The 144,179-nt window shown below is 44.2% G+C and overlaps 2 protein-coding genes across 2 annotated transcripts; one reads left to right on the top strand and one right to left on the bottom strand.

Moving 5' to 3' along the window:
- Positions 1–31,522: 31,522 nt before the first annotated feature.
- On the bottom strand, positions 31,523–32,960 carry LOC116779969 (sentrin-specific protease 5-like). The gene is given in 3 exon segments (XM_032674477.1): positions 31,523–31,868; positions 31,870–32,402; positions 32,834–32,960. Coding segments are annotated over 3 exon segments (870 nt in total). The 3' UTR covers positions 31,523–31,658.
- A 4,942-nt stretch (positions 32,961–37,902) lies between these two features.
- LOC116779999 (geranylgeranyl transferase type-1 subunit beta-like) lies at positions 37,903–126,076 on the top strand. Its single transcript, XM_032674518.1, has 8 exons — positions 37,903–38,021; positions 59,590–59,657; positions 98,798–98,949; positions 101,338–101,470; positions 102,153–102,198; positions 118,156–118,340; positions 118,610–118,718; positions 125,895–126,076. The coding sequence occupies exons 1-8, from the start codon at positions 37,940–37,942 to the stop codon at positions 126,074–126,076; spliced, it is 957 nt and encodes a 318-aa protein (XP_032530409.1). The 5' UTR covers positions 37,903–37,939.
- Positions 126,077–144,179: the final 18,103 nt, after the last annotated feature.

Genomic DNA, 144,179 nt, shown 5'->3' with positions numbered 1-144,179 from the left:
GCCTGCAGTTAACCAACTGGGTGAAGGTGGAGATGAGCTTTGTTTAGGCCACCTTTTCTAGGCCCCTCTCCAGGTGGAGCAAGCAGTGCTGTCCTTGAAAAGGCTGCTTGGTCATTCAGGGTGCTGCCCCAAGAGACTGTCATCTCCGGTCAGTCTCAAATGACCAATATCCTGAACTGCCTGCATGCAGGGTTGGGTCTGCGGCTTTCAGTGCGCCTTTCACCTGCCGTTTTGACCCTCACCTGTCACTACAGGACTTTTTGCATGTGGGTAAAGCCTTCAAGCCTGCGCAATGGAATTTTTTGGTGAGATGCAGTATGCACGGAACTGAACCGACCCTTTAATCCTAAGGTTCATCTGTCAGGGCCGAGCAAGCTTGGACAGTGGCAGCGAGGTCCTCAGGATGTAGGTTTAATTAGAGTGACCTTCTCTTAGATGGATGGCCTTACAGGGCTAAGTGAACTCCATCTACCCGGGTTTGGGATTAGAGTTGTCCTTCTCCTAGGATAACTGCCAGAAGGCTAACGAGCTCATCCTGCCCAAGAATGTAGTGTATCTGGTCCTACGGTTTTGACCTGTCTGGCATGGGCGACCCTACCGAAGGCATGTACCATCGCCAGCATAGCTTGCAACCACATAGGGGTACACAGGTTTCATTCCTATTAGAACAATTTGGGCATATCTTACATTTACTATTTTGCTATCACCTATCTATATACAATCTCCAGGAAATACCCAGGAACACCCCTTTGTCCTGACCACCCTTTCAGGGTGTAACAGAGCAAAGTAAGTATATCCAGAACATGCCGAACCTGGGCAATAGCTGCAGGTGAGCCAAAAACAAATAGACAAACCGTTCTGGCCCCAAGGCTGGGGGGCCTTACAAGGCCCCAGTCCAGCCGGGACCCCCAACATTCTAAAAGAACCCATTATCCACCCTGACCTTATCCTTACTCCACTGTGTTGCCGCATATCTACAGGCACACTGCTCACCTGCAATGTTTCATACAGGATTGCCCCGCTCGCATTCCCACCAGTCTGCGGACCCCCACAGCCTACTCGACACCCTTCCCCTCCCCCAAACCTGGAACTGCAAACCTCTGTGTGCCCCGAAGCTCCCCATTCCTCCTCCACGGGGGTGCAGCACCCGTCGGCGAGGCTCCACCTCTTTCTATCCTCTCTCTCGCTGGGGTCAGAGCGGGGGCTGCCGGTGGGCCGCGCCCGGGGGCCGGGGTCCTGGAGCCCAGCGGGCTGCGGTGCGGGGTGGGCCGGGGCCTCCCCACAGCCCAGCGGGCCGCAGGCACGAGAAGCAGAGCAATAGTCCAACAAGTATTCCACCATGTCAACATGCCTGTAACGGGCTGCCATCAAAAGTGGTGTGGCACCATTGGTTTTTCTGACATTAGTAAGGCCACCTCTTCTCTGTTTTTGCTTGCCAGTAACTAGGAAAGGAGATTCAGCTTGCCATCATGAGCTGCGTTGAACACTGCTGTCTTTAGATCCATTTAGTCTGTACCTCTACTTCTTGAAGGATACACACCTGCCTTTTTCAGGGTCACAAACAAAAGTTTATTGGAAACACACAGCCCCCACATTTTCTCAGATCAGACAGATGGGACAACATGGAGACTGAACAAGATCCTGACAAAGCACAGACTGCACTTGATAACTCTGCAAAAGAAAAGAATTCTGAATGTTTTTACCTTCTACTTCTCAAATAAGTATATACAATTACATTTTTCTATAGTTGTACTCAAGCAAACCACTGGCTGTGGTGCATCAACATCCAGCTGCCTTCCATGAGACTTCCCTGGACTGTACAGTGCCCCTTACGGAAAGATGTTGAGCAGGAAGCTGGATTCTAGCAGTGCGATATCCATATCATTTGCAGGAAAAGTTTCCCCGCGCAACATAACAAACCGTGCACTTGTGGCAACTTCTGCTTTTAAGCACAGCCTAAGCAAAGAACCATGAGCCCTACTCCCTCGGGTCCCCTGCAGAGCCCCGTGCTCACAGACACATAGACAAAATACGTCCTTGCAACAGTCGTTTGATTTAGTATCAGACACCGCCGAAACCCGAACTTGGCCTTCCAATACAACCACCCCTCAGCCTGTCCAAAGCCTCCCCGGCCCCGACATACAAACTTACTTCAAGATGACATTATATTTGCCTCCCACCCCAAAGCTGCCTATCCCCCCACCAGGATTACCCCCCGTGCCTGCCTTCAGATCGCCCCTCTCTTTTCCACCCCTAGTCCAACAACCATCCACCCCATAAAACACCCTAGGGTCCCCCAAACCCCTTCCTATCTCCTTTAGAGCCGCTGCCCCCACGACTGCTACGACAGGGTGGCCTTCAACGCCTGCCCGGAGAGGCAGCAACAGGAGCACCACCGCCGCCACCCACAGAGAACATATGGGTGGGGAAGGACCCAAGGGTGTGGGCTACCTTCTGAGGACACCACCGGCTCTCTCCCACCGAAGCCACCCTCACACAGAAGTGCCCACCGCTTCCTGCACTCCGTCCAACTCCTCCATGACAGACCAATCCCCACAGTGGCGAGCCTCTACCACCAACCGTACACTCTGGTACAGAGGAACTTAGCAAGTACATCCTGGCAGCCGCCAGGCCCAATGAGAAACATGTCTCAGCGCGGCCAGCCACTCGGAGCAGTGGCGATGAGGTAGCTGCCCACTGGGGGGGGTCGGTCAGACGAAGTCCCTCGCACCGCCTTACAGTATAGCACGGGTGGGCTGGCAGAACTCAGCAGGAAGGAGGTAGGTTTTGATTAGCTGTGGTGTGTGGGGATTAGATAGGGGGGTATGGTGAAAAAAGATCTGTTAGGCTTTTGAAAACTCCCCAAACCCTAGAGTAAGTTTACACGTGAAACTTCATCTCAGCCTTTGTGAGTATGCCTTGTGATAATTTGTTTATATGATCTCATACTTGATTCTGAATCTTCCGTGTTTAATTTAATTTTATTGAAATATTTTGGAGCTTGTTAGCAGGGTAGACCATGAAGTTGTATACATCTCTGGGGTTGCTGAAATCCTGTATGATACCCACACATGTTGAAATGTTTGCATGGAAAAGAAAGAGGAGACAAAATTTGTACAGTCTAGATACTGTAGTGATTGATACTGTTTGTTGGGAGAGCTGTTATTTTGTATCATGATCATACAGTATATGGGCTTATAGCACTTCTGTAATTGTTTTTATTGCAGCGAATGATAGTGTAAAAGAAATACCTTCATTCACACAAAAAATAAAGACCTGATTATTTTAATACGTTTGTAGGCTACCAAAGCTTTGCAGACAATATGGATGTGTGTGTATATAGAAAAGCAGAATTTAGAGAAAGCAGGAATTTTCAGTTACTTTGTGTTGACACGGTGTGAAAAAGTGCCACTTAAAGGGCAATCTTCTTTTGAGATTTACAGATGCCTTAGAAAATGTATTGAATATCCAAGCACCTTTATAGTAGTTAAGACATTTGGATAAAATTTCTGTAACCATGGTTTTAAAAACTCAAGCCTGAATTTCCTTAGTGTAATTCTCATTTGCTTAGTAAATATACTCTTCCTCTGGAAATAGAATTTTCAAAATTAAAATTAAACTGTTTCGTGAGACACAAACCTGGAGTACTGCATCCAGCTCTGGGCATCCCCAGAACATCAAGAAAAAGAAGAAATCTTGAAGGAGAAAGAGAATTCAGAAAAAATGCTCAAGAAAATGTCTTTTTGTTGTGATGAAGCTCAGAAGCAAAAAGCAGAAGAAAGGATAAGACCACAAGCAGGAACTGAAGTGTGGAGAAAACAGAAAGCAATAGCATTCGCAATGTGACAAGAATCATGATTAAAAGTAGGAGAAGGAGAAAAAGCAACAGAAATGCCACCACCAATGCCGTGTGTAGTGTTGAAAGGGTATACCTTGCAGAAGAAAGAAAAGGAGGAACTTGAAAAGTTTGAAAAGAGAGAGGATGCTGAAAAGGAGAAAAGTATTCCATTTCAAGAGCAAGTACAAAATTACCTCTCAATTCATGCATGTATTTGTGTTAAATTTGTCTGCTTCCTTCTGTAATATAATCTTACAAATATTTTTTAAATCCTTAATAGTCTAGTTTTACTCAAATCTATTTTGGATTCACTATGAATAACAACATCTGTCTATGCCTGAGAAAGTGTATGCAACTTTTTTTCTAGACAAAGATGTTGCTTTTCCTCTCTATCTAAATTCTATGGGTTTATTCAAGCCCATATTTCCTTCTAAATATAGAGGTGATTTTATTTACTTCAGTGTGAAAACAGTTTGGGAAAAACACCTTACAATCTATTATTCTTCATGCTAAAGAGAAAGTTAAGAGACCCGATTGCTGTATGTAGATATGTAAGTAATGAAAGCAAGCAGTTGCTGCCCCTCTTAATTCCATGGAATAAAAGATTCTGCTGTGTTTCCTCTTGGTAGCATGGGCCAAAGTCTCCTTTGCACTACGTAGGTTAGTTTTCTTTATTTTGCACTTATGTAAATGATAAAGGTCCAACGAGCATATGCAATTCTTTCTATGATGGATCAAAAAGAACAGATTTCTTTTTTCTGTTTTGCTGTAAGGTTGAAATTCATGTAGCCGGAGACCTGTCCAGGTTTTGCAGGCCTATCATGAGCTGTGAGGAATGCAGAAAAGAGATTGGACCAACATGTTCAGAACCACAATGGACACATACCATTATAAAAATATTTATAAACAGTTTTTTAAATAGGCATCTGCCTATCATTTTTACAGGATGATGATTTCCTTGCATATGAAGTGGCCGACTCTTAAGGAATTTTCACAAAATTTGCTCGATCTAATGACATACATTACCTTTGTATTTTGTGAGTGTTGTATTTGAACTGGTTTTTGTTATGCTATTGGTGTTTTCATCATGACATATATTTCAGTTTGTATTACAAGTTCTTCACCATGATAATTTTTTTTATATTTCTCCTTGAATTTCAGATTGGTATATGAGAAATAGTAACCCTGATTTTATTTGCTCCTATTACCCCTTATGAATGTTGATAAAACTCTTGTATGCGGTTTGCTACACAGTGACTTATTTCCCGAGATACGAATAATTAGTTAAAGTTACAGGATTTACCTGCAGGATATCACCAGCTGTAATAAAACAATACGTAGTCGTTTTGCCTAATAGTATCTCGGGTACGTATTGAGCTGACTGGCAGCTGTCAAAGTAAGCAGTTACTCTCTCCCCTCCCTGTCCTTCCGGAGTGAGGTGGACCCAGAGAGCCCCCACGGGGGAGCTGAGCCACTGAGGGAGGTGCGTCTGTCTAGCCTAGGTCTGTGGGGAGAACTGGCAGACAATACTGGAGCAGTCCGCAAGAGAGCTTCACACCCAGTGGGTGGGACTGGTGCCTGTTTGTGTCCCGCAGCAGCTGCATATGACGTAGGATTGTACGTGCCAGCTACAGGCGGGGGTAAGATGGCGGTAGCGCGGCTGGCGCTGAACTTGGGGGAGGTGGAGCGGCTGGACTTCCTGAAAGAACGGCATGTGTATTTTTTCCAGCGTTGTCTCCAGATCTTGCCCGAGCGGTACTCATTCCTGGAAACCAGCAGGTATGCTCGGCAGGCAGGGCTGATGGGGCTTCGGCGCGTTCCCGTCGCCCTCGGGTCCCATGGTGGAAAGGCAGGAGAGACCCCGTTTCCTTTTTTCCCTGCGTCCTCTGCCAGCCGCAGAGAGTTGGGGCGAGTCCCAGGGGCAGTTGTACTTGACAGGAAGTCATTCCTGGAGAATCATTGGCCCGCCCGCCCGCTCCGGCTTCCCTCGAGGTGGTAGCACAGGCGAAGCAGTTGTGGGCATGATACAGGGTCTCACTGTGTCCATAGTCTTAACAGCCAGCACAGTGGTGGTCAAAATGAATGCTTTCTCTGGAAAACTCTCCACCAGCAGATAATTCACAAAAGTGTAAGCGTATGTAAAGGCTTAGTCAGAGCATGAAAAAACAACCCATGCTTTTTAATCCTTCTAATCTATTTTTAGTCCAGTGCTTCATTCTTTTATACACTCTGAAAAGCAATTTTAAAATAAATTACTTAAATCGTCTGTAGTTCAAAGTCAGCATGCAGAATGCTGTTATGTAACAGAAAACGTTTATGTCTTCATTATCTAGTACAGTCGTTAGAACATGTTACTGGTAACAGTGAAATATGCCCCTTTAAAGTAGAGGGACACTTGTCCATGTAATAGATTCAGAATGCATTAATTTCAGATTCTTAATGCCCCCATGTAAGCTAATAAGTTATTTCTGATGCAACTTGACAGTTAAATTGTTGACTATCTTGTGCATTTAATAAAAACTTGGAGGTGCATAAAGGATTCAATATTTTGTTCAACCAATAAAGTCATCACATTTTTTTCACTTTGTGATTTCTCGGAAGTCATACATACTGTGAAGATGACTTTGATCAAGTCCTCCTATTAAATGAAGCTTTCTTTCAGTTGAACATACAGACACCTGGCAAAAAACATATGTTTCTTCGGTTATGAAGATTAGTGCGGCTATAGTGTTAAAGCAGTGTGTGAAGTAACATATTGCTTTATATTTAAAAAGTTATGCACTTTGATCTTAAGTAATGCATTCATTTATTAAGCCTTAGCCTGTTTCAGTATACTTTGTTATTTTAAATGGCATAAAGAAGTCGTCTTAGCATGCTATACACTGGCTTTGTTTAGGCATTAAAGTTCTAATAAATTTGATACACAAATCTATTAACATCATATCATAGCCAGGAGGGCTAAACATGGCCACATAATATGAAGTGGAGAAAACATTCATAATTCTGGTGCAGATAATCCAAATTAAAACAAGATAAGATGATAAGAAGGCTAAATCCTTCTTGGAATCTTACAGCAGACTATTTTCTCCTCAATTTTAAATAAATATATATACAGGTGCCTGACAAATATTTATAAAGACTGACCATAACCATTTTTTTTCCATGTACTTTCATCATTTTTCAATACCTTGTTAAAGTTTTAGGAGGGTCCTTCCAATCCTGTTATTTCACTACAGTTATGTTTGTTTAGGTGGTGAATAATGGAGATCCTTTCTAATCTCTAAACTGCAATACCAGACCAGATTACAAGTAAAATATAATTTGATCATCCAAGCTTAACATTTACGGTACTTGAAGTAGTAAAGGCAAAACATGACCTCGGTTGTATAGTCACAAGATCAAGATTATCACAAGATTATCCCACTCTATTTGGTACTTATGTCACACCTGGAATACTGCAGGCAGTTTTGGTCCCCCAGTTCAACAGAGGTACTGAAAACTTGGAGGGTCTAGCAGAGGAGGGCTGCCAAGATAAGAGGGTTGACATATGAATTGACATATGAAGAAAGGCTAAAGAAATCGGATTTCCTCAGCCTAGAGAAGAGAGGACGTGGGGAAGATCTAAATCGCAGTTTTCCACTACCTAAAAAGCAGTTGAAGAGAAAGATGGAGGTGCTCCCTTCACAAAGGAATGCAGTGACAGGACAAGAGGCAACAGGGATGAGTTTCTTTCAGAGACATTCTGTCTGGATATAAGAAAAATGATCTTTACCATGAGAGCAGTTAATTGCTGGAATATGTTGCTCAGAGAAATGTTGGAGTCTCCCTTAAAGCCTCAGCTGAATGGGGCCTGGGGTAACCTAATTTAAGGCCTTGCTTTCAACAGAAGACGGAACCAGGTGATCTCCAGAGGTCTCTGCCAGCCTGGACATTTCTATTCCATGCTTTACATTACCAAGCTGTCACAATTTGCCACTGAGCTAAAGCAGAGGCTCTAGTTTACATGACATCTTCCTTAATCTCATGCTGATAATAATACTAATTGTTTTCATATCTCTTTTGAAATTAATGACCTATCTGAGTTTAAATTTAATGTGTGGTCATAGTAGCCATGATAAATTAAATAATCAGTGTCTATTGAATTGTATATAATGGTTGTGCAATACTGAAAAAAACCTAAGTTTTTTTAAAATTGGAACTCTCAGTTTGAGGCTACTTCAGGACTCCATTTTTGGCCAGTTGGCATAGTCAAATTTGAATGTTCAATTAGAATAAAAATCATGGTCATCTAAATTTATGCATTTGTTTAAGTCATAACATTTTTACTTGCCCAGAGATTCTTGAATTCTAATATGCTGATTTTTAGATCAGTGTTCTGCAGATATACATATGTCTCTGTTAACAAATTCTTAACAAGTGATTGCACCACAAAAGTGTCACCTCTAGTTTGACCTCGAGGACACAAAGTTGGCCTTTTTGACAAGTTCAAGGTCACTGAGTTCAGTAATCTCCTGACCTGATATTGCTGCAGAAAGAAATGCCGTCATCCTTTTATTCTTGTCTCCCTTGTTCCTCTAAGGGTTTTTTTGGCACAGTGCTGGGCCATTCTAAGTAGTTTGTCAAACACTGAGGTCTGGATCTCTTTCCCCCCGTGATGTGGGGCGGCCCAGTTCTAGTTCCATTTCCATCTGAGGAACCATTTCCGACGGCTTGAGCTGGATAGGGAAAGGGAACTCCAGCACCAGGGGTTTCTTCAGGTCCTGAACCTGGAGGGGAGAGGTGCTCTCCCCTCTTTCCACCCACGTGGTCTCATGGCAGGCACAGAGACAGCACACCGGAGTGGAGAGGAGGCAAGAGAGTGTTTATTGTTGGGGGGGTTACATTTATAGGGTTAGGAAGATTCACAGAGTAACCAATTAGAAGTCTCAAGGGGCTTACAGGAACACCCAATCACAGGAAGGGGTTAACAACCAATAGGAAGGGGTTAAAAGGGGCCAATGAGAACACCTTAGGACATCTTCCCAGGACATTCTTGCATGGGATAACACTTGTCGTGGGGGGTCTTGGGAAGAAGAAAGCATGAGTTAGCAAAGAGACTACAAAAAGCCATTTTGAAACATGTTTAAACCACAGTTTTCTCATATACTGCAGATTTCCTGCCACACTGAGGGAGTTGTTACAACTATAACAACAGCTGCCCTGGCTGTGTTCCCTCACAACTTCTTACACTACTTGCTGGGGAGGGAAAAAGAGTGGGGAAAAATAGAAAACCTTAATGTTCAGCAATAGCTAAAACGTTGGTGTTTTGTCAACCCTGTTTTAGCCACAAACCCAAAACGCAGCACCATACTTGCTATGAAGAAAGTTAAGTGCAATCTTCTTTAATGAAATTAGTGGTCCAAAGCCCTCATGATTATTTTTATCTATAGTTGCTGCATGCAACAGCCGCAACAGTAGATTTTTTCGGCAATCTGGTCTGTAAAGTCTCATACACTGTCAGTCATACTATGAGGTTTGGTAGGAGAATTAAAGTCTCCTGGTCTCTAAAATCTTTCAGATTGTGGTATTTCGTGATGCTCTTTGTAGCATGATTATTCAGCTTCTCAAATCAGTCACTTGAAAAGGTTTTTGAATTCTGAGAAACTATAGTGTTTTACTTGGCTGAAGGTCAAGAGTTCTGAATTTGTCATCAGAAGTGTCTTATCTTGGAGGGGACTTTAAGACCCAGGATATCTGTTAGGTAAGCTTTCATTAGGTCAATTAAAATATAAATTTCAGCTGTCAAACTTTGATGCTTGGCTTTTGAAATTAATGCATGTCATTTTGGGTTAACCTTGGTAGGCAACTAAGCCCTACACAGCTGCTCATTCTTTCTCAGTGGGATGGGGAAGAGAATCAGAAAGGCAAAAATGCAAAAAGCTGTGTGTACAAGCAAATCAAAACAAGGAATTAATTCAGTGCTTCCCATGGGCAGGCAGGTGTTCAGCCATCCCTAGGAAAGCAGAGCTCCATCATGCGTAACAGTGACTTGGGAAGACAGGAGCCATAACTCCAAACGTCATCCCTTCCTTTTTCTTCCCCCAGCTTCTATTGCTGAGCGTGATGTCATATGGTCTGGAATATCCCTTTGGTCTGTTGGGGTCAGCTGTCCCAGCTGTGTCCCCTCCCAGCTTCCCATGCACCCCAAGCCCACTCGGCGGTGTGACGAGCAGAAAAGGCCTTGATTCTATCTAAACCCTGCTCAGCAATAACTGAAATATCCATGTGTTATCAACACTGTTTTGGTCCCAAATTCAAAGCGCAGCACCATACAGGCTGCTATGAAGAAAATTAACTTCCTCCTCCCAGCCAGACCCGGTACACACATGCAGTAGCTACAGTTGTTGTAGAAGGCATGAAGAAAAGGTACGGCAAGAGTGATGCCAGACTTGGGGGTTGTGTTAAAAAGGGCTGTTCTCTCTCTGTGTTGAAATTTTTTAGTTTCATGCCAGATAAAGTGCTGAGAACTGTCTTTGTTAGGTTTAGAATACGTCTGTTAATTTTTTGTGAGGCAAGATAGCATATGAAGTAAAATGTAGTATGTGGATGGCTGTATGAGGAGTGCACTCTGCTCAGTGCTGTCTGAATGTTTTTGCCCATTGTATATGTGAATTCCAGTACTCTGTGTACAATCAGTTTCTTAATGCTGCTGATACAGTTAGCACAGAGAATCAGCTTTGATTAAAGTGAAACCTAATTATACATAAAACCATTTTCTACATTAATTTATCTGATGTATGTATTTTTCAGTATAGGTCAGTTATATTGTTTTGTATGTACAGTCTTGTGTCTTTGGGCCTAGTTTACAGCAGTTCCTAGTACTGAAATTGGCATGGTGTTTGAGCCTCTTTGGAAGTAGTTTGACTGGGTAACAGTGTGAAAATGCCTTTAAATATTTGCAGTCAAAGATTGTCAAACAGGATTTATGAAAATTGAAGCATATTATATGCAAGGTTTCAAAAATTAATTTACTGTAGCTGAACTATATATTTTTTTCTTGTATTTCTTAAAAAGTAGTGATTTTGCTCGAAGTAGTGGTTTATTGTCCAAAGTCTGATTTTGGGTTACACATATCTGATCTATAACAGATATAAGCCTTGAAGTGTTAAGCTTACACTTTAAAAGGACAATTTTGCAGCCATCAGATCATGCTTAAATAATATTTTTGTCTTAAATGATATTTCTGTCCCATGTAGAAATGTTTTCTGCGCAGCATACATTTTTGGCTTTCTGTACTCAAAACCTTTATTTCTAATAATAATAATAAAGACAAGTGTTAGAATTAAGTGATGACAAAGTAACTTATGGTAAGCTCTGGGGCAAAACACCCAAAAGACTTAGGCAGGAGGTTCCCGGAATCAGAGAAACCCAGAGAGAGCAAAGAGACCTGGTGGCAGAGCTTAAAGAGGAAGTGGAGAGGTTGAGGACTATCAGGGAGTGCGAAAGAGAAATAGACCAATAGACCGGTGGAGTCACACCCTTCCATCCCTGAGAGAAATGCAGCAAGAGTCAGAGAAGCCCTGATCCTCTCGCCATCAGGCAGAAGGAGGGGACCTAAAAGATGGGGGGCGAATGGAGACAGGTCCCTGCTTAGGGTGGCATGAGAATCCCCTCCTGGCTTCCCTCGCCTTCCCAGGTGCCCTTAAGGAATAGTTATGACGGTCAGGCAAATGATAGTGGAGACAAAGGTCTAGGGGATTGCCCAGAGCAAGTCAGTCAACCCCATGCATGACAACTACAGGTGTTAAGAGAGAAAGAAGGGTAACTGTTGCAGGGCACTCCCTTCTGAGGGGAACTGAGGGCCCCATATGCTGACTGGACTCATCCCACAGGAAAGTCTGCTGCCTCCCTGGGGCTTGGGTAAGAGATATTACCAGAAGATTCCTTGGACTGATTCGACCCTCTGATTATTACCCGCTGCTGGTTGTCCAGGTTGGCAGTGACGAGGTTGAGGAGAGAAGTCCTAGGGCAATCAAAAAGGACTTCAGGGCACTGGGACAACTGGTGAAAGGGACAGGAGCACAAGTGGTGTTTTCCTCAATCCCTTTGTTAGCAAGGAAGAATCATAGAATCATAGAATGTTAAGGGGTTGGAATGGGCCTTAAAGATCATCTTGTCCCAACCCTGCCTGCCATGGGCAGGGACATCTCCCACTAGGCCAGGTTGCTCAAGGCCTTATCCAACCTGACCTTGAACACTGCCAGGGTTGGGGCATCCACAACCTCCCTGGGCAACCCGTGCCAGTGTCTCACCACCCTCACAGTAAAGAATTTCTAGTATCTAACCTAAATTTCCCCTATTTCAATTTTCCCCCATTACTCCTCGTCCTATCACTACAGTTCCCTACAGTTCCTGAAAAAGAGTACCTCTCCAGCTTCCCTGTGGGCCCCTTCAGATACTGGAAGGTTGCTATGAGGTCTCCAGGCAACCTTCTCTTCTCCAGGCAGAACAGCCCCAACTTTCTCAGCCTGTGTTTGTAGGGGAGGTACTCCAGTCCTCTTATCAGCTTTGTGGCCTCCTCTGGACTTGCTCCAACAGTTCCATGTCCTTCTTCTGTTGGGGGCACCAGAACTGTACGCAGTACTCCAAGTGAGGTCTCACAAGAGCAGAACAGAGGGGGAGAATCACCTCCCTCAACCTGCTGGTCATGCTCCTTTGGATGCAGGCCAGGATTCCATTGGCTTTCTGGGCTGCGAGTGCACACGCCAGCTCATGTTGAGTTTTTCACCAACCATCACCCCCAAGTCCTTCTCCACAGGGCTGCTCTCAATCACTTCTGCACCCAACCTGTAGGTGTGTCTGGGATTGCCCCAACCCAGGTGTAGGACCTTGCACTTTGCTTTGTTGAACTTCATGAGGTTTGCACAGGACCACCTGTGTCACTGGGTATCTGTCGAAAGGCCTTGGTCCTGTGGGGGAAGAAAGACATGCGACACACACACTAGGATGAAGAGACACACTAGGATGAAGAGCCAGAGAGATGTCTGCCTGCTACGCTGAGCAGGCAGCTTTTTTATTAGTGCCAACTTCCACTTTTCCCACACATACACTACAAACATGTTCTTACAAAACATCCAGGAATGCAACACCTGCAGTTTGTCAAGCAGCTCCGACCTTGCATTGTCCAGCACTCAGGGCTGTTTCCATGGGAACGTGCAGTTATCTCTACTTTTCTCAAGGGAACGGTCTTACTCCCTTTAACGCCTCAAGCTCCTCTACTTCCAGGGGGCCCGGAGGTTCCATGGGCCTGCCATCTCCCCCCCACAATTCCCCCTGTCTGTAATTGTGCTACAAAGACTGCCCGCATCGTATCCTGCAGGGCCCTTTGCAGGAGCGATACTAAACAAGGCAGCATCAGTAACACAACCACAACCATCAACACTACCAAGCATCCCGTTTTGAAAAGTGAGGCTAACCAGCTAGGTATTCCCCATCTGTCAAACCAGTTTTCCAAGCCAAAAAACCCAGTGCTTTCTTTGATCTTCTGAGTTGCCGCCTGCAACTCAGCAATGCTTCTATAAATGGACTTAGAGTGATCTGACAGATTCATACAACACATCCCTTCAAAGTCTTGACACCCGTATCCATGGACTAGAAGTAAGAAATCCACGGCTGCTCTATTTTGTAAGGTTGCATGTCGGACAGAATTCACGTCAGTGGCCAGTTGGTACAATATCTGTGAAGTTTTATTGACTTGCTTTGCTACCCAGCAGGCCATATTATTCAAAGTGCCTAGGGCCTTAGCTGCAGCTGCCCAAGGGAGAACTAAGGAAACAGCCACTCTCTGTCCATAATTCCAGAGCAGTATGTTATCATTACATCGTTCATTAAGGTGTACTGCCCTGCGATCTCGTTGATGGAGCAACGAGTGATTAAGCAGCAGTCTGTGAGCGGGTGTCAACAACCCCAACCTTCCAAATGTACAAGGCCCCCCTAATGGCTGTGCAGGGATTCCTGGCTAGATTCTATCTTCACACAGAAGAAACACTCCCGTAGGGAGTCGACAAGGTGCACTCACTGCTGGAGTACTCCAAGTCCGATTCTTACCGACACCAGAAGGAACTATTTCTATAGAAAGACGATTCAGGGAACACATCCCGTACCATAGACTCACCACGTGCTCATTCTATGTCATAACCTACACGGTGATTAAAATACACACAGTCTTTTACAAACAGTGACTCTAAAATACCTAACTTTTGAAGTGGAGTGTTAACAGACAACACATCATCCCAGCTATCAACATGATCAAGACACCCACGCACAGTATGACAGTCCCGTTTCAATAAGTCACACCGTCAGACGACATCCTGCACCAGGAGAGATGTTTCCATGTCACTCAGAGGAACACCAACAAGACAGGTGTGAAATGGCTGCTCTGGATACGCCAGTGATGCACAAAAGGTCGTGTGGTTCAGTTCCTTCATTAGAGTCACCCAGACGTTCCGACTATGCCATGGAGTGAACTTTGACAGGTCAGGAACTGCACTGACGACTTTCAGGACTAACAGCAGGACGTACATACCGCGCAGGTATTCAGTGAGGACTATTATCTGTAGTGACAAACATATCCCTTTCCCCAAGTTATCAAGTCATGTGGATCAGACCATTGACCAGAGACAAGGTCTGCATCTGCATGCTGTGCTCTGTCCTCAGATCTCACAGGGATCACAAGATTATCAGTTTGGAGGAGACTTTTTGCCAAGCACAGCATATTTTTCCTGAAACTCTAAAAGAAGGTAAATAAAGACAATCGCCAGAGAAGGTCAAAAGGTTTGAGACATACAGAGCTTTGTCTAGCCTAGAGACTGAGGGGCTTATCCCCTCATTCCCCCTTTCTATTCTTTAAGCAAGTGCTTCAGGGCACCATACACTCTCTCCACCATAACGTGTCCTGTAGAAGAATGTGAAATAGCCGTAACATGAGTGACCCTTTACAAAGCAAAGAAAATTTGGACAGATTTACAGACAGAAGACAGCTTATTGTTCATCCACACTTGAGCGGGTGCTCCAGATGTAGCAAAAGCACAGGGGAAGTGTTTAATGACATCATGGCTTTTTTGTCTAGTATGTGCATTAGCAACCACCACATGGGAAAACATGTCAGTGGACACATGGACATGCTTTAAATTACCAAATTCATTGACATGAGTGTCATCCGATTGCCACATCTGTAAGGCCTTAAGGCCTCGAGGGTTAGTACCAAAATAGACAGGAGTATAGGCATTACGACAATCTGGACAAGAGTATAGGCATTATGACAGTCTGGACAGGAGGCAACAATTAAGTGAGCAATAGAATGAGTCAAGCCAAATTGACATCTGAAAGCTTCTGCACCTTGATAATAAAAAAAACTAATGAGACAAGACAGCTTGCTGGTGAATGTTAGGAACAAGTCTCAAAGCAACAGCAAAAACAAGAGCATCTGCTCGGGCATTACCCTCTGTGAAGAAACCTGGCAAAGAGGTATGACTACAAACATGTAGCACAAAATAAGGAACAGGCCTCTGCAAAAGAGTTCTCTAGAACTCAAACAAAACTTGAAAAATAAGACCTGGAGATGGACAATACAACACCGCCTGATAGAGTTGCTGTAATAAATTAACAACATATGCAGAATCAGTAATAACATTTAAAGACCAATTAGGAAATAACTGAAAAGCAAGAGTTACAGCTTGACGTCCCACAATTTGAGGAGAACCCTCTTGATGAACAATTTGATGTTGCCATCCACATTCTGCTTTCCATGCTACCGCAGCTTCACTTGTCTTCCTCGAGCTGTCTGCAAAGACTGTAAGGCCATCAAGGGGCTCTGCGCTGCGTAGTGTTTTTGTCCAATTGGAATTTCCCCAAAAAAAAACTTAAGAAGGGAATGTGAAGGTGAATGATAGGAAATTTGGCCATGGAACCCAGCTAAAGCAGCTTGCAATTCACATATGTTTCCAAGACACCACTCAAAGTAATGAGATTGTACAGGTACAACAATGCGCATTGGATTTCTGCCAGTACACTCTCCACACCTTTTTCCAACCTCAATGATGATTTGAGCTATGAGTTCAAACAATCCAGGAGCAGTTTTTTGAGCCCGATAAGGCAAAAATAGCCACTCTATGATGTGCAGTAGATCAGACCAATGGTCAAACCACTGTACCAATGCCCCAAAAGGAACACTGTGATCTGTAAAAATAAAAAATTAGACAATTTAACAATGATCAATTTGTGAAACAAATTTAGAATATAAAGCCTGCTCTACTTGCTGGATGGTTTGAACTGCTCTTTTAGTCAGTTCCCTTGGTTCCTGAGGATTGTCAGAATGTTTGAGTAGGTCAAATAGAGGTGCCAGCTGGGTGTTTGCCAATTCCAAATAGGACCTAATCCAATTCAAAGACCCTAATAGCTTTTGTACGTCAGTAAGAGTTTTGACATCAATATCCAATTGAACTGGCTGAGGAATAACTACTTTCCGTGTAATTTTGAACCCTAAATACTTCCAGGGTTCCTCTCACTGCACCTTCTCAGGAGCAACTACTGGGCCAAAGGATTGTAGACTCTTTCTGGTTTCAGCTTCCAACACACCCAACTGATCCTCAGTGGCCACAGCCAGCAAAAATATTACCTATATAACGACAACAAAAGACAGTCAGAAAATTAAAGGAGACAATGTTGGAATCATAAACCACTGACAAATTATAGGAATATCTTCATTTCCTGGGAGAGGGTTTTCTATGTATAACACTTGTAAGGTTCTGCATGATTAATAGATGGAACTGAAAATGCGATATTTTTTTTTTTCTGTATCTGGGGTCTAACTGGGTTGTGAAAAAGAACCTGTCAAATTAATAATATCAATGGGTTATTCAGCAGGAAGCATAGAAGGGGTCAATAAACCAATGCTGACATGGTAACCATGACCGCACCACCCGTCTGAGACCATGCAACAGTCTTCATTTCACAGATTTTTTCTTTATCACAAAGACAGGGGTGATTAAAGGATTCTGAGATGGTTCAATGTGATCAACATCGAGCTGGTCTTTAACAAGCTGTGGCAGTGCCAACAGCTGTTCTTGTAGGTATGAGCCACTGCTGAAGTCACACAGGATCTGTACATTGTGAAAGAAAATTCTGAGCAGTACCTCCTAGTCTCACAACCCAAACCCCTGGCATGACCACAGGCCAGGAGGCCAGCCAGGATGTCCGTGCAATGATAGTTACATCAGGTCCCGAATGCAGAAGTTCGTCCGCCTGGACAACTGACAGCAAGCTTCAAGTATCGTAGAGTGCAGGTCAGTTGTGAACATTGTGCAGAGATCGGCACTGACCAAAAAACTTGTGGTGCATCAGTAGAACCAAATCCTCCATCCCGATGCTCACGAGGCTCTGCTTGGGGAACACAACTCAGAAAAGATACAAATTGAGCTATTCGTGTCCCTTTAGGAATTGTCACTGAAGGATAAGGTGTGGAGACCATAGCACAAATCTGCCTCGTATAGTTAGCATCAATGACTGCAACATGAACAAAAAATCCCAAAATCCCGCAATTGTGCCACTAGAATGGCTGATTAACAAGACACTTAACCCACACTGCCTTCGTACAATGCTAAACATCCACCAGTCAGATTATGTGATCAATACGTCTGGTATAGAACAAGCAGCAGTCACAAGCATTGAGGACATTTTTCTGGAAACACAGCTGCCATAGGCAGGGCACGTCCCAAGGATGAAGGACTAGCTGTTTTACAATGAATATTGCCACAAGCTGCCGCATGAGAGGAGCCCTGAAGAGAAGACACAAGGAGTCCCTGAAACGACATCGCAGCCCTGGCCACCCTGATCAACATAACTGGTGTACTCTGGTCTCCAGTCAGGAGGCCTGGGGACACACTATCTATAATGCTGTTGATGCTTCTGAGAAAGGATGCAGGATGGCCCTGACAGTCTGCAGGGCCCCCCCGCCACAAGCTGATCAAGCAGGGCAGCAACATCGACAACCCTTGATTTAAACCCTGGAAAACACCGAAAAGTTCAAACGACTGCCTCCTGCACAGCCCACACAGCCACAGCCCATGGGCAGCACGACACATGAAAAAGGAACAGCATCAGGGGAAAGGCTCCACCTGAGATTTAACCTCTATAAACCTCTGAAACAAGGCTGAAATAGAACACCAAATTTGTGTAAGAACCTCTTATTTAACTTCAGTCCTGATCATATGGCTAGCCAGACAGGGCTAGTACTGAAATAACTAAAACCTCACCAGTTCTCATAAGATTGGAATTAGTCATGGTGGGAATTTGAAGAATTCATATACCATTCAGAATAAGGAGTCACTATGGTTCAACAGAATCATGTTACACATCTCTAAAATCTTGACACCAGCAGAAAGTATTTTTAAGTTTACACAGTTACACATTCATGTAGCTTTTCTCTTTCACACAATCTTTTTCCACTCATGCATTCAGGTGGCCACCTCAAACACTCTCCTCAGTCACACACAGATTTCAAGCAGTTATTGGCTGTGTAGTTCTCATCAGTCTCATAACTTAAAGGGAATTTTAGGCATATTTGCTAATATTAACTTGTAAATCTTGTACAACTCTCCATGCAAAAGACAAATACGACGGGAACAGACAGAATATTACCTTGAAAATTTTCAACCTTTTTCATAGAGCAAGGACACTCTACTTGTCATAACGGCAACGGAACCACTTCTGCATTTTGTCTTCCCTTCTTCACCTCTTCCCACCCTCTGCCCCCCCTGCGTCCTCTGTTTCTCTTGAGCACTCGACCCCCCTGGAAGCAAGTGTTGCTTCGTTAAGGGAGTTTTTACTAGCATTTGTCGGAAGACGGGGGAGAGGGAGGGAGGGAGGGGGAGGAGGGGGAATAGAGGTTGGGTTCATTCGGAGAAAAATCAGGAAGAGAAGTCAAATTGCCTTTGCTCTCCTTATGTCGCAAGCTAGCTACATGGTCCTCTGAGAAAGAACGATACATAGGAGGGAAGGAACAGCTGCAGGTGGACACGTTCCGGGGAGGAGGGGGGGTTTGGGAGTGTGTGTAAAACAGGGGAGAACACAGACAGGCCCCCACTGCACCGTCTGGGACCGCGGCCGCCACTGCCAGCCCGCTACCCCTCCGCAACACCGCTCGGGACCATGGCTGTCGGCAGCGCGGGGGAAAACAGAGCCCCCCGGCCGTCCGCTGCACCGAGGCCCGCGGCCGCCGTTACCGGGGCCGCCAACGGCGCATGCGTGGGCGTACCGCTCCGAGCCGGGGCAGCGCAATCAAGCACGGAACCGCTGCCGATGCCGCCAGCCCGCCGCGCCGGGGCCAGGGCCGCTCCGCCCGGAGCCGGCGCCTGGGACCGCAGCCGGTACCAGTCTACTGGCACCCAGGGCCGCGGCCGCTGCTGCCGGGGCTGCAGCACGGCTGCCGCTGCCCGCGCGGGCACAGATGGACTCGGCGGTGCCGAAGCCGGACACGGCGCCACCCCGCAGGCACCCGCAGCGGGTGGACCCAACACGGCTGCGCAGGCACCCGGCGCCAGGTACACAGGCACGGCACCGTCCGGAGGAGACGTAGAAAGCTCCTTCAGGTGAAATTCAGCCACTATGGTCACAAGATCGTCTCCCGGGCCATCAGCAGCACATTCATGCCGTAGCTGTCCTTGATCATCTTGGACAAGTGCTGCCGAGTCGCTAGCAGTGCGTCCATTTCGGCGGGGCCGCTTGGCTGCCCCCGGCCCCGCTCCGCAACCTCCGGTCCCGCTTTGGCTCCCTTCGGCTCCGCCCGGCCCCTCTTCTCTAGCACTCTAATGTCCTCCCAGGCAAAGCAACCTCTCTCCCAGTCCGAAGACACAAAAGTAACAAGCGACATAACTTAGCTTCGTCGGTCTAACACCAAAACGCCGTAACAAAACTTTCCAGGCGATAAACACACGCCTGTCGTTTGCACACATGGTCTGCCCCATGGTGACTTAGAAAAAGTTCTCAGGAGCTCACCTGCGCCTTACCAAGTGCCAGATGCACCCAGGTTTCCCAGGCAACTCGTACCTTCCAAGTGCAGCAGAAACACTTGCTTTCAGGTGTAGAAAAACGATCGGACCCGGGTCCTGCAGCACGCCCGCTGCTTTAACAGCTCCTGAACACCAAGACCTCGCTGCGTCTCGCCCTGCAACTCACCTGCCTCCGGTCGCGATACCCCTACGACCCAGGCAATACTCAACAGTCTTTTTTCTTTTCGTCTGGTCCACGCGGGGCACCATTGTCGCTGGGTATCTGTCGAAAGGCCTTGGTCCTGTGGGGGAAGAAAGACACGCGACACACACACTAGGATGAAGAGCCACACTAGGATGAAGAGCCAGAGAGATGTCTGCCTGCTACGCTGAGCAGGCAGCTTTTTTATTAGTGCCAACTTCCACTTTTCCCACACATACACTACAAACATGTTCTTACAAAACATCCAGGAATGCAACACCTGCAGTTTGTCAAGCAGCTCCGACCTTGCATTGTCCAGCACTCAGGGCTGTTTCCATGGGAACGTGCAGTTATCTCTACTTTTCTCAAGGGAACGGTCTTACTCCCTTTAACGCCTCAAGCTCCTCTACTTCCAGGGGACCTGGAGGTTCCATGGGCCTACCATCTCCCCCCACACACCTGTCAAGGGTGTCAAGGTCCCTCTGGATGCCACCCCTTCCCTCCAGCATGTCGACCACACGACACAGCTTAGTATCATCAGCAAATTTACTGAGGGTGCGCTCGATCCCAGTGTCCATATCGTCGACAAAGGTGTTGAATAGTATCGGCCTCAGTACCAACCCTTGAGGGACACCACTCGTCAGTGAAGAATGCCGTAAGGAACAGGAGAACCCACCTGATCAACAAGCAGCTTAAAGACTGGTGCCATCGGTGGAATTTTGGCTTTTTTGATCATGGGGCGGTTTATACAGCACCAGGCCTGCTGGAGAGAAATGGGATTCGCCTGTCTAAAAGGGAGGAAAGAATTCTAGCCTGTGAGTTGACGGGGCTGACTCAGAGGGATTTAAACTAGGTTCGAAGGGGGAAGGGGATAAGACCAGGCTCGCTAGAGATGAACCTGGGGGCGGCAGGCCAGTGGTGTGGGTGAAATCAATATCCCACCTGAAGTGCATCTACACCAATGCACGCAAGTATGGGCAACAAACAGGAGGAACTGGAAGCCATTGTGCAGCAGGAAAGCTACGACATAGTCGCCATCACGGAAGCATGGTAGGATGACTCACATGACTGGAGTGCTATAATGGATGGATGATGATAAGCTTGAGTGCCTATGGGTGAGAATCAGTGGGGAAGGCCAACAAGGCAGATATCCAGGTGGGAGTCTGTTATAGAGCACACAATCAGGATAAAGAGGTGGATGAATTATTCTATAAGCATCTGGCAGATGTTTCAAGGTTGCCAACCCTTGTTCTTGTGGGAGACTTTATCCTGCCAGATGTCTGCTGGGAACTCAACACAGCAGAGAAGAGGCAGTCTAGGAGGTTCTTGGAGTGTGTGGAGGATAGCTGCCTGTTGCAGCTGGTGAGCGAGCCTACCAGGGATGGGGCCCTGCTAGACTTGCTGTTTATGAACAGAGAAGGCCTGGTGGCAGATGTCATGGTCGGAGACCGTCTGTGGTACAGTGACTATAAAATTATAGAGTTTTCAATACTCGGTGAAACAAGGAGAGGCATCAACAAAAACTCTACCCTGGACTTCTGGAGGGCAGACTTTGGCCTATTCAGGATGCTGATTCAGAGGGTAGCTTGGGAAACAACCCTTAAAAACAAAGGGGTCCAGGAAGGATGGACATACTTCAAGAAAGAAATCTTGAAGGCGCAGGAGCAGACTGTCACCATGTGCCAAAAGATGAACCGGCAGGGAAGATGACCGGCCTGGTTGGGCAGAGAGCTTTTGCAGGAACTCAGGGAAAATAAGAGGGCAGGCAACTTTGGAAAAAGGGGCAGGCAACTCAGGAAGTATTTAAGGATGTCGTTAGGTCCTGCAGAAAGAAAATTAGAAAGACAAAAGCTCAATTAGAACTTAATCTGGCCACTTCTGTAAAGGATAATAAAGTGTTTTTATAAATACATTAATAGCAAAAGGAGGGGCAAGGAAAACCTTCATTCTTTATTGGATGTGGCTGGGAATATAGTTACCAAAGATGAGGAAAAGGCTGAGGTACTTAACACCTTCTTTGCCGCAGTTTTCAACAATAAGACAGGTTGTCCTCAGGATAACTAGCCTCCTGAGCTAGTAGACAGGGACAGGGAGCAGAATAATCCCCCCTGTAATGCAGGAGGAAGCAGTTAGTGACCTGCTGAGCCACTTAGACACTCACAAGTCTATGGGACCAGATGGGATCCATCCTAGGGTGATGAGGGGGCTGGCAGAAGAGCTTGCCAAGCCGCTCTCCATCATTTATCATCAGTCCTGGCTCACTGGGGAGGTCCCAGATGACTGGAAGTTGGCCAATGTGGCGCCCATCCATAAGAAGGGCTGTAAAGAGGATCCAGGAAACTACAGGCCTGTCAACCTGACCTCGGTGCCCAACAAGGTTATGGAACAGATCATCTTGAGCGTGATCACAAGGCCCCTACAGGATGGTCGGTGGATCAGACCCAACCAGCATGGATTTAAAAGGGTCAGGTCCTGCTTGACCAACCTGATCTCCTTTTATGACCAGATGACCCACCTAGTGGCTGAGGGGAAGGCTACGGATGTGTCTACCTGGACTTCAGCAAAACCTTTGACACCATCTCCCATAGCATACTCCTGGAAAAACTGGCAACCCATGGCTTGGTGTAGTGGGCTTCTGTGGTTGGGTTTTGGTAGTGGGGGAGGGCTACAGGAGTGACTTCTTTTAGAAGCTGCTAGAAGCTTCCTCTGTCCGGTGGAGCCAATGCCAGCCGGCTCCAGGACAGACTTCCTGCTGCTGGCCAAGGCCAAGCCCATCAGCAGTGATAGTAACGCCTCCATGATAACATATTTAAGAACGGAAAGGTATTGCACAGAAAGAATTCCATCCGGGGAAGAACAGAGTGAGAACATGGAAACGCCAAAGTAGACACCAAGGTCAGTGCAGAAGGAGAGGGAGGAGGTGCTCCAGGAGCTGGAGCTGAGGCCCCTGCAGCCCATGGTGAAGACCATGGTGGAGCAGGCTGTCCCCCTGCAACCCATGGAGGACCATCGGGGTGCAGAGACCCACCTGCAGCCCATGGAGGAGCCTGTGCTGGAACAGGTGGATGCATGAAGGAGGCTGTGACCCGGTGGCAGGTGCAAGATGGTGCAGGGTCCTGCCGGGGACCTGCAGCCCGCGGCGAGGGAAGCCCACGCTGGAGCAGGTTTTTCCAGGGTAGGACTTGTGGTCCCTGTGGGGGACCCACGGTGGAGCAGCTCATTTGTGAAGGACTGCACCCCGTCGCTGTTATGTTGAGATGACCAATGTGACATAGAATTTTCTTCCAAAGCAGGGACAGGATAGCAAGAAGGCTGGAAGATCTTTATTGCAACAGGTTGCAGACATTTATACTTTTCACACAACACACATGTCAACTTACTATTGGTGTCTTCATGTAAACATACATCAGGCCATACACATATCAGTTTTCTTTTGGTACTTTCATGTACGCATATATCAGGCCATACACATGTCAATCTACTATTGGTGTCTTCATGTATAAATACATTAGGATTGGCTGCAAAATAGTAAACCCATGCTGACACAACTTTTGTCAAGTCATCATGACCCAGCTAGAGCAGAGTACAGGAAGTCCGTTTCTGTCCTCCATCTTCTTCCTTTCTGAAAGTTGCCCACATTCGTCTGCATGCTGTGTGTTCTTCTCCTTTCAGGGGCATACTGTAATCTGGTTTATGTCTATTGCTTCGTCGATAAGGGCCAGGCTGCTGACAGACCTACTGTCAACCCCAACAATTCCCCCTTTTTGTATTTGTGCTACAAAGATGACTTTGACAGTCTGTTGCAGGGCTCTTTGCAACAGACTGATCAAGCAAGGCATCAGCATTGACAACTCCTGATTCAAAGTTAAGAAGACATACAGCATCCTGTAATAAAGATAAATAACAACATTTCACCTAGAAAAAAGTTAAAGAGTTTATCTATCTAGAATAAGGACTCGCTATAGTCCGAAAGATTTCTGTAACGCATTTCCTTAAAATCTTAACACTCTAATATAAAGTATTATTAAGTTTGCACACATATATATCTATACAGTCTTTCTCTCTCATACAATCTTTTTCCAGTCATTCATTGGTGGCCACCTCAGTCATTCTTCACTCACACACAACTGGAATTTCCATTACACTTCCACACTTCAATTACACATTTTACATTTCATGTAGTTATTGGCTATGTACTTTCCAGTTTGTCATTTTTTGGCAGTCACATTTATCAACTGTACCTGGTTTGAAGAGGAATGAATATAAGAAATATAAGGCCTAACAAACTTAAATGAGATCTATTCTGAAGGAATATAAGGTTTAACAAACTTAAATGAGATCTATTCTGAGTTAACCTTTGTTTATGCGCATATATAGTCTCTTTCCCCCTTTTTTTTGTATTTAAGAATGTTCCTTTGATGTGCAAAATGCTTTTCTGATAATAACTTGTTCTATGAGTGAGGTAGAAACTTGAACATATTTGAGTTAAAAGAACATAAGAAAGTAATGCCCGTTACACTTTTAATTTCTAACTGAAATGCACTTGTTTCATAACTTAAATTCTATTGCTGTGACTATTATCAGTTATCATTCAAAGTATCATTGCTTCAGAAAACACAGCATGCATCTTTGTGTTTCCAGATAAATTCACCTGTATTTGTCATTTCTAGTTATATCTCTAAGGTTGTGCTGGTTTAAAGGTAAACCAGTAGGGGAAAATGAACTCAACCCAAAAGAGAGATTATAAATCAGAATAACAATTTAATAAAATAATACAATAAGTACGATTGTACAGGCAAACAATTGGTTTTAACCCACAAAACCCAAATGTATAACCCAGCACCCTGGGACATGAACAGAGTGGTGTTCTTTGGGCCCCCTGAGTCCAAAGTAAAGGGAGAGGGGGAAAACCTGTTCGTGAGAATGCTGTTGAAGTCTGGTTGAGAGTGGTGGTCTGTGGTGTGGTTGAGAGCAGTGGTCTGCAGTTTGGTTGAGAACAGTGATCTGCAGTCTTCCTCTGGATCCCACTAGTGGTTACAAAAGTCCCAAGACTCCAAGATTATATATTCTCCAGTTCAGGCAGGAATGCTCAGTACTTCCCTCAGGGTGGGGGTTCCTCAATGGACGTGAGGACAAAAACACCCTTCTATCTCGCAGGTTTCTTAACACCCAGTTTGTAGTCTGATGAGTCAGGCTGCTGTGGGCAGAGGGTGTTAACAGTCTATTGACAACAATTTCTGGGAAATGGCATGGAAGGCTATAGAATACACAGGTTTGGGTTACACCCATCCAGTGATGAACTGGGCCCAGCTGTTCTAACTAGGACGTTATCCACCCCTTATTCTATGCTATCCATGTCATGCCCAAATTAACCCGCTTTAAAAACTGTATCCCTTTAAAACTATATACATCTAGATATATATACAATGAAACATTACAGACCATTCTCACTCAAAATTAAGTCCCCTTGTGGTACACTACGTGTCTCCCCATCTTTTTGCATTACCCACCAGGTGAAACCCGACCCTTGGGCAAAAACAATCCCTCAGATGGGTTTACTTTTGCTTGAGGTGGGACTAATCCAAACAGTCTTCCCTAACATACCTCTCATATGCACCACGGGGACTTTATCTCCATCTACAGTATGCAAAGGTTCTGATTGGGCAGGGCCAGCTCGATTGATGGAGACTCGGGTGTTGACCAACCAGGTGGCCTTGGCTAAATGCAGCTCCCAGTGTTTGAGAGTCTCCCCACACAGTGCCTTTAGGGTGGTTTTCAGCAGTCCGTTACACCGCTCAACTTTTCCAGTAGCTGGTGCATGGTAGGGGATATGATAGACCCACTCAATGCCGTGCTCTTTGGCCCAGGTGTCTACGAGGTCATTCTTGAAATGGGTCCCGTTATCAGACTCAATTCTCTCCGGGGTGCCATGTCGTCACAGGACTTGTTTTTCAAGGCCCAGGATGGTATTCCGGGCAGTGGCATGAGGTACGGGGTATGTCTCCAGCCATCCAGTACTTCCTTCTACCATGGTCAGTACGTAGCGCTTGCCTTGGCGGGTTTTGGGGAACGTGATGTAGTCAACTTGCCAGGCTTCCCCATACCTGTACTTCGACCACCGTCCACCATACCATAGAGGCTTCACCCGCTTGGCCTGCTTGATGGCAGCACATGTCTCACAGTCATGGATGACCTGTGAGACAATGTCCTTGGTTAAGTCCACCCCTCAGTCACGAGCCCATCTGTATGTTGCATCTCTCCCCTGGTGACCGGAGGCGTCATGGGCCCATCGAGCCAGAAACAATTCTCCTTTGTGCTGCTAATCCAGATCTACCTGAGAGACTTTAATCCTGGCAACTCGGTCCGCCTGCTCATTGCTACGATGCTTCTCATTAGCCTGTTTCTTGCGTACATGAGCATCTACGTGACCGACTTTCATACTCAGTTTCTCTACCCGGCCAGCAATGTCCTGCCACATCTCTGCTGCCCAGATGGGTTTCCCTTGGCGCTGCCAGTTGGCCTTTTTCCATCGCTCCAACCATCCCCACAGAGCATTGGCCACCATCCATGAGTCAATGTAGAGATAGAGTCTTGACCACTTCTCTCGTTCAGCTATATCCAAAGCCAACTGAGCAGCTTTAAGCTCTGCAAACTGACTTGACCCACCTTGTCCTTCGGTCATTTCTGCAACTTGCCATGTGGGACTCCATATGGCTACCTTCCATTTGCGGTTTGTCCCTACAATGCAACAGGAGCCATCCGTGAAGAGCGCATATCACCTTTCATCTACTGGTAGCTTGTCATATAGTGGGGTCTCCTCAGCCCTTGTCACCTGCTCCTCTTCTTCTTCAGAGGATAGCCCGAAACTCTCACCTTCGGGCCAATTGGTGATAATTTCCAGAATCCCAGGGCGATTAGGATTCCCTATCCAGGTTCGCTGTGTGATCAGAGCGATCCACTTACTCCATGTGGCATCAGTGGCGTGATGTGTAGAAAGAACTCTTGCCTTGAACATCCAGCCCAGCACTGGTAGTCGGGGTGCCAGGAGGAGCTGCGCTTCGGTGCCGATCACTTCTGAGGCAGCTCGAACTCCTTCATAAGCAGCCAGGATCTCTTTCTCAGTTGGTGTATAGCTGGCTTCAGATCCCTTGTATCCCCAACTGCAGAATCCCAGCGGTCATCCTCGGGTCTCCCCAGGCACTTTCCGCCAGAGGCTCCAGGAAGGGCCATTCTTCCCAGCTACAGTGTAGAGTACGTTCTTCACGTCCTGTCCTGTCCTTACTGGCCCAAGGGCTACCGCATGGGCAATCTCCTGTTTAATTTTTTCAAAGGCTTGTTGTTGTTCAGGGCCCCACTGGAAATCATTTTTCTTCCATATCACAAGGTGGAGAGGGCTTACAATCTGACTGTACTTGAGGATATGCATCCTCCAAAAGCCCACAGCGCCTAGGAAAGCCTGTGTTTCCTTCTTACGGGTTGGTGGGGACATGGCTGCTATTTTGTTAATCACCTCCGTTGGAATTAGGCGATGTCCATCTTGCCACTTCACTCCTAGGAACCGAATTTCCTGAGCAGGTCCCTTGACCTTACTCCATTTAATGGCAAAACCAGCTCTTAGGAGAATCTGGATTATCTTCTTTCTATTCTCGAAGACTTCCCCCTCTGTGTTCCCCCATACAATGATGTCATCAATGTACTGTAGATGTTCTGGAACCTCGCCCTTTTCCAGTGCAGTCTGGATCAGTACATGGCAAATGCTGGGACTGTGTTTCCACCCCTGAGGCAGTCAATTGCAGGTATACTGCATACCCCTCCAAGTGAAAGCAAATTGTGACCTGCACTCCGCTGCCAAAGGAATGGAGAAAAAGGCATTGGCAATGTCAATGGTGGCATACCACTTGGTTGCCTTGGACTCCAGCTCGTTCTGGAGCTCCAGCATGTCCGACACAGCAGCACTCAGGGATGGTGTGACTTCATTGAGTCCACGGTAATCCACCGTCAACCTCCACTCTCCGCTGGACTTATGCGCTGGCCTTATAGGGCTATTAAAGGGTGAACAAGTCTTGATGGCCATCCCCTGGGTCTCCACTTCATGGATCATCAGGGGTCACAGTCTTGGTCGGTGCGATATTGCCGACAGTGCACTGTTACTGTGGTTATCGGTACCAATTGTTCTTCAACCTTCAGCAGTCCCACAGCAGAGGGGCCTTCTGAGAGACCAGGCAAGGTGTTCAACTGTCTAATTTCCTCTGTCTCCACAGTAGCTATGCCAAAAGCCCAACGAAGTCCTTTTGGGTCTTTGAAATACCCACTCCTCAGGTAATCTATGCCAAGGATGCACGGGGCCTCTGGGTCAGTCACAGTGGGGTATCTGTACCATTCCTTCCCAGTCAGACTCACTTCAGTTTCCAGTACAGTCGGCTGTTGGGATCCCCCTCTCACCCCAGAGATAGAGATGGATTCTGCCCCTACGTATCTTGATGGTATTAAGGTACATTGTGCGCCGGTGTCCACTAAGGCTCTGATGTGCCAGGCCACCAAATCCACACTGTCCAATAGACCCGATTGTCCCTCTCCTCTACCTGACTAGAGGCAGGGCACCCTTAGTCCTGGTCATGGTACTCATTGTGCTCTTCTTGTGAGTATGACCTGGAGGTCCCTTCAAGAGGATCAGACGTATCATCATTCCTGTACTTTCTTGAGTCTTGCCCACAAGAGACTGGAGCAGCATTTATCCTTGAAGAGTTCCTTGTGGTACTTGTTCCTGTTTTCAGTTCATGTACCCAGGCTGCTAATGAAGAGGTGGGTTTTCCATCCCACTTCCTCATATCTTCTCCGTGCTCATGGAGGTAAAACCAAAGATTGTCACGTGGAGTGTACCTTCTCTCCTTAGCTGGGGGACGCTGGCTCCTAATAGCAGAGACTCTTGTTTGTCCTGGTAAGATATGGAAGATCCCTTCCTTAATTTCTTCTCTTAGCTTCTGGTGTCCCTCTTCAATCTTCTCTTCCAGGCTTCGGACATGTTCAGCCAGTTTGGTTTCCACAGATGAGACGTGGGCTCGTAATGGGGCGGTGACAGTGTCTTCATAAATCCTGAGTTTACTAACCAACACACCCACCTTGTCCTCTCCCTCCCTCCATTGCAGCGTTGCTAAGTAGCGGGAATACATTTCTGGCCCAAGTCGTGCAAACTTTAACCACATCTGGGATGTGCACTGTATACCATCTGGGCTTTTAGGGAATCTTTCATCCTCTGAAAAGATTATGTCCAGTACAGCTAATTCTCTTAAGCACCGGATACCTTGTTCCATCCTGTTCCACTGTCCTTGCTGTACGTGGAGGTCCTCGTTACAAAGGTATCTCTCCCTCACACTGGACAACGGTCTCCGCCAGAGGCTGAGAGTTTCCTGCCTCCTTCCAATTCCCTGATCAATGACTACATCTCGAGACAGGGATCCCAGTTGTCTGACTTCACTCCCATCTAGAATTGTATCGTTAACTGCGGCATCCCAGATTTGGAGCAACCAGGTCAGAATGGACTCATTCACCTGTCGTGTGAACTCTCTCCAGAGCTCACGTAGTTCACCCAGGGATAGGGACCGAGTAATTATTTCTGGCTCTATCTCCTCTGGTGGATGTGAAGGTCCTGCCTCTTCATCATCATTTGCTTTACGGACTGATTTAGTCTTTGATTTCCTTTTCTGGATAGGGGTGACTGCTATTGGTTTCGGTTGTTCTTTTGGCTCCTCGATGCTTTGTGTGGACACGGTGCCAGTTGATTTATTTCTTTCTCCCTCTGACTCAGTTGTGGTTTGGGTGGACGTGGTGCCTGTGGATTTGCTCCTTCTCTCCTCCCCCTGACAGTGCTGTACCATGTCAAGTAGCGTCTGGTAGGCAGTGGTCAGGGCCCAGCAGGTTGCTGTGAGTTGGCCATCTCTGGAACTGCCAGAGCATTTTTCCTTCACCAGTCTTATCATACTAACAGGATCCTGCAGTTGTTCAGGGGTGAATTTCCAGATCACTGGAGGAGAAAACTTCTCCAAATACTGGCCGATGTCCTCCCACTTCCTATGCCACTCAGCATTATGCACTCCCAGGGCAGGCGTCCAAACAACCTCCCCAGAAGGCCCTGTTCTAACCCTAAACATGGTGTAGACAGTACAGAGCAGACAAAGCAACACTAACAATAACATTATGCTGTCCTTAACATCAAAAGGGAACTCAATATTTTCAAAAACTGTCGTAGCAGGTCTGAAGGGGAAGAAGGAGGTGAGAGGCTGGAAACAACCATTCCCCCCTGTTCCCCCAAAGGGTTGGGTGCGATTTTTAATGAGGCCCCAGAGGTAGCAACCCAAACCAGGACAGGCAAACAAGAGTGAATACACATATACAATGAAACTCATTGCTTCTGATGTTATGATGACATAAATATAGTATACTAAAAAAGCAATTTGGATCCCTCTCCCTGGTTTTAAAGAGAGCATCAAAACAGGCAAATAGTTCCCCATCTGTGGAAATATGAACAGGTTCAGATACAATATCCACATGAATACATCAAACAACACGGTGATCAGGGAGTTTCTGTATCCAAATAGACAAATGCTTAAAATGAAATTGCGATTCTGACTTCTCTCTCTGCCCCACGCTGGGCACCAAAAATGTGCTGGTTTAAAGGTAAACCAGTAGGGGAAAATGAACTCAGCCCAAAAGAGAGATTATAAATCAGAATAACAATTTAATAAAATAATACAATAAGTACAATTATACAGAGAAACAATTGGTTTTAACCCACAAAACCCAAATGTATAACCCAGCACCCTGGGACATGAACAGAGTGGTGTTCTTTGGGCCCCCTGAGTCCAAAGTAAAGGGAGAGGGGGAAAACCTGTTCGTGAGAATGCTGTTGAAGTCTGGTTGAGAGTGGTGGTCTGTGGTGTGGTTGAGAGCAGTGGTCTGCAGTTTGGTTGAGAACAGTGATCTGCAGTCTTCCTCTGGATCCCACTAGTGGTTACAAAAGTCCCAAGACTCCAAGATTATATATTCTCCAGTTCAGGCAGGAATGCTCAGTACTTCCCTCAGGGTGGGGGTTCCTCAATGGACGTGAGGACAAAAACACCCTTCTATCTCGCAGGCCTCTTAACACCTAGTTTGTAGTCTGATGAGTCAGGCTGCTGTGGGCAGAGGGTGTTAACAGTCTATTGACAACAATTTCTGGGAAATGGTATGGAAGGCTATAGAATACACAGGTTTGGGTTACACCCATCCAGTGATGAACTGGGCCCAGTTGTTCTAACTAGGACAAAGGTGCACTAAATTTACAGTTTTATGGTTTTAGTTGTACACTTTTTCTACAGGTATGCCGAGAACAGAAGAGAATTAAAGTGACAGTAGGAATATTCTATGGCAGCTCTGCAGTGTTCTGCCAGTTAAAGAACTTATAAAAAAATTGAGGTAACAACAGTTGTCAGACCACTCAGCTGAGAATTGCTCAAAATTCTTGGACGTTTTCAGAAATTCAAGTACACAAACACTAACTGCAACTTGTCAGAAATACTAGATAAATTAGGTTGTCTGCATTTTATTAGTCTATTAGCTAGTGTTCGCACAGCTCCCTGTAAATTCTTTTTCTCACTTGGGGCATATCTTCTTGGGATAACTGAAAAGGTTGGTCTAAGGTGAGGCACTTGCAGTACTGGAGTACAAAAACTCCACAATCACTGTCATTTTTCTGTTGTGGAATGCACTTTGTCACAGCAGTCTGCCAACCTTGAAGGAACTCGGGGTGATTCTTCTCCTGACTGAAGAGTCAGCAAATACCATTGAATGTTCTCCACACAAAACTGAAAATGAATGCCTTGGGAATCATAAAATGAAATAATTTGACTGGTGACATTCACAACAATGAGGGACCAGTGGACTTCCAGGTGAATAGGAATTAAGAAGAGAGTCTTTTTGAATAAGTCTACCTTTTTAGTCCATCGTTTTACCCCATTATATCCTTTGGTTACGAACTGTCTATGAAAAAAACTGTTAAAGAAATGAACCTTTTCAGGGACTGCATCCATTATGAGTTCACCATACATGTTAATTATTTGGTCATTCAGCCAGTTTTGGCCTTCCAGTGTAGTTAAATCATCCATATCCAGTATGTGTTTATTATAGGAGACTTGGAAATTGTAAGTGGAGGGTTTTGGATGTTTTTCTTGATATTTCATGATTTCTCTGGTGATAAAAGGTTTTCTCTGGGATAAATCTTCATTAAAGACTTCTTTTAATCTCTTCAGGACATCTTTTTCACAGAGTGGTATTAAACTGCCATATTTCTTTATAAATTCATCTAGAAATTCACAAAGCCACGTTGTCAATTGTTCATCAGTTACCCGAGAAGTTTTTTGACTGTCTTTTTTGTCTCCCTTGTGAGTTCCTAATTTCAGTCCTGTGCTTTCTGGTGAAGACTTTTCGAGAGGATTTTTACAGTAAGGGTGATCTAGTGATATTGAACTAAAAATGTTTAAGGAGTCTTCTATTTCCCCTTGGTTAGGGCTATTTTCATTTTGTGTTGGCTCCATGGATAAGAGTCCATTTGTATGATTGGATAAAATATATTTTTATCTCTTTTATTTTTCTATTATCAAGTCACACACAGCTTGGGATTTGAACAGTATTTCTAATATTGATCGTTCATTAGGATATCTTCTAGTCTGGATCTCATTTTCACAGGAACACTGTAAGTGCCAGTTGGTTCAGTTACATTCCCGAGGTTGTCACTGAAGGTGATGGTGCTGTCAGTGAGGTCGAGGGTGGTGGTGGTGCAGGACAGGTTTGCGTGGTGTGGCATCATGTTTTGGGTGTAGTTGTCCAGCACAGGCTCTTGTTTGATGACTGTGTTGATCATATCAGGGGAGTAAAGGTTTGTAGATGGAACAAGGGATAGTCCATACACTCGATAATTTTAGATACCTTTAAAAATATGCATATCTGTATTTTATAGAATCTGAGTAAGGTAGAATTTGTTTTTTGAATTCCTAAGTATAATAAACTTAAACAAATCAATGCAAGGCTGTAATTAATCAGTTGTGTTCTATTTTTGAGTTTGCTATTGGTGCTGTTATCTTTTTTAGTAAAATACTTTTGGGTGAAAGAGTATTTGTACTTTTTTGTTTCTCTTGTAAAACTTCACAGTTTTGAAATCATTCGAGTTTTTTAGAATGTTTTTTGGTGTTCAGTAATAATTTGCATTAAAAAAATTGACTAAGGAACAATTTCTACCTCTCAGTCTTTCTGGCATATGCTTTACGGAGAAGAGAAAAATTAAGATTATCAAACAAGATTACATAGTTTCATTTCTTGCTCATTGCTATAAAAGGTAAAAAAGGTTTTGATTTTCTCTATTCACTTACTAGGCAACAGTTTAGATTTAAAAGGCTGTCTGTTAGGCAATTCTTTGTGTTATTTCTTTAGATCTTATTTCTCTCCCCACAAAGGTGGAAACTTCAGGTTAAAACAGCTTATTTTTTTTCTTTTTTCTCTGGCAAAAAATCTTGGAACTAGACATTTTACTAAATTAGTCTACCTTAAAGCTTCCCTAGTAATCTCTAAAAACTTGTCTGTAAAATACAGAAGCAATGAAAGAGTGTTTGCAAAATTCTTTCTGTGCGGGGGGGGGGGGGGGGGGGGGGGGGGGGAGGAGAGAGGAGATAGACACAGCTGTGCTTGGCACTACCTTCACTTTACTCCGTTGGAGAATCACTCCCCCCCACACTTTGGAATTTTCTTATCACAGGCAGCTGTCAGTAGTCACTTTAAAAATTCTATTTCTCTATTACATTTATGCATGTATCTTAAAACAATTTTGGTTATTTAGACAAACATCTTCAAAAAACAGTTAGTAACACCATTTTATGACTTTGTAAGATAATTTCTTTCTCTAATCAGAAGATTGCAAAGTGACAGTTTCTATAAAGCAGGAGAGTTTTACTCCTTCTCTAGCTCCCTGAGAAATTGGTATTTTAAACTTTTTCGTGGATTCGGCTGGGGGGAGGTTTGGGCTCCTGTTTAGTTGCTAAGTAACAGACTGTCTCTACTGTGTAAAATACATTTTATTTTTCTCCCTGGTAAAACTGAATTTTGCAAGGGAGGGTTTTTTACTTTTTCTTTTTTCTCCTAGCAAAAACTTTGTTCGTTTTTCCACACAGACACACACAGTGACATTGGTAACATTGTGAGCTCACAAAAACACATTTGACAAACACTAGAGTAAACACAAGAATTAACAGAAATGTGAGAAGGCAGTTGTTTTTTTTAGTCTGCCCCCCTTCTCTTGCCCCGACGCTGGTATGCGGCGGGGATTGTTTTCTTCAGGCTTTCATTGCGTTTTGCCCTACACGCATTGTGAGACTGAAACAGTTAATTAGTACATGAACAAAGAACAGGTAATTCAGGCTGCAAAGAAGCAAGAAAAGAAGGTGGGTGCCCGATTGCTCATGCAAGGACGGGTTTTGCTCTTTTGTTCTTCGCCTGGCCCTCGCTCTCTAGTTTTCTGTCCCTCTCCATTCGCCTATACATCTTGATTTGAATTTCTTTCCTTAGTTATTTTCTCGGCGGAGTTATCTGGTGGAAAAACTTTTTCTTGCTTTCAGGAGTGAATTATTAGGTTTTTTCTACGTTTTTCTGGCTTGGAGGTTTACGTTTTCAGTACACCAGTAGCCTGTTTATCTTTCTGGGTAGTTGCGTTTCAGAGTTCAGTTCTTATATGAATTATTGCATAGATTGTTGCCTCCCGCATGCTTCTAAATTTTTCAAAGTCTCACAGAGCAAGTGTCAGGCAGACACACAAAATGCAACTTAACGTAATAGTTTCAAAGTCTTGTTTTTAGCACTATAACGGCACACATCATAACTCAAAATCATTAACCTTGACATTCCTACAATTAAGGAGGGTTTTCCATGTAGATAAAACTACATTTTTGTCTTTAGTTCTATGTTGTCCCATTGTTAAAAGTTTTTGTTCCCGGTGGCACCCCCCGGTAGCTTACCTAACAAGGGGTTGATAAAGTTTTCAGATCCGGATCTTTTAGCAGAATCCCACCACTCTCAAAGCTTCACCGGGCTGCGGTCTCCCTTGTGCATCGACCCACGAGTCCACCCTCTCTCTAGGAGAGGAATCACTGCTCTTTCTCTCTCTAGGAGAGAAGTCACTGCAAAAATTCTTTCTCTCTCAGAGAAAAATCTTCTTTGAACTCTCTCTCGGAGATAAATCTTCTTTGAACTCTCTCTCGGAGAAAAATCTTCTTTGAACTCTCTCTCGGAGATAAATCTTCTTTGAACTCTCTCTCGGAGAAAAATCTTCTTTGAACTCTCTCTCGGAGATAAATCTTCTTCGGCCAGAGCAATCACGTCGGCGGCACCAAATGTTGCTGTTATGTTGAGACAACCAAAACCGGGACAGGATAGCAAGAAGGCTGGAAGATTTTTATTGCAACAGGTTGCAGACATTTATATTTTTCACACAACACACATGTCAACTTACTATTGGTGTCTTCATGTATAAATACATCAGGATTGGCTGCAAAATAGTAAACCCATGCTGACAGCTTTTGTCGAGTCATCATGACCCAGCTAGAGCAGAGTACAGGAAGTCCGTTTCTGTCTTCCATCTTCTTCCTTTCTGAAAGTTGCCCACATTCCTCTCACAGAGTGTCCAAGGCCGTCTGATGGATTCCATTGTTATCACTGAGGCCTCTTGCTGGGCAGATGCTTCTGGCTTTCTGACTTGAACATCTGTTTGGTTTCCCACAGTGTAACAAGTTACTATTTCTCAAATGAGTTGTGATCATTGGTAGTGGTATGTAATCCTAGGTAATATCAGCTGTGAAATAGAAGTTGGTTTAAAAATCTGCTTGTGACTGGTCACATAATTATTGTACCAGCAGATCAACCCACTGATAGGGATATCATGCTTTGTGGAATGTGCTGTTGTGTTTGTGATGTGTCTACTGCATCGTTTGGCTGTTGTGTTTTAATAAGGAGAATAATTTTAAGTTTTATTTTGGGCTGAATCATATCACCATTTTTTCTTGGTCTTAGCTTTTGTGCCTCTGGTGCAGAACCACAGGCAGAAATTAGATTGCTTTAGAGGCTTCTGTCCCCATTTGTCCTGAACTTCTTCAGAGGTTCCTACTCCTCATAGTCAGGGTGGGTCAGGAGACCTGCAAATTATAACTTAGTCTCCTAAGGAAAGCAGGCATTGACTTCAGTTTTTCCACAGTAGTTTTAGCTTAACTGTAGTCTCTATCTTTTCTACAGCTGTTTCACAATCACTTTATCTGTTGGTCAAACAGAGTAAGAATTTAGAGAAGTATAGGCAGATACAACCGTGAGTGTACATTTAGCTAATTTTAATCTGAGTCAGAACTTCCAAGGTATCTTGCATGAACATTTTCCTACCCCAGGGCTGCTGTTTTGGTGCTTTTTCAGTGCAACTGATAGAGCTATTTGAGGGGTTATGCTATAGGCCTGTTATAAAAACAACCCCCCAAACTAAGGGGTTGGTTTACTGTGTAGCCTTATAAACAGTTATAATAGCACAAATTTAAAGAAGGATATGATCCCTGAGCAAGAAAGAACTTCAGCATGTGTGGTAGGTTGACCCTGACCACACCCTTCCTTTCCATTTCTTCCCTCTCCTTGGGGATAGGGAGAAAAACTGAATGTGAAAATACTTGTGGATCCAGATAATGACAGTTTGATAAGAAAAGCAAAAGCTATGTGTGCAAGCAAAGCAAAAAGAGGAATTAATTCTCTATTTCTCATTGTTAGGCAGATGTCCAGCTACTTTCTGGGAAGCAGGGCCTCAGCACATGTAAGGGCTGCTTGGGAAGACAAATGCCATAACCACAAATGTCCCTGCATCCTCTTCCTTTCCCATAGCTTTTATTGCTGAACGCAACATCATATGGTATGGAATATCTCTTTGGTCAGTTTGGGTCAGCTGTCCTGGCAGTGTCCCCTCCCAACGTCTCGTCCACCCCCAGCCTACTGGCCTTTGGGGGTTGCAGGGAGACAAGGCTTTGACTGTGCACTAACTGTTCAGCAGTAACCAAAACACTGCTGTGTCAACACTGGTTTAGCCACAAATGCAAAGCACAGAACTGTATGGGCTGCTATGAAGAAAGTTAATTTCATAACTTCATGCCAGCCAGACCCATTACAGCATGCTAGCTACTACAGACTTCTCTTTCCATGTTGGATACTTAGATTTGACTTGCCTAATTTTAGGTATTTAAGTTATTCATCTAGGATCCTTTGTATCCAATGACAAGAAATAAGTACCTCTAGATGGTAATTCAACCTGTGTGCCTATTGATGCATTGATTGGTTATGAAGGAAGTCTTGCTATTAGACACCTAACTTCTAAGCATCTGAAATTAGATTTAGGACACAGTAAGAGGCAGTTTACTTCAGTTCAGGGTTACCTTGCACTTACTGCATATTGGTAAGATTGTTTGTATAAGAATTCATTACAGAACTAGTGTTCCATATGTTAATAACTCAGTTTGCCTAGTACTGACTTTTTCAAGTAAGCAGGCTCTTAGGTAATGTCTGAATTGGCATCTCATTACTATATAAGGGCTTATATTAAGAACCCTGTTGAGATGGAGAAATGTGTAAAGAACATAATTTTACCCAGTAGATAAATTTCGTGCTTTCTGAACTAGGCTCAGTACGATGTACCACTCTCAAAGGCTGAGAATTCATAGATATTTCTATTTCTTCAACCATTTGTTAATGTCTCGTTGTTTATGGTGGGAAGTGTAAGTCTTACCTTTTTCTTTTAGGTTGACAATTGCGTTTTTCGCACTCTCTGGTCTGGATATGTTGGATTCCTTAGATGTGGTGAACAAAGATGATATAATAGAATGGATTTATTCCCTGCAGGTCCTTCCCACAGAAGACAGTGAGTGAGTTTTTAGTTTGGTTTTTTGTGTGTTTGTTTTGGGGATTTTGTTTGTTTGGCTTTAAATTAATATTAACATCTTTACTTTTGCATTCTGCTTGTGGGAATAGTGTAATGCTCTTAGTTTTTATAAACCTTTCTGAAGTGGTTGTCCTGATAATTTCTGATAGCAGTATGTCTATCAATTCCTAGAAATGTAACCCTCTAAAGAAATAAGGCTAAAAGTGATTAGTTTAGCTTTTTTAATGTGTTCAAGGTGAAGGTATGAAATGAAATTGAAGACAATATAAAATACTAAAGAAGTACCACCTTTGAGCATCTTCTCAGAGAATTTTTTCAGCTGTTTCTAAAAGAAATACATATACCATATAGATATTACAAGTCTATTAATGATTATATTGACTTCTAATTGTAGCTGTGCCAGGAGGTATAAGTACAAACGTGACTTTTGGAAAAAGGGAGGTATAAGGTTAAGAAACAAAAGGGATAAACACAGTTCTCACTTTATAATGAAAAAATTATTCTTTAGATCTGCGAAGGCTAAATTTACCTAACATTTTTAGAAGGAGTAATACTGTTGCTCTGTCCTAGCTGTCCTCACATGGGAAGGTTCATATTCAGGTTAGGGAGGGAGCACACACGAAGTGGTCCTCTCCAGGTGTCATGGTTTAGGAATGGTATTCTCCAATTTAGTGTTCCCACTGAAACACTCCAAACCATGCACTGTGGCTCACTCCCCCCTCCCCCTCCCCTGCAGTGGCTGGAGAGGAGAATTAGAGGCACAAAAGGTGACAATTGTGGGTTGAGATAAGAACAATTTATTGGAAACAGCAATGAGATAAGGAACTAACAGTAACAGCAACAATATTAATAACAGAGTGTAAAAGACAGGGGAACAATTCACAGGCGATTCACATGCGAGTGCTCACCATGCGGAACCTGGCACTACCCCAACTGCTCCGACATGCTACCTGACTGGAAGGGACCCCTTCCCCTCCGCCCCCAGCACATGACATGAGATGATATAGAATAACCTCAGGGTCCTGACCATGCCCGTCCTGGCTACTGCAAAAATTAACCCTGTCCAGGTCGGAACCAGGACACCAGGTAACTTGACAGAAGTGGAGGGAGGTGCTATTTCTCTGGGCTAGTTGGTGAATAGAATGAGTGGAAGTGATGGAGATGTGGATGAGACACTGCCATTTTAAGAAGTGAGGTGCTGGCATGTTAAGTGCTGGTGTGGGAATAGCTCCAGGCTTGTCTTTAGAGGACAGTTAATTCCAGGTGCCTGTATATAAAATCGTGAACATGTGAAGTACCTTGTATGTTGGATGGTTGCAGAAGTAAAATTGTGTCTTTCCTTATAATATCTAGTCTAATCATATACCACAAATTAGGTTTCTTCCCTAAAGTAGTTTGATGAAATAAAAAGAGTTTTATGAAGTGGAAGTCAAGATTGATGCTGCTTAATTTTTACAGTAATAAAAAGACCTGTTTCTTTTTCTGGCAACTTACAAATCATCAGATCTGTTCCAGATATTAACTCTAATAGATTTTGATTTCTTGTGTTGTATTTCAAGACTGTTTACAGAAAATTAAGGGATTCGGATCACATAATTGTTCCTACAGGTCTTTTATTTATGAGAAAGTTCCTGTCATTTAACACTGAGAAAATTTTCCAGGGTGTACTTGTTTTTTTTTCGAGGAGTTGCATACTTTCTGATCTCTATCCCTGTCTTCAGGAGTGTATTCTGAAAGAACTGTCAACTTTGTAAGAAGGGAGATTAGAATAGGCATTTGTTTGTTTGTTTGTCTTTGATAGTATGCTGTAATTCTCACTAAGTGTCCTGTCACCCCACCTCCTAGCCAGTATTTGGGATTGTCACATCATTATCAAGGACCTTCTAAGTACAATAGTATTAATCTCAGCATGAAGCAGAGGCTAAAGATCCAGGGCACATTATTCTTGGCTCTCATCCTATAATAAAATTACAGGACAGTAGTTTTAGGAATGCGTATGGCAGTGCATTCTGTGCTTATAAATAATAAATCTTCAATTTTTCCAGCACACCAACCTTCACTCCAATCCTGTATCTTGATCTCACATCATAAGAACTCTGTTTTTTTAAGCTATCTTTCTTTTGGTATTAACACTGCTCTTTATCTGGTTACTTGACCCCTAAGATTTCAGCATTATTTTATTCCATTTTTACTTCATATGATGGACAATAGACGAATTAAAATGTAAATTATACCAATGGCAACAAATTGGATGCTGGATGATTAAATGTTCAAAATGGAGTGCACAACCTCCTTTAATGTCTACTTTCAATAAAATGCACTGATTTTCTGGTTTTTAATTCTGTATGTGGGCAATATTTGCTACATGGCACCCTCCCACCAGTAGAGTTCTGACTCTCTGTTGGCCTGTTTGAAGAAGTACCTAAACTGTGGTAGGGTGTAGCACTTGAGGCTTTTGGTTTCTCGTTAAAGGGAATACTTGCTAGCCTGATGCATCAGGATCTTTCCTGGAAAAAATCTGACTCTACTTTTAAGGAAATATATTATGAAACTTCTTTGATATGCATACTGGTATATCTACCCCTCTTTCTGGGGAAAATTGATTTTTAAGCATCTAAATTCAAACACTGATGTATTGTGTAGTTTCTAGAATAAGGAATTTTAAATAATCTTGCCTTAAGTAACTGCACTGCACTTAATGTAAGTCTTCATTACTTTTGGTTCTGTCACTGAAAACCAATGGACTTATATTTTAAATTTGAATGTTTTTAGCTCATCTTGGTATTGTCCTTCAAAGGGGAATTAGGTCCATGCCCAGTGCACAGGAGCCAATGAGTACACAGAGTTGAGATCTACCTTCTAATCTTTAATGCCGTTTGGTAGAGAAAGAGGTGCTAGACAATAGTTCACAAAGTTAGCACACCTCTTTGGAGAGTTTTCAGGCATATATACAAGTTACAACAAAGTTGTGCGAAACTTGTTCATTGGTCAATTTAACTGTGTTTCTGTGCACGCTCTGATTAGTGACCAGTTCATTACAGGAGGGTGATCTGACATTAGCATGCAAATTTGATCCTTGTACTGGTCAGTCACTTAAGAGTAGGACTTGATGATCCTTGTGGGTCCCTTCCAACTCAGAACATTCTGTGAAATTGCCCTTGGTATCATTAGTGCCCATGTGAAAGACCAATAGGAGGTAATAGATGTGATGATGAACCTTGGCAGTCTTTCTGTGACATCTCTGATTCGAACCCCTGGCAGGCAACAAACTTCTCTGGATGATTGGTCAGGTTGGCAGATAGGTGCTTCTGTCCCCTGTAGCAGGGGACAGACTACAATCACTCTCTGCTTCTTCTAGGTGATCCTGTGTGGCTCAGGGTCTGGTGACTCAGTTGTTTTGCTTGAAGCCTTACCCAGCTCCTCCTCGGCTTGGAGGGCACTAAACCTGTTTGTTAATATCATATCTTCAGAAGGAACAGGAGTATTCCGCCTTGTATGGAGAGCGACCAGTTTCTAACCTTCCTCTTGTATTGACTTCTGACTTCTTGTGGGATATGGTGCAGAGCCCACCTGCATCTCTGGTGTAGAGGGGGGTTGAGACTCCTGAGTCTGTAGGGTCTCTGAGAATATCCTATCTATTTCTTTCTCATCCTCATGAATACTTCGTGACCTACTTACTTCCTCATGTAACTCAGCCTGGTGATATAACTCCTCAACAAGGACACCTTCTGCAGAGATGACTCCCAGCCCCAGCTTCCCAAACAGGCACCAGGCACTCTTGTGAGAAAAATCTCATTTATTAAATTTAGAAAAACAGCAAAAGTTTGCAAAACAAAAGGAATAAACCGAAAAGGAAAAATTAATTACAACACGTGTTGGGTGTCCTAGGCATGCAGGATTCCCAGGAACACACCTTCCAATTCAAAAGTCCCTCTTTTTAAACATTCTTAAGGTTCAACCCTGTTTACGTCATAGAAGAGGCGTTCCCCTCTCCCTGATTGGCTGTGTCGTGCTGGGAGGTGGAATGTCCAGCAGCATGGAGGCTTCCAGGACCAGCCATGTGGTATAAGGGGTTTCCTTACCAATATTCATTTTACAGTTCCCTATTCCCATCCGCATGTTTCCCTGACACCGGTTCCAGGCTGAATCCGGCGTCTTACAACTCCGCAATATGCCTGATAGGTTAGTAAAGAAAAACTCCTACGTTAGTGATTTAACTCATTTGCTTGTAATAAAACCGATTCTTTATTTCCCACACTCTTTACAACCAGAGGCCTGCAGACATACATCTACTGTCATGTTATTCTATGATTCTAAGGCCCAACTACAAGAAGGGGTTAAACAGGCTGGAAGCAGGAATGCCAGAGACAGAATGACTCCTTGCAAGGGAGTGAAGTTTCCCTTTTCGATGAGATAAGAAACAGCCTCAGTATTGTCTTGTAGCCATCCTGGAATGAGTGCTCAGGGACCATCTCTGGGCAGCAGAGCTGGACTGGGGGATGGACCCAAGGCCATGCTGAGATGCCCCATGCAACCAATCGGGATTGGAGCTGGTGCAAGTGTATATATGGAATCAGCTCCTGATGCATCTTTGCAGACTTCTTATAGAACCACTTTTGGTGGTGGGACTCTGCCCAATGCATTGTTCATTATTTATTTTCTTTATATTTAAGCACAAGTGTATGTTTAATTCACCTCGAGGGGTACCATAAAAAATTCCCCAACAGTGTTCATTGTAGTAAGACCAAACTGTGTTTGCTTTTAGAAAGTCACTGAAATTTGGAAAAAGTCTCTTTTTTTTTCATTAGGAGAGAGGTTGTGCTCTTTTACAAACCTTATTAGAAGTTAGTTGTTTGGAACAGGACATATTTCTTGCTGTTAGTGAAATTAGAAAAGGATTGACAAAAGATCCTGTTTTAACTCCTCGTTCTTCAGATTCTTGTCATATTATAACTTTACTGTTTTCCCTCTCATAAAGCATCTTGTAGACAGATTTCAAATTATTCTAAGTGTCTTAAAGGGCAACTCTCAGCAATGAGAAAGAGGTATCCCGGTTGTTCCTTGCAGGTCACATGTAAAACCACTTCAGCATTTTTAAAATATTGTGAATCCAGAGCTCTGGGCTGAAGTAATGTAATTACAGACCTACAGTTGTTCCTTAACCATATTCATCTACCACCCTCCCCTCTTGCAACACTGGCACTTGTTTGACCCTGCTGGGAGTTGGTTTAGCTTGCTGGAGTGACTGAAAAGCATGCATTTATTTATCTGTCAGAAAGATTAGCTTTGTGTTGCCTTTGTGAACTGAATTGGCTGCGAATGCTAGTGCTGGCCCAGTGGGAAAGAGGGAGTAAGATTACATACTTGAACAACTGGATGTTTCACTGGCTTTACTATACTAAGAAACTGTACCCTAAGCAAAGCTGAGATATCATTCACTTTCTTGTCTGAACCCCCAGAATCATAATCGTTAAGGTTGGAAAAGATATTTGAGATCAAGTCCAACTGTCAACCCAGCACCACCACCATGTTCACCACTAAACCATGTCCTCAAGTGCCACATCCACATGTTTTTTGAACACTTTCAGGGATGGTGACTCTACCACTCCCTGGGCAGTCTGTTTGTAGTGGTTTGGACTTTGTTTTCCCCCAGAGGATAAGAAAAGTGGTAGACCCCAAGGGGTGGAAACCCCTGGAAGCTTTGAAATTCTGTCCAATGAGCGCTCCTGCGAAAATGTAAACATACCACAACCAAACGGAAGAGAAGAGTTGTAGTTGGAGGGGTTAGAAGTGGTGGCCATGTTGTGAGCCACGAGGAAGGGGCTCTGAGCCCCACAGGGGGGCTTTGGCCCCCAGCCCCAGCTGGGGCCTGTGGGGACCTGGAACAGCATAATGCTGGGCTGGGTGCCTATAGTTATGCTGGGAGATGTTTTCTCCATCATGGGCAGTGGCCGTGGGCAGTGGTCGGAGAAAGCAGCAGCTTGCACTGACCAGAGAAACGGTGGCAGAGAGCCAGAAGAGATAAGATGGAGCAACAGAGACATGCAGCACCAGAGAAAGAACTCCTGGAAGGAGAGCCGAGGAAGAGAGAGTCAGCAGCAGAGTTCTACAGAGTTCTGGGGGTAAGAACTGATACCAGACCCCCCAAACTCCTTTGAGACCTCCGAGAAGGAGGAATAGATGGACTCCTATTTTGAGAGGAGCCCTGAAGTACATGCAGCAGCGGAGAGAGGAGCTGAGAAGCTCAGTCGTCCTGAGAGCTCAGCCAGGACGGAGGAGCTGAGAAGCTCAGTCGTCCTGAGAGCTCAGCCAGGACGGAGTGTGGGAGGTTGGCCTTGAGGCCCTCCCTTGCTGCAAGCTACAAAGAAGCTCGCAGCCTGAGACAGGGCACAGAGGCCCTGCAAGGAGCTTGAATCTCCTGGAGATACCAGACCGTCACGAAGACCTCCTGTGCTTCGTGATATGACGTGATGAAACGACCTTTGTCTGGGGTGACGAAGCCCACGGAAGACCACTCGTTTGGAGAGACGAGTGGCCGAGGGGGATACCCCCCTCGTGTGTGCTGGCAGAGATCCAGCTATCAGCTGCTACAAGAAACAGAAGAGAGAGAGAGAGCCTGCTGCCTTAGAAGATGCTGCTGCTTAGTGACTGCTACTCTGAAGAAGCTGCTGCTCTGAGAGACTGGAAGGGATCTGTCCTTCTTTCCCTCCTGGACTTTTATTTGGAGGGGAGAAGAGATCTGATCCATTGTAAATACTTATGTCATAGTAGAGATAGCTAAGGTTGTGTATAATGTATTGTAGTATTTATTTGTATAGTCATTGTAATATATTCCCTTTCCCCCACTTTGAGTCTGGTTGTGTTTTGTCTGGTAAAACCCATCTCACATTGGGTTGAGATGTGGGAGGGGGAATGGAGGTAGAGAATTGGATTTTGGGCTATCTCAAACCATGACACTGTTCCAATGCTTTACAACACTTTCTGTGAAGAAATTTTTCCTAATATCTAACCTAAACCTTCCCTGGTGCAACTTGAGGCCATTTCCTCTCATCCTGTCACTTGTCACCTGGGAGAAGAGGCCGACCCCCACCTGTCATGGGTTTAAAACTGCTGCTTGAATTTTCCCATTACCAGCCTGAAAGATGCTGATATGCTGGGAGGGGGAGGGGGTGGCTCACTAGTTTTTTTTCTGCCTACTGGAGCAGGGTTCCCTGAGGGGGTAGCCAGTGATTAAGCCACACAAAAGAGTAGCTAATAGCCCTCCCATACCAACTGAATTGCTTGGGGAAAGCCCCATTCCCCTTTTAGCCATGACCAAGGTGTGGGGCCAGAGGGGGATGGGGGGGAGCATGGGTGGGGAGTTTGGACTGGGATGGGATTTTGCTCACTTCTTCCCTGGCTCAGGGAGTGGTGTGGAGAGGGTCTCCACATTCATCTTTTGCCAGTTCCACACGCCTCTAGTCCCATCGGCTTTGATGTTCAGCTGTCGCCTTGCTGGGGCTCTCAGTAGCTCTAGGAGGGTCCCAGCTCGCTCCCGACTCCACACGTCCTGTGCGGCAGGGGAACTTCTGACCTGCTTCCCCCCACCCTGGAAAATGGTGAGAGGGTCCTTGCGCTGCCCACGGGAAGGTTTCCAGACTGTCTCTGCCATGGTCATGGCATTCATTGTGGTCACGTGGTCCACTTGACACCATGCTCTCAGCTTCCCCTTTGCCTCCTGAAGCGTACGAACGCCCCCTGCTGGCTGTGAGTGAGTCACTGCAGTATTTGCCTCCCAAAGTGTGCCAGCCCCCTGCTGGTTGTGGCTATAACTGCACCAAAAGGCAAAGTAGTACTTAGCTGATTGAAAACTTCAACCATTGGCCTTCTTACCCATCTGGGCACACTGTTGGCTCATGTTCAACCAGCTGTCAACTGGCACTCCCAGGTCCTTTTCTACTGGGTTGCTTTCCAGCCACTCTGCCCCCAGCCTGTAGCACTGCAGGGGGTTGTTGTGAACCAAGTGCAGAACCTGACACTTCACCTTATTGAACCTCATACCATTGGCTTCAGCTCATTGATCCAGCTTTTCCGGATCCCTCTGCAGACCCTTCCTGCCCTCCAGCAGATCAACATTCCCACCCAACTTAGTGTCATCTGCAAACTTTCTGAGGGTGCACTCGATCCCCTTGTCTAGATCATCAATAAAGATATTAAACAGGACTAGTCCTAAAACTGAACCTTGGGGAACCCCACTAGTGACTGGCTGCCAGCTGCACGTAACTCCATTCCCCACCACTCTCTGGGCCCGGCAGTCTACCCAGATTTTAACCCAGTGAAGGGTGCACCTCTCCACATCATGGGAAGCCAGTTTCTCCAGGAAAATTCTGTGGGAATGTGTAGATGACATCCATAACCTTTCCTTCATCTACTAAGCAGGTCACCTTGCTGCAGAAGTAGATCAGGTTGGTCAAGCAGGACCTGCCTTCCATTAACCCATGCTGTCTGGGCCTGGTCATCTATTTGTTCTGCACATGCTATGTGATGGCACTCAAGAAGTGCTCCATAACCTTTCCCAGCACTGAGGTCAGACTGAAAGGCCTGCAGTTCCCCAGATCCTCCTTTTGACCCTTTCTGTAGATGGGCTTCCCACTGACCAACCTCCAGTCATCTGGGACCTCCCCGGTTAGCCAGGACTTATGACAAATGACGGAGAGTGGCTTGGTGAGCTCTTCCACCAGCTCCCTCAGTACCACTGGATGAATTCGATCCAGCTCCATAGACTTGTGTCTAAGTGGCATAGCAGGTTTCTGACCATTCCCTCCTGGATTATTGAGGCTTCATTCTGCTCTCTGTCTCTGTGTTCCAGCTCAGGGGGCTGGATGCCTTGATGACAACTGGTCTTGCTATTAAAGACTGAGGCAAAGAAGGCAATAAGTACCTCATCCTTTGTCACTGTGTTTCTTCCCACATCCAGCAAAGGATGGAGATTCCCCTTAACCCTCCTTTTGTTGCTCCTGTATTTATAGAAACATTTTTTTGCTGTCTTTTATGGCAGTAGCCAGATTAAGTTCCAGTTGGGCTTCGGCCCTTCTAACTTTCTCCCCGCATAACCTCACGACATCCTTGTAGTTCTCCTGAGTTGCCTGTCCCTTCTTCCAGAGATGTTAAACTCATTTTTTCTCCATGAGTTCCAACCAAAGCTCTCTCTTCAGACAGGCTGGTCTTCTTCCCTGCTGACTTGTCTTTTGACACATGGGGACAGCCTGCTCCTGTACCTTTAAGATTTCCTTCTTGAAGAATATCCAGCCTTCCTGGACTCCTTTGCCCTTAAGGACTGCCTCCCAAGGGACTCTCAACCGGCCTCCTTTGCAGGCCAAACTCTGCCCTATGGAAGTCCAAGCTAGCAGTTCTGATGTTCCCTCTCCTTACTTCTCTGAAAATGGAAAACACTATCATTTCATGATTGCTGTGCCCAAGACAACCTCCGACCATCACATCACCCATGAGTCCTCTGTTCACAAACAACAGATCCAGCAGGGCACCTTCCCTAGTTGGTTTAGTCACCAGCTGTGTCAGGAAGTTCTCTTTAACACACTCCAGGAACCTCCTGGATTGTTTTCTCTTGGCTATGTTTTATTTCCAGCAGACATCTGCCCAGTCCCCAGGGAGGCAGCACACTTCCCTAGGGGTTGGGTCTGGTCATCTTATCAGGCTCTCCGTTCCTCTCAGAAGGGAGTCACCAATGACTACTACCCTTCTTTTTTTCTTAACTGAGGAGGTCATGATGCAGGGGATATATTGCCCTTCCCTAGGTGCCCCCTCCAACCTGGATGGACCTTCATCCATATTCTCATTTCCCTGCTCCTCATATTCCAGAGTCTCATATCTATTGTATAAGGGCACCTGGGAAGGTGAGGTAGATTGGGAGGGATTTCATCTGCCACCCCAAGCAGAAACCTGTTTTCCTTTTTCTCTAAGGTCCCCTCCTTCCACCTGGTAGTGAGAGGGTGGGAGATCCATTGCTTCTTGTGAAGTGGATGGCGGGTCCATTTGTCTAAGGGGTGGTAGAGCGTGGTTCCACCAGTCAATCTCCTCCTCAGAATCCCTAATACTTCTTAGTCTTTCTACTTCATCTCAGCTTTGCCACTGGGCTGAGCAGATCTTCCACCTGATCACACCTCACACAGCTATTTTCTCTGCTGCCCTCTGAGAGCAGCGCCAGACTCTGGCATTCCCTGCAGCTCGAGACCTGGACTGCTGCATGTTTTCGTGGCAGTTCCATCTGGGTCACCACATCCTTTCTGGTGCACACAGAGGATGTGACTTTAGGCTGAATGGATACCATGGCTAAGCTCCTTCTGAGAGAGGGATGACCCTCCTGTGCAAACTGCCGCATTGCGCCCTGGCTGACGTACCACGCCCCTGGCCACTAGTGCTCCCTGGAGGAGGATTTTGTACATGTGGGGGTTGACACTGTCTCTGCTGGTGCAGCCTACACTGAGTCAGAGCCTCCTCTGAAGTCACGGCTCCACTGCTTCCCGCTCCTGGGCTATTGCGAAATAGCTTCTGCTGCAACCGCAACTCGGGAGAGAGGAATCCCGAGTTGGCGCAGCGATGACTCCCAGGCTCCAAAAGTCCTCTGAAGACAGTACTGTGGTGGTTCCCCTGAGTCTGAGCTCGGTCGGACAGCGAAGAAGTGGCTGAGTGCTCCGGCAAAGACTCTGAGAGTCCACGGTGCTCCAGCGGGGAAAAGGTACAGAGAGAACTTTCAGCCCACGCCCACCTTTTATCTCTTATCTCCCGGGTTTCCGGGATGCTCCACTCCATGGACCCACCTTTCCGGTGGGTCTTGAGACCCCCAGCTCAGACGGGGGCGGTCCCCACAATCTGAAATTACGTGGTGGTATGAAATATTTATCACTGAAAAATCCTTTCCATTTGATTAAAACTACAAAACCTAGGAACCAGAGGAATGCATACGAACCCTGAAGGGGAAGAAGTAGTGGTAGAAGCTACCACTCTTTCCATCAAAGGTTAATCATAAGTCATATAACAGAAATGTCCCTTCTTCCTTCAGTTTGTGCAACTTAAAACTCAGGGACAGGAGCAAAACTTCCTAAGGTATTAACTGATCATTATTTTTAATAATAATAATAACAACAAGAACAATAAATGTAGGATTGGATATGTCTTAACTCATAAAAAATGATTTTGTCATTTGGACTACACTATGTACAAATGCATGTGTGCACACATATCTGTTGGTCAAGTATGGACTGCCTTCTTTGTTTGGAAACAAAAGTTCCTCTCTGATATGACATGAGCATACTTTTTTGACATCATGAAGCAGTTTGGTTTCTGAAGTTTTTAAATAAGCAGTGACAAGCTAAAGGAAGAGAAAGAAAGTGCTATAAAACCTGAAAGTCAGCTGTGGAAAGGAAGAACTAAGTAAAACTGGTAGCCTTAAATATTGCAACAGTATGGTTGTTGCAATGGCTGAGGTTCAACAACTAACTTTCAGAACTTTGTTTTGCAAGAATACTCACTATCTATTAATTTCAAAATGAGTGTTTCCAATAGGATTCATTCTACATTGTCATATTCCACCTCAAAGTCTCTGTGAATTGCTTTCAGTTGATTATGTGGATGATCATGATTAGATTTATTGCTAATACTGTATCTAAATATTGCCAATGCAGTATATCATATAAGCAGGTCTAAAGGGCTATAATATTGGCAGGTTTGGCTAGAAACGTACAGGTTTACAGTCTTTGGCCTTGCAGAATGCACAATTACAAAGTAACAAAGCACCTATGGAGCTACTTTAGGATTTTATATCCGTACATGACCAGATCTTAGTGCTTTTACTCACCCATCCACAGTCATTTGCCAGCTCCCATCTGGCTTCTTCACTGGTCAAATTGGACTATTAAACAGAGGATGCACAAAACGCAAAACCTGAACCTCTAAAAGGTCATCAATAGTCTGTTGGATAGCTTCATCCCCACCGGGTATGCGATATTGCTTAATGTTTACCACTTGAGTGGCAACGGGTACCTCTGCAACTTCTTGAACATGCCCAACTTGAACCGCCCGAACATTTAACCACTGTGTGGTCCCAAATGTCCATAAATGCTGGCCTATAGTCAGGGTGTTTCCCCTTAATAGATCTATGCCAATTATATATTCACCTATTGCAGCTATCATAACCTGGCATAACCGAGGTTGCCAATCACCTACCTGTAATTTTACTTTTGTCTGAACACTCTGGACTGGATGTTCCCCAAGCCCCCATACTGCTGACACGTCCCCCTTATGTTTAGTAGGATTCCCGTGTAAAATTGTGACCTCTGCCCCAGTGTCCACTAAAGCCCGCACCCGTTGCAAATTGGTGAGTCCCCACCAAATGGTACAAGTGACAAAGGGGCGCGGGTCATGCCGAGTCACATGGATATCTGGACCTGGGACTTGGCCTCTTCCCTATTCCACTTTGGGGTGGAACTTAGCAAGAGTCTTCTCTAAGTCCTTCCAGGGATATTGTGGTTCCATTGTTTCTAAAGCAGGAACTGAGCCTACTCCAGTTTCTATCTGGGTTACACTGCGAACTTGATCCCCCTTTGTCTCAGTTTGCAGCATTTGTCGTAGTCCACTCAGGGGTATACCATCAATTTCCGATTTCGGGATTCCACATTGAAGCAGGCACCTGAACAGACAGAAGCGTTCTCCCAGCTCCCCCTTGTCCCCCACTGGTGCCTCTTTTAGAGGTTTAGTGCCCCCTCGTATCTCAGCTTGTTCTAGACCCCCCAGAAGCCCTGGTAAATCCCCTAACTGTCCCAACTTTTCAATCACTACCCGAATAGGGTTACCTTGCGCTGTCATCAGAATGGGCATGATATATGACCTCCAAGGTGATGGGCACCCCTCAAGTAATACATTTCGTATGCCTGGTATGAAAGGTTGATCCAGGTATGTTCCTGGATCACCATACTGAACAGCAAGTTTCATCCCCTCCTACTTGAGTAGAAGGATAGCTTGCCGTAATGTGACCCACTGACTTGTTGTGGGAGGCCACGCTCCATCATTCGTGTGCCTATCACCGAATCCAGTGGCAATTACTGATATCAATGTAAAGTTCTGACCTACGGGAACATGACGCAATGCGGCATGAACATACGGATCCCCCGTCAATCCTACGAAACGTGGGGCATCTACCCCATCGATTACCACACTATCAGCTCCCTCTTCCATTAGCCGCACTAACCACTGTTGTGGTTTCTCTCCTGCGCGTTGGCTATAACAATTGATTAAATTTTTGACATCCTCCGGTGTGAAATCCTCCATGGTATCGATCCGTGCTCAACACCCTGTAACCGGATCCATGGTCCCCTTTCGTTTAACCACAGGAGCTGCCTTTGCAGGTCCTGAGGGTATTTCCTCTCTATCTCTTTGTGCATCCTCCTGTTCACTATCAGACTCACTGGTACTCCAGATATTGCCATCCCATGTGTTTGGATCCCACCCTGGATCTGTTACAATAGCCCTAACTCTAGGTCCTGTGTCTTTCCCTTTACGTATCTTACGTATCTTTCCCTTTTTCCATCTCGCAGCACGTACGGCAAACTTTTCTGCCACTGTAGCACATTTCTGTTCCATGATGCTGCACTGATTAGTTGCAGCTAACAAGGTTTGCTGTTGTATAATAGATGTAGTCTTTACTTCTTGTACCTCTGTTTTTACATGCTCCAGCTGCTTCTCTAACTCTTCTATTCTACCAATAGCCATTTTATAAGCAAACAGGAGAGCTCCTGTCATGCAGTCGATATGACTTAGGCACTGTGATTTTTGTGTGTAAGATGTTTCCTCGAACTGCACCCAATACTTCATTATTTCTGTCAGGCTACAGCAACTCCACGGTTCAGGAGTGACCCCAGTACAGGTTTCTAGGTGGTCCCAAAGAATGCTCCAGGGCTCCTGGGTCCACCCATCATGCTCCATAAAAGGAGCACCTCCTACATCCCATTTCTGAGGGGTTAAAAGTTTTGCTAACCGGCTCATGCTTATCCTCCTTGCCCTCCTTCCCCCGACTCACTCTCAATACGGAACGGAGAAGGCACAGGTAGCACAACCGGGAGAAAACCAACAAGGATAGGAAGACAGGGACTGGGAAAATAAACAGGAATGAAACGGAAGGGGTGGTGGCTAACCTCCCAAGCCCCTACCAGCAACGTCAGACGTAACAGCCCCCGGGGCGGAGTTTGTCCCCGCCTGGTTCCTGGAAAATTATCTTAGCCCTGCTGGGTAGAGCCTCCCTTTGGAAAGACCCACCCCCTCCCAGCCAGCAGGAAGGGAAAACGGGAAAACAAAACACACACAAAGCATGGGGGGAAAAGGAAAAAAACACTCCTCTCTGTGGAAAGCCCCTCGCCCCCATGAATCCTACGGAAACAACTCCCCACAAATAGAAACGTACTCAACCCCAGGTCCTGCATGGGTCCAAACCAGACAGCAGAGCCCAGCACGGAGGAATTGCCTTCCCCTCGAACCCTCCCAGCCGGATAGGTCCCGTTCACTTAGAACGAGTGACACAGCCCTCCCAGCCTGGCAGGTCCTGCTCACGTATAACGAGCGAGGTAGCCCTCCCAGCCCGGCAGGTCCCGCTCACTTAGAACGAGCGACGCAGCCCTCCCAGCCTGGCAGGTCCCGGTCGCTAGCAATGGCGAGGTTTCATGGCCAGTATCCTTCTGACTACGCCAAAACATGTATTAGGGAAGGTCTGAGATATACTGGAACGTGAAAAACCAGACACCGTTGGAACTCAAAAGGCAAATATTTATTACCAAAGGTAGCTAACAAAGGAAAATGGACACCCGAGAGAAGGGGAAAAGGAAGGGAAAAAGAAACAAAACCAAAGAGGAAGGCACGACACCCTACTCACCCAGGTGTCATTTATAAGATGATCTTACCCACTCTAAATACTTATAAAGCCCTCTGCAACAGTTGCGTTTTCCAAAGGGTTGGTAAGCTCCCACTTCAGCAGGCGTCCCCGTTAACAGCAACTTGGTCCTTTGTGCAGAGCTGGCCCCGAAAACGGAAAATGTGTCTGCTTTTATACAATTCATTGAGCACCTCTGCCCGGAGAGGTGTGGCCAGTACCGCCCCGCCAGAGGTTCCCAATCCCACCCTCTTGGTTATGTAAGTGCATCTCTTCTGCGCATGCATGAGAACTTCGGAAATCCCCTCATGCATGTGCAGTGTGTTTTGGGGGTCTTTCTTAATTGAGTCTGGGGGCGAGCCTTCCTCACTTCATCATCACTTTCTCCTCCAAATGCCCTTGAAGGACAATTAACCAATCACAGGACACCAATTAAAACAGTTAATACAGAAGTTCTCCCTCCAAGGACGAATTCACTGTTTTATCAGTGAACTTGGCAGGGAGAACCATAAACTACTGCAGGTGGTTAGGGCCAAACACAGACCAAAAATATCAGCATAACATCGTCCCAGTACAGATATCAATGGGCTTTTGGTGTAGCTACTGTAGCTACAGAGAAGATCAAACAATAATCTACCCTGCCTGGCCTCTCAAAGGATCCTTCCATTGTGGTATTGCTGCAAGTCAAAGACCAACAAGTGCCCGTTGCCACCAGAACAGTGCACCGACGGCAGTATCGCACCAACCAAGACTTCATAATTCCCATTCAGGAACTAATTTGTCAACTGGAGAAACGGGGAGTGATCAGCAGGACCCACTCACCCTTTAACAGCCCCATATGGACAGTGCGGAAGTCTAATGGGGAGTGGAGGCTGACAGTGGACTATCGTGGCCTGAATGAAGTCACACCACCTCTGAGTGCTGCTGTGCCAGACACATCGGAACTTCAGTATGAACTGGAGTCAAAAGCAGCCAAGTGGTGCCACAATTGATATCGCTAATGCAGTTTTCTCAATCACTCTGGCAACAGAGTGCAGGCCACAGTTTGCCTTCACTTGGAGGGGTGTCCAGTATACCTGGAATAGACTGCCCCAGAGGTGGAAGCACAGCCCAACCATCTGCCATGGACTGATCCAGACTGCACTGGAACAGGGGGGAGCTCCAGAGTAACTGCAATATACTGATGACATCATTGTATGGGGCAAAACAGCAGAAGAAGTTTTTGAGAAAGGGAGGAAAATAGTCCAAATTCTTCTCAAAGCTGATCTTGCCACATAACAAAGCAAGGCAAAGGGACCTGCATGGGAGATTCAGTTCTTGGGAATAAAATGGCAGAATGGATGCCATCATGTGCCCATGGTTGTAGTGAACAAAATAGCATCTATGTCTCCATCAGCTAAGAAGAAGGAAACACAAGCTTTCCTAGGCCTTGTGGGTTTCTGGAGGATGCACATTCCAGGTTACAGTCAGCTTGTGAGCCCCCTCTATCAAGTGACCCAGAAGAAGAACCATTTTGAGTGGGGCCTTGAGCAACAACAGGCCTTTGAGCACATCAAACAGGAGGTAGCTCACGCAGTAGCTCTTGGACCTGTTCGAACACCATCAAATGTGCGAAATATCCTCTACAAGGCAGCTGGGGAGCATGGTCTCACCTGGAGCCTCTGACAGAGAACACCAGGAGAAACCCGAGGTCGACCATTAGGGTTTTGGAGCCGGGGTTATTGAGGATCAGAAGCCCACTACATGCCAACTGAAAAGAGATATTAGCAGCCTATGAGGGGATTTGAGCCCCCTCAGAAGTTGTTGGGACAGAAGCATGTCTCCTCTTGGCACCGCGTTTGCCTGTGCTGTACTGGATGTTCAAAGGGAACATCCCCTCAACACATCATGCAACCAGTGCTATATAGAGTAAGTGGGTAGCTTGGATCACCCAATTTCCCAGGAATCCTTGAAGAGAATATGGACTGGCCAGAAGGCAGAGATTTTGGAGCATTGCCTGAAGAGGTGACTCGTGCCCAAGAAGCACCACCATATAACAAGCCTGTAACCACCCATGGTAGCACTCCAGTCATGCGAGTCATCCCACCACGTTTCCGTGATAAGTGACTACATCATAACTTTCTTGCTGCATGATGGCTTCCAACTCCTCTTGTTACCCATGCTGCGTGCATTGGTGTACATGCACTTCATCTGGGCTGCTGATTTGGCTCTTAACTTGGGCTGTCTGCCCTTGGACTCCTTTCTGGAGAGCCCGGTTTCAACCCCTTCCCCTTTCAAACCTAGTTTAAAGCCCTCCTTATCAGCCCTGCCAACTTATGGGGTAGAGTCCTTTTGCCCTTGCTAGATAGATGAAGCCCATCTGGTTTGAAGAGACTAGGTATGATGGAATTTGGCCCATGGTCAAAAAACCCAAAGTTCTGCTGGTGGTACCAATCTCTTAGCCACCTGTTGATAAGATAGGTTTTCCTACTCCTCATTCATCTCTGCTACTGCAGGAACTGAGGCAAACACCACCTGTGCTCCTGTCCCATCAACTAATCGACCCAGCGCTTTGAAGTCCTTTTTAATTGCCTTGGTACTTCTCCCATTAATGTCATCACTGCCAGCCTGGACTACCAACAGTGGATAATAATCTGAGGGTCCAATTAGCTGAGGAGGGCCGAATTAGCTGAGGATGGGGAGACCTGGTGTGTGCCTCAAGGAGATTTAACCTTGGGGGAAAGATAATCTGTGTTCTAAGTTGTATGTTGCAGGAAGTAAAGTCAAAGGACAATGAAGAGCGAATTCTGAGAGGAGCAAGGAGCGTGTGACAATGACCCAAGCCAGGCTGGTGTCGGTGCCCAGTGATCCATTGTGTTGCTTCTCCTGTCCTGAGTACACATCCCATTGGAATGGAACCCAGAATCTGGAGGGGTGGAAGAAGGCCACAAAATGACATCTGTGCAAGTGTGGGAGATAGTCAGATATGGGATCTGAGTATGATGTAAATGGTGTGGAATAAGGGGTGGAGACTGTATTGGGTCTGACTGAGCTGGAGTTCATTTCCCCATAGTAGCCCTCACAGTGCTGTGCTTTGCATTGGCAGCTAGAAGGGTGTTGATAACACACCGGTGTTTTGGCTACTGCTGACCACAGCATCAGCACTGTAACATTCCTTCCTCAATCGAGGGCAAGATTCTGGGAGGGGACACAAGTAGGCCAGTTGACCCAAACTAACCAAAGGGATATTCCAGACCATATGACATCAGCTCAGATATAAAAGCGTAGGCAAGGAGCAGGAAGGCAGGCATTCATTTTCTCCAATGGCTGCCTGCTGAGAAACTGTTACGTGGGCTGAAGCCCTGCTTCTTGGAAGTGGTTGACCATCGCTACTCATGGGAAGTAGATAATAAACTGTGTTATCTTTCACTTCGCTTTTGCACACGCAAACTTTCGCCTAGCTTATGCTTTAATAAACTGCTTTATCCATACCAACGAGTTGTTTTCCATCTTACTCTCTCCCCTGTCCAGCTGGGAAGGGGAGTGATAGAGTGGCTGGGTGGGCACCTGTTGTCCAGCCAAGGTCAACCCACCACAGTTTGTTATTCAATCTCCTGAGAACTTTACTGTGTTCTCCCCAACACTGCCTCAGGGTATCGAAGTACCTAAGCCCCCTGTTGCAGGTGGGAGTGGGGGTTTTTAGACAAAGTTTATTAAAGAAGCCCTGCTGTTGAGTCACAAGGTGCAGAAAGGATCCCTTTGCTTTCTAAACTCCTTCTCTGAGGAGTCTAGGTACAGCTGGATCCAGTCAGCCCCAAGACTTTCAACGGTTTAAGTACAACTTTGTGCCTCAGGATTAAAGATGGCAAACTGAGAATATTTAGATAAAATTGATCATTTATTATTACAAATGATCAGACAAAAGATCTTAATCAGAGTTACTTACTACACAATATAAATGCTGAAACTCCCTAGCAGCATAGTATAAGATAGGATAGTGCACTATATTGAAACGATTATATTAAAGCTAGCAAAAAGAAATAATTAGTAGTTGGAGATTGATGTAACACCCATACCAACACTTGTGGTCAGATCTCCTCAACCTTGAGGAGTATCCTTGAGGGGCCTCCCCACCCAAGGGAGGAATCTCCACTCATTCACCCCAAGAAGGGTTATGTTAGAAGAACCTGACCGTATGAGAGTGGACCGGACCTTTATAGTATAAAGTGATAGACTGACAGTCACCTGACTTTGGTGGTTCCCTCACCATCAGGATGTTAATTCAGGGTTGAAGCCAGACTGGTTTCAACATCACCTGGCTTCCCCTCTAAGCCCACCACTGATACCTTTGCAAATAGGGCATTTTCCTATTGAGTTGCTTGGTCACATTCCAGGGGGAATGTCCTGCTACACTCTGCTTTAAAAAAAAAAATCTTGGGGCTTTACATGAACTCTGGAAGAAGGGGCAGGCAATTCAGGAGGACTACAAGGATGTCGCAAGGTTATGCAGGGAGAAAATTAGAAGGGCCAAAGCCCAACTAGAACTTTTCTGGCTACTGCCATAAAAGACAACAAAAAATGTTTCTATAAATACAGTAGCAACAAAAGGAGGGCTAAGGGGAATCTCCATCCTTTGTTGGATGTGGGGGGAAACATAGTGACAAAGGATGAGGAAAAGACTGAGGAACTTATTGCCTTCTTTGACTCAGTCGTTAACAGAAAGACCAGTTGTTCTCTGGGTACACAGCCCTCTGAGCTGGAAGATGGAGATGAGGAGCAGAATGAATCCCCCATAATTCAAGGGAAAATGGTCAGTGACCTGCTATAGCACTTGGACCCACACAAGTCTATGAAGCCGTATAGGATCCACCCAAGGGTACTGAGGGAGCTGGTGGAAGAGCTCGCCAAGCCACTTTCCATCATTTGTCATCAGTCCTGGCTAACCGGGGAAGTCCCAGATGACTGGAGGTTAGCCAATGGGATGCCCATCTACAAGAAGGGTTGGAAGGAGGATCCAGGGAACTGCAGGCCTTTCAGTCTGACCTTGGTGCTGGGAAAGGTTATGGAGCACTTCTTGAGTGCCATCACATGGCGTGTACAGAACAACCAGATGACCAGGCCCAACGAGTATGGGTATTTTGTTCTCTGAGTAAAAACTGTCTGGATGGCTGGAGTTGTGAATGGAGTTACATCCAGTTGGCAGCTGGTCACTAGGGGGGTTCCCCAGGGTTCAGTATTGGGGCCAGTCCTGTTAAATATCTTCATCGATGACCTGGATGAGGGGATCAAGTGCACCCTCAGTAAGTTTGCAGATGACACTAAGTTGGGTGGGAGTGTTGATGTGCTGGAGGGCAGGAAGGCTCTGTGAAGGGATCTGGACAGGCTGATGTGATGGAATGACACACAGACTTCTGGTTTGATGGACAGAAATCGCTTTATTCCTCATGATCCAGGATTTTTATCTCATTCACTTTCAGCTGGGAGTGGTTAAGCAAATCAAGGCAGAACACAGCTGCAAGTCACACATCAATCACTCTCACAGGCCAGCCTGATCATCCAGACATCACACACACACACAGACCTTGGAGTTTCAAGTTATCCCTTTTTCACACCCCCGCATGGTGAATTGCAAACTCAAGAGCTTAGCTCTGTCCCTGGGCAGTAAATCACGGCTTAGAGAAAACAATACAAGGTCATCTAGACATTTCCCAGGCCTTCCTCTTCTTGTTCTCAGGTTTGGCTTGCTACAGGCTGAATAGATGGGCTGAGGCCAGTGGTATGAGGTTCAACAAGGCCAAGTGCCAGGTTCTGCACTTGGGTTACAACAACCCCCTTCAGCGCTACAGGCTGGGGGCAGAGTGGCTGGAAAGCAGCCCAGCGGAAAAGAACCTGAGGGTTCCAGTCAACAGCCAGCTGAACATGAGCCAGCAGTGTGCCCAGGTGGGCAAGAAGGCCAATGGCATCTTGGCTTGTATCGGAAATAGTGTGGCTAGCAGGACCACGGAAGTGATTGTCCCCCTGTACTCAGCACTGGTGAGGCCATGCCTCTAACACTGTGTCCAGTTCTGGGCCCCTCAATTCAGGAAGGACACTGAGGTGCTGGAGCAAGTCCAGAGAAGGGTAACAAAGGCAGTGAACGGTCTGGAGTACAAGTCCTATGAGGAATGACTGAGGGAACTGGGGTTGTTTACCCTGGAGAAAAGGAGGCTCGAGGGGACCTTATCACCCTCTATCCTTTTCATAATCATAGAATCATAGAATCAACCAGGTTGGAAGGGACCTCTGAGATCATCAAGTCCAACCCTTGATCCACTACCACCACGGTTACTAGACCATGGCACTAAGTGCCACATCCAGTCTCATCTTAAAAACCTCCAGGGACGGAGAATCCACCACTTCCCTGGGCAGCCCATTCCAATGCCTGATTATCCTCTCTGTAAAGAATTTCTTCTGGCACAGCTTAAGACCATGCCCTTTTGTCTTACTGATAACAAGCTGAGGTTGGGAACATACTGAAAGGACATATACAAATGTTGGTAATGCTATGAATGGTGTTGAACTAACAAGTTTTGATCTTGACTGGAGAATTATGGTTTATAATGAATGTTTCAGCAAAGCTAATTAGTTGACTCTGGATTTTTCTTCCTTTTCCAGACTCAAATTTGAATCGCTGTGGATTCAGAGGCTCTTCATATTTAGGGATGCCATTCAATCCATCCAAGGTTAGTTAAGTGGGGGGGGAAAAAGGTTTTCAATTAGACAGTAAATGATTGTAGTCTTTTTTATAATATTAACTACAGAATTGTGGAAAACCTGGGAAATAGGTTTTTTTGCACTTTTAGTACACTGAAACAATTGCAACTATTTAAAAAAATGTGCAGTACTCTTAAAATGGTGCTACTTGTGTTTCCAGGGGCAGTGACATACAAATTGTGGCTTGTCTCAGTGCTCTTCTCCGATCTATAACTAGGGAGGGGAAACTTTTCCAGGTCAACAACTGTCTGTGGACCTGGAAGTGAAGGGCAGAACATTTCTGTATCAGGTAGTACAGCACATGCTGTTCTTCAGTGTTCCTCTTCCTTTGATGAAACATGGGGTGTTTGATTGTACCTGGTATCCATTTAAACATAGGCAAGGCTCTGCTCATCTTGGTCTGTGGTGGAAGACCCGAAGAGAGGATGCTTTTAAGCCCATGGAACTGAGGTTCAAGAGAATTAAGTCTATAAAGGAAAAGAAATTGCCCTTAATACCAGGGAGAAAGGAGGTGAACAGAGGCTGCTAAAGATAATACAGAAGGCCTGATAGGGTTGGAAGATGGAAATAGGGGCTAGTGTTCAGGAAGGATTGTGAAAAAGATACAGTAGTTCTGTGCTGTGTTTGAGAAGGAAAAGGCAGATCTCCTCAATAAAGAGTGGATGAAATATCTGAAAGCCTTAAATTATGACCAAGTATTTGATTTTTCTAGAGGACAGATGTCGCTGGGTATCTGTCGAAGGCCTTGATCCTGTGGGGGAAGAAAGACACGCGACACACATACACTAGGATGAAGAGACACACTAGGATGAAGAGCCAGAGAGATGTCTGCCTGCTACGCTGAGCAGGCAGCTTTTTATTTGGTGCTAAGTTCCACTTTCCCACACACATAGACTACAAACATTTTCTTACAACAACATCCAGGAATGCGGCACCTGCACTCAGCCGCACAGCTCAAGGTTGTGTCCATGGGAACTATCTAATTAGCTCTACTGCTCCCATGGAAAACGGCCCAACACTTTATAATGTTCCAAAACCCTCAAACTTCAGTTGTGGGGCTGTGACTTCACCCCACAGACAGATAACAAGAAAATTTTAGAAATGAGTTTATGAATATCAATACATGAAATTGAAAACGAGGATGGACATTTGATATGGTTATGACTGTAGATGTGTGTAAAAATGCTTGAACTAGCTTGAACATGAAGGTAGCATTTTGTTTTGACCTCATTTTTATTTACTCTAACAGCACAGCTTTACGTTTCTGAATAGTTCGTGGGAATGTTAATCTACACTAAAGTAATAACCACTTTATGCCTCTTCTTGTCAGCCGAGTATTCAGTAGCAATATTTAAAAGTTATGTTCTATAACAAGGGAAAGAATAAAGACAGTTTTGTATGTCTCTGCATCAAGTGCTACAGCAGTGTGTAATAGAAAAGGTAACCTCTTTCTTGGTTTGCTTCAGTATTTATCCCCTTTTACACTAGAGGTGGTGTCTGCAGTGAGCTTCAATTGTAGTAGTAAGATGAATTCATCATCTGTTTTAATTGGGATTCACCTCAGTGGGAATCCTACCTCCAACTGAGCTTAAAGGAAAGAAGGAAAACTTCTGCTTAAAACAAAACCTAGTGCAATTTACTAAATGTTACTAGGATAGCTCATTTGTTCTCTCATTTTTTTTTTACCATTATCCTTTTAGTGTTTGATTGTAGCGTCTATGCAGCTCCTTGGGATGGTAGCAAAAATTAAGCACAACCATATCACCTTGACCAACTCCCCATGCACAGTCTTAACAAACCTTAACAGTCTTAACTGTAAGTGAAGACTAAGAGTGCTACTTTTATCAGTGCATTTAAACATGAATTGTTTCAAATTAGAAAACAATAATTTTATGAAATGGTTCCATATTCTTTGGTCTCTCATGTTTAGTGTTACTTGAGTTTAAAATAGCTTTCAAAATTAGGGGTTAACAGTTTCCTTACAGTTTCAGACAGGTCTAGGTATTTTCAATCTATTTATAAAATGTTGCAAATCAGTTTTAGGGGACAGATTGAAAGTCAGTGCCTAGAACTTCTTTGTAAGAGTGTGGGAGGTAACATATGTTTTCACTTGGAAAAAACCCCACTGTTTTGTGTTCCCAATACAATGCTGTATTCTCTCAAGGCTGAAACAATCCATGTTTATAACACTGACGCCTGTAGCATTTGTGGGCATGTACCCCATCACATGTGAGGCATGCAACTGAATCAACTTTATTAAGAACAACAAGAGCTTATTTAGACAGTTCAAACCGTGATACATCATAACGTGACCTCATTCAATCACATTCAAGCACTCTATTGAGCATGTGCAACAGAGTACCGAAGGACTACAATCCCCAGAATGCCTTGCGGCACTCTTTCTGTAATATAAACCGCCACATCTCCCCTTTCCTTATTATAATTATAACGAGTTACAGAATAATTTTTAAACGTTTTTCTTAAACATTTCTTAACATAAACAAACTTATCTTAACCATTTATATAAACAAAGACCTAAAGTGGTAAGGCCTTTATTAAAACTGGTCATAACTTAATTAACTATGCATAACTTTATTAATTGTGCAACCTTCAATTATTCAGGGTTTATAAGTATGGTTCATGTAAGACTTTTTATCTGAGGGTATTTGTGTAACTGGGTGAGAAACATCAGCTTATTTTAAGGGGAAATGTGTTAGGGTATGGATATTGTACTTACTACTATTTGAAGATAATTGGTGTGGTTGAGGTGATATTGTTGTATAATTCTGCCTTTAACTGAGATATTGTTGATATCGAGTGTCACACACACACACATCCCTTTTCATTCATGCTAGCGGCCGCTATTCACACATTTTCATTCTCACATGTTCTGTATATTCATTCTGTTCTGTTTTTTAACTATAAGTGTGAATTAGCAGAAGTTACTGACTGTGTGTTTCTTCTGGTCCTGCTTCATCAATTGTTGTTTCTGGTGATTGTTTCTGTTTTAAGGAAGAGTTAATGTAGGTTTACGCACATAGAGGAGACCCAAATCCTCTCCTCCCCCTTTTTTTTGTTTTTTTTCTGTAATATTTTTCTTAATATGTTGTGTGGTCTCTCAACAATAGCTTGTCAAGATATGGGGAAAAGGGATGCTGGGGTTTTGTTATACTAATATAGTAACTGTTATGAGATTGTGGTGATAAGAGCGTTCTACAGAAAGGTCCATTGAAGGAAGTTGTATTGAGCAGAGATGTTGCTTTTGCAGGTGCTGGGCTGTCCTCACAGGGTTACAGTGGTGCTTGTGGATGCTTTCAGGTTTGCTGCTTGGTTGGAGATTTTGGCCAGCTCTGGCAGGCTGCTGGCCAGCTTGGCCAGCTCCTTACTGGTTAGCAGTTGGTGGATGGTGTGAACAATGGTGCTGAGGCTTTGCAGGGCTGTGGGATCTTTCACAGCTGAGGTCTGCACAGATGGTTCAGCAGCAGTTATGCTGGCAGGAAAGGTGGATGCCTTGGTCTTGGTGAGAAATAGAAACCCAATTGGGCAATTTCCAATCAGAATTTATTATATGATAAAAGCAAATTCAGCGCTGGGTGATCAGGGAAGGGGTTCAACAACTCCCAACGCCTGTCACACCCAAAGAAGACAGTTGTTCTACATTTATTTCCAGCTACTACATGAATATTCATTATACATAAGTATAAACATTACACATTGTTAGGTACATGAGTATAAACATTATTTCTTAACAAGAATGTTATCTATAAGCATAATATATTGTTAAATCAGACATTCAGCAGATGTTTGCTTGTTATCTATAAATTTTAAGAAAGGTGCTATTATCTAGCTAACTAAACAAAATTCTCTCACTATAAATCCTACACAAGGTAAAAGGGAGGTAACTTGTTTTACCTCTTTGTAGGGGCCCAATTAAGTTTTACAATTTGTTTTTCTTTTCTCTCTCCAGGTCATATTGACCTTACACTGTTTTCTCTTAATTAGCTCGAATCATTTTCTCAGTTTATCACAATCCCTCCTCTCTTTCTATAAAATTATTGATTCGAGTTTTTTGCTCTAATCTGGACAATATTAATTTGACATTTTCTTCATCTTGGGAAGGTGGAGTTCTGGTGACTAACAGTACCTTGGCACTTTGAGCCGTCTTTGGATCTGTCGGCATTGTTGATATTTGCATTCCTTGTACTACAGAAACTATTAATCTAATGAAACAAGGGATTAAACATGGTAAAAATATTATACTGGCCAACGCGCATAATAGAAAGAATCCTACTTTCTTCCACCAATCTGTTCCTAACAAGTTATCCCATCACTGGCTGTCGAGCATAGAGTTCCATTTTTGTACAGGTACATGAGTCAGTTTTCTGATATCCTTTCAATATCCATAACTGCCTGTCTATTATCATCAATTTGTAGACAACAATCTGAAGTGTTGAATTTACCACACACCCCACCTTCCTCGGCTAGCAGATAATCTAAGGCAAGCCTATTCTGATACACAGCTGCTCGAGTTTTTGATTGCTGACTTGTGATTAGATCCAGAGTTTGAATTGTCTTATTGGCTACTATTTCCATGACTGCTTGAAGGCGGATAATTCTATTTAGCATGTATATGGGGGTTCGATAACCCCAGGTCCCAATATGTTTTTAATTCTCTCATGCTCTCAAAAGGGTTTTTTTAAATTTGTTTCATTACACCACCAGCTTTGAGCTTCATCATGCCAGGTACAGTCTGCAGTCATATTGTTAGTCCAATACCCTAATGGTTCTTTTGGCCACCAGTATTCTCCTGTGGTATTGATTATTTTCACTGATAGGCATGGGGACTCTCCTACTTTGGTTTTATATATTTCCCTACCTCTCCGCTCAATGCATTCTTGCCCAACCACATCAGAAATTAAAATCCAACCTTGGGGCCTAGATTCTGATGCTTTCTGGGAGTGATTCCATTTTAAAATTTCCCATGGGGTGAGACCAGTACCTTTCCAGGGCCACTCTTCTGTCATCAAAGGTCCACTACAAATCCAGCACTTGGATAAATTTAAGGTTTGAATAATATGTTCCATTAGATCAATATATAGGTTAGTTCCATAACTCGGGAGTTGCCAATCTTCTCCTAGTTTGTCTTTCAATTTCTGGTATAAGTCACCTGTGTTGGAAGGCTTTCCCTGTGTTCTTTCTTTTAATGTAGTTTGCACCCTCTGTTTTATTATTTCCTCCCTTTTCAAGTCCTGCATTCCACCACCGTCAGAAATGTCCCAATGGCCTTCTTGAGTGAAACAAATCCATTCCTCTCCCTTAGGACAACTAAGTCCCAGCCTGGTCCCCCTTTTCCTAAATTTTGTGCTACCCATAGTTGCCGAGAACCCGTGTTGCAAGTGTTCAGTTGTCTATAGTCATAGCAGACTTTGTTGACAAATGAGTGATAGCTTAAGCTTTGAATCATACGGCCTTTATATCGTGTAGTTTGGTAGCATTTTGTACACTCATCAGACAGGACGTGAGCCCAAAAGCAGCAGATTATCCAAAAGGGTCCAGCATAACTTAAGCCTCCACGGCCCATGCCCGAACGGGGTTGCATCCCGTGGCTGGCTGTCAGTGGCAGGTTCAGAGGTTAACCTGGTCTTGCCCCTTTTAGATTTTCTAATTTAATTAAGGCCCAGTTTTTCGTTTCCAGGTGAAGGTTCACTTTATCTCACAACAACAGATTCTGTCAACAGAATTATTATTCCCACTAATTAATCAATATATAAATTGTTAGCCATTGTGACATTCTTTACATGGGGTCTATAAAGTTAAAGTCATCCAGCGGGCAGTCAATTTGGGCTGTTTCTCCAGAAAATTTCATCATACTGTACCTTAATGCTGCATACCAGTCAGTTTCAAATATTTCCCAATTTACTGGTAATAACAATTCCCACCCACAAAACAGCTTATTTATCTGTACTGGCTCTAACTGGGCTTGATCTCCCTGCGTGTCACGACACTCTGGGCAATGTATATGTCTTCTTTTTCAAGGTCACAAGCTAACACAAGGATGGGTTTAACTAAGCAATTAGTAAAATATGCACCTGACCCCCCACTCTGCCAGGGGATGGCTCCTTCTTTCCAGGAAACAAACCGCTGTCTCCTAAGAATTTGTCCTGGGACTAATTGAAACCAAGATCTTTGGCTAGGTTTTATACAGAAACTTTCAGGAAATACCTCTCGGGCCTTTAAGTCTCTTTGTTCTGGGGATAACTCATTCCAGCCTTCGATATGTCTTCTCCATTCAGGTGATGAATTCATAAAGGTCTTTTTTGGAGTTTAAGTCGTAGGTCCCCAGGCGTTGATGACACAGTCCACTCTTTCAGGGGTGGTGAAGCAACAGGTCCTTTCACTCCGGTCGTGTGTGCTCACCCTCGTTCTGCTGTATGCACTGCGGTCTCTGTCGTGAGCAGTACCTGGAAGGGATCTTCCCAAAATGGGGTTAAAGAAGTTTCTTTCCATCTCTTTATTAGGACCCAATCCCCAGGGTTTGTTTTATGTATCTTGAAATCTAATGCTGCTGTTTTTCATTTGCAGTTGAGATATTTGTCTACTTCTGCATAAAAGTTGTTCTCATGACTTCTCAGCTTGAATTTTAGTGGTACAGCTTCAGGTCTGGTTGCTGGAACAAACTGTCTGTGAACAGCTAACTTCTGACACATTGTTAGTCTATATTTAAGACAAATCAGTATTCCCCCCCTTACTGAGTTAGGGTAGGAATGTTCTTTCACAGGTTATGAGCCTGTGGCAGTTTTAAGAGACAGAGGATGCAAGGGTTAGTAGGTAGTTTCTTTTCCCTTAGACTTAGCTCCCACAGTTTTCAAAGCATCACCTTATCATCTTATGGCATATTTTGCACCGGCGGGTTTTAGTTTTTGTGTTCGCCGGGAATTTACCCTGATTTTGTTTTCCCCTCCCCCCTTTCGGTCTGATGGGAGGGCACGGATTATGCAGGTTTGGGAGGGCTGGAGTGGAAGCAACAACTCCGTCTTCGCCCCCAATGGCGCAGCCAGAGGGTCCTGTGTTAGGTTGGGCTGGGACTCCAGCCACAGACACCATTCTAGGCTCTCTTGCAGCCTCTGCACCCCAGCCGATCTCTTGCTCGCAGCCGCTAAGGTGTTATGAGTTGCTCCGCTCGTGCTGGCCACAGCCAGGAAATAATTTTCCTTTGCCCCCGCTGCGGCCCCCGCTCTGTCTGCAAAGGCGGCAACAGCTCCTGTAACAAACCCAGATTTTGCCTGTCCCGCAGTTGGACCCATTCTTTCTGTGCGCGTGGTTAACGCTGCCCCGACACTCGCATCTGCCGTCTCTGCCTGGACCACACTAGCAGGAACTAAAACTTCTTCACTAGTCAGAGCAACAACTAGGACTAGCTTTTCCTGTCTCCGCTTTATTGTGCTCGCCACAGTTTTAAACTTCGGGATCGCCCTCTGCTCTAATTTCGCTTTCTCTGTCCCCGGATCTTTTCCTGTCACACGCATTCTCACTGTATCACACACAGGTAACACTTTTTCTTCACGGCGCCAGCCAGTTCCGTCGCCGTGGTAACGGCCATTCCAGGAGCCTCCCCTGCTCTCTGAGCCGGGAGTTCTGTTGCCGCGGCAATGGCTGTTCTTATAAGCGCCTCTCCGCCCACCGTACTAGCTTTCTGCTTTCTGTTCTGATATACTGCCCAAGCTATCTCTAATAATTTCCTCTTTATATCGTTTGTGGGCTGTCCCACAAACAGGTATACCAGGTGTCTCTTTCTCAAGTCTGATTCTAAATCAATATCAATATATTTTCTAACAACATCTTTCAATCTGTTCGAAAAGTCTGGGCAACTCATTTGCTTTTTGCCTGGTTTCACACATTTTGACCCAACTCATTTCTCTTGTCTTTGTTTCTACAACAGCACAGTCCGCCGTAAACTTTAGGGTCTCTCTTGCACTCGGGGCATGCAGCTCCGTTCTTACAACTCTCGTATTGCTATCGCCACCGATTAAATCAACTGCCTGAGCACCCATCTGTGGTGCTGGGCTACTCGCTCTCACAAACACCTCTACATTTGGGGCCGTCACCCCCCCTGGGGCCGACGCCTTCGCTTCACTGTCACTGTCTAGATCAGCGACTCCTACGCCTGCTGCGTTTGCACTGGCCAATTCCGGCGGCGCTTTCGCTGTGACTTCTAAAATTTCTCTTGTTTCTACAACAGATGCCGCATCTATAATAACTTTCTCTGATGCTACTACACCAAAAGCAATCTTACTAAAAGCTGACTTTTCAGCCTTCACTACTCCGTTACCGATACAACTATCAACTTCAGCTGTTACTTGTTCCTCTACTCCCGAGCTCACTTCTGCTGTTGCTATGACAACTTTATCTGCCCCGGCAAAGCTACTAGCTGCTGCAGAGCTACAGACTGCTTCTCCGCTCACTGGAACAGGCAGGGCAGCTTCCGCAACCATTGCCCCTGTGGGGCCAGGAGTTTCTCCTGCTATTACTCCTGTTGCAACTAAACTAGATGTTATCTCTGGGCTAGCCAGCTCCGCAGCATCTGCATAACTCTCGCTCTGCTCTGCCGCGCTGCAAGCAGCTTCAACAAAAGCTGATTTCACCTGCACCTCTGTGCGTACTCCAGCCAAAACGACAGGACTTGCTCCCGCTGGACCCGAGCTAACTTCTCCAGAGGCCTCAATTTGCCTAATCCCTCCCGGTGCAGTCATATCCACACCAGGGGGTCCGCCAATGGCTCCTGCCTGCTCAGCAGGAGCCGGTCCCGGGGCCGCTCCCCCTGCAACTCCCGGGCTATTTTCTCTCCCATCCGGTGATATTAACACATTTAAATCACCATTCTCCATGTTTTTAAATAAAACTCGTGAGACGGGGGTAGTTTTAACTCGATCTTTTCCCTCTTTTTCTAATTCTACTTCTGATCTTTCTGCCCTTTCTGAGCTTTCGTTTCTCTTATCTTCCACCCCCAATCCAGGGCGTGTTAATAGGAACAAAAACAACTCTGCGTATCAAATTTCCCGCCACCTCTGTTCTACATGTAAAAGCGAGATTAATTGAAACACTGTGTTCAGTTCAAACGGACCAAATTCTGGCCATGCTACTCCTCTCATTTGTCCAAACAACGGCCAGGTATTTACAGACAGCCTACACAGTTTTTCCTTCTTCAAAGTTGTTTCAGAACCAGTTAAAGTCTTTCAATGTTTTAAAACCAGACTTAGGAGGGATTCTTCAGGGATCTTAAATTTTGAATCCACACAACCCATGCTTGCAAAACAAAAACAAACCACTGTCACACAATTGAGATTCGAATTTGTTACCTTGGGGTTACGACGCTGTTAACGTAACCTCTCAGCTATTTACCGAGTCACACTGACTCCAGAGCGCCACCGGCTCTTCCACAGTGTCAGAGCACCGGAGGGCGTCCCCTCCAAACCAAACAGCCCTAGGCTGACTGGTTCTGACCTGGGATGGCGAACTACCCGTTCGCCTCCTGAAAAGTGACTTTCCGACTATTCCGAGGGCCCAAGTCTTTTAAGCAAACTTTTCAGGAACCCGTGTTCCCTATCTCCCGGAACACAAAACTTTCCCGCAGCTGCTAACTAAACCAATAGGTACCCCTAGAGGACTGTCTAAGGGTATATCCGGCAATGCCTGCTTGCTCCTTTCCTTCCTGGGGCAACTGAATTTACTAATTCCCTGCCCCATATTCCTGAGGTCCCTTCTAAAGTTTCCTACCTTCCCACCGATCCTCTGGGATCCCTTTTAGGATTTTTCACTGACTCAGCGGTCCTTCCTGAAAAACTCCCACCGACCCCAGAGGTCCCCTCATCAATTCTTCCGCTTCATCCCTTCACCCGCTGCTCTCCTCGCGGCGAGACAGAAACGAGGTTAGAAGGACTCCACTCTTGATTCACAGCTACGCTGCGTCTCATTCACTCATTCACTCCGACCTCTTTATCCACCCCCCGAAGTGATGCTCACAGTCCGTTTTTCTCACTCGGGTCTTCGTGCACAAGAATTATGGGCTTTTTGCTGCAGCACTCCAGGAGCTTTTTAATTCCTTGCTTTTATCATATGCATACATTACCCTTGGTCCTTGTTGAAATATTAGGCCTGTGAATAGGCCGCTGAAAAACAGCGGGCGCGCTCCTATCTCAGGCGCTAAGTATCTCCCAGAACACAAAGGGCATCACGTCGGGCGAAGTCACCAAGTTTTGTGAGAAATAGAAACCCAATTGGGCAATTTCCAATCAGAATTTATTATATGATAAAAGCAAATTCAGCGCTGGGTGATCAGGGAAGGGGTTCAACAACTCCCAACGCCTGTCACACCCAAAGAAGACAGTTGTTCTACATTTATTTCCAGCTACTACATGAATATTCATTATACATAAGTATAAACATTACACATTGTTAGGTACATGAGTATAAACATTATTTCTTAACAAGAATGTTATCTATAAGCATAATATATTGTTAAATCAGACATTCAGCAGATGTTTGCTTGTTATCTATAAATTTTAAGAAAGGTGCTATTATCTAGCTAACTAAACAAAATTCTCTCACTATAAATCCTACACAAGGTAAAAGGGAGGTAACTTGTTTTACCTCTTTGTAGGGGCCCAATTAAGTTTTACAATTTGTTTTTCTTTTCTCTCTCCAGGTCATATTGACCTTACACTGTTTTCTCTTAATTAGCTCGAATCATTTTCTCAGTTTATCACAGTCTTGATATCCTATAGGTTACAGTTCAGTCCTTGTAGCAGGCTGCTGGAAACGTTAAGTTCTCTGATCTTGAGCGGAGACTCAGTCGCTGTCATTGTTGCTGCCCCGGGCCGGGCCGGGCCCCGCCCCCGCCCCCGCCCCCGCCCATCCACGCTGGTCCGTTTGAGGCGCCGGGATGTTCTCGCGGGGGGGGGGGAAGGGCATGCGCGCCGGCCTGCGCCTGGGCCAGACCCCTTCGGCCCCAGGGGCTGCGCCAGGCCGTGTCTCCGTGTCCCGCCGCGGGCGCGGGGGGGCGGGAGCGGGGCCGGCGCAGAGCGACCGACCAGCCCGCAGAGCCGACCAGGGGCCGGGCCGACCCCCCGGCCGCACAGGGACCGCGCAGAGCTGCGCCCGGGGGCCCTGGCTCCACACCCTGGGGTGCCCCCAGCCCCCCCCCAGCTCCCCCGCAGCCGGAGCTGCCCCTGCCCTGCGGCAGCAATGCTGTGGGGGCGGAGCCCCGGCGGGGCCGTGTGCCTGCCCTGCCGGGAAAGCCCCTGCGTGACCACTTATCCTCTTTAGGAGGTGTGGGAAATAATTAGGACGGTTTTATTACAAGCAGGGATTTCCATGGCTGCCTCGTGCCGAGGCACCTGGGGGCCATTTTGTTTAGAGGACTGGGGAGCCATTTTGTCATCAGGGACTAGTGTACTGCTTGTGGTTATGCTTGAAGTTGCTTACTGCTGCTGTTTGAAATTGCTTATTGTTGCTGCCTACCTGCTGCTACATACAGTTCTGCTTGGGGTTGCCTATTGCTGCTCATCATTGCCTGCTGCTACTTATAGTTCTGCCTGCTTACTGCTACTGCTACTTACTGTTCTGCTTGCTTACTGTTACAGTGCGAAGGCGAGCCGAGAAGAATGTAAGGTGGTGAGACCAGCCTGGGCTCACTGCCAAGGGACTGTGTGGCCGGGGGCAGGGAAACAACCTGATAGGTGGATGAGGACAACCAATGGACTGTGCCAGAAGGCAAAGATCGCCTTTTAAGGAAGAAAAGAGCGAGGCCTGGCATGGGAGGAGCCAGGGAGTGGTTATGCTAATCAAAGGGTCTTAAAAGGGCTCGTCCCTCCCATTCGGGGTGTGCTTGAACAAGTCACGAGTTTGGCGCACCCAGCGCACTGTTAATAAAGTTCTTTGTTTCGCTCTATTTGGCCATCTCCAAAATTTTAATTGGAGATATTTCTCACAGAGGGGACATAACTGATTCCCTCCCTGTGTCCTCCATAAACTCACTGCCTCCCAGATCGTTATATTTTTCATCTTCTTTCCCATGCTGAGATACACAAGAACATGGCGGTGGAGGCAAAAGGGAAGATCTCACTTCTGCCCCGTGGCGGGAGCAAAATGGTGGAGTCCGTGTCTCTGCCACGTGGCTGTCGTGTGTTGGTTGCGCAATTGGAGGCAGTGGAAAGGGAAGCTCCATTTTAGCTGCCCATCGGCAAAGACACAGCGATGCAGTGCTGTCCAGCTCCTCGCAGACTGCACACCAACGAGAAAACGGTGGGGCATCTTCCACCCCTGCACCACGCGGCATCGGGCCATGTCCCCTCACGGCGAGCAGTGGCCGCATGCTATCTTCCTCCCTTTGTTGGCAGCGGGAGAATGGCGCCACTACAATCTGCACGCGGTTTAAATCATGCACTTGCTCCCCGAAGCCCGCTTATAACATCTCCCTCCCGCTCCTGGCCACGGAAATAGAGTACCAATCCCAACCATATACCTTCTCCTTCCCATATTTTTTCCTCCCGCGTTCCCAGCAGTTCTCCCCCACCTCCATGTCTTTGCCCGGTTTTTAACGGGTTTGTGGGGGGGTAGGAAGGTTAGAGTCAGTTTCCGCGGATGAGTTTGATTTCTTTTGTGCAGTCTTTAAAGTGTCCATAACTTCTGTCCATGTCATTAAATTTCTAAAGGCTTCCATATCTCCCAGAGTTGCTCTTTCTCTCATCATCTTCTCAACTTTTTGCCAAGCAGTCACAATAAGAGTCCTGACTGGCAGGAATCCCAGTATAACTACGGCAATATATGTTAATAATACCAACATTTTAGTTTCCGTTGCATCTTTATTCTGCGTTTTTATAAACTGGTGAATGGCTTCAGCTTTTTCTTTCATTTCTTGGGAAAACCTCCCTTCTCAGGAATACCTCCCTCCCATTCCTGGTAGTTCACCTCTGATTGCTGAATTTCTTCTTTTTTCCTTTTCAGTCCTTTTTCCTTTTTGTCCCTATCCTTTCAGAGGTGACTGGTGCATGCGATGTGTTTTGAAGAGCTCTTCCCTTTTCCTTTGATTTCTACCAGGAGGATGCTACGACAGACATCCCAAAGCCTAGTGCTTCTGGTTTACCGATGCCTGTTGAAAGTCCCTGTTCCAGGGAGCACCATTTGTAGCATTTGTGGGCACGGACCCCGTCACATGTGAGGCATGCAACTGAATCAACTTTATTAAGAACAACAAGAGCTTATATAGACAGTTCAAACCATGATACGTCATAGCGTGACCTCCTCATTCAATCACATTCGAGCACTCTATTGAATATGTGCAACAGAGTACCAAAGGACTATAATCCCCAGAATGCCTTGCAGCACTCTTTCTGTAATATAAACCTCCACAGATGCCAAGTGAGAAAATAGCTTTTTGAAAGTCTGACTCTGCCTGTGTAGCAGTATGATAGCGCTCTTTAGTGTTTGGAAAGATCTTACCTACATTTTTGTAGCATTAGGTAACTTTTTAGCCTTCTCCTCAGTGGTCAGCAAAAGCTGTTGACAGCTGTGAATTAAGTTTAAACAGTCGTTCTGGGTAATGTGTTATGGAACATTATCAGGCCACTGAACCAGATGTAAATATTTGAAAGCTTTCCCTCACCTTGCATCTTTAGTGTTAATTCTTTTAAGGAAGACTTGGGTTGTGAAGACCATGATGGTAGCTTTCATAGAGCAGGACTGTTTTACTCCATTGCTGAAAACCAAGTTAATCTGGTCCCTGTGTGTCCTGAAAACAGTAATTATCACAAAGGATGAAATGTATGGAGGCAACAGGACCTGTCCATATCCTCATAGTTGGATTCTCAGAGTATGTCTGCATCAGTGTTTTAGTTCAGATCAGAAGAGCACTTTTATAAGGGTAATTTAATGTGCTTGCTCCACAGAGAGAAAAACAAGTTGAATTAATTTTGAATGAAACTAAACCGAAAGGTGTACCCTGAATGCACTCATCCAAATTCTGAAATGCACATAGTGTGGGCACCAGGACTTCAGCACTAACTGTTCTGCTCTCCAAATGGATTCCTGTTGCACTGTTACTCTTTAATGTAGACATAACCTTAGTGGGTCACATTTATTTCCTGTGAATGTTTAGTCTAAGTGTTTCACAATCCATAGGCAGTTTAACACCTTTCTTGTTGCTCATTTTTGAGATGCAACTGCTGTCTGTCTTAAAATAACCTAATTTTGGTTACCTATGTGTCCTTGACCCATGAAGCTCATGGTTTGAGATGATAGGAGCAATGTTTTTGGGTTTTTTTGGTTTGCTTTTATGACTAGCCTGACAATTTGATTACTTGCTGCTGCTGTTCCTTTGGTCTGCAGTGTCTATGAAGCAGAAATAGATCAATTTAACTAAAAGTAGCTTTATTCATAGTAAAGAACTTAAGAAGCAGCCTATTTTAACCAAGCACAAAGGTGCCCATTAAAAATCAGTTGCTTTGACTATGGCATCTTTGATATATTCAGAGTAGACTTTTACACAATGTCTGAATTACTTTGTCCTACATAGAAGAGACAGTTTAACAATGGGTTTTTTTTCTATTAAATATACGTTATGTTTAAATGCCCTTGATATCCAACATAAGTCAAGAACCTTTAAAGTCAACAACAGTCTTGTAGTTCAGATATTTTTCTTGCATTTCATTTCTATTGGGGAAAAAGAAGTGTACTTTTGTACTTGAAAACATTTTATTTGGGGGAGATGAGATTATTTTTACCTTAAACATTCACTTCTGTAGTCTGAAGAGGACAAAAGTACAATTTTGCAGTTGGAATTTACTATTGTCCACAAAAATCATATTCATTACCCAGTGTGCAACAAGACCACACTTAAGAGACACATTGATTATTTATTTCAAAGTTGGGCAAGCCTGGGTGCTTGGTGGTATTCCACAAATCAAGCACACTCCTGGATTTTCCCTGCCATTATTTATACACAGAAGTTCAGTGTTAGTAACCTCCCAAGTACAGCCCTTCTATTATGATTGGTTTGTAATTTCTGTACAAGTTACGTAATCCCAGCTAACTTCTACGCATGCTCAGGGGAAGGGTCTTCACCTGGGCAGGGGTCTTTTTGACCTGTAGGCATGATTTTTAGTATTATAATGAAGGTAATTCAGCTATAGGATATATGGACCTTGAGTCTTTTGCCAAGTTGGCAACATATACATAGACATACATCAACATCTTGATTTACTACATCCATAAAGTTTGTTAGTTCCAGAATGTCCTTGAGTAAGGATTTGAGTAAATGCTAACTACTATCTGTTCTACTGACATACAACATCTTGATTTACTTCATCCTTAGAGCTCGTTAGTTCCAGGATGTCCCTGACTATGGGATGCTGGCTGCTGCCTGTTCCACTGATTAAGTCCCCTTTGTTGCTGATTATGCTTGAAAGTATACAAAGATCAAATATCAAAGAACATCCTGACTTAAGATAATTTTGACATATTACACATTTTGCAGCACTATGTTTCTAAATATTCTTGAAGATGCCTTTTTTTTAATTATTCGGTCTTGGCTTTGTTTGCTTTGGTTGTTTTTTGTGGGTTTTTTGTTTGTTTTTTTTGGGGGGGAGTGGTTCTTTTCTTCTTTTCTTTCAATAATTCAAAGGTCTATGCCTGAAAAAGCAGTTGGGAGCTTCTGAGGAGGGTTCATCTTTGAAAGTTACTTTAGGAAAAAAGTCCTTCTTCAAGTGCATATGATAATTTTTTCAATAGTAAAGGAAAGGAATGTTGTTAGATAATTTTGAAAAATACTTTAAATATTGAAAAACCAAACCCTTCAAAAACCTAATCCCTGCTCATGGTTATCTAGTTCAATACAAGGGTGTACATACGTGTAATGAAGCCATTGATGAGTCTTATTTTACTTACAAAAGACTGATAGGAGAAATAGAAACTTTACTCACAGTATCCCGGAATGCCCAAATAAGGAACAATATAATCTTAGAGAAGTCCTAGAGAATTAGATAAGGGATGTAACCCAAACAAACAGGATATAAACTAAGCAATGTGTACCCAGATAAATAAAGAACAAACGTTACAGTTTTTGGTGGTGAAACACAATGACACTGTGCCTGCTCAAGAACTGAGGTCAAGACGATAAAGAAGAATCGGAAGGACCAAAGAAGGACTTCCAATAGGGATGTGACTATGTAAAGCAAACTAATGAATATGTATTGAGAATACCAAATGAATGTGCAAAGAGTATGTGTAATATAAAGCCCTGTCCATCTGTCATTTGGCACGTTTGATTAGAGGAGCTATCCTCTGAACACCCAGTGCACTGAATAAAGAAGAACACCCCTTTTAACATCTACAAATTGGTGTTAAGAAGTTTGTTTCTACCACTTTTCAGTATCAAGACTTTGTCCCATCCATACAAATTTTAGAAGCACTAGCAAGTATCTTACAAAAACTTTAAAACTTCTTGTCATCTTTTCCTTTCAGAAAAAAAGAATTCAGTTCTACTTTGTCATATAAAATTGTCACAGGACCATTTTCTACAAATTTTATGACTTTCCATTTATTTTTTTTACCTCTTTATATGCAAAAACCCCCATTTTTTCTTTTTTTTTTTGTTTTGTCTGTAATGTCTAGTTCTACTAAATAATGTCCCCTCAAAGAAACCCTGTTATTGGGGCCCAGGCATATTAGTTGAATTACTGTGTGAAGTATATATTGTAGGTAAAATATAATATGTGATGAACTGTATCATGACAAGCTTGAAATAATTCCATGAAGCCTAGAGCAGACTAAGAGATAAAGTGAATTCTAGTGCACTTCAAATTTGAACAAGTTATATTTGTTTTACATTAAAAAAAAAAAAAAGAAAAAAGCATGTATGGTGAACAAAGATCTGTTAGGCTTTTGAAAACTCCCCAAACCCTAGAGTAAGTTTACACGTGAAACTTCATCTCAGCCTTTGTGAGTATGCCTTGTGATAATTTGTTTATATGATCTCATACTTGATTCTGAATCTTCCATGTTTAATTTAATTTTATTGAAATATTTTGGAGCTTGTTAGCAGGGTAGACCATGAAGTTGTATACATCTCTGGGGTTGCTGAAATCCTGTATGATACCCACACATGTTGAAATGTTTGCATGGAAAAGAAAGAGGAGACAAAATTTGTACAGTCTAGATACTGTAGTGATTGATACTGTTTGTTGGGAGAGCTGTTATTTTGTATCATGATCATACAGTATATGGGCTTATAGCACTTCTGTAATTGTTTTTATTGCAGCGAATGATAGTGTAAAAGAAATACCTTCATTCACACAAAAAATAAAGACCTGATTATTTTAATACGTTTGTAGGCTACCAAAGCTTTGCAGACAATATGGATGTGTGTGTATATAGAAAAGCAGAATTTAGAGAAAGCAGGAATTTTCAGTTACTTTGTGTTGACACGGTGTGAAAAAGTGCCACTTAAAGGGCAATCTTCTTTTGAGATTTACAGATGCCTTAGAAAATGTATTGAATATCCAAGCACCTTTATAGTAGTTAAGACATTTGGATAAAATTTCTGTAACCATGGTTTTAAAAACTCAAGCCTGAATTTCCTTAGTGTAATTCTCATTTGCTTAGTAAATATACTCTTCCTCTGGAAATAGAATTTTCAAAATTAAAATTAAACTGTTTCGTGAGACACAAACCTGGAGTACTGCATCCAGCTCTGGGCATCCCCAGAACATCAAGAAAAAGAAGAAATCTTGAAGGAGAAAGAGAATTCAGAAAAAATGCTCAAGAAAATGTCTTTTTGTTGTGATGAAGCTCAGAAGCAAAAAGCAGAAGAAAGGATAAGACCACAAGCAGGAACTGAAGTGTGGAGAAAACAGAAAGCAATAGCATTCGCAATGTGACAAGAATCATGATTAAAAGTAGGAGAAGGAGAAAAAGCAACAGAAATGCCACCACCAATGCCGTGTGTAGTGTTGAAAGGGTATACCTTGCAGAAGAAAGAAAAGGAGGAACTTGAAAAGTTTGAAAAGAGAGAGGATGCTGAAAAGGAGAAAAGTATTCCATTTCAAGAGCAAGTACAAAATTACCTCTCAATTCATGCATGTATTTGTGTTAAATTTGTCTGCTTCCTTCTGTAATATAATCTTACAAATATTTTTTAAATCCTTAATAGTCTAGTTTTACTCAAATCTATTTTGGATTCACTATGAATAACAACATCTGTCTATGCCTGAGAAAGTGTATGCAACTTTTTTTCTAGACAAAGATGTTGCTTTTCCTCTCTATCTAAATTCTATGGGTTTATTCAAGCCCATATTTCCTTCTAAATATAGAGGTGATTTTATTTACTTCAGTGTGAAAACAGTTTGGGAAAAACACCTTACAATCTATTATTCTTCATGCTAAAGAGAAAGTTAAGAGACCCGATTGCTGTATGTAGATATGTAAGTAATGAAAGCAAGCAGTTGCTGCCCCTCTTAATTCCATGGAATAAAAGATTCTGCTGTGTTTCCTCTTGGTAGCATGGGCCAAAGTCTCCTTTGCACTACGTAGGTTAGTTTTCTTTATTTTGCACTTATGTAAATGATAAAGGTCCAACGAGCATATGCAATTCTTTCTATGATGGATCAAAAAGAACAGATTTCTTTTTTCTGTTTTGCTGTAAGGTTGAAATTCATGTAGCCGGAGACCTGTCCAGGTTTTGCAGGCCTATCATGAGCTGTGAGGAATGCAGAAAAGAGATTGGACCAACATGTTCAGAACCACAATGGACACATACCATTATAAAAATATTTATAAACAGTTTTTTAAATAGGCATCTGCCTATCATTTTTACAGGATGATGATTTCCTTGCATATGAAGTGGCCGACTCTTAAGGAATTTTCACAAAATTTGCTCGATCTAATGACATACATTACCTTTGTATTTTGTGAGTGTTGTATTTGAACTGGTTTTTGTTATGCTATTGGTGTTTTCATCATGACATATATTTCAGTTTGTATTACAAGTTCTTCACCATGATAATTTTTTTTATATTTCTCCTTGAATTTCAGATTGGTATATGAGAAATAGTAACCCTGATTTTATTTGCTCCTATTACCCCTTATGAATGTTGATAAAACTCTTGTATGCGGTTTGCTACACAGTGACTTATTTCCCGAGATACGAATAATTAGTTAAAGTTACAGGATTTACCTGCAGGATATCACCAGCTGTAATAAAACAATACGTAGTCGTTTTGCCTAATAGTATCTCGGGTACGTATTGAGCTGACTGGCAGCTGTCAAAGTAAGCAGTTACTCTCTCCCCTCCCTGTCCTTCCGGAGTGAGGTGGACCCAGAGAGCCCCCACGGGGGAGCTGAGCCACTGAGGGAGGTGCGTCTGTCTAGCCTAGGTCTGTGGGGAGAACTGGCAGACAATACTGGAGCAGTCCGCAAGAGAGCTTCACACCCAGTGGGTGGGACTGGTGCCTGTTTGTGTCCCGCAGCAGCTGCATATGACGTAGGATTGTACGTGCCAGCTACAGGCGGGGGTAAGATGGCGGTAGCGCGGCTGGCGCTGAACTTGGGGGAGGTGGAGCGGCTGGACTTCCTGAAAGAACGGCATGTGTATTTTTTCCAGCGTTGTCTCCAGATCTTGCCCGAGCGGTACTCATTCCTGGAAACCAGCAGGTATGCTCGGCAGGCAGGGCTGATGGGGCTTCGGCGCGTTCCCGTCGCCCTCGGGTCCCATGGTGGAAAGGCAGGAGAGACCCCGTTTCCTTTTTTCCCTGCGTCCTCTGCCAGCCGCAGAGAGTTGGGGCGAGTCCCAGGGGCAGTTGTACTTGACAGGAAGTCATTCCTGGAGAATCATTGGCCCGCCCGCCCGCTCCGGCTTCCCTCGAGGTGGTAGCACAGGCGAAGCAGTTGTGGGCATGATACAGGGTCTCACTGTGTCCATAGTCTTAACAGCCAGCACAGTGGTGGTCAAAATGAATGCTTTCTCTGGAAAACTCTCCACCAGCAGATAATTCACAAAAGTGTAAGCGTATGTAAAGGCTTAGTCAGAGCATGAAAAAACAACCCATGCTTTTTAATCCTTCTAATCTATTTTTAGTCCAGTGCTTCATTCTTTTATACACTCTGAAAAGCAATTTTAAAATAAATTACTTAAATCGTCTGTAGTTCAAAGTCAGCATGCAGAATGCTGTTATGTAACAGAAAACGTTTATGTCTTCATTATCTAGTACAGTCGTTAGAACATGTTACTGGTAACAGTGAAATATGCCCCTTTAAAGTAGAGGGACACTTGTCCATGTAATAGATTCAGAATGCATTAATTTCAGATTCTTAATGCCCCCATGTAAGCTAATAAGTTATTTCTGATGCAACTTGACAGTTAAATTGTTGACTATCTTGTGCATTTAATAAAAACTTGGAGGTGCATAAAGGATTCAATATTTTGTTCAACCAATAAAGTCATCACATTTTTTTCACTTTGTGATTTCTCGGAAGTCATACATACTGTGAAGATGACTTTGATCAAGTCCTCCTATTAAATGAAGCTTTCTTTCAGTTGAACATACAGACACCTGGCAAAAAACATGTTTCTTCGGTTATGAAGATTAGTGCGGCTATAGTGTTAAAGCAGTGTGTGAAGTAACATATTGCTTTATATTTAAAAAGTTATGCACTTTGATCTTAAGTAATGCATTCATTTATTAAGCCTTAGCCTGTTTCAGTATACTTTGTTATTTTAAATGGCATAAAGAAGTCGTCTTAGCATGCTATACACTGGCTTTGTTTAGGCATTAAAGTTCTAATAAATTTGATACACAAATCTATTAACATCATATCATAGCCAGGAGGGCTAAACATGGCCACATAATATGAAGTGGAGAAAACATTCATAATTCTGGTGCAGATAATCCAAATTAAAACAAGATAAGATGATAAGAAGGCTAAATCCTTCTTGGAATCTTACAGCAGACTATTTTCTCCTCAATTTTAAATAAATATATATACAGGTGCCTGACAAATATTTATAAAGACTGACCATAACCATTTTTTTTCCATGTACTTTCATCATTTTTCAATACCTTGTTAAAGTTTTAGGAGGGTCCTTCCAATCCTGTTATTTCACTACAGTTATGTTTGTTTAGGTGGTGAATAATGGAGATCCTTTCTAATCTCTAAACTGCAATACCAGACCAGATTACAAGTAAAATATAATTTGATCATCCAAGCTTAACATTTACGGTACTTGAAGTAGTAAAGGCAAAACATGACCTCGGTTGTATAGTCACAAGATCAAGATTATCACAAGATTATCCCACTCTATTTGGTACTTATGTCACACCTGGAATACTGCAGGCAGTTTTGGTCCCCCAGTTCAACAGAGGTACTGAAAACTTGGAGGGTCTAGCAGAGGAGGGCTGCCAAGATAAGAGGGTTGACATATGAATTGACATATGAAGAAAGGCTAAAGAAATCGGATTTCCTCAGCCTAGAGAAGAGAGGACGTGGGGAAGATCTAAATCGCAGTTTTCCACTACCTAAAAAGCAGTTGAAGAGAAAGATGGAGGTGCTCCCTTCACAAAGGAATGCAGTGACAGGACAAGAGGCAACAGGGATGAGTTTCTTTCAGAGACATTCTGTCTGGATATAAGAAAAATGATCTTTACCATGAGAGCAGTTAATTGCTGGAATACGTTGCTCAGAGAAATGTTGGAGTCTCCCTTAAAGCCTCAGCTGAATGGGGCCTGGGGTAACCTAATTTAAGGCCTTGCTTTCAACAGAAGACGGAACCAGGTGATCTCCAGAGGTCTCTGCCAGCCTGGACATTTCTATTCCATGCTTTACATTACCAAGCTGTCACAATTTGCCACTGAGCTAAAGCAGAGGCTCTAGTTTACATGACATCTTCCTTAATCTCATGCTGATAATAATACTAATTGTTTTCATATCTCTTTTGAAATTAATGACCTATCTGAGCTTAAATTTAATGTGTGGTCATAGTAGCCATGATAAATTAAATAATCAGTGTCTATTGAATTGTATATAATGGTTGTGCAATACTGAAAAAAACCTAAGTTTTTTTAAAATTGGAACTCTCAGTTTGAGGCTACTTCAGGACTCCATTTTTGGCCAGTTGGCATAGTCAAATTTGAATGTTCAATTAGAATAAAAATCATGGTCATCTAAATTTATGCATTTGTTTAAGTCATAACATTTTTACTTGCCCAGAGATTCTTGAATTCTAATATGCTGATTTTTAGATCAGTGTTCTGCAGATATACATATGTCTCTGTTAACAAATTCTTAACAAGTGATTGCACCACAAAAGTGTCACCTCTAGTTTGACCTCGAGGACACAAAGTTGGCCTTTTTGACAAGTTCAAGGTCACTGAGTTCAGTAATCTCCTGACCTGATATTGCTGCAGAAAGAAATGCCGTCATCCTTTTATTCTTGTCTCCCTTGTTCCTCTAAGGGTTTTTTTGGCACAGTGCTGGGCCATTCTAAGTAGTTTGTCAAACACTGAGGTCTGGATCTCTTTCCCCCCGTGGTGTGGGGCGGCCCAGTTCTAGTTCCATTTCCATCTGAGGAACCATTTCCGACGGCTTGAGCTGGATAGGGAAAGGGAACTCCAGCACCAGGGGTTTCTTCAGGTCCTGAACCTGGAGGGGAGAGGTGCTCTCCCCTCTTTCCACCCACGTGGTCTCATGGCAGGCACAGAGACAGCACACCGGAGTGGAGAGGAGGCAAGAGAGTGTTTATTGTTGGGGGGGTTACATTTATAGGGTTAGGAAGATTCACAGAGTAACCAATTAGAAGTCTCAAGGGGCTTACAGGAACACCCAATCACAGGAAGGGGTTAACAACCAATAGGAAGGGGTTAAAAGGGGCCAATGAGAACACCTTAGGACATCTTCCCAGGACATTCTTGCATGGGATAACACTTGTCGTGGGGGGTCTTGGGAAGAAGAAAGCATGAGTTAGCAAAGAGACTACAAAAAGCCATTTTGAAACATGTTTAAACCACAGTTTTCTCATATACTGCAGATTTCCTGCCACACTGAGGGAGTTGTTACAACTATAACAACAGCTGCCCTGGCTGTGTTCCCTCACAACTTCTTACACTACTTGCTGGGGAGGGAAAAAGAGTGGGGAAAAATAGAAAACCTTAATGTTCAGCAATAGCTAAAACGTTGGTGTTTTGTCAACCCTGTTTTAGCCACAAACCCAAAACGCAGCACCATACTTGCTATGAAGAAAGTTAAGTGCAATCTTCTTTAATGAAATTAGTGGTCCAAAGCCCTCATGATTATTTTTATCTATAGTTGCTGCATGCAACAGCCGCAACAGTAGATTTTTTCGGCAATCTGGTCTGTAAAGTCTCATACACTGTCAGTCATACTATGAGGTTTGGTAGGAGAATTAAAGTCTCCTGGTCTCTAAAATCTTTCAGATTGTGGTATTTCGTGATGCTCTTTGTAGCATGATTATTCAGCTTCTCAAATCAGTCACTTGAAAAGGTTTTTGAATTCTGAGAAACTATAGTGTTTTACTTGGCTGAAGGTCAAGAGTTCTGAATTTGTCATCAGAAGTGTCTTATCTTGGAGGGGACTTTAAGACCCAGGATATCTGTTAGGTAAGCTTTCATTAGGTCAATTAAAATATAAATTTCAGCTGTCAAACTTTGATGCTTGGCTTTTGAAATTAATGCATGTCATTTTGGGTTAACCTTGGTAGGCAACTAAGCCCTACACAGCTGCTCATTCTTTCTCAGTGGGATGGGGAAGAGAATCAGAAAGGCAAAAATGCAAAAAGCTGTGTGTACAAGCAAATCAAAACAAGGAATTAATTCAGTGCTTCCCATGGGCAGGCAGGTGTTCAGCCATCCCTAGGAAAGCAGAGCTCCATCATGCGTAACAGTGACTTGGGAAGACAGGAGCCATAACTCCAAACGTCATCCCTTCCTTTTTCTTCCCCCAGCTTCTATTGCTGAGCGTGATGTCATATGGTCTGGAATATCCCTTTGGTCTGTTGGGGTCAGCTGTCCCAGCTGTGTCCCCTCCCAGCTTCCCATGCACCCCAAGCCCACTCGGCGGTGTGACGAGCAGAAAAGGCCTTGATTCTATCTAAACCCTGCTCAGCAATAACTGAAATATCCATGTGTTATCAACACTGTTTTGGTCCCAAATTCAAAGCGCAGCACCATACAGGCTGCTATGAAGAAAATTAACTTCCTCCTCCCAGCCAGACCCGGTACACACATGCAGTAGCTACAGTTGTTGTAGAAGGCATGAAGAAAAGGTACGGCAAGAGTGATGCCAGACTTGGGGGTTGTGTTAAAAAGGGCTGTTCTCTCTCTGTGTTGAAATTTTTTAGTTTCATGCCAGATAAAGTGCTGAGAACTGTCTTTGTTAGGTTTAGAATACGTCTGTTAATTTTTTGTGAGGCAAGATAGCATATGAAGTAAAATGTAGTATGTGGATGGCTGTATGAGGAGTGCACTCTGCTCAGTGCTGTCTGAATGTTTTTGCCCATTGTATATGTGAATTCCAGTACTCTGTGTACAATCAGTTTCTTAATGCTGCTGATACAGTTAGCACAGAGAATCAGCTTTGATTAAAGTGAAACCTAATTATACATAAAACCATTTTCTACATTAATTTATCTGATGTATGTATTTTTCAGTATAGGTCAGGTATATTGTTTTGTATGTACAGTCTTGTGTCTTTGGGCCTAGTTTACAGCAGTTCCTAGTACTGAAATTGGCATGGTGTTTGAGCCTCTTTGGAAGTAGTTTGACTGGGTAACAGTGTGAAAATGCCTTTAAATATTTGCAGTCAAAGATTGTCAAACAGGATTTATGAAAATTGAAGCATATTATATGCAAGGTTTCAAAAATTAATTTACTGTAGCTGAACTATATATTTTTTTCTTGTATTTCTTAAAAAGTAGTGATTTTGCTCGAAGTAGTGGTTTATTGTCCAAAGTCTGATTTTGGGTTACACATATCTGATCTATAACAGATATAAGCCTTGAAGTGTTAAGCTTACACTTTAAAAGGACAATTTTGCAGCCATCAGATCATGCTTAAATAATATTTTTGTCTTAAATGATATTTCTGTCCCATGTAGAAATGTTTTCTGCGCAGCATACATTTTTGGCTTTCTGTACTCAAAACCTTTATTTCTAATAATAATAATAAAGACAAGTGTTAGAATTAAGTGATGACAAAGTAACTTATGGTAAGCTCTGGGGCAAAACACCCAAAAGACTTAGGCAGGAGGTTCCCGGAATCAGAGAAACCCAGAGAGAGCAAAGAGACCTGGTGGCAGAGCTTAAAGAGGAAGTGGAGAGGTTGAGGACTATCAGGGAGTGCGAAAGAGAAATAGACCAATAGACCGGTGGAGTCACACCCTTCCATCCCTGAGAGAAATGCAGCAAGAGTCAGAGAAGCCCTGATCCTCTCGCCATCAGGCAGAAGGAGGGGACCTAAAAGATGGGGGGCGAATGGAGACAGGTCCCTGCTTAGGGTGGCATGAGAATCCCCTCCTGGCTTCCCTCGCCTTCCCAGGTGCCCTTAAGGAATAGTTATGACGGTCAGGCAAATGATAGTGGAGACAAAGGTCTAGGGGATTGCCCAGAGCAAGTCAGTCAACCCCATGCATGACAACTACAGGTGTTAAGAGAGAAAGAAGGGTAACTGTTGCAGGGCACTCCCTTCTGAGGGGAACTGAGGGCCCCATATGCTGACTGGACTCATCCCACAGGAAAGTCTGCTGCCTCCCTGGGGCTTGGGTAAGAGATATTACCAGAAGATTCCTTGGACTGATTCGACCCTCTGATTATTACCCGCTGCTGGTTGTCCAGGTTGGCAGTGACGAGGTTGAGGAGAGAAGTCCTAGGGCAATCAAAAAGGACTTCAGGGCACTGGGACAACTGGTGAAAGGGACAGGAGCACAAGTGGTGTTTTCCTCAATCCCTTTGTTAGCAAGGAAGAATCATAGAATCATAGAATGTTAAGGGGTTGGAATGGGCCTTAAAGATCATCTTGTCCCAACCCTGCCTGCCATGGGCAGGGACATCTCCCACTAGGCCAGGTTGCTCAAGGCCTTATCCAACCTGACCTTGAACACTGCCAGGGTTGGGGCATCCACAACCTCCCTGGGCAACCCGTGCCAGTGTCTCACCACCCTCACAGTAAAGAATTTCTAGTATCTAACCTAAATTTCCCCTATTTCAATTTTCCCCCATTACTCCTCGTCCTATCACTACAGTTCCCTACAGTTCCTGAAAAAGAGTACCTCTCCAGCTTCCCTGTGGGCCCCTTCAGATACTGGAAGGTTGCTATGAGGTCTCCAGGCAACCTTCTCTTCTCCAGGCAGAACAGCCCCAACTTTCTCAGCCTGTGTTTGTAGGGGAGGTACTCCAGTCCTCTTATCAGCTTTGTGGCCTCCTCTGGACTTGCTCCAACAGTTCCATGTCCTTCTTCTGTTGGGGGCACCAGAACTGTACGCAGTACTCCAAGTGAGGTCTCACAAGAGCAGAACAGAGGGGGAGAATCACCTCCCTCAACCTGCTGGTCATGCTCCTTTGGATGCAGGCCAGGATTCCATTGGCTTTCTGGGCTGCGAGTGCACACGCCAGCTCATGTTGAGTTTTTCACCAACCATCACCCCCAAGTCCTTCTCCACAGGGCTGCTCTCAATCACTTCTGCACCCAACCTGTAGGTGTGTCTGGGATTGCCCCAACCCAGGTGTAGGACCTTGCACTTTGCTTTGTTGAACTTCATGAGGTTTGCACAGGACCACCTGTGTCACTGGGTATCTGTCGAAAGGCCTTGGTCCTGTGGGGGAAGAAAGACATGCGACACACACACTAGGATGAAGAGACACACTAGGATGAAGAGCCAGAGAGATGTCTGCCTGCTACGCTGAGCAGGCAGCTTTTTTATTAGTGCCAACTTCCACTTTTCCCACACATACACTACAAACATGTTCTTACAAAACATCCAGGAATGCAACACCTGCAGTTTGTCAAGCAGCTCCGACCTTGCATTGTCCAGCACTCAGGGCTGTTTCCATGGGAACGTGCAGTTATCTCTACTTTTCTCAAGGGAACGGTCTTACTCCCTTTAACGCCTCAAGCTCCTCTACTTCCAGGGGGCCCGGAGGTTCCATGGGCCTGCCATCTCCCCCCCACAATTCCCCCTGTCTGTAATTGTGCTACAAAGACTGCCCGCATCGTATCCTGCAGGGCCCTTTGCAGGAGCGATACTAAACAAGGCAGCATCAGTAACACAACCACAACCATCAACACTACCAAGCATCCCGTTTTGAAAAGTGAGGCTAACCAGCTAGGTATTCCCCATCTGTCAAACCAGTTTTCCAAGCCAAAAAACCCAGTGCTTTCTTTGATCTTCTGAGTTGCCGCCTGCAACTCAGCAATGCTTCTATAAATGGACTTAGAGTGATCTGACAGATTCATACAACACATCCCTTCAAAGTCTTGACACCCGTATCCATGGACTAGAAGTAAGAAATCCACGGCTGCTCTATTTTGTAAGGTTGCATGTCGGACAGAATTCACGTCAGTGGCCAGTTGGTACAATATCTGTGAAGTTTTATTGACTTGCTTTGCTACCCAGCAGGCCATATTATTCAAAGTGCCTAGGGCCTTAGCTGCAGCTGCCCAAGGGAGAACTAAGGAAACAGCCACTCTCTGTCCATAATTCCAGAGCAGTATGTTATCATTACATCGTTCATTAAGGTGTACTGCCCTGCGATCTCGTTGATGGAGCAACGAGTGATTAAGCAGCAGTCTGTGAGCGGGTGTCAACAACCCCAACCTTCCAAATGTACAAGGCCCCCCTAATGGCTGTGCAGGGATTCCTGGCTAGATTCTATCTTCACACAGAAGAAACACTCCCGTAGGGAGTCGACAAGGTGCACTCACTGCTGGAGTACTCCAAGTCCGATTCTTACCGACACCAGAAGGAACTATTTCTATAGAAAGACGATTCAGGGAACACATCCCCTACCATAGACTCACCACGTGCTCATTCTATGTCATAACCTACACGGTGATTAAAATACACACAGTCTTTTACAAACAGTGACTCTAAAATACCTAACTTTTGAAGTGGAGTGTTAACAGACAACACATCATCCCAGCTATCAACATGATCAAGACACCCACGCACAGTATGACAGTCCCGTTTCAATAAGTCACACCGTCAGACGACATCCTGCACCAGGAGAGATGCTTCCATGTCACTCAGAGGAACACCAACAAGACAGGTGTGAAATGGCTGCTCTGGATACGCCAGTGATGCACAAAAGGTCGTGTGGTTCAGTTCCTTCATTAGAGTCACCCAGACGTTCCGACTATGCCATGGAGTGAACTTTGACAGGTCAGGAACTGCACTGACGACTTTCAGGACTAACAGCAGGACGTACATACCGCGCAGGTATTCAGCGAGGACTATTATCTGTAGAGACAAACATATCCCTTTCCCCAAGTTATCAAGTCATGTGGATCAGACCATTGACCAGAGACAAGGTCTGCATCTGCATGCTGTGCTCTGTCCTCAGATCTCACAGGGATCACAAGATTATCAGTTTGGAGGAGACTTTTTGCCAAGCACAGCATATTTTTCCTGAAACTCTAAAAGAAGGTAAATAAAGACAATCGCCAGAGAAGGTCAAAAGGTTTGAGACATACAGAGCTTTGTCTAGCCTAGAGACTGAGGGGCTTATCCCCTCATTCCCCCTTTCTATTCTTTAAGCAAGTGCTTCAGGGCACCATACACTCTCTCCACCATAACGTGTCCTGTAGAAGAATGTGAAATAACCGTAACATGAGTGACCCTTTACAAAGCAAAGAAAATTTGGACAGATTTACAGACAGAAGACAACTTATTGTTCATCCACACTTGAGCGGGTGCTCCAGATGTAGCAAAAGCACAGGGGAAGTGTTTAATGACATCATGGCTTTTTTGTCTAGTATGTGCATTAGCAACCACCACATGGGAAAACATGTCAGTGGACACATGGACATGCTTTAAATTACCAAATTCATTGACATGAGTGTCATCCGATTGCCACATCTGTAAGGCCTTAAGGCCTCGAGGGTTAGTACCAAAATAGACAGGAGTATAGGCATTACGACAATCTGGACAAGAGTATAGGCATTACGACAGTCTGGACAAGAGTATAGGCATTATGACAGTCTGGACAGGAGGCAACAATTAAGTGAGCAATAGAATGAGTCAAGCCAAATTGACATCTGAAAGCTTCTGCACCTTGATAATAAAAAAACTAATGAGACAAGACAGCTTGCTGGTGAATGTTAGGAACAAGTCTCAAAGCAACAGCAAAAACAAGAGCATCTGCTCGGGCATTACCCTCTGTGAAGAAACCTGGCAAAGAGGTATGACTACAAACATGTAGCACAAAATAAGGAACAGGCCTCTGCAAAAGAGTTCTCTAGAACTCAAACAAAACTTGAAAAATAAGACCTGGAGATGGACAATACAACACCGCCTGATAGAGTTGCTGTAATAAATTAACAACATATGCAGAATCAGTAATAACATTTAAAGACCGATTAGGAAATAACTGAAAAGCAAGAGTTACAGCTTGACGTCCCACAATTTGAGGAGAACCCTCTTGATGAACAATTTGATGTTGCCATCCACATTCTGCTTTCCATGCTACCGCAGCTTCACTTGTCTTCCTCGAGCTGTCTGCAAAGACTGTAAGGCCATCAAGGGGCTCTGCGCTGCGTAGTGTTTTTGTCCAATTGGAATTTCCCCAAAAAAAAACTTAAGAAGGGAATGTGAAGGTGAATGATAGGAAATTTGGCCATGGAACCCAGCTAAAGCAGCTTGCAATTCACATATGTTTCCAAGACACCACTCAAAGTAATGAGATTGTACAGGTACAACAATGCGCATTGGATTTCTGCCAGTACACTCTACACACCTTTTTCCAACCTCAATGATGAGTTGAGCTATGAACTCAAACAATCCAGGAGCAGTTTTTTGAGCCCGATAAGGCAAAAATAGCCACTCTATGATGTGCAGTAGATCAGACCAATGGTCAAACCACTGTACCAATGCCCCAAAAGGAACACTGTGATCTGTAAAAATAAAAAATTAGACAATTTAACAATGATCAATTTGTGAAACAAATTTAGAATATAAAGCCTGCTCTACTTGCTGGATGGTTTGAACTGCTCTTTTAGTCAGTTCCCTTGGTTCCTGAGGATTGTCAGAATGTTTGAGTAGGTCAAATAGAGGTGCCAGCTGGGTGTTTGCCAATTCCAAATAGGACCTAATCCAATTCAAAGACCCTAATAGCTTTTGTACGTCAGTAAGAGTTTTGACATCAATATCCAATTGAACTGGCTGAGGAATAACTACTTTCCGTGTAATTTTGAACCCTAAATACTTCCAGGGTTCCTCTCGCTGCACCTTCTCAGGAGCAACTACTGGGCCAAAGGATTGTAGACTCTTTCTGGTTTCAGCTTCCAACACACCCAACTGATCCTCAGTGGCCACAGCCAGCAAAAATATTACCTATATAACGACAACAAAAGACAGCCAGAAAATTAAAGGAGACAATGTTGGAATCATAAACCACTGACAAATTATAGGAATATCTTCATTTCCTGGGAGAGGGTTTTCTATGTATAACACTTGTAAGGTTCTGCATGATTAATAGATGGAACTGAAAATGCGATATATTTTTTTTTTCTGCATCTGGGGTCTAACTGGATTGTGAAAAAGAACCTGTCAAATTAATAATATCAATGGGTTATTCAGCAGGAAGCATAGAAGGGGTCAATAAACCAATGCTGACATGGTAACCATGACCGCACCAGCCGTCTGAGACCATGCAACAGTCTTCATTTCACAGATTTTTTCTTTATCACAAAGACAGGGGTGATTAAAGGATTCTGAGATGGTTCAATGTGATCAACATTGAGCTGGTCTTTAACAAGCTGTGGCAGTGCCAACAGCTGTTCTGTAGGTATGAGCCACTGCTGAAGTCACACAGGATCTGTACATTGTGAAAGAAAATTCTGAGCAGTACCTCCTAGTCTCACAACCCAAACCCCTGGCATGACCACAGGCCAGGAGGCCGGCCAGGATGTCCGTGCAATGATAGTTACATCAGGTCCCGAATGCAGAAGTTCGTCCGCCTGGACAACTGACAGCAAACTTCAAGTATCGTAGAGTGCAGGTCAGTTGTGAACGTTGTGCAGAGATCGGCACTGACCAAAAAACTTGTGGTGCATCAGTAGAACCAAATCCTCCATCCCGATGCTCACGAGGCTCTGCTTGGGGAACACAACTCAGAAAAGATACAAATTGAGCTATTCGTGTCCCTTTAGGAATTGTCACTGAAGGATAAGGTGTGGAGACCATAGCACAAATCTGCCTCGTATAGTTAGCATCAATGACTGCAACATGAACAAAAAATCCCAAAATCCCGCAATTGTGCCACTAGAATGGCTGATTAACAAGACACTTAACCCACACTGCCTTCGTACAATGCTAAACATCCACCAGTCAGATTATGTGATCAATACGTCTGGTATAGAACAAGTAGCAGTCACAAGCATTGAGGACATTTTTCTGGAAACACAGCTGCCATAGGCAGGGCACGTCCCAAGGATGAAGGACTAGCTGTTTTACAATGAATATTGCCACAAGCTGCCGCATGAGAGGAGCCCTGAAGAGAAGACACAAGGAGTCCCTGAAACGACATCGCAACCCTGGCCACCCTGATCAACATAACTGGTGTACTCTGGTCTCCAGTCAGGAGGCCTGGGGACACACTATCTATAACGCTGTTGATGCTTCTGAGAAAGGACGCAGGATGGCCCTGACAGTCTGCAGGGCCCCCCCGCCACAAGCTGATCAAGCAGGGCAGCAACATCGACAACCCTTGATTTAAACCCTGGAAAACACCGAAAAGTTCAAACGACTGCCTCCTGCACAGCCCACACAGCCACAGCCCATGGGCAGCACGACACATGAAAAAGGAACAGCATCAGGGGAAAGGCTCCACCTGAGATTTAACCTCTATAAACCTCTGAAACAAGGCTGAAATAGAACACCAAATTTGTGTAAGAACCTCTTATTTAACTTCAGTCCTGATCATATGGCTAGCCAGACAGGGCTAGTACTGAAATAACTAAAACCTCACCAGTTCTCATAAGATTGGAATTAGTCATGGTGGGAATTTGAAGAATTCATATACCATTCAGAATAAGGAGTCACTATGGTTCAACAGAATCATGTTACACATCTCTAAAATCTTGACACCAGCAGAAAGTATTTTTAAGTTTACACAGTTACACATTCATGTAGCTTTTCTCTTTCACACAATCTTTTTCCACTCATGCATTCAGGTGGCCACCTCAAACGCTCTCCTCAGTCACACACAGATTTCAAGCAGTTATTGGCTGTGTAGTTCTCATCAGTCTCATAACTTATAGGGAATTTAAGGCATATTTGCTAATATTAACTTGTAAATCTTGTACAACTCTCCATGCAAAAGACAAATACGACGGGAACAGACAGAATATTACCTTGAAAATTTTCAACCTTTTTCATAGAGCAAGGACACTCTACTTGTCATAACGGCAACGGAACCACTTCTGCATTTTGTCTTCCCTTCTTCACCTCTTCCCACCCTCTGCCCCCCCTGCGTCCTCTGTTTCTCTTGAGCACTCGACCCCCCTGGAAGCAAGTGTTGCTTCGTTAAGGGAGTTTTTACTAGCATTTGTCGGAAGACGGGGGAGAGGGAGGGAGGGAGGGGGAGGAGGGGGAATAGAGGTTGGGTTCATTCGGAGAAAAATCAGGAAGAGAAGTCAAATTGCCTTTGCTCTCCTTATGTCGCAAGCTAGCTACATGGTCCTCTGAGAAAGAACGATACATAGGAGGGAAGGAACAGCTGCAGGTGGACACGTTCCGGGGAGGGGGGGGGGTTTGGGAGTGTGTGTAAAACAGGGGAGAACACAGACAGGCCCCCACTGCACCGTCTGGGACCGCGGCCGCCACTGCCAGCCCGCTACCCCTCCGCAACACCGCTCGGGACCATGGCTGTCGGCAGCGCGGGGGAAAACAGAGCCCCCTGGCCGTCCGCTGCGCCGAGGCCCGCGGCCGCCGTTACCGGGGCCGCCAACGGCGCATGCGTGGGCGTACCGCTCCGAGCCGGGGCAGCGCAATCAAGCACGGAACCGCTGCCGATGCCGCCAGCCCGCCGCGCCGGGGCCAGGGCCGCTCCGCCCGGAGCCGGCGCCTGGGACCGCAGCCGGTACCAGTCTGCTGGCACCCAGGGCCGCGGCCGCTGCTGCCGGGGCTGCAGCACGGCTGCTGCTGCCCGCGCGGGCACAGATGGACTCGACGACGCCGAAGCCGGACACGGCGCCACCCCGCAGGCACCCGCAGCGGGTGGACCCAACACGGCTGCGCAGGCACCCGGCGCCGGGTACACAGGCACGGCACCGTCCGGAGGAGACGTAGAAAGCTCCTTCAGGTGAAATTCAGCCACTATGGTCACAAGATCGTCTCCCGGGCCATCAGCAGCACATTCATGCCGTAGCTGTCCTTGATCATCTTGGACAAGTGCTGCCGAGTCGCTAGCAGTGCGTCCATTTCGGCGGGGCCGCTTGGCTGCCCCCGGCCCCGCTCCGCAACCTCCGGTCCCGCTTTGGCTCCCTTCGGCTCCGCCCGGCCCCTCTTCTCTAGCACTCTAATGTCCTCCCAGGCAAAGCAACCTCTCTCCCAGTCCGAAGACACAAAAGTAACAAGCGACATAACTTAGCTTCGTCGGTCTAACACCAAAACGCCGTAACAAAACTTTCCAGGCGATAAACACACGCCTGTCGTTTGCACACATGGTCTGCCCCATGGTGACTTAGAAAAAGTTCTCAGGAGCTCACCTGCGCCTTACCAAGTGCCAAGGCTTCCCAGGCAACTCGTACCTTCCAAGTGCAGCAGAAACACTTGCTTTCAGGTGTAGAAAAACGATCGGACCCGGGTCCTGCAGCACGCCCGCTGCTTTAACAGCTCCTGAGCACCAAGACCTCGCTGCGTCTCGCCCTGCAGCTCACCTGCCTCCGGTCGCGATACCCCTACGACCCAGGCAATACTCAACAGTCTTTTTTCTTTTCGTCTGGTCCACGCGGGGCACCATTGTCGCTGGGTATCTGTCGAAAGACCTTGGTCCTGTGGGGGAAGAAAGACACGCGACACACACACTAGGATGAAGAGCCACACTAGGATGAAGAGCCAGAGAGATGTCTGCCTGCTACGCTGAACAGGCAGCTTTTTTATTAGTGCCAACTTCCACTTTTCCCACACATACACTACAAACATGTTCTTACAAAACATCCAGGAATGCAACACCTGCAGTTTGTCAAGCAGCTCCGACCTTGCATTGTCCAGCACTCAGGGCTGTTTCCATGGGAACGTGCAGTTATCTCTACTTTTCTCAAGGGAACGGTCTTACTCCCTTTAACGCCTCAAGCTCCTCTACTTCCAGGGGACCTGGAGGTTCCATGGGCCTACCATCTCCCCCCACACACCTGTCAAGGGTGTCAAGGTCCCTCTGGATGCCACCCCTTCCCTCCAGCATGTCGACCACACGACACAGCTTAGTATCATCAGCAAATTTACTGAGGGTGCGCTCGATCCCAGTGTCCATATCGTCGACAAAGGTGTTGAATAGTATCGGCCTCAGTACCAACCCTTGAGGGACACCACTCGTCAGTGAAGAATGCCGTAAGGAACAGGAGAACCCACCTGATCAACAAGCAGCTTAAAGACTGGTGCCATCGGTGGAATTTTGGCTTTTTTGATCATGGGGCGGTTTATACAGCACCAGGCCTGCTGGAGAGAAATGGGATTCGCCTGTCTAAAAGGGAGGAAAGAATTCTAGCCTGTGAGTTGATGGGGCTGACTCAGAGGGATTTAAACTAGGTTCGAAGGGGGAAGGGGATAAGACCAGGCTCGCTAGAGATGAGCCTGGGGGCGGCAGGCCAGTGGTGTGGGTGAAATCAATATCCCACCTGAAGTGCATCTACACCAATGCACGCAAGTATGGGCAACAAACAGGAGGAACTGGAAGCCATTGTGCAGCAGGAAAGCTACGACATAGTCGCCATCACGGAAGCATGGTAGGATGACTCACATGACTGGAGTGCTATAATGGATGGATGATGATAAGCTTGAGTGCCTATGGGTGAGAATCAGTGGGGAAGGCCAACAAGGCAGATATCCAGGTGGGAGTCTGTTATAGAGCACACAATCAGGATAAAGAGGTGGATGAATTATTCTATAAGCATCTGGCAGATGTTTCAAGGTTGCCAACCCTTGTTCTTGTGGGAGACTTTATCCTGCCAGATGTCTGCTGGGAACTCAACACAGCAGAGAAGAGGCAGTCTAGGAGGTTCTTGGAGTGTGTGGAGGATAGCTGCCTGTTGCAGCTGGTGAGCGAGCCTACCAGGGATGGGGCCCTGCTAGACTTGCTGTTTATGAACAGAGAAGGCCTGGTGGCAGATGTCATGGTCGGAGACCGTCTGTGGTACAGTGACTATAAAATTATAGAGTTTTCAATACTCGGTGAAACAAGGAGAGGCATCAACAAAAACTCTACCCTGGACTTCTGGAGGGCAGACTTTGGCCTATTCAGGATGCTGATTCAGAGGGTAGCTTGGGAAACAACCCTTAAAAACAAAGGGGTCCAGGAAGGATGGACATACTTCAAGAAAGAAATCTTGAAGGCGCAGGAGCAGACTGTCACCATGTGCCAAAAGATGAACCGGCAGGGAAGATGACCGGCCTGGTTGGGCAGAGAGCTTTTGCAGGAACTCAGGGAAAATAAGAGGGCAGGCAACTTTGGAAAAAGGGGCAGGCAACTCAGGAAGTATTTAAGGATGTCGTTAGGTCCTGCAGAAAGAAAATTAGAAAGACAAAAGCTCAATTAGAACTTAATCTGGCCACTTCTGTAAAGGATAATAAAGTGTTTTTATAAATACATTAATAGCAAAAGGAGGGGCAAGGAAAACCTTCATTCTTTATTGGATGTGGCTGGGAATATAGTTACCAAAGATGAGGAAAAGGCTGAGGTACTTAACACCTTCTTTGCCGCAGTTTTCAACAATAAGACAGGTTGTCCTCAGGATAACTAGCCTCCTGAGCTAGTAGACAGGGACAGGGAGCAGAATAATCCCCCCTGTAATGCAGGAGGAAGCAGTTAGTGACCTGCTGAGCCACTTAGACACTCACAAGTCTATGGGACCAGATGGGATCCATCCTAGGGTGATGAGGGGGCTGGCAGAAGAGCTTGCCAAGCCGCTCTCCATCATTTATCATCAGTCCTGGCTCACTGGGGAGGTCCCAGATGACTGGAAGTTGGCCAATGTGGCGCCCATCCATAAGAAGGGCTGTAAAGAGGATCCAGGAAACTACAGACCTGTCAACCTGACCTCGGTGCCCAACAAGGTTATGGAACAGATCATCTTGAGCGCGATCACAAGGCCCCTACAGGATGGTCGGTGGATCAGACCCAACCAGCATGGATGTAAAAGGGTCAGGTCCTGCTTGACCAACCTGATCTCCTTTTATGACCAGATGACCCACCTAGTGGCTGAGGGGAAGGCTGCGGATGTGTCTACCTGGACTTCAGCTAAGCCTTTGACACCATCTCCCATAGCATACTCCTGGAAAAACTGGCAACCCATGACTTGGTGTAGTGGGCTTCTGTGGCTGGGTTTTGGTAGTGGGGGAGGGCTACAGGGGTGACTTCTTTTAGAAGCTACTAGAAACTTCCTCTGTCCGGTGGAGCCAATGCCAGCCGGCTCCAGGACAGACTTCCTGCTGCTGGCCAAGGCCAAGCCCATCAGCAGTGATAGTAACGCCTCCATGATAACATATTTAAGAACAGAAAGGTATTGCACAGAAAGAATTCCATCCGGGGTAGAGCAGAGTGAGAACATGGAAACGCCAAAGTAGACACCAAGGTCAGTGCAGAAGGAGAGGGAGGAGGTACTCCAGGAGCTGGAACTGAGGCCCCTGCAGCCCATGGTGAAGACCATGGTGGAGCAGGCTGTCCCCCTGCAGCCCATGGAGGACCATCGGGGTGCAGAGACCCACCTGCAGCCCATGGAGGAGCCTGTGCTGGAACAGGTGGATGCATGAAGGAGGCTGTGACCCGGTGACAGGTGCAAGATGGTGCAGGGTCCTGCCGGGGAAGGAAGGAGGGGTGGGGGAAAAGTGTTTTTAAGACTGTTTTATTTCTCACTCTTTGGCTCTTATCCTGTTAGTAATAATTTTAAGTAATATCCCCACTTGAGTCTGTTTTGCTTGTGAAGGTTATCAGTAAGTGACCTCTCACAGCTGTTAACTCATGAATCCTTAGGTGTTATTTTTCTCTCCTTTGTCCACTTCCAGAGGCAGAGTGAGAGAGTGGCTTTAGTGGGTACCTGGCATCCACATCCAGTCAGCATCAACCCACTACACTTGGACAGGGGCACTCTCTGCTGGGTTAAGAACTGGCTGCATGGCTGGGCTCAGAGAGCAGTGGGGAATGGTGGTGTATCCAGTTGGTGACCAGTCACTAGTGGGGTTCCCCCAGGGATCATTTTTGGCCCCAGTCCTCTTTAATATCTTTATTGATGATCTGGATGAGGGGATCGAGTCTACCATTAGCAAATTTGCAGATGATGCCAAGTTGAGGGGGAATGTTGATCTGCTGGAGAGTAGGAGGGCTCTGCAGAGGTACCTGGACAGGATGGGCTGAATCCAACAGGATGAGGTTCAACAAGGCCAAGTGCCAGGTCCTGCATTTTGGCCACAACAACCCCCTCCAGCACTACAGACTGGGCACAGAGTGGCTGGAGAGCGGCCAGGCAGAAAGGGACCCTGGGGGTACTGATTGACAGCAGACTGAACATGAACCAACAGTGTTCCCAGGTGGCCAAAAAGGCCAAGGACATCCTGGCCTGTATCAGGAAAGCTTTTTTGAGCGACTGGAATTAAATCTTCTGGAAAGTTTCTTCTATACTTACAGTCTGGAATATCCCTTGGGTCAGTTGGGGTCAGCTGTCCCAGCTATGTCCCCTCTCAACTTCCCATGCACCCCCAGCCTAGTCACTGGTGGGGTGGTACGAGAAGCAGAAAAGTCCCTGGCTTTGTGTAAGCCCTGCTCAGCAATCATGAAAACACCCCTATGTTATCAACACTATTTTCGTCAGAACTCCAACCACTGTGAAGAAGATTGTATGGCCAGTCTTCGCGAACGAAGATTTGGGAAGGGTCTTTGCCCTTCGAGCCTGCGCAGTGGATTTTTTTTTTTAGGTGAGACACAGCGTGCGCTGAGCTGAGCCCACCCTTTAATCCTGAGGTTCATCTGCCGGGGCCGAGCAAGCTTGGACAGTGGCAGTGAGGTCCTCAGGATGTAGGTTTGTTTAGAGTGACCTTCTCTTAGATGGATGGCCTTACAGGGCTAACGAGTTCCATCTACCCGGGGGACTCCTCTGACCGGGACCCGAACCCGGGCCGCGGCGGTGAAAGCGCCGCATCCTAACCACTAGACCACCAGAGGGCCCCGAAGAAGATTACCCCCAGCCAAAACTAGCACATTACCTCACACTACTTTCTACTTGTCCATCATTAGATTGCGATATCTTTGTGGAAGTAACCTGTAGAGGTATGGTTATTTAACAGAGAGTTCCTCCATCTTCCAGGGAACTAATGTCCAGTAGTGTGTCAGGATAAACTTAAATATGGTTCAGCACATTTGATTCTTTTTGCTTAACTCTTGCATGAGTATCAGTGCTGGCATAGTTCTGTTCCAAAGCTTCCTACTGATGGACTGTTTATGAGGGTAACAGAACTGTCTAGTAATTTAGTTTCATCCAAAAAAGTTGAGTGGGATGATTTCAGTCTAACCATAATTACTGAAGGGAAATGAACTTTGTTTACCTCTTTATTATTAAAAAGTGACTACACGATTGTAATACAATCTCTTATGATGTGGGGTTTTTTCTTTCTTTTTTTTCCCCTTAAGGGTCCTGGTATGTTTCATCCCTATGACAGTGGGCACATAGCAATGACTTACACAGGTCTCTCATGTCTGGTTATTCTTGGAGATGATTTAAGTCGAGTAAATAAAGATGCCTTACTGGCAGGACTGAGAGCTCTCCAGCTGGAGGATGGAAGGTAAAAGATATAAAATATCTTACAACTCTCTGGAAGATTTAATAGAAAACCCAAATGTAGAATTAAACATGATACACACTTTTATAATATTTTCTTTCTATCTGAAAATATTTTTGTGGACATAAGCAATACAACAACATACTAGTTTACAGGACTAAAGAGCACTTAGTTCAGAGTTGCTTTCCTACTTGAGAATGATGGATGTTTGCTTACAACTGTAGAAACATGCTATTGGAAAGTTAATGGTTTGGTTTGTGTCTTGGGGGTAGTTGTTTTTTGATTGTTTTTTTTTCTTATATCTTTTAGATAAGCGAGGTTTTCTCTGTATTCTCTGTTTTTGCAAGACCCTGGTGAAGCACTATTAAGATGATGTTTGCTCTACTTTGTGGGAGGATGAGCTTTATTTAATTTTGAGAGATTCAGTCCATTAATATACAGAATTAATTAACCTATAACTTATAATAGGAATATAATATTATTAAAATACATTGTGTGATTCATCCTTTTTGCATGCATTTTTTTAAAAGATGGCATATACTCTTCTGTTTGGTTTTTATGTAGGCTTGAGCTGGTAGCTAATGAAAACTTCTGCTAGGTTACATGATCTGTCTGTGTACTTAGATTTTACTGAATATATTTTTTTTAAAGAGTACTTTAAGAAATGTATAACTATAGAAATCTTATTTCTGAAGAAATGATGTTTCATTTCATAATGAAATTGTTGTCCCCATTTACTAGCTACGAAAGCCTTTGTTTTGGTCAAATGGCTTTGTATTGCCTAAAAGTCTCCTAAAATTAAAACTTATTTTTTAATGGAGCATAACTATTAAAATGCAGTGTTACATGTGTAGGTTTAAAAAAAAAACCACCACCAAAACCAAACACCTCCACCCTCTAGAATGTTCTAAATGTAAATGGCGAATTTGAACTAGATGATCTACTATTTTATGTTACTTGTAGCAACAAACTGACTTTAATGAGCTAAATTCTAATGTATGTATGCATGAATTTGTTGGTCTGCTTGTGTTTGCAGCATCTTCTAGCATGTGAGGTGCTTCTGCTACATCTTTATGCATTCCCATTATATGTTGTACCATTTTTGTTGTTAAAGTTTATTCAAGAGGAAGGAGTTAGGAATGAGTTGCTCCAAACCTGCCAGCATCTTGAAGTGGTTGCTTGTCATTGTTCCTGATTACAATAATAAACTGCACACAGTTATCTGTTCTACGTGTTTGTATCATGTATGGTTTTAACATACAGAATGATACCCTTATACTTGACCCTGTATTTTATATTCCCTGCTTAAGAGTGCCAACTATCCATCAAAGGGAAAAGAGAGTGCTTTGTACCTCTCTGGGGTAGAATTGCTACTTGGGCAGAAGTCAACTTCTAGTACAACAGACATTTTCATACCTATTAAAACAATTTTTACTGCACCAAAGAAGAAGGATGCACAAAGGCCAGAACCTGACCTAACATCTTGTCCAGATGGAAACAGCAAGCGAGTTGGTTGAGGGAAAGAGAAACTTTTCTGGTGTTACCCCAGTATATTAGACTTAGTTTTTATTTCTTCACCCAAATCTTTTATTAACTAAAAAATTTATAATTATATTGTCTCTTTTTAAATGTCATGAATAAATGTGTGTATTTGCATTTCTAGTTTACTTTGGCTTAATATAATTCAAAGCCCCTAGATAAGATACAGTGCTTGAAAGACTGTCCTATATAAAAATATTCTAACTAGCTTTTCAAACCAAATAGAGGCTTATCAGGAAGCAAATCACAGCATCAGTCATCTTTGTAAAGGTCCTGAGGGAACACTGCATTGTATCTAGATAACCTAAATATAACAACTTTAAAATCTTTTCAGAGTTTGCAAAGAATCTAACCATTAGAAAAAAAAATGGATTGCAAGTAATTTTCACCATTTATATTAGAAATTGTAATGATAACAATTATATTTATACATACATGGGAATTTGTTCCTAAAGTTGGTCAGGAAAGCCATGTGAGCTATGAAGATTTCTAGGGAGGAAAAGAATTCTGCTAAGAAAAGTAGATTCTACAATGGTAACTCATATCAATGCATACTGTGACATGTGAAAGAATGTAAACATTAACATATTTGGATAAAGATCAGTGTCATGACATTACTGGAAATAAGGTTATTCAAACCCCTAAATGTTAATAGTTCTATTAATTTTCCTTAGCTTGGTTAGAATCACATCTTCTGAAAATCTAATGTAGGTTTAGGTTACATTCATGTAAATACTATAAATAGAAGTAGCCAACTCATTTTGAAAGTAAAAATAATGCAATTCCTAAAATGCTTTTTATACTTTCTAATGTAATGGATAAAATCTATAACGAAAGAAACTTTTCTTTCAGTTTCTGTGCTGTGCTGGAAGGTAGCGAGAATGATATGAGGTTTGTGTACTGTGCTTCCTGCATCTGCTACATGCTTGATAACTGGTCAGGCATGGATACAAAAAAAGCAGTAGACTACATTAGAAGAAGTATGGTGAGTATTCCCAAAGTGTTATTTCTCAATGCATTTTCAAGTTAATAGTTCTTTACTATGACTAAAAATCTATCAATCCAAATAGAAATATTACAGTAATTTTATTTTCTATTCCTACTTCAATGAGTTGAAAATGAAAAGAACATTCCTTTTTGTATTTATATTTTCATTGTAATGTTTGTATTAGCAAAGTAATCGTATTGATTGTATATGTTTGCTGCAATTTAAATTAAATCTGATCTTTTTTCATTGAAATTCAATTTAAATTTGAAAGCAAGTTTTCAAAAATGAGACCTGAAGTTCCTATAACTTTAAAAAATGCATAAGTAAAACATTGCACCACTAAGATCTTCAAATTTCAATGAACTCTAGACTTGCTTTTTAGAATCATATACAGAATCAATGGAAAAACTAATTATTGAGATCAAGTCAAGTTTATTAAATGTTCCCAGTCCATTACATCCCCTTACAGCACAGTAAGGATCTAAAAAAGTCATAAAAACTGCCTGTATTGAAACAACATTGATTTGTACCAAGAGCTTTTTGAGACATAGGTTCAGAATTTAACTAGATTAAAATGGTGGAATGGTCTGATAACAATTTTTCTAATAAATTGATAAATTATAATGTCTGTAAAAGTGATTTGCTTCTAAAGTAACTGGTTTGTGGATTTTTTCTTTAGTCTTATGATAATGGCCTGGCACAAGGAGCTGGACTGGAATCTCATGGTAAGAATGTTAGCATGTTCTATACCCATTTTAAAGACTGAAATTGCAAAATGCTGTAAGAAGTTCAGAGTATGTCATGCTTTTCCTTCTTTTCTGGTTTTAAGGAAGTGGGAAGAAGAGGAGCAAATCCAAAACATGCCTCAGAATATGATGTCTTCTTCTCTAAATTCCACCTTAATATTAGACCAGATGGGCTCTTAATATATCAACTCTGTAATTCTTACCTCATGAATGTTTTGTTGAGAAATGTTGGCTGTAGTTCTTGTCTCTTGCTGACAGAGCATCCTACCATTGTTATTCTGTGGATTTATCTGAAGAGATCTTGTGCAATGCACTTGATAATTTCCAGTTTCAGCAGATATCAGTAAAGCCTAGAAACATTTATTCTGCTAGATTAAAGTATCCACTGGGGACTCAAATCTTGAAACTGCAGTTAATTTTTGTAAATAGGTGGTAAGGGATTTTAGGAGCAGTTGCCTCCTAGAGTAGCACCAGCCCGTCTTCCTTCTGTCTGGAGCCCAGCCCCGTGTGCCTGGGGACCCAGGGTCTCTGCCCAGGCTGCGAGACTGGGCTACTGCTTTCCTGCATGCAGGTTTAACCAATAACAAAGTTGAGCATCTATCCAACAGACACACACACGCAGGACACACATCTTAAGATCGCTGTAAAAAGGATGAAGAAGTGTTCTCAGACCAGTTAATGTTCATCACAAAAAGCTTTCTGGCAGACCACTATGTACTGATTAGGAACATAGTTTTCTTCGGATGTTCTTTTTCATAGATTCAAAGTCAGTCTAATTCATATGCTGTTCATTGATGACATAAGCCTGCATATCATGTAGTGATAGGACAAGAGGTAATGGCTTCAAACTGAAAGAGGGCAGGTTTAGATTAGATGTTAGGAAGAAATTCTTTACTGTGAGGGTGGTAAGGCACTGAAACAGGTTACCCAGAGAAGTTGTGGATTCCCCATCCCTGGAAGTGTTCAAGACCAGGTTGGATGGAGCTCTGAGCAACCTGGTCTAGTGGAAGGTGTCCTTACCCACGTCAGGGGGTTGGAACTAGATGGTCTTTAAGATCCCTTCCAACACAAACCATTCTATGATTCTATATTGGAATGAAGAGTATGAACAAAATTTTATACTATTACACTTGTCTTGTTTTTAATGCCTGATCTAACCTGTTTAATGTTAGCTAATATGTTACTATTCTACCCTGTGGTATAGCCACACTTTCAGGCCTAGGTTAATATAGAATACGGTCAGTTTATATATCGTGTAGTTCTAAACAATATTCAGTCTTCAGAATGCCCTACACATGCAGTGTTGATTGTTAAGGGATGTTAGGAATGGTTGCCTGCTCCAGCAGCTGTTGCCCAGGACTCCTGCCTGCCTGGTTGCTGAAACCCGGTCCAGGGACTTGGGGCCTCTCCCCAGGCTGAGGGACACAGTTACCACTTTCCTATTTGCAAGTTCAACCAATAACAAAGCTGAACATGTATCTCAGATACACACAGAGGACACTGACAAGGCTACCTCCTCAGTGGTACCCTATTCTCCTGCCCTGTTTGGGGCAGTGGGGGAGGTAAATGAGTTGAAAGTGAAGTTGAGCCTGGGAAGAAGGGAGGGGTGGGGGAAGGTGTTTTTAGATTTGTTATTATTTCTCATTATCATATTCTATTTAACTAGCAATAAATTAAAATAATATCCCCAAGTAGAATGTGGTTTGCCCATGATTGTAATTGGTAAGTGATCTCCCTGTCCTTTTCTGGACCCACAAACTTTTCATATTATTTTCTCCCCTTGTTCTTTTGAGGAACGGGGTATGATAGAGCAGCTTGATGGACATCTGGTGGCCAGCCAAGGTCAACCCACTCCACTTACCAGTTGCTGTCATGGGCAAAACAGACTTGACTTAGGGAACATTCATGTAATTTCTTACCAGTTGTTGTGGTTTTACCCCAGTAGGCAGCTAAACCCCACACAACTGCCCACTCACTCCCCCACCAGTGAGATCGGGGAGAGAATTGGAAGGGTAAAAGCTAGAAAACTCATGGGTTGAGATAAAGACAGTTTAATAGGGAAAACAAAAACCTCTCACACAAGCAAAGCAAATAGAAGGAATTCATTCACTGCTTCCCCATGGGCAGGCAGATGTTCAGCCATCTCCAGGAGATCAGGGCTCTATCACGCATAACATTTACTTGGGAAGACAAAGACCATCACTCCAAATGTCCCCCCCTTCTTCCTTCTACCCCCAGCTTTATATGATGAGAATGATGTCATATGGTCTGGAATATCCCTTTGGTCAGTTGAGGTCAGCTGTCTCAGCCGTGTCCCCTCTCAACTTCCCATGTACCTCCAACCTAGTCACTCCAGGGAGCAACATGAGAAACAGAGAAGGCTTTGACTCTTTGTAAGCACTGCTCAGCAATAACAAGAATATGGGTGTGATATCAACACTGTTTTGGTCCCAAATTCTAAGCACAGCACCATAGGGACTACTATGAAGAAAATTAACTTTATACTAGCCAAACCACAGCAGCTCAGGGGGGATGGAGAGTAGGGGGTTATGGACAATTCATACCACTTTGTCGCTCCTTTCTCCTCACACCTTTTCACTGATCCAGCACTGGTCCTTCCCATATGCTTCAGCCCTTGAGGATAAGCATGCTCCTGCATGGGCTTTCCACAACCTGCAGCTTCCCTTCAGAGCATATCCACATCTGTTCTGGCATAATCCTTTACTCTGTCTGCAGGGGGACAACATGCTTCATCATGGTCTTTTCCACACCAAAAAGTGCCCGGAGCAGCTCCTCCCTCTCTTTCTTCACTGACCTTAGTGTCTGCAGGATTGTTTTTCATGCTTTTTTTTTTCTTCCACCTCTCTCACAATTGCTGTGCAGTGTTTTTTACTGTTTCATAAATATGTTATCACAGAGGTCATAGAATCATAGAATTGTTTATGTTGGAAAAATTGATAACATTGGTGTCTTATCAACACCCTTCTAGATACCAATGCAAAGCACAGCACTGTGAGGGCTACTATGGGGAAATGAACACCAGCTCAACCGGACCTGTATTAGGGAGGGGTTCGAGACATACCGAATCTTGAAAACATGACACCATTAAAAGCTTAACAAAAACCAATATTTATTACCAAGAGGTGGCCAACAAAACGAACAAACCCAAAAGGGAAGAAGGAGGAGAGAAATAAACCCCCAGCACGACCTCCCCAGTTACCCAGTTGTTGCCCATAAAGTTATCTTACCGACCTAGCATGCCTATAATTACCCATAGCAGAAGCTGCATCCTTGGAGAGTCAGTAAGTTCACAACCTGGCAGCGTCCCTGCCAAAAGGCAACACTGTCCTTGATGTGAAGTTAACTCCCCCACCAAGAAAACACTATCTGCTTTTTATACAATTAATTGAGTGACCACGACCTCCCAGGTGTGGCCAGCACCGCCCAACCAGAGGCCCTCAGTCCCACCTCCTTGGTTATATAAGTGCATGTCTTCTGCGCACGCGTGGTTTTCCCTGCGCCTGTGTACTGTACTCAGGGGGGTCTTTTCCAAATGAGTCTGGGGGCGTCCTTCATCCTCCTCCTCCTCAATCTCTCCTTCAAGCAACCTCGGAGGACAACTAACCAATCACAGAATACCAATTAAAACAGTTTATACAGAAGTTCTCCCTCCAAGGACGAATTCACTGTTTTATCAGTGAACTTGACAGGGAGAATATAAACTACTGTGGGTGGCTGGGGCCAAACACAGACCAAAAGTATCAGCATAAATTCACCCTGGTACAGGACCCAATACAGTCTCCACCCCTTATTCCATATCATTTATGTCATACTCAGATCCCATATCCGACTATTTCCCATGCTTGCACAGATCTTGTTCTATGGCCTTCTTCCACCCCTCCAGATTTTGGACTCCATTCTGTTGGGACGGGTACTCAGGGCAGGAGAAGGAATCAATCGTTGGGCATTGACACCAGCCTGGCTCGGGTCATTGTCACACTCTCCTTGCTCCTCGCAGAATTCACTCTTCATTGTCCAATGACTTTACTTCCTGCAACATACAACTTAGAACACAGATTATCTTTCCTCCAAGGTTAAATCTCCTTGAGGCACACACCAGGTCTCCCCATCTTCCTGCATTACCCACCAGGTACACCCTGGTCCATGAGCAAAGACAATCCCATGGATGGGTTTACCTTTTCTCCTGGGAGGAGAAACCCACACTGACTTCCCCAACCACTTCCCCGTGTGTGTAGGGGTTTTGTTTGGGCAGGACCAGGGCGGTTGGCAGATCCCCTGGTGTTGACCAACCAAGTGACTTCTGCTAAATTTGCCTCTCAATGCTTCCATGTCCCAATACCTAATGCTCTTAACATAGTCTTCAACAGTCCATTATACCTCTCAATCTTTCCAGAGGTTTGTGGGTGATAAGGGATGTGATAGATCCACTCGATATCATGTTTCTTTGCCCAAGAGCTTATAAGATTATTCTGAAAGTGAGTCCCATTATCTGATTCAATTCTCTCTGGGGTCCCATGTCACCACAGAATGTGCCTCTCGAGGCCCCCCTGCTACCAAGACCTTGCCAAATACAACCCATATACCTTTTAGCGATAGTTCACTAGTGAAGGCACAGGCATGACATTCTGTAAACTCACAAGCACATGCACATTTGCAAATTCCCCAAGCACCAGCATGGCCCCTCTGTCCATATGTGTCACTCAACATTACTGGGACAGGCATATTCTTTTAAAGATCCTTGGTAGAATGAGAATTGGTCACAGGGTTGTAGTTATATTTAGAGCTTTTGGGGAAATACAGACACTCAGCTCCCCCCCACCCCCAGCAACCAGCACATGGACTGTGACCTGCAGGTCTGCTCCAACCATTGGTGCTGAACCCCTCACTTTTCTCACTAAGTCTGGTCTCTCCCAGTAGCTGCTTTTTTGCCATGCACCTCATTCCTGCCTCAGTGACTGGTGACCAAGACCCTCACCTGCTCCAGTAACTGACACCACAGCCCAGGGGCACCTACAGTCCTGGTTTGACTCCTCCAGTAGCTGGCACCAAATCCACTTACACAGGTCTCCCCAGAAGCTGACACTTAGCCCTTGAGGCACGCATGCACATGGAATACAGAGAGAGTTTATGCAGAGAGATAGTTAAGAAATGATTTAATAAGAAGATAGGACATACTGCAGTGATCAGGCACTGCAGGAGAAGAAAATGGAAGATTTTGGAGAGAAGAGAAAGGAGTTTTCACTCAAGGAAGCTTCCGCAATTGGGTCAAATCTAGAGTGGGAGAGAGTCCTTTCCATGAATAGTTCTATGTATGTTTTCTCCACCTGACTCCCAGAGAAGTACTTGACTGTTGGAAGAAGAGATAAAGTTCTCATAGACATGCCTAAGGTCTCTCTGGGAGACAGGCAGACCATTAAAGCACAGGGGAGAATACAGCCTTGAAGTTATGCACACGTGAAAGATATTGATATAAAAGCACCAGAATGTTGTTTTTCCTGTTAGTGCTTTTTCACCTGCTGTGATTTTTGCAGGGAATTCTAGGGTTTTCAGCTTCAGAATAACCTTTTTCCTTAATACTATTAGCTGTAGTCTGGTTTTCTGGGGTACCTGTGTGTACATCAATTCTCACAGGCACAGAGCTCAATCAGACAAGTGTATTGACCACTGCCATTTTAGATGTGACTTCTTGAGGGAAGAGCAACTGACGTCATCTACCTGGACTTGTGCAAAGCATTTGACACTGTCCCACATAACATCCTGTGCTGGTTTAAAGGTAAACCAGCAGGGGAAATGAACTCAACTCAAAGGAGAGATTATAAGTCAGAATAACAATTTAATAAAATAATACAATAAATACGATTATACAGACAAACAGTTGGTTTTAACCCACAAAACTCAAATGTATAACCCAGTACCCTGGGGCATGAACAGAGTGGTGTTCTTTGGGCCCCCTGAGTCCAAAGTAAAAGGAGAGGGAAAAAACCTGTTGGTGAGAGTGCTGTTTCAGTCTGGTCAAGAGTGGTAATTGTAGTCTGGTCGAGAATGGTGATTGCAGTCTGGTTGAAAAGTGGTGGTTGCAGTCCAGTCGAGAGTGGTGGTTGCAGTCTGGTTAGGAGTGGTGGTCTACAGTCTTCCTCTGGATCCCACGAGTGGTTAAAAATGGCCCAAGACTCCAAGATTATATATCCTCCAGTTCAGGCAGGAATGCCCAGTACCTCCCTCAGGGCGGGGAGTTCCACAATGGGTGTGAGGATGTAGGGTACGCAAATGTCCTTATATAATAAGGAAAAACACCTCTTCGTGTGATGGTGAACAAAGAGACTTTATTTTAAAATCAGCACGGTTTTATCCTTTAACACCATGTGACTTCTTTGGCCAATGAGGTTACCTATGTCGGCGCATGCTCTCTTGGGCTCCTCTGCCCCGGCACGTACCCTGTGCCTTGGACACACCTCCCACATCACCCCTCTCTTAATTATCTAAAGAAGTCATGAAAACAGTGCAAAACAACAGTGCAAACAATCAGAACAGTACATTGTAAACCACCAAGGCTTGCAATGAACCAACACATTGCTTGCTTGACCTCTTATACTTCTATTGTAAACTTTTTAAAACTTTCTTATATTCCTATAGGGTAGTGCAACTTGGAGAAATAAATTTATTAACCTGAGGGTTTTTAAATAACTGGGGATTTCAACTTTATTTAAGAAAACAGGTTAAGCTTAGCAAAACTAAATTCTTTTAAAGCGACCCTGTGGTGGAGGTAATGTGGTTTTGTGAGGTGTTTTGCGTTTTAATATTTGTCCAGTCAAACAACTCTTTTATTCATTCACTCACTCATTCATTGATGACCGTCATTCACTTACACACGCACAGTTACTTTACAGACTGCTTTTTACCACATTAGTAATTCCTTAATGTAAACCTGAAACATAAACATAACTCTTTTTAAACTTCTGCGTTACTCTGGTTCCTGCTACTGTGATTGTGTACCTAAATAGGGTTTTACACACCTGGAAGGAATCCATTTAAGTTCTTTTCCTGTAACCACACAGGCATAACCTCTCCCCCAAGTCATCAGATCTAGGGGTCCTGTCCACTGCCCTGAAATCAAATCCTTTACCATGACTAGTGACTTGGGAGAAGCAAATGCCTGAGATTTGTACTGCTTTCCGTACCTGCTTCTTTCAGCACTGTCACAATTTAAAAAATTGATAACATATGTGGCTTTCCACAAACGTTCTTGCGGACTATACAGATTCTCCCCCTTTTTTGTTTAGCTAACATTTCGTTCAGTATGCAGTGTGCCCTTTCTACAATTGCTTGTCCGGTAGGTGAGCGTGGGATTCCTGTGACATGTGAAATTCCCCACTCTGACAGGAAATTTCTTACCTTTTCAGAGATGTATGCTGGTCCATTATCAGTCTTTATTTGTTTTGGGGTACCAAGGGTAGCGAAACAACTGAGCCAGTGTCTCATTACATCCTTGGCTTTCTCACCTGTGTGTGCTGTAGCAGTTATGTATTGTGAATGTGTGTCTACAGTTACATGTACACATTTTAATGTGCCAAACTCGGAGATGTGTGTGACATCTGTTTGCCAGATCTCATTTGCCATTAACCCTCTGGGGTTAATGCCTTCCTGAGATGGCATGGGGGTGATTTTCTGACAGTCTGGACAAGTCATGATAATGTTTCGAGCCTGATTAATTGTTATTTTGAATTGTCTCTTTAGAGAGCGTGCATTCTGATGAAAAAATGAATGGGACAATTTTACTTGCTCTAGGACCCTGGGTATTGTGTTAAACATTGCTGCTTTGTCAGCCTCCTGGTTCCCTTCAGCTATTGGTCCTGGCATGTCAGTGTGAGATCTGGTGTGCATTATGTAGAAATCAAACTTTCTGTGATTGACAAGAACTCAAATAGAACACATTTCAAATAACAGATGAGGATTAGAGACATCTGGAAGAAATGAACATTCCAGACGTGAGACTAACCCTGCAGCATAACAAGAATCAGTAACAATATTAACAGGTTGTTCAGAAAATTTCCCCAAGGCAATACGAATGGTAACCGGTTCCAGAACCTGCACAGAACCTTGGTTTATGGTCTGTACCTCTCATTCCCATTGTCCTGTATCAGGGTTTACCCAGGTCACCGCAGCCTTTTGTGTTCTCCCAGATGCATGTGTAAAGACTGTGAGGCCTTTTACTGGCTCATTTCTGCCCACAATCTGTGCTTAGGGAGATGGATTGAAATGTCACCATCAAAACTTGCCAAGGCAGCTTGGAATCCTGCGTCCTCAGCCAGCATCCAATCTAAATTGTCCCTCGTGGCTGCAACGTAGATGATGGCTGGATCCCTTCCATCCAGTTCCTGTAGTCTTCCTCTGCCTTTAATGACAAGCTTAGCAAACATTTCATTAATGGTCCATACAGTTTTAGGTGGTGTGTGGGGCAGAAACAGCCACTCCAGAACTAGCAGTGGGTCTTTCTCAGTTTGATCCCACTGAAACAAGACTCCGAATGACTGGTACCTGCTGGGAACTAAGACTAGGTAGATTTGCAGTTCAGGATTTCTCCTCCTGCCCTGCCTATTTTCTATTGCCTTGGCACAAATGTTTAATGCCTGTCTTGCCTCTGTTGTCAGAGACCTGTTAGACGTTAGGTCTGAGTCCCCCTTTAGCAGCACAAAGAGAGGGTGTAGCTCCTCTATGGTTAAGCCTAGAATAGGCCTTAACCAATTAATGGCTCCCAGGAGTTTTTGCAACTCATGTAAGGTTAAAGTGTCTTTTACCTCGAGCTGCAGTGGCTGTGGGGAAATCTCTTGCTGTGTAATCCTCCATCCAAGATAGGTCCAGGGCTGCAATCGTTGGATTTTCTCTGGCGCAACCTGCAACCCTACTTCTTGGACAGCATCAGTCAGAGCAGTAACAACAATTTGCAGTTCATGTTCTGTGGTCATGCTAATTAAAATATCATCCATGTAGTGGTAGATTATTGCAGAAGGAAAACGCTTTCTGATGGGGTGAATAGCATTTACCACTACTGTTTGACATATTGTAGGACTATTTTTCATCCCCTGAGGAAGGACAACCCAGTGATACCTTTGCATGGGCTGTGCATTGTTCAATGCCGGGATGGAAAAGGCAAACCTTGGCGCATCCTCGGGGTGCAGAAAGATGGCAAAGAAACAGTCCTTTAAATCAATTATTATTAGTGGTCAATTTGTTGGGAGCATAGCAGGTGAGGGTAACCCTGGTTGCAATGCTCCCATCGATTCTATGACTGCGTTTACTGCCCTGAGGTCCTGTAGTATCCTCCATTTACCACTCTTTTTGGGGATGAAAAACACAGGAGTATTCCAGGGGCTGTTTGTTGGCGTAATATGTCCTGCTTCTAATTGTTCTCTTGCAAGCTTTTTCAAATGCTCAAGCCGTTCCTTTTTCATAGGCCATTGATCTACCCAGACCGGTTGGTCACTCTTCCAGACTAGCTTAATCGGTGCTTGGGACGGCTGACCAATGGCCCCTATTGAAAAACCTGGCTGCTTGCAGAAAGAATTTGCATGACAGTGCCAAATTGCTGAGTACGTCCCTCCCCCACAGTGAACAAGGAATTGGAGCAACAAAAGGAACTACCTTGGCTATTTGTCCCTCTGGTCCCAAGACAGTGAGTACTTGGGCACTCTGGGTCTTCGTGTACCTCCCACCCCCTGAATGGTTGCAACTGGGCAAACAGTGGGCCAGTCAAGTGGCCATTCGGAGTCTTTTATGATGGAAACATCGGCTCCCGAGTCCACAAGGCCTGTAAATCTGTGCCCATTAACTTGGCACATCATGAGCGGCTGTGTGGCTGTGATGGCTGCTGCCCAGTAAACTTGTGGGTGTCCTGTGCTGCCAAAGGCCCCTGAACCCCGCTCCTTCTCCCCCTCCCCGGCAGGCGATGCACTGTAGAAGGGGATTAGTTGAGCGATTTTCTGTCCCTTTGGAATGAAACAGGGGGGTGAAGGGGTCCAGGCCATTATTAGAATCTCACTAGGAGAATCTGAGCCTATCACTCCAGGCAGCACAAATAAACCCATTCTGGTAGTGGAGGACCTTCCAATCAGTAGTGCATGTACCCCTGGGCTAAGGGGACCCCAATGCTCAGTCGGGATTAGTACTACCTCTGTGGAAGTTATGAAGACTGCGTCCCGGTTGGATAAATCCAGCCCAGCGCTGGCTGGGGTGGAGGGGCACAAAGCACTGGTTGAGGTGGGGGGGCACAAATTGCCAGCCTGTTCCCGTGTCGCATTTGTTTGCGTGCGACAGTGCCCCTCGCCTGCAGTTTTTTGGCACCCTTCTTGCTTTTGGGTGCTTGCGGGGTGCCACTGCTAGGGGTTTCCTAGGACAATCCCTTTGAAAGTGGTCGGGGGCACCACAAATGTAACAACCACTTCTGGGCCTGGCTCCCTCCTGCACTCTTAATTGGGCACTCAGTGCTACTGCCAATAAATCAGTCTGATGTACCATAGAGCCAACCCCCTGACAGGCACGAACCAGTTCTGCAATGCTGCAACTTTCCCTTTTGGGAAGGGTCTGCAGAACTCTTTTACAGTCAGGGTTTGCGTTCTCAAGAACCAGTTGCCTGCTAAGTATTTCCCTGACTTCCTCATTTTCAATCTGCCTATCTAGGGCAGATTGCAGCTGATCTAAGAACTGGGTGTATGGTTCTGTTGGGCCCTGCATTATTTTTGTAAAAGATAAATTGGTATCTTTATCTGATGTGGGTAGTTTCCTCATAGCCCGCATTGCATGTTTAGCTATCACTTCATATACTTCTCTATTGTACCCAGTTTGTGAGTCTATTGAACGGTAGTTACCCTCCCTGGTGAGCTGATGTGCTGTTACACCTGCCTGTGGGTCACTGGCATAAGCGGAGCAATTTTCTCTAAAATTGTTCAGCCACACATTGTACTGGGTGTTAGTAAGACTTATTTTTAACAGGGTTCTCCAATCGTGTGGCATAAAGATGTAGGTGGAGCTCAGTGTCTCTAAAAATGCAAGGGTGTTAGGGGAAGACATGCCAGTTTCCCTTATTAGTTGTCTCAGTTCTTTCGTTAGTTCGTGTGGTAAGGGTTGGAATCGGCGGTTCTGACGTGGGCCAATAACGATGGGGCATGCATTTATTACTTACAGGTCCCCCATTCGCAATGCCTCCTCTCTACACAAACCCCACCTATCAATCGATCCTTCCCCGTTTGCTGCCTCGTTCCCTCCCAGCAGACTCATCCCGAATTCCTCCTCCTCATCCTCCCATTCCTCCCCCCCGGCCCCAGTGAACCTGGTTCCCTGTGGGGGGGTGGCGGTGGGTGGTGGGGACGGAGCGGGGGCAGGGTTACTTCCCCCATTGTGCCTGTGGGTGGGACAGGGTAGCGCTGGAGCGGGAAGGGATGGGTCGGTCTCTGGTCCGTGTGGCAGGTGAGATGGTGGCACCCATGCCTGGGGTGGTAAATGTACTGGGTTACCCCCCCATTGCCATTACGGGGCCCCCTGCGGTGGTCCCATGGACTGGGATCTCACATCTCGGATCTCGTCCCTTCCCGCCGACCCGCGTCCCTTGGGTTTCCGGTTCCCGATTCAGTACTTAAATCACGAACAGTTCCTCTCCCTCCCCCTGCCGGACTTTGTGTGTTTAAGCTCCTACACCTAAAAGCTGGGCTGTCACCAGCAGCGTGAGCGGGGGGGTGTGTGTTGGTGTTGGATATGTGTGTTGTCCATTCTTGTGCTCTGCTTAATGCAGACATTATGGCTTGTCAGGCTGGGAAAGCATTGTTAGCTTGGGGGCCCCCCCCGAGCTTTGAGTTTTATAAGGTTTCCTAATTTGTCCCATATTTCTATGTGGAGGGCTTCAACCAATGGCAGTTGAGGTACAGCTGCCTTAATAAAGGGTACCAAGTCTGTCAATTCAGCCCTTGTAGCGTGTATGTGATATGGTTTTAGCAGGATAGCCAGTGCATCTGTGTCCTGCGATACCTCAGTGGAAAGGAAACTTCCCATTTTACCTTTGAATCTCGGCGTTTGAACGTGCGCTGCTGGAGAGTGTCTGTCTATTTGCTGACTTGTCCCGATTCTCAGTCTCTTGGTCCGCGTGGGTGGTAGAGGTGTTGTCTGTCTATGGCGTCGGTCGGGCTCGGCGTCACTCGGGTTGCGGTAGGCACTGGCTTGGTGGTGGCGGGCGGCGGCGCTGGCGGGCTCTCTCTGCGACGAGCGGAGGCGGAAGTGGCGTCCAGTGGCAGTAACAGCTCCGGGGTTCCCGCGAATCGCTGTGTTTCGGGCACTGCATGCTTCAGTAGGTTCAGAGTGGTTTGAATGTGGCATGGAGGGGTTGCGGCATGGCTTTTAAGCTTGGCGCGGAGTCGGCAGGGGCGGCGGGCGGACGGGGAGTTGCAGCAGTTTCTACTAGGCAGAAATCGTGCAGGCTTCGCGGGGTCTGGCAGTCGCTGAGGATGTTAGAGGTGGCAGCGGTGGAGTCGTTTTTTACGCACACGGTCGAGCCGCGGCAAGCGGCGGGCAGCGGGGTTTCCCCTGGCGGTTTTAAGGTGCTCCACCGCCCGGGTCTCCGAACTGCGGGGCACCGCACCGGTTAGGGAAAAGTCCTTGCTGCGTGCTATGTACCGCTGCCTGTCAGCTTGACTCACCGCTCCGGCGTAAGTTGGAGTCGGGTCCGCCCTCTCCGGCCACTTCGATCTGTCGACTTTTTCTTTTCTTCGTTCTTCTTCTCTTTCCTGTGCACTTTTCCTAATATTTTGGAGCTCCTAAACTAACTTTCCGTTTCTCATATGCAATTGAGACAACGACTTATAGACGTCTTGGGTTTTTTCAGTGAAAATTCCCGTCTCCACACAATCGAGACGATAAACGGAATTACCGAGTGTTTTGCCTGATCCGGGATATGCTAAACTGACTTAATATAGGTTAAAAAGGTCCCAAGTTCAGGTACGCCATATGTAGGGTACGCAAATGTCCTTATATAATAAGGAAAAACACCTCTTCGTGTGATGGTGAACAAAGAGACTTTATTTTAAAATCGACACGGTTTTATCCTTTAACACCATGTGACTTCTTTGGCCAATGAGGTTACCTATGTCAGCGCATGCTCCCTTGGGCTCTTCTGCCCCGGCACGTACCCTGTACCTTGGACACGCCTCCCACATGAGGACAGGAGCATCCTCCTATCTCACAGGCCTCTTAACACCTAGTTTATAGCCTGAGGAGTCAGATGGTGTAAATAGTCTATTGATAACAGTTTCTGGGAAATGGCATGGAAGGCTATAGAATACACAGTTTTGGGTTACACCCATACAGTGATGAACTGGTCCCAGCTGTTCTAACTAGGACACATCCTTGTCTCTAAACTGGAGAGACATGGATTTCATGGGTGGACCTCTTGGTGGATAAGGAATTGGCTGGATGGTTGCATGCAAAGAGTTGTGGTCAACAACTCAATGTCCCAGTGGAGACCAGTGATGAGTGGTGTTCCTCAGGGGTCAGTATTGGGACCAGCACTTTTTAACATCTTTGTTGGTGACATGGACAGTGAGATTGAGTGCACTCTCAGCAAGTTTGCCATTGACACCAAACTGTGTGGTGCGGTCAACATGGCTAGGATCATCCAGAGGGACCTGGACAGACTTGAGAGGGGGGTCTGCGTGAACATCATGAAGTTCAACAAGGTCAAGTGCAAGGCCCTGCACCTGGGTCAGGGCAATCCCAAACACAAATACAGGCTGGGTGGAGAATGGATTGAGAGCAGTCCTGGGGAGAAGGACTTGGGGGTGCTGGTGGATAAGAAACTCAAAATGTCTTGGCAATGCATGCTTGCAGCCCAGAAAACCAACTGCATCCTGGGCTACATCAAAAACAGCACAACCAACAGGTCAAGGGAGGTGATTCTTGCCCTCTGCTGTTCTCTTGTGAGACCCCACCTGGAGTACTGCATCCAACTCTAGGGTCCCCAACACAAGAAAGACGTTGACCTGTTGGAACAAGTCCAGAGGAGGGCCACCAAGATGATTGCAGGGCTCGAACACCTGCTATGAAGACAGACTGAGAGACTTGAGGCTGTTCAACCTGGAGAAGAGAAGGCTCCGGGGGGACCTTATAGCACCTTCCAGTAGATGAAGAGGGCCTACAAGAAGGCTGGAGAGGGACTTTTTACAAGGGCATGGAGTGACAGGACAAGGAGGAATGGCTTTAAACTGAAGGAGAGCAGGTTTAGATTAGATATTAGGAAGAAATTCTTGACTGTGAGGGTGATGAGACACTGGAGCATGTTACCCAGAGAGGTTGTGGATGCCCCATCCTTGGAAGTGTTCAAGGCCAGGCTGGATGGGGCTTTGAGTAACCTGGTCGAGTGGAAAGTGTCCCTGCCCATGGCAGGGGGTTGGAACTAGATGATCTTTTAAGGTCCCTTCTAATCCAAACTGTTCTATGATTCTATGGTTCTATGAGTCTATGACTAGTCCTTTTTATACCCTTTTCTGTCTACTCCCATTTTGTTCCTTCCTGCTCCCCCTTCCCCTGCACATTCCCTCATCTATTTGCACAGTTCCACCGACCTCCCCTTCAACATCCTGGACCCTCAGGTTTGCATCCTTATCAGTAGCAAAGTCTCAGTTTTACTGTGGTTTCTTGATAACCCATCAATTAGTGTGACTGACCAGGTTTGTTTACATTATGTTTGTGTCTCTGTTTTATTTATGGATTCCCCCTTTTCATCATTTGACAAGGTCCTTGATCAGATCATCTTAATGGAATAAATATTCCCACACTCCATATATCCGTACAAATTAGTGAGTGACCTGGTTTGGTTCTCATCACTGCCTCCCTTATTGTTTTTTGGTCAGGTTTGTGTCTCTGTGTATTTTCTTGTTTATGACTTCTTCCCTTTTCTTATTATCTCCTTTTGCGTTGAAAAGGTCCTTGACAAGATACCCTTAAAGGAACAGACTCTCTTTCCTTCCACATACTGTTACAATACTGGCACTTGCATGGATATGAACAGCACAGACAACCTGATGCTGTTCCTCATTTCCACCCAATCAAGATAATCAGTCCATCCAGTAACTGGTTCCTAGACCCCTGGTAAATTTGAAAAACTTAAATTATACCCCTACATATTTTAAAATGCAGTTAAATAAGTTACTGTAGAATGCTAACAATAACAAACATCATTACTTCAGTATCCTTCCTACATTTCAACATCAGAGTGAAATATAATCCTAGATTTCATTGGGTTTTCTGGTACCATAATAGTGTAACAGTGGCTCTTGGTCCCCATGTCTCGTATCAACAGCTTACTTCCAGGTCATAATTATATAATTACAGATAATAGACTCAAAATGAGCTTTGATGGGTTTTTTAAAGTGATGACAATGATACACAGACAGAGAATATGAGTTTCTCTTCTAATTTCAAATTTTACTTTGCAGTTTCCTTGACAATAAAAAAATCCTTAAAAGCATAATTTGTTTTTTTGCTACAACCACAGGAATCCTCTATTTTTTTTCATAGCATTAACCATGTCTTTTGGGGTTTGCAGGGTTTGTTTGTTTGTTTGTTGCTTACTGTTTGTCAGACATTTACCCTTCAGTTTGTTTTTCTTCTCTGGGGAGTTGTGTCTGTCACTGCCTTTGGCATCTCTGCTTCAGTCTGATAGTCTGATTGCTGGTTTCCCATTAGCTTTCTTGTGCAAGTAATGCATCAAGAAATGTCTTCTGTTGCATTACCATTTACTCATTCCTGTTGTATAATTTTTAGTAATTAATTAGTTTAATTGATATTACCCTAGTTAAAATTCTGATTGAGATCATACAGACTTCAGTGAAAATCTGGGTATATTAAAACATTGCATAAACAACTATTTCCTCATAGGTGGCTCTACATTTTGTGGCATTGCATCACTGTGTTTGATGGGTAAACTGGAGGAAGTTTTTTCAGAAAAAGAACTGAACAGGATAAGAAGATGGTGTATAATGAGACAGCAAAATGGCTACCATGGACGACCCAACAAACCTGTAGACACCTGCTATTCCTTTTGGGTGGGAGCAACTTTGAAGGTAGTGTAGAGAAAACCTACAGGATAATTATTGACCTGGTTTTGTTTCTTAAACTATCTTGTGTTATTTGGAAGAATTACATAGTCGGTGCAAATACAAGAATATGCAGAGATTGCTATAAAGGTTTTTCATCTTGAAAAAATGCAGGATAAGGAGGTTTAACAAGTTAGTACTATATTGCACTACTTATCTGTCTAAATAGACATATTTTAATATTTAAAAATATATTCAAGTTTATATATTACTGTAACATTCTAACTTCTTTTCAGCTCTTGAACATATTCCAATATACGAATTTTGAGAGAAACCGGAATTACATTCTGTCAACTCAAGATCATCTTGTTGGTGGATTTGCCAAGTGGCCAGATAGCCATCCAGGTAATTCTACTTTTCAAAATTATGGTGTCTTTTAAGCGACAAATATATTCCAGCAGTCAAACACCTAAGAAGGGCAAGAGAGGTTTTTTCCCCAGTCTCCCCCAAGTAATGTAAAAAAATGAACTGTAAAATATGAGATTTTCATGATTTGGAGGGAAAGGAATGTAGTTTTTCCTTGTTCAACATCAGAACAAGTGAGTTGCTGTCATTTAGACTATCACCAAAACAGTATCACTGTCTATTTAGAGCTGGACAAGCTTTTCCATGTGTTTAATGATTCTAATTAAAAATTACACTGTACAGTGGGTATCTTTGTAAAGGGTCTGAGTAAAATATTTCAGAATGTTTATTTCCTTAAGAAATTGATCCTTTGAGCTTATTCAGAAATCTTTGATGCATTTAAAAATACTCAAAGTTTAGATAGTAACATAGTATGATTTACAGATTGTAATTATGCATAGAAATTATACATAGTATATATTGTTGTCCACAAAAATTGGATTTGTCACCCAGTGTGCAACAAGCCAATAATTACACACTCGAGAGTGATTAATTATTTCCAAGTTGTGCAAACCTGGGTGCTTGGTGGTATTCCACAAATCAAGGACACCAACTATAAAAGCTTTTTACCGTTTATACATTTTAGCATACAAAGGAATTAGTGTTCATTTGCTACAAGTTACATAGTTGTCTCGCTTCCCGTGCTAAGTAGTCCACATGCTCAGTCTTTCTCTTCTTTTAGGTCGGTGGGTCTCTTGGGTCAGTTGTCCATGAGTCGGTCATCACAATCTCCCTCTGCTGGAATTACTTTTTACCCAGTTGGAGTTGATTTCATCACAGTTGCTAAGTTGACTTTATTAGTTTCTTCCTTATCTTGGGAGTTCTGCCAAATGTCCTTATGGCCCATAAATTCTGCATTCCTTGTGTCCACAATCAGTGGTACATCCTTCTTCCCAAGCTTTGTTTACCTCCCTCTAGGTCTTAGATCACTGAAGCATGTCCAGCCCTAAACTTTAACAAGGCAATTCTACCAACAAGTAATTTGTTTTTCTAACACTTGGACATCATTTTTAGAGCTTGTTAGCTGCTATCTGTTGTTTCACAGGTTAAATCTCCCTCGTTGTTGATTGGACTTGAAAGTATACAAAGATTAAACATCAAAGAACATCCTTTCTTAATAAAATTTTACATATTCCACATTTTGCAACAATATGAAGTAGTTATTGGTTGCATTTTAGAAGTGGAAACTGACAATTTAAAAATATACTAGAATTCAAAGGAGATACTGTAAAGATATGAAAACAAACTTTGTGCCGGTAGTAACATTCAGTGGTATTTTGTAAAGAGAAGAGAAATAGTCCATAAACTCAGTAAACAAGATAAAAACATAGTTAGAATAAAGGAGGAGACTGATCAGAATCTGCACAGAGATATTTTAGTATGACGTGATTTCATTTTGAAGAACAGTTGACAATTTGTCAGACTGATAATATAGGGCTCATGACATGTTTCCTCCCCTGAAAATCATTTTAGAATTCCTAATGACTAGCTAAATTTGGTGTACATTATGTAGACCAATAATTTCAAGAAAATATTTGTTTTTCTTGATGAACTGTTTACTTATGAGGTTAGGAAGAAAAACACTATGATTAAAACCCCAGTCATGTAAGAATGTCCTCAAACTCTCTTTTAAGACAGTTTAAGATAAGATTTGAGGAAGGCAAGACTATGAATAAAGTTGTTTGCTTGATTTGTATGGTGTTCCTACCCATACACTACTGTTTCCTATAGAGTAAACTCTTCCTGTCTCTTAAAATTTTTTGTGAGAGTAAGCTACTTTTTAACTTTAATACTCTGACTGGTCAAAGAAATGGAACAAGAAGATTAAACTAGAGTACTAAGGATTAGCTAGATTGTTGCTTTAAGGATGTACAGAAATTTTACTGGTGTGCCAGATTTTTTCTCTCTCTGACAATTTATTGAATAAGTCTTATAAGATTGCATATCTTCTGGAAAAAACTTGTTTGGTATTTCCTTTGGTACTGTTTGTATTGGGTTCATGTGGTCAGGTTTTGGTAACGGGGGGGCTACAGGAGTGGCTTCTGTGAGAAGTTGTTGGAAACTTCCCCCATGTCTGGCAGAGTCAATGCCAGCTGTCTCCAGGACAGACTCACCACTGGCCAAGGGGAATTTTAATATTGTTTTTTTTTACAGAAAAAACAACTAAGTTTATACTTTTATGATAAGTGGGTTTATTACAGCGTTCTTTCTTTGGGCAGATGGTGATGTAAGTCTGTGTTCATGTTTTGAAGAAAAACAGTAAAAAACTAAATGCAGTTCTAATGTGAAAAATTACTGTAACTGCAACATCATTTTTTTTATGGATCTGTAGTTTCAATGCCATATATACATAGCTGAGCTTCCTACAAGATCAGTCTACTATCTGAAAGTCAGGTTGTCTTTTCAATGCAGTAAAGATTTCCCATTTTATTAATGTGAAGTGTGTGCAGTTCCATTGCTTTCAGAAGCCTACTGATGGTTAAACGTACACAGTCCTCTTGACTTCCATAAAAATGCAAAATGATGTTAAGATAGTGAGACTGGTATGGGTCATCTCACAAATGAGTTAATAGTTCTGTTGAGGTCAAATAAGGACAGAAATTATTCATTCTTCTTAAAACATTTAGCTTTTGTAAGGCTGAGAATAGTAGCCTCAGTTTGGTTTTGTTGCAAAGTTCATATGTGACAGAATATGCCAGAGAAAGGTTGCAAAATAAGCATACACAATTTTTTCATAGATGCTTTCTAAAACAGATTAAGAATCTGAACTTCTGTAGCTTCTACTTTAGGCAAAAAATCTCTGTTTAAATAGGGGATTGAGTCCACTATCAGCAAATTTGCAGATGACACCAAACTGGGGAGGAGTGTTGATCTGCTGGAAGGCAGGAGGGCTCTGCAGAGGGACCTGGACAGACTGGAGAGTTGGGCTGATTCCAACGAGATGAGGTTCAACAAGGCCAAGAGCAGGGTCCTACACTTTGGTCACAACAACCCCATGCAGTGCTACAGGCTGGGCACAGAGTGGCTGGAGAGCAGCCAGACAGAGAGGGACCTGGGAGTTTGGATTGACAAGAAGCTGAACATGAGCCAGCAGTGTGCCCAGGTGGCCAAGAAGGCCAATGGCATTCTGATCTGTATCAGGAACGGTGTGACCAACGGGTCCAGGGAAGTGATTCTACTCAGCACTGGTGAGGCCACACCTCAAGTACTGTGTCCAGTTCTGGGCCCCTCAGTTCAGGAAGGACATTGAGGTGCTGGAGCAGGTCCAGAGAAGAGCAACTAGGTTGGTGAAGGGACTCGAGCACAAGTCCTATGAGGAGACGCTGAGGGAGTTGGGGTTGTTCAGACTGGAGAAGAGAAGGCTCAGGGGAGACCTCATCACTCTCTACAACTACCTGAAAGGAGGTCGTAGCCAGGTGGGCGTTGGTCTCTTCTCCCAGGCAACTGTCAGCAAGACAAGAGGATGTGGTCTTAAACTGTACCAGGGGAGGTTTAGGTTGGATATTAGGAAGAAATTCTTTACAGAGAGGGTAATCAGGCATTGAAATGGGTTGCCCAGGGAAGTGGTGGATTCTCTGTCCCTGGAGGTTGTTATGATGAGACTGGATGTGACACTTAGTGCCATGGTCTAGTAACCACGGCAATAGTGGATCAAGGGTTGGACTTGATGTTCTCAGAGGTCCTTTCCAACCCAACTGATTCTATGATTACATGGACTACCAAAATTACAAGTAGTCTCTACAGGTAAGCATCCAGATAGGGTTGTCAAACACAGGAAAGGCTTTCAGAAGTTTCCTGGAAAAAAGCAGTTAGATTTGTTATCTTATGCTACTGCTACTTATTACAAATATTAAACCCACAAACATTAGGGTTCTACAGATCTGGGGATTTTATTAGCACTGACTTTCAAGCAGAAATAGAAGTTTATTCTGGGGACACTCGCAGCTGCAGCAACTGGCCGCAGCTGGGTGGCCAAAACACCAGAGTCTCCTGTCCTTGCATATCAAAGGGTCCTAGGGCATGCGCCATGCTACTTTCTGAGCCGTTTACCTTTACCCATCCCCCCCAGTCTCCCTTCCCCCACTTGTGGGAAGGAATGCTTCTTTGACATCTTCTTCAGATAAGAATATTCCCTGTTCAGTCTCACAAAGGAGCAGGTTCCACTGGAAGGACAAAAGGTGGTTGTTCTCACACATACTCTCAACATGTGTTTCTTTAGCCACAGTAGGCTTCTTGAGCAAAGAGAAATCCAAATCAACTTGCCTCCTCACCCACCTCTTGTGCAAGGGTCCTGTCCACCCCCTACAGCACTAGGTATAAATCCACCTGGTATTTTTCTTTGGTTTTAAGACAGTGATCAGTAGTTGTGAGATTGTGTACTGCCATGTATTTGCAGGCTACTCGTGAAATAAAACATTTGGACCCATGTTTTCCAGCCTTGAAAAACCTTGCATATTTTATAGCTTTAAAGAGGGTAGTGCACAGGCTGCATAGGTGCATTATGGCTACAATGGAATCACAGAATCACAGAATATGCCAAGTTGGAAGGGACCCACAAGGATCATTGAGTCCAACTCCTGACCTGCACATGACCATCCCTAAGAATCACACCGTGTACCTGAGAGTACTGTCCAAATGCTTCTTGAACTCTGGCAGGCTTAGCTGTGACCATTTCCCTGGGGTGCCTGTTCCAGTGCCCAACCACCCTCTGGGTGAAGAACGTTTTTCTAATATTTGACCTAAACCTCCCCTGACACAACTTCAGGCCATTCCATCGGATGCTGTCACTGGTCACCACAGAGAAGAGATCAGTGCCTACCCCGTCTCTTCCCCTTATGAGGAAGTTGTAGACTGCGATGACATCTCCCATCAGTCTCCTCTTCTCCAGGCTGAACAGACCAAGTGACCTCAGCTGCTCCTCATAAGGCTTCCCCTCAAGGCCCTTCACCATCTTCATTGTCCTCCTTTGGATGCTCTCTAAGAGCTTAATAACTTTCTTATATTGCAGTGCCCAAAACTGCACATAATATTCAAGGTGAGACCGCCCCAGTGCAGAGCAGAGGGGAACAATCACTTCCCTCAACCAACTGGCAATGCTGTGCCTTATGCCCCTCAGGACATGGTTGGCCCTCCTGGCTGCCAGGGCACTGTTGACTCATATTCAGCTTGCCATCGATCAGGACCCCCAGGTCCCTTTCCATGGCATTGCTTTCCAGCATCTCATTCCCCAGTCTTGCACAAGTGTAGAACTTGGTGGTTAAACTCACCAAATATACCTATATAGGTAAATAGGTTTGTATATATATTTTTTAGTGAGTGTCCTGGTTACAGAGATAGGAGGCAGAGTTTAGCACTATGTGGGCATGACCAAGTTGTGTATTCTTTACCACCCACATCATCATTGGGGGCACAGTTTCAACAGTAAATGTTGAAAACCAGAAGTTTGCCATCTTGCCTAGGTCACTGAAGCAGAGTGGACTGTCCGCTTAAACTGCGGTGAACTTGGTCCCTTCTGCTGCCCGCTGGCTTTTTTTTTCCCTCCTCCCATTTTTTCCTCTGGAGCACTAGTACAGAGTTGCAGTGCTGAAAGCAGACAGCTCTGCACAACCCATTTTTTTCAGATGAACTAGCTTCCAGGGTTTATTTTGTCCCTGCTTTCTGTTGGTTTTGGGCTGGGGGGGGAACACCTTTTTGTGTACTTTTTGCTATTGATACCACCGTTGTTATTGTGATTTTAGTAAAATGTTATTTTAACTTATAGTCTCTCCTTATTGTCCCTCCATTATCAGAAGGGGCGGGGGGAAAAGGAGTGGCTTATTTAGAGTTTAGTTTCCTGCTGACTGTTAAAACCAGAACAGTGAGTATCAATGCAGCTTTCCACAGGAGTTAATACATTATATTTCTTGAAGTTGAGTTTTCCCTGTCTGACATTGGCCAAACCAATGGCTTGTATCAGAAATAGTTTGACCAGCAGGACTATATAAGAGATTGTTCCCCTGTACTCATCACTGGTGAGGCCACACCTCGAATACTGTATTCACTTCTGGGCCCCTCCCTACGTGAAAGACATTGAGGTCCTGGAGTGCTTCCAGAGAAGGGCAACATATCTACTGAATGTGTTTTTGTCTGTATGTTAATGCTGATAAACATAACCCATCTTTCAAAGGAGGTATCTGTCTAGCGAGACTCCAGCTGTATAACTTCTTGTAATATTATTTTAGTCAGACATGAAATTAGTGATACCTCCAAAAGCTTACCAAGTGTTTAGAATTTGAAAGGGTGACATTAAGGTCGTAGCCTCTTTCCATCTTTAGGCGGTGATGTCTTGGGCAGATAATCCAACCTAATAGATTGCCCAGACTCCTCTTCTTCCAAGTTCCCATAAAAGTACACGTGGATGTCCTTTCCCCTTTTTGCACTAGATTTGGTGTATACTGAACACTTTTGTAAACTAGTTTAATTCGCTAAAATGTCAGAAAGGTGTCCAATTTTTCCTGTTTGGATTTGTTTTCTTCCATGTTTTCTGAATCATGGAGGATAGTGAGTAAGCTCTAGTGCTGGTATAAGATAGGCAACAGGAGAGCTTTGAGATGGGAAAATAAGAGCATCTCATCTCTGTTGATCAAGATAATTAATGAATTCATATCTGTAGGGAGGTTAGGGAAAGTAATGATTTTCTTTTCATACGTCTAAACTTACTGATAGGCTACTGGTGCTAATTTTGGTGTTTCAATAGTCATCTGTCCACTTGACCTTTCATTTGCAAAAAAAAAAAAGGCTTCACGTTGCAGGGTGAGAGGAAAGATTTATTCTGTTGAAAAAAAGTGTATTTACAGCTCCTCAGATGATTTTACTGTTTGACCTGAGAATTTAAAAGAAATTAACTAGTGAGCAAGAATTGTTATAAATTAAAACAGACTCTAGTCTTAGAGTTTGCACACTGTCATTTCATGCTGGGGGGTTTGGGCAGAAATTTTTTTCTTGTTTCAAATCCTGTTTAAAATGTAGTATCTGTTTGTTTTCCTTGGTTATAATTATTCAGGGGGTTTGCAATCCAGGCTGTTACACCCTGACAGAAACATAATTTTTCTTTTTCATTTTCCATCCTGTTTTCAGATGCTTTACATGCCTACTTTGGGATTTGTGGCTTGTCATTAATTGGAGAAACTGGTATTTGCAAAGTTCATCCTGCCCTGAATATAAGCACAAGAACCTCAGATCACCTTCACCATCTCCATCAGATCTGGAAAACAAGGACTCTAAAAGAGTATTCAGGTGACACACACATCTCTACATGAATGATTTAGGCTTTATTTTAGTTCTGATAGCATAATTGTATCCCAAGTTTATAACCAGTGTGCTCTTTTTAAGTGCTGAAGTCATACAATCAGATCTGTATTGATGGAATCATTTTCATAGGTAATTGCCTCCAGTTATTCTGTACTGGTTAAAAAGGAAATATTTAGGGTATATAGAAGTTTGTCACTGCAGATGGTAAATAGATCTGCAAATGGTTTTCCTTCTAAGAAATACCTTGAGGCAATTGAATTGAATTTTTATTTTTTATTTTTTATTTTTTAAATTCATTCATACTGTGCCAAAATATATAATGGGAAAGTATTTTCAAAATCTGTCATACATGTACTATCATACAGTAAAGCACAGAACCTTCAAGTTCTTTATGACTTTAATGTTTGACATATTTTTGGGTAAAGAATCTCCCATATTAAGTCTCAGTTAAAAGTTACCTTTTATCATCTGCTTGCAGATTCCATAAACTTTGGGTTTTTTTAAAGTAGATACAAATAAAATTATTTTATTCAACTGGATTTTTAAAGTTGTGTGGCCTTACTAAATGGATTTCATCATTCTACTGAGTAGCTTCTACACAGATGCAGTGAATCATTAGTCAGTCACAATGTTTTGGACTGAAATATTCTCTTCGTGGGATTTTAATGAGGGTGCAGTGTACTGATATATAGTGTTAAGAGATACTCAGCACAGAATAGCCATGTGTGAGAGAAGTATCGGAACCTATTTCTGAAGTCAAACCTTTGCAATACATTAAAATTATACAACTGTACTTTGAATTTTTTTTATGTTTTTCTTTTTTTAGTGTGAAATAATTCTGAATTTCTTAATGCTTCTATGTAAATAATGAAGCATTAGGCTTTAAGATAAATCAGTAGCAGTTTACTCAGAGACAGATGATGAACATTCTCAGCTTATTTAGTAGTAGTGCCTTACTTTGTGTGCTTGTTGCAGAAACTTTTGAAATTGAGACATTGAAATATTCAAATGAGATTTATTTTTATAAACCAGTTAAAACAGTTAAACCAACATTTGAATACAGATTTGTGATGTCAAATGGAATTGATATTACCCAACTGACTTAAGAATTTTCAAGATTTTGGAAAGGGTAACCCAGAATGCACAATCACTCACCCAATAAGTTGAGGGCTCTCGACCTTGAGGAGTTACCTTGGGTAGAGTTCCAAGGGAAGAGTTCCCAACTGCAGACCTACACAGGGTAGTTGGTGCCACATCAGCACCTTCATTATTGCCTCTTATTCCTCCTCTGTTAGGAAGCCTGCACAGGCCAGATCTGCATTACATGACTGAGACCAGTCACAGGTCACTGGCTGAAAGTCCTGCTAGGGTACCTGCCACAGTGCTTGAAATGCTGCTGTGGTGGGTTGACATTGACTGACCACCAGGGGCCCACCAAACCCCTCTCTCATTCCCTTTCTCAGTGAGATGGGGGAGAAAAAAAGATTAAAAACTTATGGGTTGAGATATAGGCAGTTTAATGAAAAAGAAGCAAAGGACACACACAGAAACAAAGTTCCTAGTCATCCTCCCTACTAGTCATCATCGGGCAATGTCCTGATACTTCATGGGAAGTAGGACCTTGTGTAGCAGTTGCTTCAGAAGACAAATGCCTTAATTGTGAATGCACCTTCTCCCTCTCCTTTTGATGAAGGATGAATGATTTAAGAAAAGATATTTTTGCAGAGTGAATCATGGAAAAGAGAAGTTTTTATTGTTGAGAGTGACATCATATTGGTCATTTGGGATCAGCTGTCCTATGTCCCCTCACAGACTCTTGCCCACCACCAGCCTACTTGCCTTTGGGGGTGGGGGAGTGTGTGCATGTGTGTGGTGTTGGAGAGGCAGCCTTGGTGCGGTGCCAGCGCTGCTCAGCAGTATCCAAAATGTCGGTGTGTTATCAACACCATTCTAGCTACAAAGACAAAGCACAGCACTTTGAGGGCTGCTTTGGGGAAAGTTAACTCCATCCCAGCCAGTCCCAATACAATCTCCATCCCTTATTCCATACCATTTGTATCATGCTCGGGTACCACATAATGTGATTGTACCAGGGTGAATTTATGCTGATACTTTTGGTCTGTGTTTGGCCCCAGCCACCTGCAGTAGTTTATATTCTCCCTGCCAAGTTCACTGATAAAACAGTGAATTCATCCTTGGAGGGAGAACTTCTGTATAAACTGTTTTAATTGGTGTTCTGTGATTGGCTAGTTGTCCTCCAAGGTCGTTTGAAGGAGAAAGTGATGAGGAGGGGAGGAAGGCTCGACCCCCAACTCAATTAGAAAAGACCCCCAAAACATACTGCATGTGCATTAGGGGATTTCCAAAGTTCTCATGCATACGCAGAAGAGATGCACTTACATAACCGGGAGGTGGGACTGAGGGCCTCGGGCTGGGTGGTGCTGGCCACACCTGGGAGGTTGTGGTCACTCAGTTAATTGTATAAAAGTAGATAGTGCTTTCTTGGAAAGGAGTTAACTTCACACCAAGGACAACGTTGCCTTTTGGCGGGGACGCCTGCCAGTTTGTGAACTCACTGACTCTCCAAGGATGCAGCTTCTGCTATGGGTAATTATAGGCATGCTAGGTCAGTAAGATAACTTTATGGGCAACAACTGGGTAACTGGGGAGGTCGTGCTGGGGGCTTATTTCTCTCCTCCTTCCTCCCTTTTGGGTTTGTTCATTTTGTTGGTCACCTGTTGGTAATAAATATTGGTTTTTGTTAAACTTTTAACAGTGTCATGGTTTTCAAGCTTCAGTATGTCTTGAACCCTTCCCTAATACAGTGATACATTTACATATCTTCTGATCATCCCATTATATCTAGTTCTCATTCTTGAAATTCCTTCTTTCCAGCACTTACAACTTATACTACGTAGTTTAAAACCATCTTTATTCCTAACATAAAGATTCACACATTCTCATGAAGTACTATCCCCTGTCCCTTAACAGATAGGTAGATGGATGCTCAGGACAGGAAAAGTAGCATGTTCAGTTGTTGGACACCAACACCAGGTTGGTTTGGGTCATCGCTGCACTTGCAGGTTCTTTGTGAAGCTTACTCTTTGTTGGTTCAGGTACTTGTTGCTATTTTACTTCCTACAACATCCAACTCACATCACAGATTATTTTTCCCCCAAGGTTAAATCTCCTTGAGGTATACACAGGATCTCCCCATCCTTCTGCATTACCCACCAAGTGCACCCGAATCCTTGAGCAAAAACAGTCCCACAAATGGATTTTCCTTTTCCCAAAGGAGGAGCAATACACAATGCCTTCCCCAGCCACTCCCCTATGTGCAGGACAGGGACCTTGTCTCCTCCCACAGTATGTAGGATATTTGTTTGGGCAAGACCAGGGCGTTTGGCAGATCATCTGGTGTTAAATAGCCAAGTGGCTTCGGTATCCCAGTGCTTCCATGCCCCATTGCCCAATGGTCTCAGCAAAGTCTTTAGCAGTTCATGATATCTATCAATCTTTCCAGAAGCTTGTGAGCGATAGGGGATGCGATACATATAATCAATGATATGTTTCTTTGCCAAGGAGTTTATGAGGTTATTTCAGAAATGAGTCCCATTGTCTGACTCAATTTTTTAAGGTATCATGTGTAGAAGCCCAGAAGATAAGGGGCTAATGTGTATGTCTCAAACATCAATAACCAGATAGCCATGGAGCCAACCAAGGATTACTTGTAATAACAGCCAAGGACTGTTGGTAAGAACACACTGTGAGAAAGAACAGGATGTTGCTGGAGAAGGGGTCACATGGAGATAGGGCAGAACTTTTCTGGGACAAACATCCTTCTTCTGGCTCCTGGAGATGAGTACAACACAGCACAGCGCAGGCGCAGGAATGAGGTCAAGAAGTGGGCATTGACTGTAGGGGTGATCAAGACTCCCAAAGCCCTCCGACCCATTTACAGAAAGGTCTAGAAGAATGGACTACTCGTGATAACTAATTTGCATAGAAAGTGAGAAACTTATCCCCAGGGCAGGGAAAACTCATCTATAAAAAGGTACCTCCACAAAGCCCAGGGCACTTACTCCATGCAGGCACCCCCAGGACCCTGGACACCACAGATAGATTGATGCTGGAGCCAGAACTGATGATTTTTCTTTCTCTCTCTTTCTTTCTTTCTTTTTCTTTCTTTCTTTCTTCCTTCTTTCTTTCTTCCTTCTTTCTTTCTTCCTTCTTTCTTTCTTTCTCTTTCTTTCTTTCTTTCTTTCTTTCTTTCTTTCTTTCTTTTTCTTCCTTCCTTCCTCTCTCTCCCTCTTTAATCTCTCTCTCTCTCCCTTTTCACTCTACCTCTTTATCCAAAACACACTGCCATGTGCTTATATAGTAGGTAAGGGACTAACATACCATTTCCATGTCAAGTGTGTAATTTACTAATAAAACTTTGTAAGCTTTTGTAGACTCTCTGACTTTTGTCGTTCCTTTCAACCACAAGCATTTATGAATCTTGGGTGCTCCCTTTCCCTTAAGGGTAGGACATCACACCATGTTACCATGAAACTTCAAAGTCCCAATATGGTGTTTTGGGCAGTGGCATGGTTTACAGGGTATGCTTCTAGCCAGCTGGTAGTTGCTTCTACCAGTGGTGAGTATGTAGCTCTTGCCTTGGCATGTTCATGGCAGTGGTCCAATATACTTAATTTACCAGACCTCACCATATTGAGAAACCAACCATCACCTTCTGTTCCAGGGACTTTAGTTGTTGTCCCGAACGCAGGCTTGTTCCCAGGTGCACAGCGCTAATTCCACACTGAGGTGAGGTATTTCTAGTTTGTGCAAAGTAGGGAACCAGGTAGTAACCCCCAAAAGGCTGGCTCCTCGATCATCAAAACTTTACAGTATTTATACATTTTAACAAACAATGGCATCATCATTCATTGGTTACAGATTACATAGTTTTTGCATTAATCAAACCCTTTTTTGCTAGTTATATCTTTCACTTCTTATACTAATTAGTCCACATATGCAGTTCTTCCCTCCATTTGAGTCACGGGTCCATTTTGAGCAGATGGTCAATGGGTTGGTGGTTGCAATCCCCCCTGCAGGAATTACCTTTCCTCCAGTCACTGCTCAGTGTTGCTGACTTCACTCCTGGTGACTCTCTTCCAGACAACCCATTCCCTTTTCCTTAAAACAAAGGATTAGCCAATCCTACAAGTTTCTATAAGGTTCATAATGCAATTGCTTAATCATAACCACCTAGCTATAGCTACTGATTACCGCCAAAAAAATGCAGAGTTTGGTCCTGGGGATTGCTAGCTCCTGCTCTCTGTGGAAGACTTCCTTAAAGATCTGCCAACTCTGTTCCACTCCCTTGTCCCCATGGGCAGTCTCCCAGGGGATCCTACTGACTATCTCTGCGAAGAGCTGGAAGTTTACTTTCCTAAAGTTCAGGGACCTAACTGTACTTCTTACCTGACCCATATCCCTCAGGACTGCAAACACCAATGAATGATCACTGCAACCCAGGCTGCCTCAATGTCCCTGATTAGTTCACTTACACTGGTGACCATCAGATCCAGATGTATGACCATCAGATCTTCATATATGATTTCCTCTTAAACTGTCCCATATGACACTGGTACAATATCACATGCCCCTGAGAACAAGTTCATTTTAGAAATGAGTAAATTATATAGACTACTAATATGTAATGTATTATGTTATTATACATTTATAAGGAATTAACCAAAGTATATAATGATGCATACCATGACTATATAATGTAGTGACCATTTTATGCTACAACTACAGTTAATCAAGTTTGACAATATAAAGTGACATTTGGGTATCTAGAAATTTAACAAATAATTATAGAGTAAAGCATGGCAGGCTGATTCTATTACACTACTTTAAAGAATTTGTCCTGTTGCCTAAAATCGGAGAAATAATTCTATGGACAATTTTCAGAATAGAAAGGTAGAAAGTAGTTCTTTAATTAAGGTACCTTACGTGCACAAAGGTATATTGCACACACAACAGTATAGACCTTTACAATTTTTATAATAACATCTAATTATAATATCTGGACATTACTTCATTGGTTTCACCCATTCCCAAAACCGTACCTCCCATCGTCCCACCCTCACCACATCTCTTGAATTTGAGTCTGTATCAGTTTAATGGACTGAAGTGTTTTACTAAGGAGGATGAGTTATGAGGAAGACCAAACTCCTCCCTCTAAGCACTTGTAAATCCGAAATTAAGAGGTTCCAATTGAGGAAGTATGGAGAAAGGAAAAAAATAACGACCCTTTATTAAAGGATATATGTGTATTGGAAGAACAACAAAAGAACACAAAAGCAACCAAACAATAATCCTGTACCCCAAAAATCCCCTTCAAAAGGAAACAGTTTTGAACTTTCTGCCTTTTGGCGCAATTCTAACCACGATCAGTGGGGGCACTGTTGGATTACTGGAGGAGTAGAACCTGCAGTTGCTCTGTGTTGGCCGGAAGGGGGTGCTGTTGGGCTCTGGTGGTTGCCATGTGAGGCCCCGGTGTGCAGGAGAAGCCAACAATGGAGATTCCCCCCCCCCCGCTGAGAAGGGGAAGGGGAAAAGGGGAAAAAAGGGGGTTCTTCCCATGAAACTCATGCTGTCTGCAGCTTGTTGTGGTCGGGATTTCCCCCCCTTCGTCGATGGGTACAAACCGCTGCCAAACATGGGAGTGGAGGAGGGAAAGGGTGACCTCCTCCCCAAAAAGTTCCTCTGCAGATGGGTCAAACCTCTCCAATGAAATCTGAGCAGATCTGGGCTGGGAGTAGAACAGGGCACAGGAAAAGTGGAGGCAAGCCAGGGCCAGCAAACAGCCAGATGACCAGGTCGAAAACAAAACGATTTCAGAGCCTTTCCAACACATACCTTGCCTGAGTTAAGGCAAAAGTGAAGTGTCTCCCATTTCTGAGGAGCGAAGAAATAAAACTCCTCACCCCTCCCCACAGTCTTAGGAGGGCCATCAGCTTGGAATGCAGGTCTGCTAGTTAGTTCTTTTGTGTGGGTCAATTACCCTAGGCAAAACCCCTTCCCCCTCCCTTGTTCAACATCTTTCTTTTACAGCAAGGCAGGGGAAAGAAAAATTCCCTGCTTGGTTTTTTAGAACAAGTAAACCTATGACAGTCACTGTTCACAAAACAACCAGCCCCCCATCCCCATCCTCCTCTTCATCATCATCTCTGTCCTTCTTGGAATGGCTTCAAGGCTTCTGAGTAGTTTTGACTTGGTTATATCAAATGGTATGACCCTGTTATGTCTTATTCTAAGTACATTTTCTTCAGATAAGATATTTTTCACCTTGCTACAATCTTTGTCCATTGGAATTCTTGACAAGAAACGTTAAACGACATTTTAGGAATCTAATACAAAGATGCTATACTGAAAGACTTAGAAAAGTTATACTAAAATTTTATATAATATAGAGTTTAAGGCATCATTCCAAGAAGGAAATCAGAGATGGAAATAAGGGAAAGGCAAGGAAAAGATGAATGCTACGGATATCTGTATGCAACTACAGAAATATATATATTCCTGATTTATGTGTTTCAGTTACAGAAGGGGGACACCTAAAACAGTTATAGGCTATGAAGAAGGCAGCATAGGCATGAAAGCTTTTCAGACAGTTGACCTTCAAAGAGTATTATGTCTCTCTACCAAGTTTGTCAAATTTATGTGTTCAAGGTTTAAATGCATCGTCTGGACTCCTACATCTTTCTTTAAGCTAAAGTACACCAGGATTAGGTTTAACTTTCTTTTTCTAAACAATATGCCTTGTGTTCAGTCAACTAAATTCTTCATATGTGTATACCAGCTAGCTAATACAGTCTTTAAACCCCGCTGAAAGTAGATTAAGTGGATTCACCCGAGGGTACTGAGAGAGTTGATGGAAGAACTACTGGCAGGTGTGAAAAGGTATTACTAAATGAGTTTGTATTTATATATGCATTTTTAATCTTGAGAAATTTTGTTTTAAATGGGACAATCATCAACTGTAATAGACCTGACAAACAAATTGGGCATTGGAGAAATATCTGAAATCATGGTTAGGCTTCGTGAACAAAGATTTGGGAAGGGCTCTACCCACATTTGTTACAAGCATGCTGGTGGCTAATAAGGCCAATGCGAGATAGACATGTCCGATTGCAAAAGGCACAACAGAAAGACTCCTTAGGAGGTATATTCTGTGAGGCACGGTTCTTTCTGCGTTGTCTTTTCTCCTCAAGAGTGATCCTGCGTGCATTCTCAAAGGAAGCAGTAGCGTTATAGATGGTGTGTCTCCAGACCTCCCGATTTGAGGCCAGAGTAGACCAGTTATGTTGATCAATATGGTCAAGGCTGAGATGTTGTTTCAGGGAGTCCTTGTATCTTTTCTTCGGGGCTCCTCTCATGCGGCAGTGGAGGGAGGCAGTGGTCCTTCATCCTTGAGAGGTGCCCTGCCCAGCACAGCTGTGTTCTCAGCAACATGGCCTCAATACTTGTGACTGCTGCTTGTTCTAGAACAGATGTACTGGTCACATAATCTGACCAGTGGATGTTTAGGATTGTATGGAGACAGCGTTGATGGAAGTGTTTTAAGAGTTGCAGGTGGTGGCGGTAGATGACCCATGATTCGGAATCATATAAAAGAGAGTAGACAGCACTATGGCTCTGTAAACACTGATCTTGGTACTTTTCTTCAAGTGTTTATTATGCCATACTCTTTTATGGAGTTTTCTGAAAGCACTATATGCCTTTGCTAACCTGTTGTCTATCTCTCCGTCAATCTTACCATCCGAGGAGATGAGGCTCCCTAGGTAATTATGCTGTTGGACTGATTTGAGCTCTGATTGGTCAATGGTGATATGGGGATGATGGAAGACTTCCTGAGGTGCAGGTTGATAGAGAACTTCTGTCTTCTTTGACTTCCAACCCAAAGAGTTCAGCAGTGTCTGAAATATTTATATTTTGAAATGCATAAGGTCTGCCTTGCTTCATGTTCTAATTCAATGTAACAAAGTAAAAGACAACATAGGAGAAACAGATGAAGTTAAATCAAATAAACTGTTCCCAATGCAAACCAGAATCAAAAACTAAAGATCCCTTAGAAACAATAGAGTTCCCAGAAAACTATGCAGTTTTACCTTTGTAGTAAGTCCTTAGCCGTTCTGTTTAGGGTTACCTTGTGTGGAGGAAAAGGAACAATCATTTACAAAGTCAATAACCTTCATGGACAGCTCATCTCCTTGCATTTTAGAAGAACCCTGCTATTGCTGCTCCTGCTTGTGGTAGATGACATGCTGTTGGGATGTTAGAAGTAGGGACACTCCAAGTAAGCAGATCCTATTTCTGCAACCAGAATGAGAAATGTGTCTGAAAGTCATCCATTGAATGAGAAACCTGATCTATTTAGATTAGCATTTGACATCAGTTCCCACAGTATTCTCCTGGAGAAATTGGTTACTAATGGCTTGGGCGGGTGTACTGTTCACTAGGTAAAATCTGGCTGGATGGTCAAGCCAAAAGAGTGGTGGTGAATGGACATCCCCAGTATCACACCATGTGCCTGAGAGCGTTGTTCAAACACTTCTTGAACTCTGTCAGTCTTGGTGCTGTGACCACTGCCCTGGGAAGTCTGTTCCAGGGCTCAATCACCCTTTGGGTGAAGAACCTATTCCTAATATCCAACCTAAACCTCCCCTGACACAGTTTCAGGCCATTCCCTCAGGTCCTGTCACTGGTCACCACAGAGAAGAGATGCCTCTTCCCCTCATGAGGAAGTTGTAGACTGGAATGAGATATCCCCTCAGTCTCCTCCAGGCTGAACAAACCAACCGACCTCAACTGCTCCTCCTTCCTGAGGAAGCCATGGTTCAGATAGGAACCCAAACCACATGTGAGGACATCATGGTTATATATAAACCCAAACCCCAGCTACAGTAATTGTCCCAGTAGGGGAAAAGCAACACTGAACAAGGAGGTCAACAGGTCCATACCACCAATTATTAAGGGAGGAAGAAGAAGAAGGATCTGATCAGGAAGCATATGCTTCAGCAAAGAAACAGAAGTGAGAGAAATCACACAAGACTTGGAAACTACCCAGTTCCTGACCTCAAAACAACTTTGAGACATGCGGAAAAGATTACAGCTTCCAGTCAGAGGAGCAGATGCTGCTCTGATGCTGGCATAGGGGGGTCAACGGTCAGCAATTAGAAGGTAAGAAAACCCAAAAGCTGGCATCCCTTGCTAAGAAATGGGGATTTGAGAGAGGAATTGGAAAAGGGACAATTCACAGTATCTGGAGGGGACTCCTGTCAAGTGTGAGGGCAAGATATCCATTCAAGGAAGATCATGTAAATTACAAGTATAAATATTGACTTTTTTCCTCAGCTCAATTCCAGGGCCCGAGTGAAGGTTACCAGTTTTCTGGGCAGAGGTGTTGCCGGGCAGTGGTTCGCTTTCCAATATCTCTCCAATAGTTACCATGACATAATCAGCGCTCTGTTGTCCATTTAACATGTAACTGCTCCTGTCAGTACAAAGTTCCATCCCTGCCTCAGCCAGGGGCTCGTCTTAGAGATCAAACAGTCATGATGTATTTTCCTGTCTCTGAGACCGGAAGCAAAGTGACTGGGTTAAGAATGGAGGTTTCCTATGGACAGATGGAATTAGCCTCATGGTCACAGGCCCTGGTTCTCCTGGTGTACTTCAACCATCCTGATATTTGTTGGAGGGACAACACAGCTCGCCACACACAGTCCAGGAAGTTCCTGCAGATCATTGAAGATAACTTTTTGATGCAAGTGGTGGAGGAACCAACAAGGAAAGGTGTGTTGCTGGACCTCCTACTAACAAACCAGGAGGGACTGGTTGAAGATGTAGTGACTATGAGATGATGGAATTCAGGATCCTGCATGGGGGAAGCAAAACAGTAAGCAGGACTAGAGCACTGAACTTCTGGAGACCTTTGACCTCTTCAAAGACCTACTTAATGGAATCCCATGGGTTAAGGTTCTTGAAGATAAGGGAATCCAAGACAGTTGGTCAATATTCAAGTATCACTTCCTCCAAGCTCAAAACCAGTGTATCCCCATGAGCAAGAAATCAGGTAAAGGGGGCATGAGACCTGTATGGATGAGTAGGGAGTTTCTAGTAAATCTCAAATGAAAGAAATAAATTTATGGCATGTGGAAAATAGGACAGACCACATGGAAAGGTTATAGAAATATTGTCAGAGTATGCAGGGATGTGACAAGGAAGGCCAAGGTCAAACTGGAATTGAGTCTGGCAAGGGATATCGAGGACAACAAGACGGGCTTCTACAAGTACACCAGCAGCAAAAGGAAGATTAGCGAAAATGTGGGGCTGCTGCTGAATCAGATGGGTGTCCTGGTAATGGAAGACATGGAGAAGGCGGAATTACTGAATGTCTTCTTTGCCTCAGTCTTTACTGTTGAGGTTGGCCCTCAGGAATCCCAGGCCTCGAAGGTAAGAGAGGAAGGCTGGAGAAAGGGAGACATCCTTGGTTATAGAGGGTTGGGTTAGACAGACTTACTGATAAATCCATGGACCCTGATGGGATGTACCCATGGGTGCTGAGGGAGCTGGCAGATGTTGTTGCTAAGCCACTCTCCATCATCTTTGAAAAATCATGGAGAACGGGAGAGGGATTGAGTGACTGGAGGCAAACCAGTGTTGCTCCCATCTTCAAAAAGGGCAAGAAGGAGGACCTGGGAAACAACCAACCAGTCAGCCTCACCTCCGTCCCTAGAAAGGTGATGGAACAGATCATTCTGGAGGTCATTACCAAGCATGTAGAAATAAAGAAGACCATCAGTAGTAGTCAGATTCACTCAGGGGAAAATCATGCTTGACCAATCTGATAACCTTCTATGATGTCATGGTGGAAGTGTAGAAGAATTTTTTTGGAATAATTATTTGAGAAGAAAATTTATGTAGCTCAAGGAAGCTTTGCTACCTGGGGAAAAACATCTTCCCATGAATAATTTGGTGGTTTTTCTTCCTCTAACCTTACAGGGAGGTTAACTCCCTGAAAAGCTAAAGTTCTTACAGACAACCTTGGAGGCCCTGCAAGGGGGAACCAGGCAAGCCATTAAAAAGGCCCTGAGAGAAAAAAACAGCACGTTTTTCCATGCCTGGTGCTTAACGTCATCATGTTAGTTTCCTGAATCCTTCTGTTGCCTGGTATCTGGGCTACCTGTGTGCAATTTACCTACACACATGGCAGGATGGGTTGATGAGGGGAGAGCAGCAGATGTTGTCTACCTTGACTTCAGCAAGGCTTTTGACTCTGTCTCCCATAACATCCACATAGGTAAGCTCAGGAAATGTGGATTATATGAATGGACAGTGAGATGGATCAAGAATTGGCTGAATGGCAGAGCTCAGAGGGTTATGATCAGCAAAGTAGAATCCAGTTGGAGGCCTGTAGTCAGTGGTGTTCCCAAGGGATCAATACTGGGTCCAACCTTATTCAACTTGTTTAGCAACAACCTGGATGAAAGGATCAAATGCACCCCCAGCAAGTTTGCTGGGAGGAGTTACTGATACACCTGAAGACTGTGCTGCCATTCAGCAGGACCTTGATATGCTGGAGCATTGGGCAGAGAGAAACCTAATGAGGTTCAACAAGGGCAAATGTAGGGTCCTGCACCTGGGAAGGAATAACCCCAAGTACCAGGACAGGTTTAGGGCTGACCTACTAGACAGCAGCTCTGCAGAGAAGGACTTGGTAGATGACAAGTTGACCATGAACCAGCAGTGTGCCCTTGTGGTCAGGAGGGCCAATGGTATCCTGGGGTGCATAGGGAAGAGTGTGACCAGCAAGTCGAGGGAGGTGATCCTCCCCCTCTGCTCGGCCCTAGTGAGGCCACATCTGGAGTACTGTGTTCAGTTCTGGTCTCCACAGTTCAAGACAGACAAGGAGCTACTGGAGAGGGTCCAGCAGAGGGCCACAAAGATGAGGAGAGACTGCGGAAGCTGGACCTGTTTAATCTAGAGAAGACTGAGAGAGGATCTCATCAAAACATACAAATATCTCAAAGGTGGGTGTCAAGAGGATGGTGCCAGACTTTTTTTCAGTGGTGCCCAGGGACAGGACAAGGAGTAATGGTCATAAACTAAAACACAATAAGTTCCACCTCCACATGAGGAAGAACTTCTTTGTATTAAGGGTGACAGAACACTGGGAAAGTCTGCCTAGGGAGGTCATGGAGTCTCCCTCTCTTGAGACATTCAAAACCCACCTGGATGAGTTCCTGTGTAACCTGCTCTAGGTGACACTGCCTTGGCAGGGGGGTTGGACTAGATGATCTCCAGAGGTGCCTTCCAAACCTAACAATTCTGTGATTCTGTTCAAGAAGGTCACATCATCAGAACCCAGCTCTCTCTGTCCTCTCGTTATTTCAAAGCCCATATAGTGGACTTGTTCTTTCCCAATCTGAGCTTTCTTTCTGGATACTCGGTATCCTGCCAAGCCTAAAAAGTTGAGCAGGCTTATAGTCAACTCCAAACATTCTTCCTGAGTGTGTGATCTAATCAGTATGTCATATTCATACTGTAATATTGAAACAGTTTCATACTCACAATGCCACTGTTCCAGTTCCTTTACCAGGATATTACTGTATATCATAGGACTATTCTTGAATCCTCGTGGGAGGATGGTCCAACAGAACTGCATATCTTCCATACTGTAGTTGTATTTTCCCATTGAAAGGCAAAGACAAGTTGACTGTTCATTCACGGGTGTATAAAAGGAGGTGTCTTTTAAATCTAACAGAGTAAAATGCATATTAGTCTCTGGTACTGAGGCAAGAAGGGTATAGGGATTTGGGACTACTGGATGAATATCAGCTGTCAAGGCACTAACTTCTCATAAATCCTGTACTAGTCTATATTCTGATGATTTAGGTTTTTTCACTGGGAGGACTGCAGTGTTAAATTCTGATTGGCATTTCCTTAATAACCCAAACTCTAAGAAAGAGTCTATTAATGCTTCCAATCCTCGTTGACCCTCTAACTTCACAGGGTATTGTTTTTCTTTACTCCTGGTTTCAGTTCAATTTTTACCAGACTCACATTTCTTGCTCATCCCAGGATTCCTGATGCCCAAACCAGTGGTATTACTGCATCTAAAACATCACTGGGGATTTCCTGTTCTTCAGGATTTCCCTTGGTATGTAGGCAGATCTGTGCTTTCCATGAGTTTTCTGGACAGAGTCAGAAAAAATCAGTTGTGCATTTAGCTTGCATAACAAATCCCATTCGAGTAACAGTAAAGGACACTGGCATATAAAGAAAATCATGTGTCAATTTTGTGTTCCGAATTGCGAATTCCATTGCTTGTAGAAACGATCTGAGAAATTTCCTCCCTGTCACACCAACAACATTTACTTTCGTTTTACTTAAAGGTCTCTTGCAACTAGTAACTACAGAATGAGTTGTTCCAGTATCCACTAGAAAATCTGTTGTTTCATTCCCCAACTTAATTGGAATCAGAGGATTGGCCAGGGAAATAATAATAAATGCCTCTGATCCCCTTCAATCTAGCCCAATTTCTACCATAATTCCTGTTTCTTTTGATTCTCCCTTTTGTTCATTTGCAAATTGGGGGCACTCCTTTTTCCAGTGCCCCTCCTGCCTGCAATAGGCACACTGATCTTTTGGAGGGTTGTTAACCCATGCCTTCGCCCCAGACCTCGTCCCTGAAATCCACCTCGCCCTCTGCCTCTTCCCTGTCCTTGCACATTGGTCAGGGCAGCTAACAACAAATTCTGTAATTTAGTTCGGCTCTTTTTCTCCTCTTCTACGTCTTCCATATTGTTATAAGCTTTATATGCAAAATACATCAATTGCGAAATAACCATCCCCTCTGCTCCTTCTATCTTTTGGAGTTTCTTTCTAATGTCTGGCGCAGACTGCCCAACAAAAGCATGTTAAAGCAGCATCCTGGTCCCCTCACTTTCTGGATCTAAATCAGTCCATTTATGAACCACTTCACGCAGTCTTTCATAAAAAACCTACAGAGACTCCTTTTCTGCCTGCTTTACTTCATACAACTTGGCAAGATTTTTTGGTTTCTCCACTCCTATCTAGATTCCAAACAAAATCAGTTTCTGATATAATTTCAGTGCATCTAGTCCCACACTCTGCTTGGGATACTCACACCCTTATCTTTTTACCTTTTCCATCAACTAAGGAATATATTCCATTTTGATACTTTGAATCTACTAAACCACTTTTGTTTTCTTACATACCAATTACTTCCTAAAGCAAAACCCAAATCCAAATAAGGGATTTCATCCCACTTCTCTTGCCTCCTACAAAATAACATCAACTGTAAAATTGTATTTTATTTCAAAGACCCATTTTCTGACCGTTTTTCACCATCATCTAATCCATATTGAGACCACCATTGATTACAATATCTTTTCAATTTACATTGAGTCATAGGGTTACCCCCAAATTTACTCCAATTCCTTAGGATGCAGCTGAGAAGAGAGCAAAGGGCAACCTTATCCACCTTCTTATTGTTCTGATGTTCTTCAGTGGTGCAACTTTTGGGCATGTGAGCATTTACATGACATATCACAGAATCAACTAGGTTGGAAAACACCTGAGAGCATCAAGTCCAACCTTTGACCTAACACCACCTTGTCAACTAGATCATGGCAGTAAGTGCCACATCCAGTCTCTTCTTAAATGCCTCCAGGGACAGTGTCTAGACACTCTGTCCCCAACCTGTAGTGCTACTTGGGGTTTTGGTCAAAGTGCAGGACCCGGCACTTGGTCTTGTTGAACCTCATACTGTTGAATTCAGCCCATCTATCCAGCTTATCCAGGTCCCTCTGCAGAGCCCTCCTAGTCTCCAGCAGATCAACATTCCCCCCCAACTTGGTGTCATCTGCAAATTTACTAATGGTAGACTCGATCCCCTCATCCAGATCATCAATAAAGATATTAAACAGGACTGGACCCAACACTGATCCCTGGGAGACACCACTAGTGACTGGTCACCAACTGGATACACCACCATTCCACACCACCCTCTGGGCCCGGTCATCCAGACAGATCTTAACCCAGAGGAGAGTGCACCTGTCCAAACCATGGACTGCCAGCTTTTCCAGGAGTATACTATGAGAGATGGTGTCAAAGGCTTTGCTGAAGTCCAGGTAGACACATCCACAGCCTTCCCCTCAGCCACTAGGTGGGTCATCTGGTCATAAAAGATCGGGTTGGTCAAGCAGGACCTGACCCTCCTAAATCCACCCTTACTGAGTCTGATCCCCCGACCATCCTGTAGGTGTCATGTGATTGCATTCAAGATGACCTGTTCCATAACCTTTCTGGGCACTGAGGTCAGGTTGACAGGCCTGTAGTTTCCTGGATCCTCTTTACGGTCCTTCTTATGGATGGGCGCCACATTGGTAAACTTCCAGTCATCTGGGACCTCCCCAGTGAGCCAGGACTGTTGATAAATGATGGAGAGCGGCTTGGCAAGCTCTTCCGCCAGCTCCCTCATCACCCTAGGATGGATCCCATCTGGTCCCATAGACTTGTGAGGATCTAAGTGGCTCAACAGGTCACTAACTGCTTCCTCCTGGATTGCAGGGGGGCTATTCTGCTCCCTGTCCCTGTCTACTAGCTCAGGAGGCTAGTTATCCTGAGGACAACCTGTCTTATTGTTGAAAACTGCAGCAAAGAAGGTGTTAACTATATTCCCGCCCATGTCCAATAAAGAATTGAGGCTTTCCTTACCTCTCCTTTTGCTATTAATGTATTTATAAAACCATGTTTTCTTATCTTTTGCAGATGTGGCCAGATTAAGTTCAAATTGTGGTTTTTTACCTTTCTAATTTTCTTTCTGCAGGACCTAATGACATCCTTAAAGACTTCCTAAGTTGCCTGGCCCTTTTTCCAAAGGTGATACACCCTCTTTTTTCCCTGAGTTCCTACAAAAACTCTCTGCCCAGCCAGACCGATCATCTTCCCTGCTGGCTCATCTTTCCGCACATGGCGCCTTCAAGATTTCTTTCTTGAAGTATGTCCATCTTTCCTGGACCCCTTTGTTTTTAAGGGCTGTTTCCCAAGGTACCCTCTGAATCAGCATCCTGAATAGGTCAAAGTCTGCCCTCTAGAAGTCCAGGGTAAAGGTTTTGTTGATGCCCCTCCTTGTTTCACCAAGTATTGAAAACTCTATCATTTTACAGTCACTGTACCCCAGACAGTCTCCGACCATGACATCTGCCACCAGGCCTTCTCTGTTCATAAACAACAGGTTTAGTGGGGCCCCATCTGCTTGCCACCTGAGCTGCTGGGTCGTGTCTTATTATATTACATTAATAAGTCATAGGCAGTCACTTCACTTTTGCCCTGATGCAGGGAGGGTATGTGTGTGGAAAGGCTCTGAGTTCATTTTGTTTTTGGTCTGATCATCTGGTTGCTTCTGGTCCTGGTTTGCCTCCGTTTTCCTGAACCCTGTCCTGCCTCCAGCCCAGATCTGCTCGGATTTCATCGGAGAGGCAGTGACAGTGATGTATTTTGAGTGTGTGTCGATTGTAACATGTACATATTTCAGTAGATCGAATTCGGGTATATGTGTTATGTGTGTTTGCCATATCTCATTTGCCACTAATCCCCTGGGGTTAACTCCTTCCTGAGATGGCATTGGAGTTATTTGCTGGCAATCTGGACACAACATGACTATGTCTCGAGCCTGATTGAGAGTGAGTGATTGTCTCTTCAATGAACGTGCATTCTGATGAAAAAACAAATGAGACAATTTCGCCTGCTCTATAGTTCTGGGCACTGTGGTAAGCATAGCTGCTGCATCCGTCCTCTGGTTCCCCTCTGCTATGGGCCCTGGCATTTCTGTGTGTGATCTTATGTGCATGATGTAAAAGTCAAACCTCCTGTGATTGACAAGAAACCAAACAGCACGCATTTCTACAAACAAATGTGTGTTTGCAACATCTCAAAGGAATGAACTATTGAGACGGGATACCAAACTTGCACCATAACAAGAATCTGTTACAACATTAACAGGTTGCTCTGAAAACCTTTCCAAGG

This window comes from Chiroxiphia lanceolata, chromosome W (genome assembly GCF_009829145.1).
Source record: "Chiroxiphia lanceolata isolate bChiLan1 chromosome W, bChiLan1.pri, whole genome shotgun sequence".
NCBI classification, from domain to species: domain Eukaryota; kingdom Metazoa; phylum Chordata; class Aves; order Passeriformes; family Pipridae; genus Chiroxiphia; species Chiroxiphia lanceolata.
The sequence above is the reverse complement of the archived record's forward strand: the minus strand, read 5'-3'. Positions and strand labels throughout refer to the sequence as shown.

Excerpts from the sequence above, each read along its gene's own strand:
- LOC116779999 (XM_032674518.1), top strand. The coding sequence starts at position 37,940 with ATGTTGGATTCCTTAGATGTGGTGAACAAAGATGATATAATAGAATGG. Across the intron at positions 59,658-98,797 it reads TGCCATTCAATCCATCCAAG|GGTCCTGGTATGTTTCATCC; the intron begins GTTAGTTAAGTG and ends TTTCCCCTTAAG. Across the intron at positions 101,471-102,152 it reads ACTACATTAGAAGAAGTATG|TCTTATGATAATGGCCTGGC; the intron begins GTGAGTATTCCC and ends TTTTTTCTTTAG.